Source organism: Tinamus guttatus, unplaced genomic scaffold, assembly GCF_059628265.1.
Source record: "Tinamus guttatus ecotype Peru unplaced genomic scaffold, ASM5962826v1 Tinamus_guttatus_pri_ptg000261l, whole genome shotgun sequence".
Classification (NCBI taxonomy): domain Eukaryota; kingdom Metazoa; phylum Chordata; class Aves; order Tinamiformes; family Tinamidae; genus Tinamus; species Tinamus guttatus.
The window spans coordinates 452891-560239 of NW_028288795.1; the positions used below are offsets into that span (position 1 = coordinate 452891).

The 107349-nt window shown below is 48.0% G+C and overlaps 10 protein-coding genes across 14 annotated transcripts; 4 read left to right on the top strand and 6 right to left on the bottom strand.

The window, feature by feature from the left end:
* Positions 1-979: 979 nt before the first annotated feature.
* Positions 980-15149, top strand: CERS4 (ceramide synthase 4). The gene is made up of 10 exons (XM_088527080.1): positions 980-1153; positions 6219-6336; positions 8265-8383; positions 9167-9224; positions 9939-9989; positions 12320-12412; positions 12744-12872; positions 12998-13104; positions 13478-13634; positions 14345-15149. The coding sequence occupies exons 1-10, from the start codon at positions 981-983 to the stop codon at positions 14534-14536; spliced, it is 1197 nt and encodes a 398-aa protein (XP_088383206.1). The 5' UTR covers position 980; the 3' UTR covers positions 14537-15149.
* A 1687-nt stretch (positions 15150-16836) lies between these two features.
* LOC104564579 (kelch-like protein 23) lies at positions 16837-19948 on the bottom strand. 2 transcript variants are annotated; one of them, XM_088527181.1, is made up of 3 exons: positions 18788-19948; positions 17781-18171; positions 16837-17293 (listed from the first exon to the last, which is right to left on the bottom strand). In XM_088527181.1, exons 1-3 carry the CDS (start codon positions 19764-19766, stop codon positions 16981-16983), a joined length of 1683 nt encoding a protein of 560 aa, XP_088383307.1. In that variant the 5' UTR covers positions 19767-19948; the 3' UTR covers positions 16837-16980. The 2 variants fall into 2 exon arrangements, with proteins under 2 accessions (XP_088383307.1, XP_010209522.2); XM_010211220.2 differs by having other exon boundaries at positions 17781-18192.
* Positions 19949-20929: 981 nt separating this feature from the next.
* On the bottom strand, positions 20930-23346 carry LSM7 (LSM7 homolog, U6 small nuclear RNA and mRNA degradation associated). Its single transcript, XM_088527081.1, has 4 exons — positions 23247-23346; positions 22981-23071; positions 21781-21852; positions 20930-21444 (listed from the first exon to the last, which is right to left on the bottom strand). The coding sequence occupies exons 1-4, from the start codon at positions 23298-23300 to the stop codon at positions 21302-21304; spliced, it is 360 nt and encodes a 119-aa protein (XP_088383207.1). The 5' UTR covers positions 23301-23346; the 3' UTR covers positions 20930-21301.
* A 1184-nt stretch (positions 23347-24530) lies between these two features.
* On the top strand, positions 24531-33678 carry SPPL2B (signal peptide peptidase like 2B). 2 transcript variants are annotated; one of them, XM_088527082.1, is made up of 14 exons: positions 24531-24648; positions 25279-25461; positions 25973-26062; positions 26771-26910; positions 27421-27563; positions 28026-28122; positions 28279-28395; positions 28829-28910; positions 29914-29988; positions 30113-30175; positions 30860-30959; positions 31224-31301; positions 31997-32157; positions 32804-33678. In XM_088527082.1, exons 1-14 carry the CDS (start codon positions 24547-24549, stop codon positions 33068-33070), a joined length of 1698 nt encoding a protein of 565 aa, XP_088383208.1. In that variant the 5' UTR covers positions 24531-24546; the 3' UTR covers positions 33071-33678. The 2 variants fall into 2 exon arrangements, with proteins under 2 accessions (XP_088383208.1, XP_010209519.2); XM_010211217.2 differs by having other exon boundaries at positions 31997-32224; positions 32804-32859.
* Positions 33679-42011: 8333 nt separating this feature from the next.
* TMPRSS9 (transmembrane serine protease 9) lies at positions 42012-49105 on the top strand. The gene is made up of 14 exons (XM_088527083.1): positions 42012-42108; positions 42303-42474; positions 42694-42968; positions 43110-43246; positions 43593-43911; positions 44723-44894; positions 45596-45867; positions 46554-46690; positions 46950-47307; positions 47401-47517; positions 47611-47782; positions 47964-48229; positions 48536-48672; positions 48844-49105. Exons 2-14 carry the CDS (start codon positions 42323-42325, stop codon positions 49003-49005), a joined length of 2676 nt encoding a protein of 891 aa, XP_088383209.1. The 5' UTR covers positions 42012-42108; positions 42303-42322; the 3' UTR covers positions 49006-49105.
* Positions 49106-50558: 1453 nt separating this feature from the next.
* TIMM13 (translocase of inner mitochondrial membrane 13) lies at positions 50559-51171 on the bottom strand. Its single transcript, XM_010211216.2, has 3 exons — positions 51010-51171; positions 50858-50926; positions 50559-50771 (listed from the first exon to the last, which is right to left on the bottom strand). The coding sequence occupies exons 1-3, from the start codon at positions 51133-51135 to the stop codon at positions 50673-50675; spliced, it is 294 nt and encodes a 97-aa protein (XP_010209518.1). The 5' UTR covers positions 51136-51171; the 3' UTR covers positions 50559-50672.
* A 5205-nt stretch (positions 51172-56376) lies between these two features.
* On the bottom strand, positions 56377-66475 carry LMNB2 (lamin B2). The gene is made up of 12 exons (XM_088527084.1): positions 66206-66475; positions 63928-64064; positions 61892-62048; positions 61529-61654; positions 60541-60711; positions 59696-59821; positions 59269-59489; positions 58408-58699; positions 58210-58317; positions 57517-57636; positions 57245-57346; positions 56377-56479 (listed from the first exon to the last, which is right to left on the bottom strand). The coding sequence occupies exons 1-12, from the start codon at positions 66404-66406 to the stop codon at positions 56438-56440; spliced, it is 1803 nt and encodes a 600-aa protein (XP_088383210.1). The 5' UTR covers positions 66407-66475; the 3' UTR covers positions 56377-56437.
* A 6813-nt stretch (positions 66476-73288) lies between these two features.
* RPL36 (ribosomal protein L36) lies at positions 73289-79357 on the top strand. 2 transcript variants are annotated; one of them, XM_088527087.1, is made up of 5 exons: positions 73289-73410; positions 73612-73706; positions 74500-74634; positions 75230-75327; positions 78852-79357. In XM_088527087.1, exons 2-4 carry the CDS (start codon positions 73614-73616, stop codon positions 75317-75319), a joined length of 318 nt encoding a protein of 105 aa, XP_088383213.1. In that variant the 5' UTR covers positions 73289-73410; positions 73612-73613; the 3' UTR covers positions 75320-75327; positions 78852-79357. The 2 variants fall into 2 exon arrangements, with proteins under 2 accessions (XP_088383213.1, XP_088383212.1); XM_088527086.1 differs by lacking the exon at positions 78852-79357 and having other exon boundaries at positions 75230-75363.
* On the bottom strand, positions 76190-85576 carry LONP1 (lon peptidase 1, mitochondrial). The gene is made up of 18 exons (XM_088527085.1): positions 85193-85576; positions 84596-84684; positions 84067-84186; positions 83543-83771; positions 83394-83455; positions 82850-82979; positions 82335-82418; positions 81890-82110; positions 81613-81751; positions 81085-81263; positions 80126-80213; positions 79595-79717; positions 79202-79318; positions 78831-78971; positions 78593-78758; positions 77570-77778; positions 76999-77163; positions 76190-76550 (listed from the first exon to the last, which is right to left on the bottom strand). Exons 1-18 carry the CDS (start codon positions 85574-85576, stop codon positions 76386-76388), a joined length of 2811 nt encoding a protein of 936 aa, XP_088383211.1. The 3' UTR covers positions 76190-76385.
* Positions 85577-87256: 1680 nt separating this feature from the next.
* SLC1A6 (solute carrier family 1 member 6) lies at positions 87257-97495 on the bottom strand. 2 transcript variants are annotated; one of them, XM_088527106.1, is made up of 10 exons: positions 97259-97495; positions 96688-96825; positions 96054-96258; positions 95538-95580; positions 94554-94894; positions 92278-92511; positions 91249-91443; positions 90918-91052; positions 89884-89987; positions 87257-87581 (listed from the first exon to the last, which is right to left on the bottom strand). In XM_088527106.1, the coding sequence occupies exons 1-10, from the start codon at positions 97470-97472 to the stop codon at positions 87550-87552; spliced, it is 1641 nt and encodes a 546-aa protein (XP_088383232.1). In that variant the 5' UTR covers positions 97473-97495; the 3' UTR covers positions 87257-87549. The 2 variants fall into 2 exon arrangements, with proteins under 2 accessions (XP_088383232.1, XP_010212671.2); XM_010214369.2 differs by lacking the exon at positions 87257-87581 and having other exon boundaries at positions 89603-89987.
* Positions 97496-107349: the final 9854 nt, after the last annotated feature.

Sequence of the window (107349 nt, forward strand, 5' to 3'; positions counted from 1 at the left end):
CCTCCAGAGTGTTCTGGAGAGGGAAGCCTCAGCCACGCAGTTGCTATTGTGGGATCTTTCCCTCGATGCCTGCTGTTTCTAGCCTGTATAATAATGCTGTAGCACTGAGGAAAAGCTTTTCTGAAAGGCTGAGGCGGGGAGGATGTTCTCCAAGGTGTTTTTGATACCCTTTTTAGCTGGCGGACTGAAGCTGTTCCCAGACAGGACCATTAAATGGTGTCAGAGCTACACTCCTCCTCCGGGTGTGACCAGCCTTTCTGCTCCATGCCAGGCGACTGTAGGAGCTGTGTTGCCCCAGACAAGCACCCAGCAACACCCGCACTCGTGTTGAACAGCCAGATACCCTCGGAAGTGCAGACCCTGAGCCAGCCACGCCAGCCCATTCCAGTCACTAGAAATGTTCTTGAAAAGGACATTGAAAATTCAGCTTGGCGAAAACATTCTTACCTAGAAGTGCTCAGTCTCAGAATGAAATGATTTATGATGCATATGAACTCACATGCGGTTGCAATGTAGAAGTGCAATGTGGAAATACAAGCAAATAAATGTAAAAGATGAGGGAGTAAAAGCTAGGAATATGTATGTTTAAGAGGAGAACTGGTAGCCTGCCCAGCAGTGGGCTGGCTGCATCCTCGCCAAACCAAGCTGGCAGTGCTGGAAAGGAATCTGGGAACCTTAGAAAAAGCTGCAGGACTCAAATCTTTCCAGGGCATCTTGCTGTGAATGAAGTTTTGAGACACTTGGCTGCATTTCCACCTCTCCTGGTTTTGTGCCGGGAATCGCCAGGCACTGTGTGCCCGTTAAAAATCCGTAAGCGATCGGTGCCTTCAGCACGGAGGAATTCCACACCTCCCGTGATTTCACAGCCAGATGCAACAGCATCTGGGGTGTAATCCTTCCCTTGCCTCGCTGGCTTGTGCTGACAGGTTTGCTGTGTGCTGGAATGTCCCCAGCTTATTCTGGCCGCTCTTCCTTCCAGGATGGCACGCTCGCTGCACGAATGGCTCTGGCAGCACGAATTTTGGCTCCCCCCTGGAATCACCTGGGAGGACATGAAAGAGTCGGAAGAGATCCGTTACCCTCAGCCTCGTGATCTCCTGCTCAGCATCCCTTTCGCCTTCATCTTGATTGTCATTCGATATTTCTTTGAAAGGTAAGTTATTTGCTGCTGTTTGGGGATTATTTCTTTGAGATAACGTTGGCAATCGGGGTCCAAAAACTGTCTTTATTGCTTTTGCCAGTGTCTGATTGCGGAGCTCCACAGAAACTCCAGCTCAGTGCCTGCTGGGGGAGATTTTGCAGCTGTTTCTTTCTAGTATTTGAGCATCAAACATAAACCCTGCCCTTAAGGTCTGATGCGACTTCCGACACTTGAGGCAGGCAAGTCCTAGATTAGGTTTATGCTCATGTGCTATGAGGAAAGCAAGTTATTTTAAACACTGTTGCACATCACTTGCTCTTTCTATGTCTGGAGTGCAGTGGAAATAATCCTTAAGTAATCAAAATGCAGTTAAGTCTTCTCTATGTTGGGTAATGGAGATACGGGATATAAAGCCTGACAAGGAAGCCTCAATAAACTGAGTTAGACTGAGCCTCTGACCTCAGAAACAGCACTACAGAGCCACAGGAATGTATAGATTTCACTGGTAGGATTCAGGAATATAATTTCCTTGGCAGTACAACCTGCAGACAGTTGTAACTGTTTCCTCTGGTGTGAGGAATCAACGTGGTTAAATATCTGAAGAGAAGCTCAAATTTTCCTGGTTGCTGTCTGATCTGATGAGGTTCTTTTGAGATAGTTAACAAAAACCTGCCAATTTAAAAAAAAAAAAAAAAAAAAAAGTATTCTTTGGTACTCTTTTTTACAAAGTGGCTGTCCAAGAAGATGGAAGCAGGCTGCTCTGTAGGCTAGAAACATCTTCTATGCCCAGAGTCTCTGAATGTAATTGTTGTTAGGTAAAAATACAGTCAAGAACTGGAGTTTTTATTAAAATGCATGGCTGACTGCATAAAGAATCGTTTGATGCTCAGTTCAATGGGGACACAAGTGTCTCAGGTGCTTCTGGTGCGGGAGCCACGTGCCGTAGGTCACCACTAAAACACAAGTGACTCCCCCTGATCTGCAGGAGGGGCTGGATGTGGCACCTCTGGGTCCATCAGTGTCTTCAACACGCTGGTAGGGTGAAGACTGAGGTGACCCCTGATGTTCTGCATTGACTACCCCTTGTTATTCCCTTCCTCCTGTCCAAATATCTTCCCCACGTCCTTCAGGAGGACCATGGTCAGGTGAAAAGAATCTTTGCTTTCCCATCCAAGCACCACCCTCAGTTGCGAGAGTTTCCACAAGCCTAGGCCTAATTTATTTAAAAGCTATTTTGATTCATAAACTTCATTAAATACAAGCTTCTTGTCACACCCTTAAGAAAAGATAGTATCTTAAGCCCATTTTACAGGTCTAGGAAACCTGTAATCATTTCGCTGTCCTCCCCATGCTAATTGCAAACCTGTGCTCTGAGATGGCTTCATGTTTGCCCAAATTCTCTGCAGTTGTTTTTTCCAGCATGAAGTTTTCCCATTTTTGGTCCTTAGACATTCTTAGACTGTTGGATATTCTGCTCCTCCCGAAAAGACTTTCCTTTATGAACAGGACATGTGAATTGAGGCCTTTGTTTCTCCATTATTTTATATTTACAGAAGATTAACAGTGTCTGAACTCATTTGTACAAAATTTGGAGGCCTCCAGGTTGAAATGATGTGTATGTTCCTTATTGCTCTCTTATCATCGTCAGAGTGACTGTGATTCCACAGAATGTAACTCGGCCACTAATTTGCTTTGGATGCCTTTAGCTTGGTCTGTGCAAAGTGCTTCTTCCCTCACTGGTACCTTCAATCTGTGCATCAGGTGCAAGGCTCTTTCTCTCCCATGGGCCAGAGGATTCATGTGAACAGCAAGGTCTGTTCTCCCTGCTTAAATTCTCCTCGTGGCTCTTCCTGAGGGCAAAATCCATCAATGTGCTGGCTTGATTTCTAAGCTTCTTTCCCTTGGTAACCATAAGGAGCAACATATTGGTGGCAGCCCCTGGAGCAAGTGAAGTACACATGATAAATGGGACAAATGGGCACAAAAAAAGGCTCTGTAACCTGATGGGGGGAGCTGCAGTCGTTCCCCTCCTCGCCCTCTGCAAGATGCTGCTTTTCAACAGAGCCTCGAAGGCAGCGGAGGAGGATTTGGCATCCAGTTGGCATTTGAGAAAGGGAGCCTCCCTGCCAATGCACAATACCACAAAAATATCCTCTCTACCCTGTTGTGCAATAGTGGGAGTTAAGAACAGGTTACTCAAGCTCCATTTAGCCCAAATTTTGCTGTCTGAAGGCTCTGAACCCACCCATTATTTCACTCAGTGCTAAAATATAGGAAATAAATGAAGAGATCATATACATGGTTATATATTACCTTGTTGTTGTTCTATGACCTGTTACAAATCCATTATTTTAAGGAAATGACCGTGCATTTGTTTGGTGAGGTACTTTGAAGGGACTTGAGAATTTCCACCTTTCCCTGGCTCAACATTTAAGTATTTTCCATCAAGCAGAACAGTGTAACCTGGGCTCTTTACAGCATATGCTCCAAAATACCCTGCTCCAGGGTCAGGATATTCTGTTGGCAGTTCTTTTTCATTACTGAAAAAAGCTTCAGTGTGAAGTTTCTCATGGAAACATTCAAGTGAGAGAAGTTATCTTCACCTAATCTTACTGAAGAGAAATAGGCTCAGGATGAGAATCATTTCACAGGCTGCATCTTCCCTTTCCCAGGTGGGGAAAGTTGCAAAATCTGGGCTAGTCTGGGCTATTTTCTCCTGTCTTCTGCAGGAGTGATGAGTTGCTGCAATAAGACTATCCTTGCAATTAAAATGGTGAAGCTGTGATGCTGAAATCAGTCCAAACAGTTCGTCGTCCTCTTAGGGTTGTGCTTGGAAAGAAATTTAACTGAAGTGTGAGTCACAGTGTATTGCCAACGTGTGCAAAGCTCCCAAAGGAAGAGTTTCAGAACTTGGTCTCCTCATGATTTTCGTAAAAGTAGGATTGGTCCCGTAATTCACAGTTAAATTCAGAACTTCAACAACAAAGTAATTATAACTTTGGTTAATTATGTTCTGTTTTCATCAGCTGCAACTGGCTTGTGTCTGCTGCAATGAGGTTTTACCCACAAGGAACCAGCAGCAAAGAGAAGGAAAAGCAGCAGTGCACAAAATTAAGAACTCAGTGGAGATAATTTAAATAGTTTTGCACTAAAATACTTGCTGGAAAGCTGAAATGACACCTGGCAAAAATATTCTTCTTCCCTTTAATCTGTCTGGCAAATTTCAAGCCAGACAGTTTCCAAGGAAGAGGAATGAGCTGCAGGAAAGCTGTCCTCAAACAACAAAAATTGATTGCATGTTGATCTTCAAGGGAGCTTGTGTTAAATCACTTACTTCTAGGGAAAGCAACATTAGGCCTGATTCAAGAACTAGTCAAGACCCAGCGCAGAGCAATCAATTAAAACCCAAAGCCCCAACAATAACCTCCATTCCTCTGCCCTTCAGCAGTCTGCAGGTTGCAGCAATGTCAGGACACTGCTGGGTTTCACTGGAAGTAATCAGAGCTTACACTTAGCTTTTGAGATACCTGTGTGGTTTTCAGGACCTGCAGAGTAGCCAGGAAGCACTTACCTGAAACCCTCTTTCGTGCAGGAAACACGTCTTTGTCAGCATTCTTTGTGCACCTTTGAGTGGTCTTGGAGCCAGAGGAATTTCTCAGAAGGGAGGACACAGAACTGGTGTACAGGCCTTGGAGCTGGTTCTGCAAAAGGAGAAAAAAAGGAGATAAAAAGTGGAAATCAGCTGTCATAGGAGTGAGCAAAACATGCAACAACTCCATGTCTTGTGTCTTAATATACTGGCAGTTACCAAGTTCCTTAAGCAGCTGCTCTGTTGATAAAATGTCTTTTGATCCCTGTAAATTCAGTTAAGGGACAGGTTCTTGAAAATCTCCAAAATCCCCTTTCTGGAGGGGGCTTGAGCTAGAGCAGGCCATAAACACCTTGGGAAACTGTTTGTGACTTGAGGACATGGTCTGTCCCAAGGTCCACGATTATACGGTGTCGTTAATCTCAGTCATAAATGTAGTGCATGCTATTTGTAAATAAAATTGCTTAAGATACCTGCTTGCTGAAGTGGGGGGGAAAAATAAAAATAAAAAGCTACTGCTCAGTGTCTGAATCCTTTAGGATAACCGGATCCGAGGAGGCTTGGAGCTCTGCCCTTGCTCCCTTGGCATGGTGATCAGCACTGATTACCATCCCAATAGCTGATCAGAGCAGCTGTCAACACATGGAGCAAAAAGTTTCAGCTTCAAAAGGCATTGCCTGAGATTTGCCCTGAGATTTGGTGTTGCAGCAGTGCTGAAAGGAGCTTCAGGGCAGGCACCCTGCTCAGTCTGACTAATAAGATAATTATATACCACCAGCAGTGTGTTAAAGGTAGTGATTAATAAAGAACAACTAATGTTCAATAAAGACAGGAAGTTAATTTGACCATTTTTTCAAGGTTTGCTAAGTTTCCTGTTTGTGCAGTGCCTCACATCACACTGTTTATGAGGGTGTTTCCTACCGCCGAGGGAGAGAAAAATATTTGCAGTGCAGAAGTTGAATTGTTGAGCACAGAAACTCTGTGCCAAGTCTTGTTACCTCTTGCTATTTTTTTTTCTATGTATGCAGGTATTTATAATTGCATTCAGCTATAATTTCACCTTTTCAGTCGCAAGGATATTTCTTTTCATTAAACCCACATGTCCATTACCCACCTTGATCCGAGCCCCGTGCCCTTAATTCCGTGTTCTGCGTGGAGCAGTGAATGACGTTTTGGCCTCAGCATCAGCCTCGTGCTCTGCAGGAGCCAGGGGCAGCCCTGCTGCTTTCCCAGCTTTGGTGTCACACCATAATCCTCTGTATTACAGCACAGTGCCCAGGACAGTAAAATACAATTTCCACTGTTTCTGCCACGTTTTTTGTTTTTTTTTTTTTTTTTCCCATAGTTTCTCTATCTACCTGTTCAACATAATTGTGCTTAGAGTTGCTCTCTGTGACACCCCCATGTTTTACAGCGCTGCAAGAGTTACGAGACATCCCTGCTCTCTACGTTCTTTCCTTGGCTGAAGCTTTTGCTTTCCTCTTGCAGAACGGTAGCCCTGCCCCTCAGTGGCAAACTGGGTGTGAGGGACAAGCTGAGACCAAAAGCTCAGCCCAACCCCATGCTGGAAATATTCTACACTACCCGCTGCAAGAACCCAAAAGAGGTGAGTCCTCTTCTTCCTCTAGATTTAACCCTCCTATTGTTAGCGATAAAAAAATAAAAACCACATTTGGAATCCTAAAGTTTGGTGCTGCCACTCGTATTTGGAAGCTCAGAAGTCACTGTAGCACTGGCCACCTGGCACAAGCCATTCTGCAAATGCCACCGGGCATCAGCTCTGCCTCTGAACATGTAGAAGCAGCAGCTTTCCATAGATTGCATTAAAAAAATATTAAACTTTTAGGGATCTGCTCTCCTTAAGAAGTAATGATAGTTCTTTTTGTGTTAGTGTTGTACATGGATTCATTACCTATATTAGCAAACCACGGTATCGCTGTGGCACATGAAATCCCCTAAGTAGATTCACATGTTGCCAGTCCTTGCAGCTTAGCAGATGTGGATTGCTTGGTAATCCTGCTCCCAGATGGGTCATTCTGTTGCCATGGAATCCCTGAGCTTGAGAGTGGCCTTTCGGGAAGTCTGAGGTCTCCATGGTCACTGCGTGCCCAAGAGCACCAGGAAACAGCAAACCCCAATGGTAGTTTTCCTATGGGAGATAAAAGGAGTGATCTGGAAGATCTTGGCAGGAGAATCTGGGAGCTAATCGCTGCAGCTGAGGGAAGAAGCACTGGCAAAACTGCACAGTTTGAGCCATGTCTGGGAGGTCCCTGTGGTAGGAATGGGAATCAGCTTCCCTTCCAGCTGCTTTTTGCAGCCTTCCTTGGCTTTGGAGCAATAGCTGTTTACCAAGGTCCTGTGAGCAGGTGGAGGAGCATTCCATTCCCCATGGATACAAAATACATTCCCACATTGACAAGGCTGTTGTGGCAAGATTCGTACTGGGATAGGAGAATTTTCTGATTCAAAGCATTATAACAGGTCAAGAACAGAAGCTAAAATAAAAATACAGGCATTCACCTGGCACAGCAAGCTCTTCTCTCCAGCAATGGGAAAGAATATTCTCAGGAATATTTGCCAGTAAGATGGTCCCTGACTTTCCTACAGCCAGTCTAACTGTCCTGATCTACAAATTTCTCAGTAAAACTACTCCCATTGCGGCTATCTAGGCCTAGCTCAAGGCCCAGCTTTGAAAGCAGACACAGAGGGCAGCTTTTCCCTAACCCATGTGGCACTGAATGAACAGAAGAGAATTTGTGATACGGGAGCTGAAAATGAGACTTCTGATGAGTGTTACCTGGAGGAAAGAACTATGCAGCCAACTCCTGCCTCGCTCTCTCAGTTCACCAATTGCATCTCATCCAGTCTTCTAACTTCCCTCCTCTTTCATGAGCTCTCAAATTCCTCCTTATGCTTTAACTCAAGCAGAGATGAGATCTTCCTGTCCTAGCCGCCATCACCTTGGGAAGCCTGAAGGATTTGCAGAAGATAAATGCCTCTTCATTAAAGACAAATCAGTCTTCAGGTGAATGAAGTCTCCATTTGACTCCACCACAGAAACAGAAGTCACTAAAATTGGAAAGAAGCACATTTGAAAATGGTGAATGAACACATTGGCACAATGAGATGGTGCAACTCATTGCCACGTGGTGCTCGTTAGGGAGAATGGGCTGCGTGAAAGACAAGGGCCATATCTGGAAAATGAGACTCCAGGATGACACTTCCAGAAGCAATCAAACATAACAAACTTCTCTTAGGTCATACCCCAAACTCTTGAGAGCCTAAAGACAAGACAGGAGGTAACTGCAGTGTTTCTGTGAGTAGTATATGGAAAAATTATCCCTAGCAGGCCTGCTACAGTAGGAGAAAATCCAGTAGCCAAACAGGGTTATATCTGATTGTCTAAAAAAGGTGTTAACTTGGGCTGGCCAGGATGCAGCAGCTCTGTGGTGGGTCCCACTCGCTTGCAGTGTTGCCCCATTTGCCCATCAGACCCACATCTGAGTTTTGCTTCCTCACCTGCTTTTCTTTTAGGGCGAGCTGATCAATTTAGCCAAACAGTGCGACCTGCCCGTCCGATCCGTGGAGAGGTGGTTCCGGCGCCGCAGGAACGCGGCCCGACCGAGCCTGTCCAAGAAGTTCTGCGAGGCCTGGTGAGTATTGGGGGCCGAGCTCTGCTGGCACCGTGCGCTGCCTCCCCTTCCTAAACGAAGCTTGGAGCAGCCCAGCAAGAAAGCACAGACTGGGAAAAGCTCCCTAGAAAACTGTTCTATACTGAACTTCCTTATGGAAGGGCTCAGGAACCAAGTGAGCAGCTTCCATCCTAACAGCCCTGGTCCTGCAGGGAAGCCCCACTTGTTCGCCACGCTGCCACGAGGGTTTCTGCAGGATTGCCCTGAGCTTGTCTTCAGTTTTAAGATGTGAGTTTATGCTGCCACACGACACACAGTGATCTGTAGCACCACCCAGCGACTTATTTTACACAGCATTTAAAGCAGTTCCCGTCCACGGCGCTGCCAGGGGATAGAAATGGATCTACCTTGCAGTGTTCATCAGAATTCCCAGAATCTTCTGCTAAAAGGTCTCAAGTTACCCCCTCTGCAAAAACCCAGGAGAGTGATTGTTATTATTTGACTTTTATAGGTGCATCCACGAGCACTGGGAAGGACTGAGAGGATTCTCAGGATACTTTTAGTCAAGGAGATTCTCATATTTTCTACCTTCTCTAAAGGAGAGGAGTTGCTCATTGAGAAGTCTGTTGAATGTGCTAGAGCCATGCAGAGAAACACTCCTGCTGCAATCTGGACAATCCTTGAATATTTATATGTCTTTCTTCATACAGTCATTCTTTGAACAAATGTCTGATTGATACACAGATTTGCAGCTTTGTGGTTAATGGGATTCTAATTTTCTTGTGTGTTTTGTCTGTTTTATAGCTGGAGGTTTATATTTTACATCATCGCTTTCTTCACTGGACTTGGTGTCCTGTATGATGTGAGTATTCAAGCAGTGTCACCTACTGTTCTAGCTAGTTCTATCCATCTGATTTATCTATCTTAAGAGATACCTTTACTTACCTTTACTTGTGACATTTCCTGACATTCACATGTTGATTTTGTCATCTGAGTGGTATTTTAATAGGCATTTATTTTCATGAATCATCTTCATTTCTTTTGAAAAAATCAGCTGCCAATTTTTCTGTGAGAGTTTCTAAGGTGCCAAGTTTCTAGTTACTACCAGCTTTCTGTGAAGCACGAACAGGATTTTCCAGAGGTTTGTTACATAACAGACTGCAGCATGATCTTCACAGAGCAAAAACGTGTACCTGAAACCCTGCGGTTCAAGCCATAGAGATCCTTAATGAAATACTTCTAAGAATATTTTAATATATTCAAAACATGGTTTCCCACCCCTTGAATTTGAAAAAGGCTATAGAGGTTGGCAGAAATCTTCCCCAGGCCATTTTCTGTTTTTGGAAGTGGGTTTAAGCATGGGAAATTTCAGCCCAGTAGTCATGAATTGGCAATGTCACAAGCAACTTCAAGTCAGCAAGTGGAAGCCTCTTGGCAACTTAATTCCAGACGGCACTACCAGCTCTGTCTATAACAAAACACAGCAAATTCTGAAATAGTAACAGGCAAAAGGAATTAGCTAGCAAGAGAACAGTTCTTCTGGCATTCTCATATTCGTGTGGCATTTTCTTTCCAGAAGCCTTGGCTTTGGGACCATAGAGAGTGCTGGACAGGATATCCACAACAGGTGAGTCATCCAGGAATTAAAAGTGCTGTTATAATTCCTGCATTGCTTTTAGAGCTCTTTCCAAAATCAGGTTGTGTTAATAACAAAAGAGGGGGCATTAAATTGAATTGAGCCCTGACTGAATGGCCCACTTGGGGCAGTGAGCCCCAAGAATTAACCAAGTTTCTCTCCAGGCAGAACATTTTTGTATCCGTCTTGATCCAAATGCAATAGAGGAGGAATCAGTACAGCAGGACAACCTGCAGAAAAGGAAAGTTGAGAGGTCTGAGCAGATAAACCAAGAAGCTGAAAAATAAGAGTTTTGCAAGGTTCTTTAGTGTACAGAGGAGACTGAGGCCAGAGAGGAACGTAATGTCTGAGGAAAAGAATCAAAGGCTTTGGTGGAGAGTGCGTAGAGCAGAGCGTGCTCTGAGCAGCCAGGTCTTTGAACTGGAATTCAAATGGACCCTGTGGAATTGGCAGCATGGCCAGTAGGAATAGCACCTAATTCCCACCAAGTTTGGAGGATGTTTTCTTATAGTTTTGCAATGTATATTCACTTTATGTTCACATCAGCACCGAGAAGCTACCCAGAGGGCTGGAAAGCATACATCTCGTATCAGCCTGGACCAGAATAACCTCAGAGAAAATTGCCAGCCAGGCAGAAAAGCTGCTCCTTGGTCATCAACACAAGGAGCAAAGATAGCAACAAAAAGCCAGGTACTTTATTTGCCCAGCTGCCTCCCTGGCTATTCACACTCCCAAAGCTGAGAAACTGAAAAGTTTGGAGTGAGGGATAGGAGCATAGGAGCCTTTGGCTGCCTTTCCCCTTGCATTTTCATATGCTCTAAACTCTCTGGAGAAGACGACTATAACTTGTTGGATAGCAGCAACCTTCCTGTAACTACTGGCTGCAGATGCCCCAGCAGACACATAAAAAGGAGCTGGATTTCATTAAGAAAAAAAAATGATTCTAATTTCTGAAGAGGTTTTTCTGTACCATTAGAGCAGCTGTCTGCTGCAGGGTTCATCAGCATTATGAAGAAGTTAGAATATCGGGTACTATTTAATTCCTACAAAGATGGACAGTTTTGCTTTGCTGCAGCCTCCAGGACAGCGTGTTTGGCAACTTGGGCACTGCAGAGCTGACACAGGCGGACTGTCCGTGCAAGCTACACAAATCCCTTGAAGATCCGGAATACTCCCTTGACTTTTATCCTCTTGGAAGTGTTTTCATGACGCCGTGGTAGGACCAAAGGAGCCTGAGCTCATGAAAGAGCTAAGTTCCAACTGACTTAGTGTATTTTGGATTGCTTTCACGGGATCAGAGAATCACAGATGATCGTTCGGTCCCACCTCCCTGCACGAGGGAGGTCACTAGAGCAGCTTGTCCTGTGCCCAGGGCCAGGAGAGGGTTGAGTATCTGCAAGGAGGAGATACAACCTCTCTGGGCAACCTCTAATTCGTTAGTTACCTGTTCCAATCCAAATGTCTGCTGAGTGTCTCTGCCAGGGTAGTAGTTTCCTCTGAATCATCCTTTGGGGAGCCGCCACGCACAGGATTTTAAAGTACTAGAATTGCCTGGATAAGAAATCACAGATTTTGTTAACCCAAGAGGAGGCTGAAGGACAACTGGGTAACAGCACCACGCAACGTGAAGAAAGCACGTGCTCCAGAGCAGACAAAGCTGGAACAAGACCCTCTCACTATGTATTCACATTGCAAAGTTATAAAAGGAAACGTAACACACAGCTTTAGCAATACGAACCACTGAAACAAGGACGGAAAAAAGGAGTGAACAACAAGGTAGTATCTTTCGAGCTGAGTCCTCAAAAAATCTTTCTGCTGTCACTCAAAGGCAGAAATTTTAGGGGAAAATCTGTACAGTGTAAAAGTCAAAATAGTCAAACAGATGGTATTTGAATGGGAATGGAAGACTAAAAGGATCACTCAGATCCTTGTATCCTGTCCTGTACACCTGCAATGTGTGTCTTTTCCAGAAAGATCCAGGTCAGCATAAGCCACACAACACTTTGTAACACCTGTAGCAAACAGAAAAGACCAAAACCAGAGCTAGGACAGAGAAAAGAAAGGTCAAGGACATAGTTGTGTCCTAGCAGGGGCAAGGAGTGGATTAATTACAATCCCTAGTAACGGACTATGCCTTATTCTACAGGTAAAGACAAAAGAAATTTAAAAAAAAATCTAAAAATGAAACCTAAAGCTGCAAAAAGCAGCCCTTGTCGGTTTGGTGGTTTGAGATTTCTTTGGCCTAGGAAGGAGTCTTCACTTCCAGCCCTTGCCCTACCCTCCCTGATGGGTTTATTGCTGTCCCTTCCTTCCCGTTGCAGCCTCTGCAGCCGTCCCTGTTCTGGTACTACTTGCTGGAGCTCTCCTTCTACTGCTCCCTGGTCTTCACCCTGCCCTTCGATGTGAAGAGGAAGGTGAGTGCCAGCCCCGTGAAGAGCCGAACACAGGGCCCAAGCCTGACCCTGACTCTTGTTATTCCGCCCTCTGATTCAAGAGTCACGGACCACAAGTGGTGTGAAGGGGGAGAGAACATTCTCTGCTGGGAGATCCTCAGTTTATGCTATGAACTCCTGGGTCTCTTGGCTGCCTGCGTTTCTAGAATGTGTCTGCTCAAAGAGTTGTGCTATGGGTTAGAGCTGATAGTGGGAGGTTTCTTACCTAGCTGGGTTTCACTGCTGCAGGAGGCATGCTCTGAGCAGGGGGAAGGCACCAGGACACATAATCCACGCTGTCTCCTTTCATCAGGACTTCAAGGAGCAGATAGTCCATCACGCTGCAACCATCTTCCTCATCAGCTTCTCCTACTGTGCCAACTACATCCGCATTGGGACGCTGGTGATGGTGATCCACGATGCCTCCGACTGCATCCTCGAGGTGAGCTCGTGGGGTTGATGGCTGATCTACCACACAAGGTTGTATCTTCTCTGGTTCATCCTCCCACAGCAGGTGCCAATGAACCATCGTGCTCTGCTGTCTCTGACTGCTCTTTGTCTTTCCAGCCAACTAAGATATTCAATTATATGAAGTGGAAAAAAACTTGTGACTGCCTCTTCATGATCTTCTCAGCTGTTTTCCTCATCAGCCGCCTGGTCATTTACCCCTACACGTGAGTCTGTTGCAGTTACTGGGAATGGAAAAGCTGCCTCAGGAGAGGCAGGAGAATTCAGCTGGATGCTGAATCTCTTGAGCAGCCCTTGCCCTTGTCAAGCCCATGGCCCTGTTCTCTGCATTGGCTTCAGTGCCACGTGGCTGCTTAGGGTGCCCTGGGATGGTCTGCTTTGGAGTTCATAGAGTTGTAAAGGCCTAAAATAAATAGCAGAGGAGGAGCCCTGCTGAAGGCTTCTTCTGGGAGGAGAGCTCTTATCTGCTAATTCCTGGTGGGTTATACATAGGAACAGAGTGACTGAGGTGAAACTTCCTCTGGAATTGTTTTACTACCACCCTGCTGAGGACAAACTGAAATTCCCTCTGTCTTGCAGAGTGCTCTATAACACCTACTATTACTCCATGGAGATATTCCAGCCCTTCTTTGGGTACTACTTCGTGAATGTTCTTCTGATGACCCTGCAGCTGCTCCATGTCTTCTGGTCCTGCCTGATTATCCGCATGGTCTACAAGTTCATCCTCCAGGGCACGGTACGGAGCAGTTTGCAGGCGTCTTGCACCCCGTGTGTGGAGGGAGGGTCCCCCTGGATTGCTTGGTTGAGAGCACAGGGGTCCATCCAGGATGAATCCTTCCTTACCCTGACAATGCTGTCCACAGAACAGATATTTCTGTTCACAATAGTTGTCTGGAATCTCTTTGTAGCAGTAGAAGAGGCAAGTCCAAAGCTTTCAGGATTGCACCCAAATTGTGCCAGCTCATCTCTATCAGCCAAACAGCAACCCTAAGCTAATTTCTGAGATGCAGCTGTAGAAACTTGCAGGAAATGAATCCTACTCTTTCTGACTAGTCGGTACTATCTGCTGCGAGACCCAAATGCTGAGCAGCATGAAATTCTCCCCAAAATCAAAGACAGGACCTAATGGCACTAGTTTGGCCACAAGCCAGGGACAGAGTCCAGAAGAGACAGGTCGGTGCCTGTGGGGGTTGACCTCATAGCCTGAGATGAGTTATTTATTAGCATCTGACTGTGGCAATCTGTCTTAGAGGAATTGAGACCTATCCAGAAAGGCATGTGGTCATCCAGATTGCCTGTGCCTTCTTTATCTGCCATTCATTAAGGTGGCAAAGAGCAAATCATTTGCAGGCTTAAAATAAAATCAAAACTCATGCAGGATGGAGAATGCAGAGGCATAAGGTGTGACAGCCCTCCTGTTGTTTCCTCATATCCATTCTTCTGTAGATGGAGAAAGATATGAGAAGTGACACAGATGAAAGTGACAAGGATGAAGAAACAGAAAAGATGAAAGAAAAGGAGAAGAACGGGATCACATATTTCAGCAACATCACCAGCACCAACTGTATCCAGAGGAACGGGGCCCAGCAGCAGAACAACAGAACTCATCTCACCAATGGCCATGCCAAGGACAGATAGCTACTGCTCCACTGCTCTTGGGTCTGCTCTGTAACGAATCCAGTCACTCGTCCTTAGAAACAGTTTCGCTCATTGTGTAGATAAAAAGGAAAGCAACTCTAGTATCATAGCTCAATTCCTGCTTCCTGTAAACAGAAGTGTATATGGGCACTGATATTTGAAGGATATTTTGGTCTTTCTCCAATAAAAGTTTTCTATGAGTTTTAGCCTTGAAGCAGATAGCAAGGGATCAAAGTGGTTTGACTTGTATTAGACAGTACCATAGTTGTTGTTAAATATGTTAATCTTGAAAATTACTCAGAATAGTGGATAAACTCTGGCAATTTCAAGTCTTAACTGCCTAATGTTGTTTGGAAGGAATTTGTTTAGTCTTGACCAGCCTTTGGCGGTCCTGGTCCAGTGCCACTAATGATTATGGCTTGCAAGTAAGTGTGAGAATCTAAATGTTAATAGCAGGACGCCTCTTTTGTGAAGACAAGTGACCTGCCCGTACACGGAGAACTAAAACTGAGCAGAGTGGGATAAAAGCTTTGGAAAGAGGTAGGAAAACACATTTTCTTCTCGAATGAAATGCTGCTCTGTACCATATGATCAGTTTTGAAATGATTTGGTTTTTAGTCCCTTCCATCATCAGCATTCTTGCTGCAAAAGTAGGAACTCCAAAGCGCAGGTTGCAGACGGTTCCCACTTAGATCACAATTGGAAGAGCTGGAAAATCCAGGGAGTTGTGCCCAAAGTGTGAGATGATCCTTTAAACCTCTCTTGGAAGGGACAAGAAACCAGATATCTTAGTAGAAAACATTGATCAAGTGTTCATGTTTTCACCTGCTGTGATGGGAGCAGTGGGTAATAGAGTCAGACTGTGGTTAGAATGGAAGGGTTTTATCCCAAGAGGAGAAGGGATCCAGAGACCATTAGAGCTGCTGAACCTTATGCTTTAACTTAGCCTTCTGACTGTAGGGCCTTTGCCTAGGCTTGCCAAGAAGAGGAAGACTAAAGTGGAAGTCCATAAAAGTCATGATGCAGCTCCTTTGGTGATGAAAGGATTCACTCCCTTTGAATATACTGAATGTATCTTAAATCCTGTGTAGCCTTGAGGCTGGATCGTATTCCCCTTAGAAGAGTTAAATTAGTATGACTTGAGTTGCTGTCTTAAATAGAAATTAAACTATAAAACCAAAGTATTAATGGGGTCCCGGACTCAGACTGCCACAGCCATGTAGATGCTTCCCAGTATGTGCCAGGAAGGGCCAATGATAACAGGAACATGGACCAAGGAAACACCTGATTCAATGAGGGAGGCACACTCTTAATTAAGAGGCAAATGAGAGTCCAAAAGGACGAGAGGCATCTGGGAGTTCTCAGCAGTTCACTGAGGTCACCTGAACTGGGACCGGGAGAGACGTTTGATCTGAGTCTGTCTGTGCTCATCTGAGGTTTGAACACTGGATGATTTCAGAGGCAAAACTGGCTCCAGCACAGGCGATTCCAGGGCAGGAGCATTCCGTGGGAACACAGCATCTGTGCCTGGATCCCGGTTCACATTCACCTGGAGGTAGTTTGTCTCTGAAACCTTGAGCTAATTAAGCGCTCTGTATACAGTTATGTTGCCACTCCTGTGCAGGTGACAAGCGTTCGGGAAAGACTGTTGTTTATCATTTTGTACTACTGAATGTATCAGTTCTTTATAAATTACTTTTGAAAGCTTTGTCTAGGCTCTTGCTCCTTTCTTTAACAGGTACCCTGGGAGCTCTGTGTTTTGGGGGTAGATAACGAGGGGGAGACACATAGAGGTGCCCTTGCCAGGGCTGATCTACCTTCGGTGACATTGGGGACTCAGGACATGCAGCCACACGAGGCCAGGCCAAGAATTTGCAGCTGCTGAATTTACCTCCTAGGTAAAGCTGCAGTTGACCCTGGGCAGCAGGGGACACTTTAGGACCCTCTTAAACTAGAGCTTTCCATGGTGAAAAGTTACATCAAGGATTAAAAGGGCTGTTGAATTTGATTAGAAACTACTGGCCCTGTTTTCAGCTGAGGGTCTGAATACATCCTGAGGGCTCCCTTAACACACACCTAATTTGTTATTCCATTCCTACAATGCCTTTATAACTGATGCTGTGACATTCCTGTCCCTCCCAGCTGCATGGGGCACAAGGAACCCTACAGGTGAGGGGTCCCATCAGCCCTCATTTAGCTTCCAGGCTGAGGAGTTTTTGTGCCCTTAACACCAACCAGTTTCTAATAATAAACTGCAAAGCAGCTGCAGAGGCTTCACTGCCTTTTGCATCAAGAGCATTTGCAAGATAGAAAGAGACAAAGATGTTAAGGAAATAGAACTTTTCTTCAAAATTCAATAAATTTCCCAAACCGAAGTTGACACAAGCTGACTCCCACCAGCTGTAAAACACCTGACCTTGTGGCTAAGCTGGATTTGGCCTCAGTTACACCCAGGTATCAAATCTCCGGACAGAAACGCACCCATGAATAGGAAGGGGGCAAGGGAGTTTGTTGTCTATAACCTGGCACAGGTCAGTGTAGGGGTCGAAGAGCACGACGCTGGGGAGGCCGCTGTTGCCCTTTCTCTGGCCAAGGAGATAAATTTGGCCGTTGGCGGTGCTGCAGCCCATGTAGAACTTCTGGGTCAAACATTCCTCATCCACGTGAGTCCATTCGTCCGTGTTCACGTCGAACCGCAGAGCTCCCCCTCCTATGGTGTACAGGGCACCGTTCAGTTCTGTGACGCACAGGTCGTACCTGGGAGGAAAGAAAAAACCATCCCCATCAGGAGGGAAAGCTGCTCCGTGAAGTACTCAGTGCAACAGGGATCCTCATGGCAAAAAGGTCCCGTTGGTGGGACAGGACTTGGGCATTTCTCTGGTCCAAACTCTCCTAGGAACAGGACTGATAACACTAGCTGGGGGCAGCTGTGGTTTTGCCCAGCTGAGCTCTGAAAACCTCCACCCCTCCACTCCCAGGGCCCCTACCAGGGCAGCATCTCCTCCTTGGGAAGTGCTTTTCCTTAATGTCCAGCTGCAACTTCCAACGCCGTGGTTTGTGAGTAACCACAGTGCTAAAAGATAAATGTATATGATGAAAAGGATGGTGCCAACCCCGCTAGAACTGAACTCCCAGCCCTGCTGGAGACACTAGGATTCCTATGGGACAAAGGCCTCTTCTCGGGTACCTTGACAACACACAACGCTCTGCAGAACCTTGGTCTGCTCAGAAGGGCATTTCTTACCTGGGAAGCGGGGAGAAGGAGATGACATCCCAGATGTCCGTCTCCGTGTCCAGCCTTTGCACTCCACCATAAACGTGTCCGTTTTCATCCAGGCCGCAGACCACGTAGATTCTGGTTCCTACACTGACCGCATCTCCCCTCTCCACAGGCTGAGCCATGGGGCTCATGCTCTCCCACTCCGAGTCCATCAAAGCCAGGCGCTCCACAGCTGGAATTATCCCTTCATCCGTGCTCCCTCCGAGCACGTAGAGGTAGAGCCCTGCTCCTACCGCGCAGTGACTGTTGCGGGACTTCTTCATGGCAGGCCCTTCCAGCCAGCTGTTGTCCAAGCAATTGTAGATGAGCACCCAATCCACACTGTACCACACAAACTCATCCCGGAAGTATCCTCCTGTCACAAAAAGAAAATTCCCTGGGAATACAATAGAGAAAAATATCAGCTGTACGAAAGCTGGAAGTTGCTGCTAAGAACAGGGCTTCTCATTTCTGCTCGGGCTGCATCTTGCTCTCTGTTCCTGACAGAAAGCTCCAAGGGTGCAAGGAAGCTCCCGTGGGGAATGAGGCTCCCCCCTTCCATGTTCAACTGGGGAAAAAAACATATCAAGGACATGAATTAATTTGCAGGTTGAACCACCCTTGTTACGCATCTTTGACTGGAGGGTCATGAGAAGGGCCTTAGGGAGACCGTAACAGTGAGATTTCTAGGCCAGCATGGGCATTAAAATGCATTAAAAGGCAAATGTGTCACGGAATGTTGCAAGGCAGAGAAAAATGCTGCTGTTTTATCAGTTTGCAATATGCAATTTATGATCTGCCCAGACACACTGGGTCCTAGAAGTGCAGCAATCGCTTCCAAGACTGCACAGATCAGGAAGGGTTGGGAAGGACCTCCGAGGAAAAGCAGGGAAAGCTGAACTGGATGCACTTGGTGTTTCTAAACCCCAACTTTTCTTTGCCCTTGCTCAGCCCCACTCACTAGCATCCCTCGAGCTACATCCACGTATTACCTACTGCTGCCACCGCGTACTGCGTGAGGTTCCTGCGCTGCAGGGGACAGCGAGCCTGCCACGTCCCTGTCTTGGGCTGAAAGAGGAATAATTCTTGCTGCTCTTTGTCGTGTCTTCCTCCCAGGACATACACGGTGTCATAGCTCCGGCTGGCACGAGGAGACAGTTCCATATTTTGCCAGCTGGGTGGAGGGCAGCTGTCTAACTTCCTTATTAATCTGGAGAAAACATCTTTCTCTCCAGGGCGCTTGCTGCGTTTCACCAAAATATCAAGGAAGGACAGACTGAGGAAAGTGACTCTGACTTCTCCCACCAAATCCAAGAAGTCTTCCTCCCTTGTTGCCGGGTCCTCCATTATCCACCTAATAACACTGTCAAAAACCACATCTTCTCGAGGAACAAAGAGGTCATCGCTCTGCAGGAATTGCATCAGCATTTCTTTGGGCAGTGCCTTAAATTCTTCCTCGCACATCACATCCCCCCAGTGAGTGAGCGCCACGTTCACGGCAGACGCGTGCAGCTCCACACAGCCAAACTGCTGCGAGTAAGTCGCCAGGCCCAGGCAGTTGGAAACATGCAGCTCTCTCTCCAAGAATTTCTCACAAAACAGTTTCACACTGTCAAACTGAAAAAAATCGGCTGCTTCCAGTAAGCTGGTGACATTTCCTCGATCTATGAGCACTCGGGCCGTGCGAGTGAACTCCAGGAGGGCCTGGAAAGACACTGCATCCATTCCTCTGATCACTATATGGTGCTCAGAGCTCTCCCTTGTGCCCCCAAAAAACATGGCTTGGAAGTAAGGGCTGTGCAGCGCGAGCGCCCTGCGGCTGACCTGAAAAAGCCTCTGTCCCACCTCGAGAACAGTGTCCAGGAGCACTTCTGAGCGAGGTCCCAGCTCCTCTGCTTCTTGTGCAGGCTCCATGTTCTCTAACCGCCGGGTGGTTAAAATTAACTCGGCCCTTGCGCAGTCTTTGCTCATATGAGGTCTCCGGAAACGTTATCCCTCTGGCTAGGATAAATAAAAGATAAGCCAATCTTGTCCTAAAAATAGCCACTGTTTTCTATGCTTCTGCTTAGCTTTCCTGTCCCACTGCTTTTAGAGCAATAATAGCAGGAAAGTTGTATAATCAAACAAGGCAACTTTAATTAGCTTCTACCTTAGCTAAGTCAGAGTGTAGTGCATTATGATCACTATGACCCAAACAAAGTCTGGACTAGCAGGAAAAGGAAGGTAGAACAAGTGAACTAAGCTGGCTACATCTCAGGGAGTTGTACACCAACACTGAACCCACTTAGAACAGAATAACCCATTATGCTGTTTTTTTCCTTTTTTTCAAATCAAAAACTTCAGAAAGTTTGAGATTTCCTGGGAAAAACACTGATTTTCCCAAGCCCACATCTTTCATGATTAGAGTTGAATGCCGAATTCCACATCAATTGCACTATTTCAGTCATCATTTCTCACGAGTTCCATCCTTAGAATGGAGGACAGCTTTTGATCTGGTCTATTTTCATTTCCTTACACTTACCTGCCACCTAAACGAATTTCATTTAGATTTACAAGCATGAAGAACTGCAGCAACAGTTGTACTGCACTTTCCAGACTAACAAACAACAGGAATTTGAGAAAAGACTAAATTGTATTTATTCACTCGTTACACTTCAAATCTTGCTATTTATGAAGTATAAAAGGTTTTCTTTTTTTAAATGATTACTTACAAATGAAATCATAACCAAAAAAAACATAAATGGATATCTAAGATACAAAAATATCCAATATTTCCAGGCACTGCCTGTAAGAGAACATTAGGATCTTAAATATTCTTCCCCTAAAATTACAAGTATCAAACAGATACTTCCATAATGTTCATGTCACTCAGCTAAGACATACTATTTACCCTAGAAGTCTAATCTTTCTCTAGAAATGTGGGAATATCCTGATTTCACAGGCTATAGCATGTGGAACAAGTCCTAGAAAATAACTTCCAAGCTCTGTAATCTGTTAGGTGACAACAACAGAAGTAGTTTTCCTGCACATACAGGAACAAACAGGCAAATCAGACTGAAGTCAAGGGCAGAACGCCTAAAAACACAATGCAAAATGCTTCCCAGCCAAGTGCTGACATCTAACAGGGAGAAAACCATGTTCCAGAAATGTATTCAAGAATTTAAGTCATATTTGCTAATCTTCAGGGCACTCATTACTAATATTACGTGGTTGCTTCAAACTCACAATATGAAGACAGTCTCATACAGTTTCTAGACAATACACTCTCTCCTGTCAACTCTGAAGGATGACAAGTTTCACATTTATTTCGACAAAATCAGAACTTATTTCTTACACACCATGAGGCATTCTCTCGCCACTTACAAAAAGCCAAAAAATAAACATTGAATTTTCTTTCACACTAGCAGACACACGTTCAAGCTCCTCCTCCAACACAAAAAAACCCTTTCACACACTGATTTTCCTCCAATGACTTGCAACCTTGAAGAGACAGTCCCAAGAAATCATTAGCCATCCTGCTGCTGAATGAAAGGGTTTGGAATGGCCTCCATGCCATCCTGTGGACAGATGAGAACCACAGAAGTTCCTCTGCAGACCACCAGCCCCAGCTGGCGCGTGTCTTCTGTTAATTTGTATTGATCATCTGGATCTGAAAAGCAGAGGTCTACGGTTACAATGGCAGAAAACAAACCAAGTATCATCACCTTAAAAAAATGCACAGGTGACCAGTATTTTTCCAGGTTTCTCTGGAAAATAAGTCACTGCTGTGTCAGCCATAAAAGGCTTTAGTTTCACAGAAATGCAAAGACCACACAAATCAGTCTGAGAGAGCAAAATGCCAGTTTTTGCTGAAATTTTTTTCATGCTTTGAGGGAACTGGCCATCAACAGTGTACACACAGTGAAATGCAACTCACAGAGCAGAATGTTTCTTATTAAGCAAGTTATTCTTGGGGAAAAGAAAAAAAAATCTTTATGTAGATTACCTCTCATGTACTCAATGGTACCATCAAGCACAAGGTTCAGAAGTGGGTCAAATCCTTTCAAGACTCCGCTAGCTATTAAAGACCAAAAACACAAAAGAATGATTAGAGATCCTGCCCTGCCAGAAGTGCTGCAGGACTCGGTCCTCCCACAATCAAGGCTATCAAACAAGCACCACCAGAGATACCAAACACTGCCCTTTTATCACAACACAAAAAGCATTAGTTGAAATCAGCACAGAATCACAGAATCGTTAAGGTTGGAAGGGACCTCTAGAGATCATCTAGTCCAACCCCTGCACACACAGGGTCACCTAGAGCACGTGGCACAGGGCTGCGTCCAAGCGAGTTTGAAGATCTCCAGAGAAGGAGACTCCACAACCTCTCTGGGCAGCCTGTTCCAGTGCTCTGGCACCCTCACTGGTAAGAAATTTTTCCTTAAGTTCCTGTGGAACTTTTGGTGCTTCAGTTTGTGGCCGTTTCCTCTAGTTCAGTCGGTGGCCACCACTGAAAAGAGGCCGGCCCATCCTCCTCACTGCCTCCCTTGAGGTACTTCTAGACACTGCTCAGGTCCCCTCTCATCCTTCTCTTCTCCAGCTGAACAGGCCCAGCTCCCTCAGCCTCTCCTCATAGGGCAGATGTTCCAGGCCCCTGATCATCCTTGTAGCCCTGCGCTGGACTCTCTCCAGCAGCTCCACATCCCTCTTGTCCTGTGGAGCCCAGAACTGGACACAATACTGCAGATGCGGCCTCACCAGGGCTGAGCAGAGGGGCAGGATCCCCTCGACCTGCTGGAGATGCTCTTCTTGACGCACCCCAGGATCCTATTGGCCTTCTTGGCCACGAGGGCAACTGCTGCCTCATGGTCACTTGTCATCCACCACGACACACCAAAGGAAGGTTTAAGAATTTTCAGCCCGATCTTCCAAACTATTATCTTTTTGTTACCAGCCAAGTTCAGGAGCAATTTAAGAAGGCAGCCCAGAAGAAAAACACCAGAAGATGAGAAAAAGATTAAATAAAAATAAAACAGACACATTATTTAAAGAGGGATCACAGTAGAAAGCCCTGCAGCTCCAACAACAAATGGTAACAAAGAAAAAGAACCCATCGCTCGTCTTTACTTCAAGGGAGGCAGCGAGAGCACTGAGGGGGCAGCGGCTGCCTCAGGCCGCGCGGGCCGAGGCCGCGGCCGGGTCTCACCTTCACGGCCGCCCTGGAACTTCACGCGGATCGTCTTGTCGATGTACTTGGAGAGATCCAAGATGCTCTCCTTCTTCTTCTTCTCCTTGTCCTGGCGGGGGAGAGCAGGGAAAAGCGGGATTGAGGCACCGCCGCCGCCGTCGCGCGCTACCCCCCGCAGCCGGCGCGGCTGGGACCGACCTCCCCGCCACGGAGCTGCCGGCCCGCGGAGCCCCGCGAGGCCGCCCCGGGCCCGCGCGGCCCCGACACGAGCCGCCGCCGCTCACCGCCATCTTGCCGCCGTCCCCCCCGCCGCCGCCGCCGCCGCCGCCGCCCGCCATTTCATTCGCCGCTGCCGCCCCGCGGCGTCAGGGCGGCGGGCGCCCCGATTGGCGCGGCCCGCGCGAGGCGGCGCTTCCGGGCGGCTCACGGGGCGGAAGGGCGCTCGGCTGGGCCCGGCGCGGCCCCGGCGCGAACAAAGGCGGGCGGCGGCGGCGGGGCCGCCATGACGGCGCGGGGCGCGCGGCTCCCGGCCCTGCTCCTCGTTCTCCTGCTGCTCGGCGCGGCGCGGGTGAGCGGCCCCGCGAGCCCCGGGGGGTGGCGCGGAGACCCGCTCCGGTGCGGGGCAGAGCCCGGGTGCGCGGGCGGGTAGAGCCCTATGGGCGACTCGGGCCGGGGAAGGGCCCCGGGCTGTGGAAGCCGCCGCTAGGCCCGGCTTTTGGGCCGTTCATCAACGGCCTCCGTGTGGGACGGGGATGTCCCGCCCCAGCAACAGGGAAAGCGGCTGCCGGGGAACAGCGCAGAGCTGGGCTGACCCTAAAGGTTCGGGTTGTCCCTGTGTGTGTTTCCCGGTCCTTTATGTGGTTTAACGCGTTCCCGGAGCACAGACGGTGTTCCCGAACGGGGTTGCATGGGAGCAGCGAGGTTGTACCCCACGCGGGAGCGAGCAGGCTGTCAGGTGTGCGGTGACGGTGCGCAGGCTTCGCCTGTCCGTTCGGCTGTTCTGGAAACACTCAAGGAGCCTTGGAGGACCTTTGCCATCCCTCAGTAAATGTGCAGACCAGCAGATCTTGGGCCTTACCGGTGCGGCTGCTCCGTTTGACAGTCGGCTTTTCCCCTTTCCTCTGTCCCCTCCGGTGGCTTCTTGCATCTGCCCTTCCCCTGCATCTCCTGCCCAGTTTTGGTGCCTCTATCCTTTCTAAGCTTGTTTAAAACTTCTTCAAGTATAGGCAGTGCTGTCTGTGTATTGGGGGTATTTTTTCACTTGCTGAAAGGCAGGATAGCTTTTTTGGGGGGAAGATGGTCCAGGTTTGCTTTTAGGGTGAGTCATTTGGGTTATAATAACCGCGGTGGGAAATGCGATGCGGAGTCTTGACGTTCTGCGTGCTGCCCAGCACAAAAACAGAGCTGAGGACACTGAGGTACGGCCAGGCCTCCAGCAAAGTGTCCAAGGCTGAACTGGGCAGGGATGTGAATCTGGAACCCATCGTTTCTTCCTCTCCCAAGTGCCTTGGGCGACTTCTTGTCTTGATGTACCAAATTTTTTGTGACTCCTCTGCGTGTTTGCAGGTGTCCTGTGAGTATGGGATGGTCCATGTCCTTTCAGAGAAGGGAAGCAGCAAAGGGAAAGACTACTGCATCCTCTTCAATTCCCAGTGGGCCCATTTGCCACACGACCTGGGTAAAGCTGTAAGTACCCATCCAAGTAATAATAGAAGAATGTGTTCCAAAAACTCTGTGCTCTAGGGGAACTTTTAATTTCTACTTTGGGTCAATAGAATTCGGAGTGACTAATGTGTTTGCTTTGCTTAGAAAAGGCTTTTGCCTGTTAAGATCTCTTTATTCAGTGCTGTAACAGCTGTATTGCTTGCCTAGCACCTCTAGAAGGTAACAGCTATTTTGGGCTGGAAACAAGTCTTCCTTTTGGCTTTATGAGCCATTACATGAAAATGGAATTTATTTGTGTCAACAAGAGAGTTTGCCTCTGTTAATGTGATATGAAGTTATACAACATGGCTTTCCTGATGCCTTGGAACATGACCTTTAGTTCTTCCTTGTTGGTTCATGGTTCTGTCAAGTGTGAGTGTAAATATTCATGAGCTGTGTCAGGTCTTTATTGCAGTATCCAGTGCCCTATGCACTACCAGTTAAGTTGGTTTTGCTCCCTTTCAATAAGAGGACTTAATGGGGAAGGACTAAAGTAGCAGGAATTTACTCCTTTCCAGATGCCTGCAGTCGCTAGAATGTAAGAAGGAAACTGGTGGGGAGTGGGGGAGAATTTTGTTCTTTTTCCTTCAACTAATTTCTTCATCTTTGCAGTCCCTCTTGCAACTGCAGGATCAGACTGCATCTGTTTTGTGTTCTCCTTCTGATGTGCCTGATGGGGGATTTATTAATCGAATCCCCATGGTGATGCGAGGGAATTGCACCTTCTATGAGAAAGTGAGGCTTGCTCAGATCAACGGAGCTCGGGGCCTGCTCATTGTTAGTAGGGAGAGGCTGGTAAGTCTCCTGCTATGGTTTTCTACATTACTGATGTTTCTGTGACGTTAGATACCGTTAGATACCGTTAGATACCGTTAGATACCGTTAGATACCGTTAGATACCGTTAGATACCGTTAGATACGTTAATTTTCTATCCAGTTAATTTTCTATCCAGTGTTTTTATATGTGATCTGTCTTATCTTTAGTGCTCACTGCTGCTATTAATGTTTCTGGTATCTGATGTTCCCCCTGAAACAAAGTCACTTCCCCTTTAAAGTGCTTTTTCACTAATACTGATTAAATAGCAAGCGTGTTTGGGTATTTGTATTCAGAACATGACTGTTTTTCTGTAGCTTCTGTTGTACAATAATTCCACACTGCAATTAGTATCCTATTATCCTATCCCTTTTTAAGGGGATTATTAACCAAAATTAACAAAACTGGAAGTTGCAGCTACAGTTTTTCTGGAGAAATGAACACTTTGGCAGAACTGAATAAATTTTAATCCATTTCTGGATTGTATTGCAGGTTCCTCCTGGGGGTAACAGGAGTCAATACGAAGAGATTGATATTCCTGTGGCTCTGCTCAGCTACACTGACATGCTGGATATTGGCAAGGTAAATTCAATAAGTGCTCTAATTCATGCCATCCCAAAGGAATCATTGCTCAAGAACATATTTGACATACATCTTCAGAGCTTTAAATCCCATGAGTTGTACTCGTGAAGCTTGTGTTACTATAATAATGTTTGTTTAATGGTTAGTGTTCGGAACAAAATACCCGATGTGGTAATGTACTCTTGAATGCCTGTTGGCAGATGGAACTCCATTTTTTCTGGTTCTGAGCAGGAATTCAGCCCCTTGCTCTGGAGCTCTTCCACTCCACCACCCAAAATGGGGTTTCTGATCAGATTAACACTGAGCTCATTACTGTTCTAGAATAAAACGGGCATGTAGACACTTAGATAAACCTTAAACTTGCTCGCTGAGTCCAGTATCATCATATTTCTGGATCTCCTCTTGACTTGAGGCAGCAAAGGAGCTCGTGGCAGTGCCTGGGCAGCTCTGCATTTGTGCAGGAGCAGAACTGTAAGTGTCTGCAGTGCCTCTAGATCACAGAGGAGGAATCTCATCTAGCTGCCTTCAGATTCATAATGCTAGAGCAAGGCTGCTCTTTGCACCGCATTTGCCACCTAGCTGTGTTTTGTTTTGGTGATATTTATACTAAGAAAAGCAGTCTGGAAAATAAAATTGAGGACTTTGAAGAGCAGGCTGATCTCCTGAGATGTGCTGGGAGCTCCTCATAGGCTGTGCTTGTCCCTGCAGAGCTTTGGCAGGTCGGTGAAGGGCGCTCTGTACGCGCCCAACGAGCCCGTGCTGGACTACAACATGGTCATTATATTTGTCATGGCCGTGGGGACTGTTGCAATTGGAGGCTACTGGGCAGGAAGCAGAGATGTGAAAAAGTGAGTAATCCAGTTGTCCTGTATCAATTTTCTTGCTGTGTTTTTCACAGAACAGGGAGAGAAAGAGAGAGTACGTGGCAGTGTTTTCTAAAGAAACCTGGTAGTTCTGCTAGTGAGGGTTGTATAACCAGAAGGGGAGACTTCTGATGTGACATATTTGAGAAGCCCGTGCTGGCTTTGTCACTGCATAAAATTATTACAGTATATATTTCATGTGATGTGGACTCTGTTCAGAGTTGTTAGTAAATGAAGAATAAATGAGTAATAATTCTTAATAAATGAATATAGCGATTTTCATGCATCATGTTGAAATGCTGTTCATCTACTTGTGTAGACATGTGGGGTTTTGCTGACTGAAGTGGGAATCTCTGCAGTGACAATTCATGACTCCTGAGTTGTATTCTCCAAGTCGTAGCATTGTCACTATTTCCAACATGATGTTGCTGAGAATTCAGAGCCCTTGTGTGTTGCTGCAGGAGTGGTCTGGTTATGTTTGTGTTTCCCTTTCAGGCGATACATGAAGCACAAACGTGATGATGGGGCAGAGAAACACGATGATGAAACCGTGGATGTGACTCCAATAATGATCTGTGTGTTTGTAGTGATGTGCTGCTCAATGCTGGTCCTCCTCTATTTCTTCTATGACCACTTAGGTACCCTTAAAACTATTTCTGTTGAAAAAAGTCTTCAGTACGTCTAGGCTGTCATCCCTTAGAGCCTTGCTGTGTAAAAATGATTATAAATGGTTGTTTTAATAGTATGGAAATTGAAGAAAATGAAGCAAAAAAAAAAACCCTGCTGGCTAGATCTCTGTACCTAGTTTTGGTGAGAGTGGAAAGTGTGAACATCAAGCTTCTTTCAAATGCTAAAACCTATTAGGTGGATGCAGGCTTAATGTCTTAGACATCTATTTTTGTCCAAGGCCTTATTCAACCCTCTACTCTTGTATTATTAATTATTTTAAGGTATTAAAAGGGGAAGCAGTTTTCAAAAATGTTAAGTTCTACTCATTACACTCCTCTAATTGATGGAGTAGAAATCTGTTCTTTGTTCAGCTAGGGCTTTAAAGATTTCTTATTTTATACTACTTGCACTTAGTATGTTTTCTTTCTCAGTTTATGTGATCATAGGTATATTCTGCTTGGCTGCCTCAATTGGTCTTTACAGCTGTTTGTCTCCCTTTGTAAGAAGATTCCCATTGGGAAAATGCAGGTATGTGGTGATTTTTTTTCACATTTAATTAAGCAGCAACAACAAAAAAAGAAGAAAAATGTTGGATAGATGATAGATTCACTGCCCCCATGCTTCAAAATGGAAGATCTACAGATGACTGTGCCTTTATTTTTGGTTGATGTGTTTCATTTTCAGAGTCCCAGACAACAACTTGCCTTATTTTCACAAGCGTCCCCAGATCCGGATGCTGCTCTTGGCAGTGTTTTGTATCTCCGTCAGCGTAGTCTGGGGAGTCTTCAGAAACGAAGATCAGTAAGTGAATGTTCATGTTTCTGTACTAGAAAACTTAGTCTAAATCTTCTTTATCATTCCACAAACAGTTTATATTATTAATATTAAAAATAAGTTCTTCTATATTACTATATTATCACTTGTTTAACCAACATGAACTGAAAATAGACTTAAAATCAAAGATGTGAGTAATAACTTGCATATAGCTGTTATTATTTAAGTCTTTACAAACTTAATGCATCTATATGATAAACTATCACTTTACAGTAGTTTTCAGCCCAGATTTTGCATAGATGAAACACTCTGTTTGGATCTTTAATTTCAGTCACTCACTTTTCCTTCAAAGATGAGTTGAGGGAGACCTTTCCTCTCTATTCAATTTCAAATTCAGCTGTAGGAGGGAGAAAAAAAAAAGAAGGACGGGGAGAAAAAACCTCACTATTTTCTTTTCCAGGTGGGCCTGGATTCTACAAGATGCTTTAGGAATTGCTTTCTGTCTTTACATGTTGAAAACCATTCGCCTGCCTACATTTAAGGTATGGAAGTTACATAGATATAGAAAGGTTTGCCTGTATGTGAGTTAAAAGTCATTCATGTCACTTAACAGTCACACATGTCACTTGGGAGCTGTGCTTTCGTCAGGCACGTCTTGGCAAAGTGAAGTAACAAATAAGCATGTTACTGTACATTATATGTGGTAAATAATTGTTTTGAATGATGCTAGTAACACACTTCAGCTGAGGTGACTCTTAGTAGTTGGATTTCATCTCATACTTAAAAACTATTTGCTGTATTGCTGGTCTAAATTTGCGTAGCTTAAACGTGCTAGTTTTGCTTGAATTGTAAGTCCAGTTTCTGGTGTCCAAGTTAAGGTTTATAGACTGTAGTCAGATTATTTCTTAATATGGTCAGCTGTGTGCTTCAAGTCCCTGGTGAAGGACTTGACTTGCAAAGTGAGTCATGCTCACTTTTTTATCAGGTTTTTTAGCATCTTTCCTGAATTCTTCATATTGCAATGTAGACTTAGTTTTCCAGTAACACTTGAACCACGCTGAAAATAGAGTTGACTTAACCCCTCTTATTGAGTAATCCAAGATAAAAATCAGTATCAATGGTTTTGTTCCTCAGGCATCTCTTAAAGCTCTGTCCCAAGTTGTCTTCACCTATAATTTTGGCTAACCTCCTCAGGAAAGCAAATTTAATGCAGATACTGTTTCAAGCTATATCTAGTGTCCAAAAGATGGAAAAAAATAGAGTTCTTCAGTGATTGCAACAAGCTGAAATGGCGCCATCTTCAGATTTTGCAGGATAAGGAGTTGGGGGGATTAATGCAATTTTCTGCCTGAGGATTTTTTCCCTTTACATGCTGTATAAAGGCCAGATTCTTTGGTGTAAAAAATCTATAGGAGTTAAGGAAAACATGTGAACGACTTGCAATTGTTGCTATTTTTTGACTTGAATATTCTGAAATTGCTGTTTCTTCTTCCTATGCTAATGCCTAATATGTGAATACTCATGAAAGTTTCCGTCTCTCTCCAGGGTTGTACCTTGCTCCTCCTGGTTCTTTTTGTGTATGATGTGTTTTTTGTATTTATCACACCTTTTCTAACAAAGGTAAGTGAAGTGGCTCTCTGCCTCCTGCTCCCAGAGCCGTTCTGTGTTCCTCAATGACCCTAGACCTGCTGCCTGACCTGGGCTCTGCTGCTGCTTTATAATTTCTCCTCTTTTTTTCTTTTAGACAGGGGAGAGCATCATGGTGGAGGTTGCTGCAGGCCCGTCCGATTCTGCCACTCATGAAAAGGTACTGAATAGAGCCTGAAAATACAAGGCAAACTCCCAGCTATTACATTTTTCAACTGCTCTAAAGTTCAAAGAGCTGAAATGCAGATGTCAGTCTGAAAAGAATTTTGTGAGGAAATATGAAGTGTTCCTGGACTCTCTGGAAATCCACAGCAAAAGCTGGGAGGTCAAAGCAAACTTCTAGTGGCTCATCACAATAGCTTTGCTTTTCCTTGATCTTTATTCGTAAGGATTTCTGCACCAGGAAGTAAATTAGCTTAGTTTCACAAGAATATATGAACCTGTTTATGATTAAGCATATCAGCTTTTACCAAAGATATTAAAACTGTGTTCGGTGTGCCTCATGCCCTTCCTTTATTTTGATAATTGCGTTATGAAAAGCAAATGAAAAGCAAATATCAAAAGGCAGAGGAGAGAAACGCAAGTTTGAGGCATTAGGGGGTTAAAAAAAAGACACCAGAATTGAGCAGTTCTGCATTCTGTTTAACAACAGCTAATATGTGCAGAGCTGTAGGACGTGATATGTCTGACTTGGGGCAGAGTAAGGGAAGGGGGAAGTAGGTAGGATGTGGGCATTACTGAGATAGAAAATTTTATATATATAAATATATTTTTTCTATTTTTATATATAGTTATTTATTACTGTTTTACACTTTGTTTTTCTTTTGTCTCTTTCATTTCCAAGCTCCCAATGGTCCTGAAGGTTCCAAGACTCAACTCTTCACCATTGGCTCTTTGTGATAGACCTTTTTCTCTCCTAGGATTTGGAGATATTTTAGTTCCAGGTATTTCTTAGTATACTTTTACATTTTCTTGGTGCACATGTGGTATTCATTTATTCCCCTTCCACTCACCCTTCAAATGGGAAACTTGTTTGGCTTGAATAAACCTCATATATTTAAGTAAACCTTTTATGTTCTTTCCTCTCTGTTTGTCTTAAATTCATGTTAATGTGCTTAAGGCTTAAGCATGCCTAGATAAATTGTTATTTTTTATCTTTATCTGTGAATGGGTTGAAAAACTGCTGTTAACTGTTCCTTGCTTTTTAGGCTTATTGGTGGCCTATTGCCATAGATTTGATATTCAGGTGCAGTCCTCCAGAGTCTATTTTGTAGCCTGCACAATAGGTATGTATGACACGGGCTTGTACACAACACCTAGAGGAACAGCTCCCTTAAAAGCATGCCATAAATCATACATGACAGCTTGGTTTATGATTCTTCGCCTCGCATTATCAGAGGGTGAAATAGCACAGAAGAGTAAATCTCAGAGGCTCTGGAGCTAAACTCCTGTCTGTTCTGACACTGTTTTTGCAGAAATTTATAGGGAAAGGTCATAGCAATGAAGAGCCAGCATCTTGCAGTGATGAAAACTAACTGCAGACCAGGCTGTGTTTGCAGGAGTGCAGCAAGCAGGCTGAGAAATACATGGCCTTATCATGGTCAAAATAATTTTGACCATATCTACTGAATTCATAACTATAAGAGAAAGTGTTTCATTTAATTTCACTCTTTAAAATTGCTCAAGGGGATGAATTAATCACCCAGCACATATTAGGCAGACCCGATTACTTCCACAACGTCTTGTCAATAGGCTGTAGCATGGCTGCTATACGAATCTTTATTCCAAACTCGTACGTGTAGTATTTGTGTTTGAAGAAGCTCAGAAAAAGTTCTGGATATTTTCTTTTACATATTGCTTGAGGCGGGGGGGAAAAGAAGCCCTGAAAATGCTTGTCTGGTAGTTATTTAACTTAGTTATTTAATTATCCTTAGCCTAGCTGCACCTGAGTAACTCGCCTTGCTGTTTTCTTTGCTTCTAGCCTATGGAATAGGCCTTCTTGTCACCTTTGTAGCCTTGGCACTGATGCAGATGGGGCAGCCAGCTCTCCTGTACCTGGTGCCCTGCACTCTTCTCACGAGCTTCGCTGTGGCTCTTTGGAGAAAGGAGCTCACGATGTTCTGGACGGGCAGCGGCTTTGCGGTGAATACCAGTTTGATATGAGTGTCTCCGAGAAATACTAATATTATAAAACCTAACTAGAATTAAAGTTGAGTAAAATATTGTAGTATTATCCAACACCAACGAAAAAATGATATTGTTTTGCTTGACTGATTGTTTCCTTTTTAATTTTGGGGGTGCCTCAGTAATATTTTGATTTTTCTTTAATGCTTATGGCCAATTAAACTGAATAGTGAAAAGTAAATGAGTTCTTGTTTATCCATCTTAATTCTGATGTAATTTTAATGGTTTGATCCTTGAAAATACTATGATTATTATTGCAGTAAGTAGCTCTAAGTCTTTTTCTTATTTTTTCATAACCTAGTATGAGATACTAAATTATCATTATTTTATCTGTTTCAAGTTACTCTATAATGCCTATTAATTTTTTGGATTGGTTGGTTGCATGGAGAAACTGGAGGTTCCCCTGCATGGGAGCATGATTTCATTACTGAATTATTTTTGATAAACTCAGTTCTCCAGGGGGAAATTGTGAAGACTAATGGTTGAAAATATATTTAAGATCAATTGTAATGTGATAAAAGCTGTTGTGAAGGGTTAAAACTTACATGGCTTTAAGTGATTAAATAGATCATTTAATAAACTAACAGCGACCTCTCTTTTGCAGAAGGACCTACCTCAGCCTCCCTTGGTGATAGCTCCTGTCAGCTGCCACGAGCTTCCCAAAGACACCAACGTTCCAGCTTCCCGGCCAGACCCGGAGCAAACGACGGATCCGACCCTGCACGTGGAGGAGCTGCCCGAGCCCAGCGCGGACGAGGCCGACGCGGAACGGAGCGAAGCTCCTGCCTCGCCGAGCGAGGAACCGGCCGCTCACAGCAAGGACGACCTGGAAAGCAAAGGCCTAAACCCAGAGCAAGCCCCGCCGGAATAAATGATCCGATAGGAACCCTCTTTCTTCCCCCTCACAGACATATCCGCGTAAAACCAGTGTGTATCCAGACTGGTTTAGTAGTGTCCACGTTCATTGAGAAACCTCACTGGGATCTGATCATCAAATCCAGCCGAGAATGCTCTGCCTCCAGCTTCGGTACAGCTACACACTTCAAACACCCTTCTGAAATATGGTGCTCTACAAGGGTTCTGACGTAGGAATTTTGATGATCATTTTACTAGTGGATGCCTTCTGCTGCCCCGGTTTCGATATCCTGGGGGAGTATTAAGAGTTTTTATTTAAACAGTACTCTGTGCTTGTGTAGCTCTTGTGCTGCTTTAGCATAGTGTAGTTGAACATGGAGAGGGAGAAAAACATTGGTTGAGTCTGCTACGATGCTAAGTTGAGAGAAACATGATACGTTTTTTGTTTTTAGCACTTTCCCTGTTGTTGTGTTTTACTTTTTTCCCTGCTTGTCAAAGCCATTGATGCAAGGGAATGCTTTAGTATTAACTGACATTCAGGCAATGCAGAGAGCTGGTTACATTCCCAGCCTCTGAGAGGACTTTTATTACCATGGTGCATTAAATGCATCTCTTAATGTCTTTTTTTTTTTTTTTTTTTTTTTTGTCTTTGTTTTTACTTCCAGGTACCTGGCTTGGCTACTAGTCTAGTTTAAAAGGCAGGATGAATGGACCTCCGGGACATGCTGTAAGGCCTCGTATGAACTTCAGAGGCTGCCTCTGGAGAACAATCCAGTGTTTATTGCAAAACACAGCAGAGTAAAATAAGTTTATGAATGTTTAAAAAAAAATTCAAGACAGATAAAGCAAGTGGTAGTGCTATACTCAGCTTAATAGGCAGTATTTCGGCTGGGAAAACATTAAATGGGAAATGTACGTGGGGTTTTTTGAGCTTCTGTTTATCCTTTTAAGGAACATAGGTGTGATTTTTGAATTCCGAATTGAATAGTCATCCTTCTCCAGGGAGCATGAATGGTGCTAGAGCCGGTTGTGGTTTAGTTACTTGCTGCTCAGTAACTAACCTGCCTCAGACCATGGTTGATCTCTGTCCCTGAAGTAGCCAGGGAGCCTGTCAGGTTCTGGGGAGAGGCTGTGACTTAGCCTGTTATTTTATACCTTTTGCTACATGACATAATGAAGGACTGAATATCTCTACTTTTTAACTATTTCAGGTGCAGCTCTCATGTGTTACATACCATAAAATGTCCATTTTTTTGTATGGCATGATTGTGCTTTTTATGCATCAATTTTGCTACATGTTGAGGGATTATGAGGTTTGCATATCACTCCATTTTAAGAAGTTGCAACGCTTGGCTTTATCAAAGATGTCAGTATTTTGTGTTTATGTTGCATTCCCTTAAAAAAAAAAATCAAACTAAGTCTGTAATGAAGAGGTTATAGAAATATTCTAGAAAATGGTTTCAAATGCCAGGCAAGAAATACTTCCTACATATTCCGAGGGCTCCAAATGTGATACTTACAATTGTATCCTTTTAGTGCCATGATGTGAAGTGGATTTTAAGTTAAGCTCTAGTTGGCCTGGTCAGTTAAATGCTGGAAGGTTCTTCGTTAATATCCACACTTACTAATGAAGGTTCTTCATTAATATCCATACTTATATCCGTGAAACTCTTGCTAGGCCTTCCAGAAACTTGTGCTGTGTTTTTGGATGGCAACTTCTTTTTCCCTTTCCTCCTGTTTCATGTTGGGTTTCGTGTTGGGCTTCTCTAGAATGCGAAGGGCTTTCTGTAAAACCCCACGATGGATTCAGAACTCTACCAGCTTCTGCTTAAAGCTTTGAGCCTTCTCTGATAAGTTGATTTAATGGTGGGTTTCTTGAAAAACTTAGAGTCCAAAGGCTGCATTTACCTATAAATGTGACCAAATGGATCGTGGTAAATGGCAGTGGAGGGAGGTCTGGTTTTTCCAGTATGCTCTTTAACGGACGACACTTTCTGCAAGGGGGGAACGAAGCAGTTATTGCAAAAGCAACAGAGCAACAAAATGAAGCAGTAAATGCAAAGCAACAGAGACATTTTAATCAAAACTTCAGCCAGCTGGATTATGCCTTAATTTAAGCCACTGTATAAGTATGTATAGTAGACATTAATTTAAAATAAGAAAATAAACCTATGTTTAAATAGTGAACTTGCAAATAGCAGGAAAAAAATGTTTGGAGACTGACTCAGTTTTATGTTTTCTGTCTTGACTGTCTTTCAGCCATAGTGTTGTTTGGAATAGGTTTTTTATATCCTTAAAAGCTGGTAGGTTTTTTGATGATAACGAAGTACTGAATTTTATCACGGTATTGAAATACGCATTTAAACACTTGTTCTCACCTGATGTAATGTGCATTAGAAACCAGTTTATCTGCAGTCATTTAAACAAATCAATTAAAATGGAAAAATTTGAACCGCTAATTAACTTGCAGGCATTTAGCAGTCGCTTTGCTCCTGTTGTGTTTCAGATTGGGCTGCTTGGAGCATAAGCTTTATTTTCCAGAGTTTTCAGTCTTTTTTGGTGTATTTTTTTTTTCTTCTCCCCAAAACTAGAAAGCTCCATGTGGAGAAGGAATCGCTCCCTAGGCTGCTCAGGCAATACCTCCAGTTGAAGTATGTGAGCCGAGTTCCATACTCTGACTATCCCAGTACTGTACAACCCAGGAGACCCTCGTGCACTCACTTGGCTCTGACTGTTTGGATCTCGATCCGGCCTCCGTTCAATCCCTTCCATCAAAAACCAAGGCTCTGCATTTTTGTTTTTCAGAAACCTCCCGATCAGCTTAATGTAAAACCTAATGTATAGGAAAAGATGAAGAGGAAACTGTTTAAACCTTTATTTGATGGTTGCAGACCTGTGTCCCACACCAGACTTGCTTTAACTGACGTCTTTTAACTGAACGTTGATGCGCTGCTTGTTTACCTCTTTCATATACCAAGTCTTTAGTTGACAATCTAAGGATTCAAGAATAAACAATCTCCTTCTGAAAAGTGGTGCGTGTTTCGGTCTGGCCCTTGCTGGAGCCCAAGGAGGGGGCAGGGGGAGGAAGCAGCAGGACGAGCTTTTCTGTGCAGTGGGGAATGAAGAGCAGGAGGGCTCGGAACCAGACAGACCGGTTTGGTGCTAGATAAAGGCAGGCAAATGTCCTAGTAAAGACTGGCCGCAGAGCTCATCCTAGGGCTTTTCTCCATGGGTTGCAGCAGCACCAGCGTTCTAGGGCTGGACGCGGAACAGAAGTAGCACATTGAGTATCTGAAGTGTTTAAATTGCAGCTGAGGCCCCGAGCGGCTGCGGCAGGACTGGCCCGTGCTTTGACCACCTCTCCAGCACATGCATGAGCTATTGGTGTTGATTAGCTTAAATACACTCAAACATCGCAGCATCTGTAATTAATCTAAAGACCCTCTGCCTGCCCCTTCCTGCTGCTGCAGGAGCAGTTCTTGGCCTCTCAGCGAGGTGCCACTCGAGTTTTCCGTGGGGAGTTGCTTAGGGCAGCTCTGGAAGGGAGATGGCCCATCCCGGGGATGGGGATGCTGATCCCTGCGTTCCAACGGGACCCTTCGTCCAAGGGACCCCGTCCTGTGGCCTGCCGGGTTATCCAGGACAGCCAGGATCCTCTGGAGACCTCCGGCACCAGCTGCTCCCATCCTCTGTGTGAAGTTGAGCTGCGGCCATCGCCTGGTTTCGGGTGTGCTGGGCGCTCAGCACGCTCCTCTGTGCAGTTAATGGGTGGGCAATTAGTGGCCCACCCAGGGAATTAATGACTTGAGTGCTCAGGGCGGGGGCTCAAGGGCCACCTCCTGCATCTAAGACACGGAGCTGAGTTTCATACTTGCACCTCACTGAAGCTGCACAGCTCTAGCTGCAAATAACCCATCCAAAGGTAAGATTACCTCGGCGTGCGTTTGTTTGATTTTACTTTTTTTCAGAAGTGATTGCGTGTTTAACATCTGCAGCAAAATGCACAGGAGAACTTCCTGCTCCTCATCATGAGCTCGAGTGACCTCTAGCAATCCTGGCCCCAGGTCTGTTTTTCAACAAGACATGGAATAAAATTACTTGGACCCAAATATAGCACTGCTTTGTGCAAGTGCAAGGGTCTGAAATGCTTCATTCTTGCAGGACCCCCTAAGGGAGGGTTTGGGGGCTTTTTTTTCCCCTTCTGGTAACTGTATTTGAGGCCTGGGGACTGTGTAAAAGGTAAGGATGCCTGGCTGGAGGAATGACACTGTAAAAGGGCCATTCTTCATTGCTTGATGTGGCACAGGGTGATGCAAACATCTCCTTCAGGCAGGAATCTTGCTCTCCATCATGCCAGCAAAACGCTGCTGGGATGAACAGAGTCACGCCGTGAATTGCAGAAACTTCCCTGTGGGCTGGCGCGAAACTCTGACGTTCGGGCTTGAGTTTCAGTGCAGGTAGCGAGGAAAAAAAAAAAATGCGGTGCTTAAAAATAGTCCAGGGAAATAAAAAAGCGCAGAAAGGAGCTCGCGGCTTCCCAGGCTGCGCCTTTAAGCTCTGCCCTTCGTGCCTCCCACTCGGCGGCATCTCCCGCCGCCGGCTCGCGGGGCGGTCACGGCGCGAGCGGAGCCGATGGGAGCTACTTGACCGGGAAAAAGGGCTTCCTAGGGCAAAACACCCAGTGGGAAAGCCAGGCAGGTGAGTCACTGCTGCTGCTTTTTGTAAAAAAAAATCTCATTTCCTTAAAGGTTTCCGTTTGCTGTGCCGGGATGGGAAGGGATGTCACCTGCAGGGAAAACCTCCCGCTTCCCTGGCTCTAACAGCAAAGTTTGTTGCTAAAGTCATTGCATGTTAAGAGAAATGCTTAACCTTTTACTTAAAATAATAGGTGTAAATAATCTTAATGCTTTCTTCTTAGTCGCTTAAGGATAAATAATTTTCACTGCTATGTGATCATTGGGTGGGTTTTGGTGCTTTTTGATTCTCTCTGGCTCTAAATGACACCGGTGACAGCGGGAGTCCTCCCCATGCTGATGCTCGAGGAGCTTGGGCTGCTCCGCAAGCCAAGGGAAGCAGAGCTGTCCCCAGGATCCCGCTGCAGCGCTGGGGAAGTTGGAAGTGCTTTTTGCTGGCTGTTGCCTGCATCTATCCCTGCAGGACTCTAGTGGGTAACCCAGGGAGAGGGTGACAGCCTTTAATTTTGTCTGCAGTGCATAGAAAAATGCTTAAACCTGAGCGCGGGCGCAAAGCCGCGCTCCGTAAGCGACGGTGGCATCCGAGGGCTGGGGCTCCGCGGTGGGAGAAGGGACGTTGGCGGCTCCGCGCGCGGCGACGCCGTCACGCAGCGGCCGCGGAGCTGGCACGCAGCGCGAGGATCCTCTTACGGGGACATTGAGAGGCGCTGGGAGGCCGGCGGGGACAATGAACAAGGCGGTGCAGTGTCACCGGCCTCCCGGGGACGGGACGCGCAGGAGCCGGGGACGGTCGGGAAGCTGCTGGTTGGGGGGCGTGGGGCTGGGGACACCCTTGTGGGCAGCGGGTGTCCCCATCCAGGGCTGTTCATCCCGCTTGGACTCCTCATTTTGTGTTTTTCCCCACTGGAAAAATGCGCTCCTGCTTCCGCTCTCTTCCTCCTCTCCTGCGCTCCCAGTCCTACCCCGGCCCTCGAGTCTCCCGTTGTCTTTGCCCAAGGGGAATTTTGTTCGGCTATTCCCCAAGGCCGCAGGTGGATCCGCTGCGGAGCTGCTTCCCCACCTGGAGCCAGGAACATGTTTTTTTCAGGCCAGCACCAGCATTTCACAAAGCTCCCACCTGGCTGAGGGCTTCCCGGCACGACCTTAGACCACGTGGTGGTCTTACCCGTTGAGCAACACACAGAAATTGCCCCAAAACGGTCTGGGAGGGCTCTCTGCCAGCCCTGAGTTTGTCCCCCTGCTATCGGGGGCATCGTAACTGCCCGTCACTTACACCCTGACGAGGTCCATAAATGTCCTTTTCCACTCGCTCAGATTAGCTCGATCCAACTGGTGTTGCCCAAACTAGCAGCTCTCTTGCCCATTAAGTTTTTCTCAGCTGCTCTCTTCCTCCCAGTTAAATCCAGGGACATCAATGCCCCCCAGTATTGCCCCCTGCGTGGCTCAGCATTAGGTTTGGAGCTTCGGTGCTCAACATCTTAACACTGCGATAGACCAGAGTCTCCAAAAGATGCTGAAAGGGACTGCTCCTTGCTCCCTCGTGTGCATTTAAGTCACAGGGACCACTGGAAAAATCTTTCTTGGCAGGAGTGGGGTTGTCCTCTGCCAACACCGATGCTGCTAACGAAGCTCCAGTGCCGACTGCCTCTCTGGAAGGTTCAGTTGAAGCTGAAAAAGAGCATTGCAGGGCTTAGAAATGAGGCATCTTGGCCAGGATGTCCCTTCTCCCCCTCTTTGTCTCCTGCCTCACAAAGAAGCGACCTTTCCAAATCTCTTATCTAGAAGCTCCAGTTTAAAGAGCCGTGGACGCCTCTTGGGAGAGGTTCAAAAGCTCTTCAGAATCCGTCCTGCTGCTCCCAGTGTCCTGGGTCCTGTTCTTCCCTCTTTCTTTCATTACTCAATAAATTTGCATTAGAAAAAGTGGTTTCTTAGCAGCTTCCCAGTTTGTCGAAGTCGCAACTCAGCAGGATGGGAGATGTGGCCTCACGTCTGGAGCCCACATCCCATCTGGGACCTTAGTTACAGCAAAGACGATGACATTCTGCAATAGAGCCAGACAGCTAACCATGACGCTGAAATCTCTTATTGCCTCTGTATGTGCACACAAGATTTCGGCTGCAAAGGCTTCATTCTCCTGATTTATACCATCTAACACTATTTTATATTTGAAGATATCACAATGCTCTCACAGCTGGCTTCATTAGACACAGCAGATGCCTTCGTACCTGATGTTTCTCGTATTTGTATCCTTGTTCGACATCCGTAATTCCAGGATCCTCTGCCCACCTGGATGAAATGTGCCAAGCACCGCACTGCTGCAGTTCTTGCAGGCAACAGCCGTTTGTAATGAGAGGGGTTACTGTCTTTTCCTTATTTTTACTGTATTTAAATCACAGAGACCATCCATAGAGCTGCTCGGAGAGCATGGATCAAGCAAAGCAGGAGCCGGGCGCCCCAGCGTGCCCGAGGTGCAGCCGCTGGAAGGTGACGGTCGCCGCTGCCCTCGTGGGCACCGTCACTGCCCTCTACCTGGGCATCCTGCTGGGTGAGTGACACCAGTGCCACCGTCCCCTTCACCACCATCCAGCCCTGCTCCTCCTCACGGCTCTTGCATCCCCCGTGAGACCCAGACCCTGTTCAGAGCCTTCGGAGGGAGGTGTTGGCTGCACCTCAGGGCAGGGGTAGCCCAGCCGGGCAGGGCGGCCCTCCCAGGGCATCGCAGGGGCAACCAGGCAGCTAAAGATGCAGAGGGTTGAGGGGACACGACGGGAACCCCCCAAAGCCCCGCGTCCCTCCCGTGATGGAAACCTTCCCTCCCCGGCAGCCTGTCACCCCGCGGCCGAGAGCAGCTTTGAGCACACGGTGGAGCTGAGGGGCATCGCCTTCAACAGCAGCCTGCAGGCGGAAAACTCCGACTACTACAGGGCGCTGACACCCGCGCTGGAGAGGCTGGTGAGTCCAACCTGGAGCCAAACCTGGAGCGAAGCGGAGCCACGTGCAGGAGAGAGGAGCTCCGGGTACCTGTGGAGACAAGGGCAGCCGCTTCTGCTGTCTCCAGCTCCCTGCAAAACCTCCGGCATCGTCTAGGTTTTCTGCTTGGGGAAATGAGGTGAGCGAGTGACCACTGCTCTTCCCTTCACAGTTCCTATCCAGTCTGCAGGACTCCGAGCTGGACTTGAGCTGCACCAGTTGCACCGTCCTGGGCTACAGGTGAGTGTCGACTGCTCCCCTGCACTGTGCAGGCTACCAGATACAGGATCTTGGTGCCCTGAAACGTGTCTTTTTGTCGTTCAAAACAAGTAAAGAGAGGAATTGCTCTCGGGTCAAAGATGGGTTGTTGCTGGGGTTGCACAAAAGGTCTGGATTCACTCACTTGAAAATGCACTCAGAGGGGGAGAGGTCTTGTTCAACCAAATTGGGGGCCAAAGAACAAAATGGCTCCTTCAACCCAGGCCCCGTCACCAGAGAATCGGGGGTCAGGAACCACGGGGCGGTTTCACCCCTTCGCGGCTCTGTGTGGGCCAGCAGAGCCGGGGCTGAGGCCGGCCATGCCTGAGGCCCGTCCCGCTTCCCTTTGGCTTCGGCAGGAGCGGCAACGCGAGCGTGCTGGTCCGCGTGCGCCTGCGCTGCGCCGGCCCGCCGAGCCCCGCGGCGGCGGAGGAGGCCGCCCTGCGGCAGGGCCTGGCCGCGGCGCTGCGCGAGCGCGGCCTCTCCCTGGCCGCCTACGGGACCATCTCCTGGGCCTCGCTCGCGGGTACGTTCCCTCCTCGGGACGGGGCCTGCGCGCGCTCCTGAGGCCGCCTCGGAGGCCGCTCCGGGCCCCGGCACGGCCCCCTCTAAACCCGCCCCAGAGCTCCATGGTCGCCTCAGCTCCCTCCTCACCCTCCGCTCTGTTGCAGGCGCCAGCGACGTCTCTCCGCACCGGCCCGGGCTCAAAGCAGGTGAGCGGGAAGAGCCGCGTGCCCGGGATGAGGTGCCGCTTCCCTCAGCGCGGCTGCATCCCGCGAGCCCGGCCCTTTCCCTCCCAAACCACCTGCTGCAAGAGGCGTCCGTGCCCCATCTTGCCTGAACGGGGCTCTTCCCCTCTGCCCTCATCCCAAAAGTTTCTCCCTGAGGTGCAGCCGCGCTCCTGGCTGCACGGAGGGGCCATGAGCGCTGCCGCTGCGCGAGGACATAGGGGTGGCCAGGAACGCGGTCACGGAGAGGCTGTGGAGCCGCCCGGTGAGCCCGGCCTCCCTGTCCCCAGGGAGCTGCCCCGGACATGGCTTCCCTTGCCGCAACGGCCAGTGCGTGTGGAAAGAAAACCCGGAATGCGACGGCCGCAAGGACTGCTCGGACGCCTCCGACGAGAAAGGCTGCAGTGAGTCGCTCGCGTCAGGGCCCCATGGGGACACAGTTCTCAGGGGCTGCAGCGCCAGGAAAGTTTCGGCTCCTTGATGGGAGCTGAGATGGGGCATTGAGCTGCAGCAGGTTCTCCTGCTTTCCCCGTCATGGGTTCGAGTCTCCCCGCGTTGGGGTCCGACACAGGCGCCTGAACCCTCTCCTGCCTTCCAGACTGCGGGAGCCGCCCGGCCATGCAGACTGCCAGCAGGATCGTGGGGGGCTCGGACGCGTCCCGAGGGGAGTTTCCGTGGCAAGTCAGCCTGCGGGAGAACAACGAGCACTTCTGCGGCGCCACCATCCTCACGGAGAAATGGCTGGTGTCGGCTGCTCACTGCTTCACCGAGTAAGCGCTTTTCCTTGTCCCGTTCCTAGAAGCTCCCATCTCCAAGGGCTCCTGCTGTGCTCGGGCAGCTTCATCGCTGCTGGTTTCCTTGCTTGGCCAGCTTTAGCCATGGAAAACTCGGGGACAGGGCGGCAGCAGCAGTGCCTTGAGCACGCGGGTTGTGCACAGGCCGCTCCTGCTGCCTCCGGGCCTGCCCGGCGCCCTCCGTGTGTCCCGCAGGTTCCAGGATCCGACGCTGTGGGCAGCGTACGCCGGGACCACGTCGCTCAGCAGCGTGGATGGCACCGCGGTGAAGATGGGCATCGCGAGGATCATCTCGCACCCCTCCTACAACGCCGACACGGCTGACTACGACGTGGCCGTGCTGGAGCTCAAGAGACCCTTGGCCTTCACCAAGTACATCCAGCCCGTGTGCCTGCCCGCCGCCGGGCACCGCTTCCCTTCCCGAAAGAAGTGTCTCATCTCCGGCTGGGGCTACCTCAAGGAGGATTTCCGTAAGCAGAGCCCAGCGGGCGGTGGAGGACACGGGGTGGGATGGAAGCGGCACCGCAGGGCTGGCTGGGTTGTGCTCCTGCCCGGCTACAGCACGGGGAGCTGGAGCCACCGCGAGGCTCAAAGCGCCTCTTCCCACTCAGTGGTGAAGCCGGAGTTCCTGCAGAAAGCCACGGTGGAGCTGCTGGAGCAGGGCCTGTGCTCCAGCCTCTACAACCATGCCCTCACGGACAGGATGCTGTGTGCTGGCTACCTGGAGGGCAAAGTCGACTCCTGCCAGGTGAGGAACTGCCCAGGGGAGCTGGCACCCTGCTCCAAATTAAGGTTTTCCTTTCCTTCGGATGGCTCTCTTGGCAACTTAGCTGCTTTTCTCCATTTCCTCAGTCATAAAACAGGGCTGATGGTACAGCCAGGAAAAGAAGAAAGGGGGAGGGAACACAAAAACCTGTGCCCACTGGCCGAAATGAAAGCTGGTCTTAACCTGTAAGAGCAGCAGCTTAATAAATCGGGAAACTAGAAGAAATACTTGCCCTAGGTTTTATAGGGAAGATCCTTGTGCTCCTCTGGTATATCAAGGGCCCAGGGCTCTTGCTGAGGAGCCCTCACCATCCACGTGTCTCTCGCAGGGTGACTCCGGCGGGCCGCTGGTTTGCGAAGAACCGTCCGGCAAGTTTTTCCTAGCGGGAATCGTGAGCTGGGGAATTGGATGTGCCGAAGCCAGGCGGCCTGGGGTTTACACCCGCGTCACCAAACTGAGAGACTGGATCGTTGCTGCTATTTCAGCCTTCCCCACCTCCGTAAGCCACAGCGTCCCACTGGGACACGCCAGCACTAACGACAGCGCGGGGACCCCCGCGGATCTCGGCGACACCGTCACTGGAGCCACCCCCAGCATCTCGGCAGCCCCAGCCGCCAGCAGGACAGCGACCTCCTCCAGGCCACAAGGTAGGAGACACAGCGGCGTGGGTGCAACGGGGCACAAAGAGGCGCTGGGACAGGTCCAGGCCGGGGTTTACTCTTCCACTCAGCTGAAATAACCTGTGTCAGGGTGACACACAACCCTCAGCCAAGTGCTGAAGGCCAAGGCAGCTCCAGCTTAGCCCGGAGCAGAGCAACCAAGTCACTTGCTCCTTGTGCAGCCAAGTTTCATGGTCTAACTTGCTTGTGCAATTGAATGTGTAATTTTGTGCCCAGCACCAGGCTCCAACATGTCCAGGACCCCTGGCAGATGCAGGGTACGGAGACTCACCAGTGTCTGATAGCGCTTAACACGTTGACCAGACACTCAGTTTTCTTTGCTACCCAAACAGCCTTCCAGCTGTTCAAGCTCCATGGCTGCAGCTCCGTATCCACACCGAAGCGTCTCAAGGTGGAGGAGATTCCACAGGAGGACCCATTAGCTCCCTGCAGCAGCTCTGCAGGGAGATAGAGATTTTTCCAAACTGAAGATTAACTTACTTTCTGGAATGGCAGGGCTAAGGGGCACAGAGGGGCAGATTCCTCCGCCTTCAAGAGCGGCACGGGCTTACGGGCCTGCCAAGACCAAGTGTCAGGACACAGTTAGGGTGAAGGCCATATCTGGTTGTACCTGGCCATCACCAGAAAGCCCCTAGATCTGCAGGCCAGGCTTGGGCAGATGCCTCGGACTTCATCCCTGGCTTGTCCCTGCCTGGACTTAGTATCTAGAGAAAGCAAAAGTCTCTCAGTTGTCTCCTGCTGGGGGTACTCACAAGCCCATGCACTGGTTTTTGTTCAGAGTGCGGAGGACAACCTGGACTCTCCAAACCCAGCAAGATAGTGGGAGGAACGGATGCTTCCAGAGGAGAGATCCCCTGGCAAGTCAGCCTGAAAGAAGACTCCAGGCATTTCTGCGGAGCCACCATCATTGGGGATCGCTGGCTGCTCTCGGCTGCTCACTGCTTCAATCAGTAAGACCCGTCCAGCCCTGCTGGGCTGGGGCAGGTGGCAGTGCTGCTTGCTGAGCCGTTCCGCTTTGCTTGGCCACTGCCACAGACCTGCACAAGTTTGGCCATGCAGCCAAATCCACGGCTGTGGCAAGGGGGTCACCAGGGAAAAACAACAGCACTGGGCAGCAATTTTCCTCATGGTTGGAGGTTAATCGTAGAAGGGGCTTTGTGGAGGTTAATTGTGGAAAGGGCTTTGTGGATGAGGGAAGGGTTAAAATGGCCTGGACAGGGAGTGAGGACAATGTATCTGGGATATGCAAGCAAAGAAGAGCAGCTCCTCATAAATGTCACACAGCCGTGGAACACCTCACCATGAAAAGTACCAGCTCTGTAAAGTTCACATGGGGTTAAAAGAAACAAAGAAATGTAATTCTAGAAAAATTCAAGTTAAAAAAATCCATTAAGGCTATCAGCATCCACATGTCAAAACATTCTTGAAATAACAGATTGCTGGGGGCTTGGAGAGCATTACCACACACTTACCTGCTCTTCAAGAGGCCTCCGCTGTTGGAAACAAGTTTTTTGGGTCTGACTCCTTGGGGCCACTCATGTGTGTGCAGGGTTCTGCTTTGGTGAAGTAAGATTTCAAACACTGCTGATTTAAAGGTGCCAGCGATTTAACCAGTGCCAGGCATGTGTGTGTAAGCACGTGTGTTTTGCAGGACAACGCCAGAAGAAATTGAAGCCTACATGGGAACTACATGGCTAAATGGAACGGATGGTGACACAGTGAAAGTCAACGTAACACGAGTGATCCAGCACCCCCTCTTCAACCCCGTCATTTTGGATTTTGATGTTGCCTTATTGGAGCTGGCAAGACCCCTTGTCTTCAACAAATACGTCCAGCCCGTCTGTCTCCCACTTGCTGTGCAGAAGTTTCCTGTTGGCAAAAAGTGTGTGATTTCTGGGTGGGGAGACACCCAGGAAGGCAATGGTAAGAGCAGCGGCGCTTTACCCGTTGCTTTGTTCAGCTGCACGGGCAGGGGCAGTGGCAAAGCCTGCACCAAGGCGACCCAGAATGTGTGGGGAGCAGAGGGAGCCTAAAACAGGGACAGTCAAGGAATTCGGAAGAACACAGGAGCCAAAGGTGACAGTGAAAGTATGTGCAACAGTACCTTAAATTGCAGTTATTTAGAAACCACCAGCAAACAAGACCGTGGAGATAAGAGCTTGGCACGAAACAGTAGTAGTCTGCTGGGATCCCCTAAATAGTTGTCCCCTATTAAGCAATGGTGGCTCAGAGGCCTCCTGTGGATGCCCTGGCAGGACAGGCCAGCTGCCTCAGTGACCATGCAAGGCTTTGTCCCAAAAATGCACCAAGCGATTAGAACTAGGACCCCATCCCAAGAGACTGGAGGTGGCACAGGTGCTACCAACGAAGTCCTACTGTCCCTCCAGCCAACAAGGAGCCCACAGACTGTCAAGACAGCAGAAAACTTGCTGCTTGTGCCCAGTATCCTGCACACAGGTACAAAACTGCCGTAGTAAAGCAAGAGTTTCAGGGCCAGAGACAGCTCCTATCTGGGATTAAAGCTGTTTTTTCCAGAAGTTGGATCAGTCTAGAGGTCTTCAGCTCCCATTTCCACTGCTGCACTCGCCAATCCCGCTGTTTTCTTGCAGTCACCCAACCTGAGAGCCTGCAGAAAGCGTCCGTGGGCATCATAGACCAGGAGACCTGCAACTTCCTCTACAACTTCTCCCTCACGGACCGTATGATCTGCGCTGGCTTCCTGGAAGGGAAGGTGGACTCGTGCCAGGTGAGAGGCTGCTGTTTCTCCACTCCTCTCCTCCGGATAGCTGGACTAATTCACAGACCCAGCACGGCCCAGGGAATCCTTCCCGAGCTGTGGTAGCCGGGTTGGGAGCAATGGGCACCTTAGGTCACCCCACTGCCCTGGGGCTTGAGCAAAGTAAAGGAAGCTCCACCACCTCAAGCATGATTTAAGCCAGAATTTTGCTATTCTGGTTTCAGAAGACTGGAGTTCTGAGCTGTCCTTGTCTTCTTCTCTCCCTCAGGGAGATTCTGGAGGGCCCTTGGCCTGTGAGGAAACCCCTGGCGTGTTCTACCTGGCTGGCATCGTGAGCTGGGGCATCGGCTGTGCCCAGCCTAAGAAACCTGGCGTCTACTCCAGAGTCAGCAAGTTCAAAGACTGGATCCTGGAGACCATGGCAGAGTTGTCCAGCCCAGGCACAGCCACTTGGTCCAGTTCAGCCATCATCAGAGCTTCCACCGCAGCCACCCTCACCCAACAGCCCAGCACAACCACTATGAGCCTGGTCAACAGAACCACCCTGGGGGTGACAACCACAAGCAGCATGGAAACCTCCGCAGCTCTGGAAACAACCGAGCCTGCCAACCCCACCCAAACCCCAGGTACAAGTGCAGTGACACCCTGTTTATAACCGTGCTGGCAGGTGCCCCCTGGCATGGAGGCTTCTAAGCAGGCCATGGGTTATTCCCTTCCAGTGGTGCCCTGTACCAGCCTCACCTTCAAGTGTTCCAGCACAGTCTGCATTGGAAAAGCAAATCCCGAATGCGACGGCGTTGCCGACTGCAGCAACGGCTCCGACGAGCGCAACTGTGGTGAGTCTTTCCCGGCCACGTGAGTCTCCCCAAAAAGACCTTCCTCCTCTCTCATGGTTACTCAGCACATTGTCACCTCTCTTTCTGTCCCAGACTGTGGCTTAACTACCGCTCTGGCCTTCAGCAAGATCGTGGGTGGCAGCGGCGCGGCGCGGGGCGAATGGCCGTGGCAGGTCAGCCTGTGGCTCCGGCGCAAGGAGCACAAGTGCGGCGCCGTCCTCGTCGCTGAGCGGTGGCTGCTCTCTGCAGCTCACTGCTTTGACATGTAAGTGTGAAGCCTGCCCGCTCTTGGCCTCGTCCCCTCCTGCCCTTCTTCTTCCTCGGTACGGCGGAGCTTGGCCTCGCAGCTCACGGCCGCAGCGCAGCCCCGGAGCAAGGGGGAAAGCGGCGCTTTCTTTTTTGCTAAGCCACACTCCCCACAGCCAGGTTTTGCTTTCTTTCTGCAGTTACAGCGACCCCAAAATGTGGGTGGCCTTTCTAGGAACCCCCTTCCTGAACGGCATTGACGGGCAAGTGGAAAAAATATTCCGTATCTACAAGCACCCTTTCTACAACGTCTACAGCCTGGACTATGACGTGGCACTCCTGGAGCTCAGCGCACCCCTCAAGTTCAGCAGCACCATCAGACCCATTTGTCTCCCCGATAACTCCCACGTTTTCAGTGAAGGAGCCAGATGCTTCATCACGGGCTGGGGCTCCACCAAGGAGGGAGGTACTGGCTGAGAGGGCTCCCTGTCCCCACTGCGTGTTATCCGCCCTGTGTGCCCCCCTCCACTGTCACAACACCCCAAACCAGGCTGTACCCTGCAGGAGGTGCCAACCTGGTCCCCTCCAAGGGAGACTTACCAAGGACTTGACCCCTCTCCACCCTCCTGGAGCCTTCCCAAGCTTCCTGCACTCCAGGCCTCACGCTCCCCTGGCCCTGTAACAGCCATGACAAGAGGCAGCAGAGCCCCCGCTCCCGAGCTGCCTCGGCCACGCTCAGCGCTGGGCTCACAGCAACCGCTTCCCTCCTCAGGTCTCATGTCAAAGCACCTGCAAAAAGCAGCCGTGAACGTGATCGGAGACCAGGCCTGCAAGAAGTTCTACCCCGTGCAGATCAGCAGCAGGATGGTGTGTGCGGGGTTCCCCCAAGGCACCGTCGACAGCTGCTCGGTGAGTGCGAGAGCAGCGGACGCTGCCGGCTGAACCTCCCGTCCCGCCTGCACGGGGGACAGCACAGCACATCCTCCCCTGTCCCCAAGGCCTAGGACAGCAGAGCTGGGGAGCCGAGCTGGCTCCACTGTCATTTCTGGTTTGACACAGATGCTTTTTGTCTCACTGCAGGGCGATGCCGGCGGCCCCTTGGCTTGTCAAGAACCCTCAGGGAGGTGGTTTCTAGCGGGAATCACAAGCTGGGGCTACGGCTGTGCCCGGCCCTACTTCCCTGGGGTCTACACCAAAGTCACAGCTGTCCAGGGCTGGATCGCACAGAACCTCAAGCTCTGAAGCTGCCGTCCTCCACTCAGGGAAGGAGACGAAGGAGAGGAGCAAGTGCCAGGGGCTGCACGAACCCCTCCGATCTTGCACATTTTCTTGATGCTGCAAAGGGGTGAAGATAACCTGCAGCTGCAGGCGTTGGGCAACCACCAGCGCTGTGCGACAGGCTCAACACCAGGGCATTTGATAACTGCTTTGCATAGAGAGGTGCAATTCTAGAGGATTTTCTATAAATAAATGAGGCCTGTCCCATCTAACAAGCTGGCCAAATATTTTATGCATAAAAAACCCTACCTTTTCAAGGAAAGGAGTGTCGGAAATCTCAGCCTAGCTTACAGAAGCTAGGACTAAAACACTTGGGCTCGACCGGCTCTCACCTTTACCAGGCACTCGGGACAGACTTGTCACCCCTGCAGCTACCTTTGAATAAAGGCAGGGCCATCTCAGCCGGTGAAGGACAAGGCAGGACCACACCAGGACTGCGATAAGGGGGGCTCACATCCCACAGCTGCAACTCCTGGGGGCTGCTCCCTTGCGCTGCTGCACCGCAGCCCTAAAGAGAAGCAAAAAAGCCCTTGAAAGAACATGGCCGAGAGGCAACTCATTTTCAAGTATTTATTTCACCCGATCTGCATTTGAGATTCCAGTGTAGCTTCAAGTTAGTCTGAGCAAGCATTTCCTAATGGCTTATCTCAGGCAGGGCCCTTTGCAGAAACCACCCCGTTACAATATTAAGTGAAACCACCTTCTCCCATCTCCCTTTGAATGTCTTATCAGCTAAGGAGAAGTCACCTTCCCAGGCTGTCTCTGCCCCAGCAAACAGTGAAATCTTTCAGCACAGATGCAACATGAGGGATTTTAAAAATCTCATGAGAGAGGGACGCTTTTAATCCCCAACACAGTCATCTTCCAGCTGCTGTGCACATTGCAGGTCACTGCAGCACAGACTGCCCGTGCCTGAAGTTGTGCTCAGCCCCCAGACAGACCAAATTCCTCCACTGCACAAGTGCTTCTGCTCAAAAAATCAGACCTAGGACCCCTGTGCCAGAGCCAAACCAGAGGCAGAGTACAGAAAAGCACACCTACACAATATACTTTTTCTTCTATGAAGAAAGCAGTCTGTTTTCAACCCTTTTCACCCCCCAGCAGCAGTTTACAGTTACTTACAAGTGCCTGCTCCCCAATGCCCTGCTTGGCCTGAGTCAAAGCCCATCAATAAGCTTCACATATAGCTGTATAAACACAAAGGAGGAGGCAGGGAACTACAAGCTATGAAACATATTACAGCAGCTTTTCCAGTTAGAGAAAAACTGACTCCCCCCTGGACGGGTGCCCCTTGCTTTCCAGGCAAGGGGACAACACCACTGGCCTGACCTCTCTTTTCCAGAGAAAATTCTTTGCCTCTTACAGTCCCCTCAGAAGGACTTTAGCCCAGGCACTCCACACTCCAGCCAGTTTGGAGCACCTGGAAGGGCACGAGGGCAAGCGAACAGCTCCCCAGGGCTCTTAAAGGCTGGAAGATTGGCCCACGCTGGGACTTGGTGCTAACAAAAGCCAACGGATGCAAAAGGTTCAGTGAGGGTTTATTGCTCCGCCACGGCAGGGGCTGGGAAGGCAGCAGGGTCACCCCGGCCCGCGGCCCGGCCGCTCGCCCCTTCCCCGCAGGCTCCGGCGCTTCACATGTTGGCTCTCTCCCGCTGCAGGCGCGAGTTGTAGGCTCGGGAAACCGTGTTCCAGGCGTCCATGTAGCGATCCATGCACATGGCGATGCACTTCTGCAGCGGAGCGGCGCCTCAGCGGCCGCCCCCGCCGCACGAGGCGGCCCGCGGGCTTCCCCTGCGCCTCCCCCGGCCTCGCTCACCTGCTCCGAGTTGTCCAGGGAGCCGCCCGGCTTCCCGATGCACTTCCGAAAACACTTGTCCGTCATGCGCTGCGGAGAGAGGCCGTGAGGGACGAGCTGCCCTCCCGCGCGCCCTCTCCTCCCTCAGCGCAGCGCCGGCCGCCCCTCCTGACCTGCAAGAGCTCCTGCGCGTTGGCCACGGCGATCTGCACCTTCACCTGCTCCATGATGAGCCCCGGGTCCAGCTTCCCCCCCGCGCCGCCCGCGGAGCCGAAGTCGGAGCCGAAGCCGCTCTCCATGGCGCAGAGCGGGCGCGCGGCGGCCGCACGCGGCGCCGGGGGGGACAAAATGGCCGCGGGCCGCGACTACAGTACCCAGCGTGCACCGCGCGCGCCCGCCTCCTTCCCGCGCGCGGGAAGATGGCGGCGCCTGAAGGGTTCGGTTCCCGCCCAGCCCCAAGGGGCGAAGCGTAACCGGGATCAGAGGCGCCCACGGGCCCTTTCCGTAAAGAGGGACGCGGATAACCGAGAATTAGCGCAAACAGCCTCTCTCCTCCTCTCTGGCGGCCTTCAAATGAAAGGAAACGACTAAAATGCAAAACATTTATTCGAGTGTGTTGTACAAAAAGTTTCCAGTCATAAAATGTGTATTACAAATCATTGAAAAGAGACAGGACATTTGGCATGCATATTCTTAAAAACAACATCAAACAAAAAACCCTTTGAAATGATAAAGTCTAGATGATGTAGTTTTTTTAAGCTCCCTATGAACATTTCCATCATTTTATCTTTTTATGAACGTTCCCATCATTTTGTCTTTTTATTTTATGTGCAACTTTTTCCACGGTCTCCAATTTTTAAAAATTGAACTTTCCAAAAATGTTTGCAGCAGGTGCCCAAAGATGCTCAATTAAGCTGCCCATTGACCTGGAAACAGAGCTATCTAAATAAGATGGTGTTTAAAAAAAAAAAAAAAGTCACATTTCAAGTCACAAGGCATCACTGTTACAAAAATAGAGTTCAACAAAAACGGTACCATTGTGTCCAAATGTAAAGCCTTTTGGCTTAAACTTGTTTAAATTAGCTTATTGCTTATAGTATTAGTGTAACAATGATCTGGGTGGCTGGAACACACAAGAATATCTACCTCATTGACACAGAAACACTACTTCATTAAAGGTAACTAGAAATTCTGGAAGTTCAATAAAGTACATTTGCACTATTCTGAACTGAGTCTGAAAATTAAACATCCTTTTCACTCTCTAGACATTACCATTTCAAGAAAGGTATTGTTTACAAATAATAATCACATGTAAATAAGGTCTTATGTTAAAAAAAAGACACTTTTACATTATTTTAAAGTGGTTTAAAGCTAAGCATATTGAAGGGCAAATAAAAATTCTGTTTCCCAGGCCATTTTAAGTATTTGACAAAAAAAATCTCCAAGATGATTTGTCTTCACATTAAGCTAAAATGACGCTTTAAAAGAAAATGCAATCACTATCTCACCTTCCATTCACTGGTTTACAACAAGGCTTTGTTCACCACTCCCACCTCGTTTGGGTTTGGACCCAACAGTGGCAATAAAATCCAGTATCCAATATGGATATGCCTTTGTTCAGAGATAAGACTTTCAAAAAGGAGATAAAGAAAGTAGTAACAAAATGGCTTAACAGTGAGGAAGTGAGAGAAGGAGCTACAAAACATAAAACATACATCATGCAACAAGTCCGGAAATCTGTTCAACACAAAAAGAAAAGAATTCTCAAACATTTTGGGGAGTAGAGAGGATTTCTAAGTGCCTCTTCTAACTAACCCCTAATTCAGGTTGCAGGCAAAGGGCCTTTATATAGAACAAGTGTTACACACTTAGAAGAAAGTGTATTAAAAACAGTAAGACCCCCCCCAAAATGAACATGAGGTGTCCTGTTGCTCAAGGATACACACGCACATTAAGTGAATCTCCTTTCACAGTATGATCTGCTTCACACTGCGATGCAATTTTCATGGCAAACACAAGCTGCAGACAACTTAGTCTGGCTTTTCACTACAGGCCATGGGAAGCAGATGTTTATTTTCTTCCTGAGAAGTTTTGGTTCCTGCTACTAATGTTAATTATGCCAGCAGACTCCCACCTAATGGCAAAACAGTGCTAAAAAACGGGTGATCAATGATTTGCTGTAAACTGCTGTTCTTGCAGGGGCAAATCCAGAGTCCTGGACTAACCTCAATAGACACACTGGGAAGAAAAGCTGCACAGCAACAGAGGAATCGGAACCTCTCTCTATTGCTTGGAATAAGGAGCTGCTCTTTAGAAGCCAGTACAACACAAGAGCTAGAGAAACAAATAGAGAAGCAGAGGCAAAGGAAACATCATGAAGTGACAGAGGCCGTGTAAGCACAGCTCACTTCGCAGGATGCGTCTGCACAAACCTGGATTTCTTCTACCACAAGCACAGCACTAACTCAGGAACACGGACATCGGTACTTTATATCATTCTCTGATGATAATCTACACAATGACAAGAATAACCTAACTCTAGGGATGACTTTCACTATTTCATTCAGAGGAAAGTTTATTCTTCTGGAATAAAAACTTCCACGTGGGAAGTTATACTGAAAGGACTATTCTGCTGTAAGATACACTGGTTAGTTTCTCTAGTTAGAGAAGCCTCAAAAACATTTGTTTTTGACAAGTCAAATCTTTTTCCAAGCTCTACACCTGCCATCAGGCCCTGGAGTAGAAACACAGAGTTCTCCAGAGCGGTTCACTTCCAAGATGAGAAAAGGGAAGAGAGGATATAGGGACACTGGATTTTATTAGAAGAAAATGCATTAATTATACTGAAAATATTTTAGTTTGAGAAAAAGTCCTTGAAAGATAGGAAAAAAGGCAATGTTTTTCTGGTTTGCTATAGTCAAAAGCCTCCCAGCATGTAGCACCAACTTTAAACTGATAGTGCAGTTATATGGAAACTTAGCATCAAGAGCAACTGGAAAGAATAGTGTCCAAATAAGAGAGACACAAATGCAAACAAAGTGGAATACAGTAGTTTGTCTTCTAACTTACAGCTAGGAATTATTTCTCCTATTTTAAGTAGCCTTTCAGAAACCACTATGGTGACAGGATCACCCACATTTACTCTATTCTAAAGTCTTCCCACAGTGTCAATCACTGTGTTATACAAACGCCTGCACATATCTAAACCTGGCACTGAAGAATTAAGTAGTGTTTCCAAAGTTACAGGAAACAGTTTGAATCCAGGGTCACATTCTGCAGACGCAGGATTCATCACACAAGATCTGCAAGCACTGGTCCTTAAGGCTACAAGATTGATTCTCCTATACAGTAGCTGTTAAGAAAACCATGGCTCAGGTAGCATGAGGTCCTTCCTCATTCAAGCTGCCTTTCTAGCCCTTTCCCTACAGAAAGAAATCAGCAAAACAAAGCAAAACGATTCTCCCGTGAACTACACATTCACTGTGTTAGTATTTAAGCTACAAGACAAAGCAAAACTAGCAATCTGGAAACTGGCCAATGTAAACAAATAAATACACCACTTACAGGAGAAAAAACACACACACAAAATCCCCTGAAACGTAACAAAAATGTATTAGAGAAGCTGTGGGTCAGAAAGGAAAGCGCTGTCCAGTGGCTGGAAGGTGCATTGTAAAGACAGTTTTACACTGATTGCATTCATTTGCATAACAACCAATTTAGAAAAGGTAATTAGTAACAGTATGTCTGAGAAACATAATTTCACTAGATACATATTATCGAGAGAGAGACATGATTTACTGCATATTTAGCCTTCTACAAGGTAGGAAAATGACATTAGAAAAATGGCCAAGCCATCTTATTATCCCAAACATCCAAATCTTCTTACTGCTTTTTCATAGAGGATCTTCTGATTATGGATTAAAGCATAATTCTAAGTTTGCATTAACATTTGTTTGCAGTAATTCAGTCACCCCACTCAAGTATTTTTGAGCATCAGAAGAAAAGTAGCATCTTTGATTTATTTTTAAATGACAAAATAAGTCTATAAGCCTTAAAAAAGTAACTTGCTTTCCCACCCTACTTGCATTGCAAAGCCATCAAAGCCACTAAACTGACTTTCTAAGTTATATCTGTCAGTTGTATCATTATTCAGAGAACATAACGTCCAAAAGCCACCGAAAACTTCCAAACCTTGTAGCTTGTTTGATGAGTCTAAACTACTTGAATAACGAAATCAGACAAGACCTAAGAACAGGAGTCTGTGCTGGTATCAAACGGTACCCAAACTAACATTTGCTTAGACTAGAGCCAATATATTCTTTGGAGAAGTCACAGATGCACTTTCTGCATGAAAAACCTTCTGGGAGGCAAATTACCTCCCTGGAAATACAGCAGAGGAAACCTTCACCTAAAGGGACACTGTCAGATACAAAATACATCATATGGAAATAAAAAATATCTGCTACTGGTACAAAGCATTCTTCATAAAAAGCAGTATCCCCTTTGTTCAGTGTTAATCCGAATGCTGCAAAGTGGTGGTTATGTTCAAACCAACAGCACTTCCTGTTAACTTTAATAAAAGGCCACTAAAATATTTCTATACTATTTTGTAAATAGTTTCTTAAAATATCTGACAATGTCCCTTTGAATAAGAAGTATTAACAAGCTGCATCTACTTTTGAATTAAAAAGAAAAAGAGAGAAAAATAAAGCCAATGTTACACAGGGTAACCTTTAAAGCCCCAGATTTTTATCCTTAGACAATGTTAAGTCTCCCTAAAAATACTTAAAATTCTATTTTTGACACTTCAGTACATATAGATGGTGCCAATCTTCACTAGCAGAACACATCATTGTCCCCCTCCCATAATAACGAGCTAAAGTTTTGACCAGATTTGGATGTCCTTACCACTAGGCTGCCAAATCCTACTCGGAATAAGGAAATATGCCATAATCCCGAGCCAAGACCTTTCCAAAACGCAGCTTCCCATTGTCGCTTCAATCGGTGGAGCAGCATTTTTGATGAATTTGGCATCTCATTTTCCTAAAGGGGTACCGCTGAGGATACCAGTAGGATACTATCATATGTTTAAGGATAGAGGAAGTACTAAGCTTGAGTCTTTCCTGAGGTCCTGCACACAAATGTACTTATGAAATGAACATCATTAAAAAAAAAAAAAAAAAAAAAAAACTTCTACTTTTTGGTAAGCTATCAAGGTTACACACACATCAATTTTAGTTTTACCACACCCTCAAGTAGTCCCATCCCAATTTAACTATTTTTTTTTCTGCTGCAGCTTTACCCACAGACTTTAAACTTTGCATGGGGCAAAAATGTAGTATATAGTGTTTTTAAAGAGGGAAAAGTAAAACAACCTGTTAAAAAATCTGGCAGTTTCATTCATTTAAGTTTCTTTTTCTTTCTTTTTTTTTTCTTTTTTTTTTTTTCTTTTTTTCTTTTTAATAAAAATGTACTAAGGAGTAAACCTTAAAGAAATATGATGATACATATAAAAATAGTTTTCAGTGGCTCTGGAGGGAAAAAAATAAGAAAAGGAATTAACAGAAAAAGTAGCAAATAATATTTTTCTTTTTTCTTTCTTCACATCACTGCGCATCCTCTAGAGGTTGTTCTGGGATCCCCCTAAAATAAGACAGACACAGTTTAACTCAACTATGTTCTCACTAGCTCTTCGTATTGTAAGTCTAGGCTCTGGTTATCATCTCAATTGTAAAAGCATTTTCCCTAGTTTAGTTAGATTCAAGGACACTTAAATAGAGACAAAGCATTGCACAAGCCATGGTCTACTGTAAGAATTTAGATTAATAATGATCACAGATCAAGAGAACCACTTGCTCAAGTTTCAAATAATTCAGTATCTTTTCCAGTATCAGCTGTATACATGATTTTTCTCTCCTTTTCACTCTGCCAACTGTTGATCAGTTATTTCACAATACTTGATGAAGTTTTATGGAAGCACAAAGATGGTGTTACTAAGGAAAGCCAAATTTCAAATGTAGTAATTATATGCTATCAAAAAATAAGCCAATACCTGAAACTTGCAACACTATTCCCCCTTTTCCAGTGTTTAATGGTTATATTCTCAGAACATTTTCTCTAGACTAAGAATGACCCACGCATTTTTTAGAGAAGCAAACACAGGAATGGGAAGAACGTTGACCGCTAAAACTCATCTTGCTAATCTTAAATATGGATTAGCAAGCCCAGGTTTCTGCAATATTATAAATTAGTGATTCATAGGATGTTTTCATGTATACCCTGGCATCCAGACCTGACTTTAGAAAGTTCAGAGCTGTCAAAAGGCGAAGGGACGCCCATAGCCTAATGCCTGATTAATCCAGCTGACCAGGCACAAGCTAAACGTCTCTTTTTAAACCATTTTATTACCTGTTGGTTGAAAAGGTCTTCCTCTCCAAACTCTGCTTCATCCTCTTCCTCCTCATTCTCTCTCACGACTACTGATTTAGTAACAATTCTCACTGCAACTTCCTATACAAAGGGACAGATAAAAAGCTGGTCAGTATACTTACAGATATTTAATCAGTGTTTTAAATTCTCGTATTTTAAAAGGGGGAAATTTTAAAATAATGATTTTTCAAAATGCACTGAAGCATGTGAGATAACCTATCCCACAGCCCTGTTCTAGGGGCACAACCTACCTCTCCGTCGGAGTTGACGAGGTACGTGCGGATGTTTCCTCCGGTACCCCAGCTGCTTTGATTCTTCCAGACGAGAACAGCAGGAGGGCTGTGAGATACACCTGCATCTGCACCCCAGATCTAGGGAGAAAGACACTCTTTATCAGATATTGGTGCACATTTTTTAAAATATATTTTCATACATATTTAAATATATACATATCAAAAAAACCAACAACACTAGCCACAGTTAAAGAGAAAATAACTTAATCTAGTATTTCAGTCATCACTTCTTTCCTGCATATAGCAATCTGTCCAACCACACTCTCAACGGCTGCACTGTATGGACTAGAAACATCAAATGCAGCTTTTATGAGTACTGATTTAGTCTTTTATATAGGTATTTGGTGCAATTGGTACTTTAGTAGAAATAACAGGAACAAATTAAAGGAAAGCTCTTTCCGCCCCCTCCTGAAAAAGGACCTGTACAGACCGAATATGAAACGTAGAATAATAGGAAGAACTGTTCTACTACAGTTAAGGCTGAGAACCTCTAGTCCTAAATAGAAGGTGCATTTGTAGATTAGTAGTTTAACACTTTTAAAACAGGAGAGAGGCCCACGAGAGCAGACATGTTACACCAGGTCGAGCTATACTAAGTGCTAGATGTACAACTGCCACAGTATCAACAAAAGAAGGTGTTCTATGACTTACTGTTACAGTCTGCCCAGCCCGGAGGACATACTTTGGAGTAAATTTGTAAGCAATTTCTTCTCCATCTCCAATTTGTCTCTTCAATCTCCAATTACCCAAAGACTGATCCTAATGGAGAGAATTACAAGTTGATCTCTGTTTTATCAATAACATCTCTATTTAGCTCTTCATTTGTGTTTTCTAGGAGTTGACACTCACCTTCTCCGAGTTGTTCTTAAGTTGAACATACTTGCCCTCCAAGTCTATCTCTTCAATGCTGATACTTCCAGTAGCTGAAGCTTGTTGGGACATTTGAAAGCTACTGCTACTACTGCTGCCACTAATACTTCCAGTGCCAATTCCGCTCGTCCCACTGCCCGAAAGCTCCTCCGCTTCCATCCTTTTTCTTTTGCCTCGGGAAGAGCGAATAACTGACGCGCTGCTACTGCTGCTGCTGGAGGTAGCCCGAGAGACTGTAACACGGGACGAGGGACTTGGAGACAGCTTCAGCCTAGACAGACACAAGCACGTTGTAGGCAAAATAAAGAAAATGGAGTTAAATATGCACATATTTTTAACTTAGCCAGGGAAGTACATACCAAATAAGATGCCACAATATACTCAGTAGTCAGACTATATTACTACATTATTTCCCAGAGTTAAACGCAGCCTCAGTTTGTGTCTGTCTGTCTGTCAGGGGAACTTGCATACAAGCAAAGGGAGCTATATAGCCAGAGGTGACTTCTCAATATATCATGCAACATGGCAGCAGTGCTGCACACCCCTTAGCCTCCTCACCAGTATACCTACCTCATGAGCCTCAGAGTACAAAAACAGAAAAATGAATGTCAAAACCAGAATGATATATTTTACTGTATTTTATGGCTATCATAATATCTTAACCAAGACAGGTGTTCAGGTGACAACACTTGCAAGTGTCACATGCAGCATACTGAGGTATGAAGCCAGTATGACTTTAATGAAGCAAAATTTGGACATTGCTGCTCAAACAGGAAAACACATAAGCAACAAAAACACCACCTGCTAATCCTAACAGAAGCATGTGGCATCTGAACCTACCTTTCCTCTTCTCCTTCCAGGAGTTTTCGGTAAGCACTGATTTCCATGTCCAGTGCTAACTTAACATCAAGCAGCTCCTGGTACTCCGTAAGCTGCTGCTGCATCTGGTCCCTCATTTCTGTCATCTCCTGCTCCTTGGCATCCAGCATCTTCCTGAACTTATCCCGCTCCCCAGCCATCATCTCCTCCAGCTCCCGAATACGATCTTCTGCTGCACTAGCCTAGGGAGAGAGCACAGGGAAACACAGATGGCATTTACGTGGTTAAAGCAAGTTGAAAATCCACCTTCCACCCGAATTAAAATAACAAATATTTATCACCATAAAATTTAGAAAGTGTTAAGAATAGGACAGATATTTGAATTCATCCAAATATTGCTGAGCTTTACAGATATTATTAGAGATAAAAGCAGATTTAGTCTCCTTACCTGTTTCTGAAGGCTGGAAAGCTGGTAGCTGAGAGTTTCTATTCTCATGCGAGCCTCCTTCAACTCCTCCCGAGCTGCACCAGCAGCTTTGTCATTCTGGTCAGAGGCAAGCTTGGCATTCTCCAGCTGGAAGACAGTTTTATACAAGTCACTTGTACTGACTTAGCTATCCTGCAAATACCTCGAAGACACAAGGAGGACCAGAACTGCACACAGCTTCCCATATGACATCCTGTCACAGGGACAAAACACCTTTTGTTTTGTTCCTCCTTTCCCTAGTTCTTAGCACTGTTTGCTTGTTGTTGTATAATACCAAATTCTCAGATTTAGCCTTTCCATTGCTTTTTAACCGCAGACCACGGTCAGAGCAAGAAGCAATCTTTGTTTTCTGACAAGGAGGATCTTAGGTCAGTCCATAGAAGCTCAGCAGCTAAGCTTAATGATGTGCTTTAGAACCATAGTCCACAAAAGCTCAAGCTCCCTGAGCAGGAACTGTTCCCCTAGAAAACAGTCAAATATTTTAAAATATATTTCTCAAACTATGAATTAATGGGAGCCTCAAAATGAAAAGAGAAAAACAGTGCTAGCAGTACAACAGTTTCTCCCAGACAAGGGAGAAGTGGCTATAATTAATGGTAGGTATCTTCAGTAGCCAGACAACTAGGAGCTGCTTTATTCCTTCAGGGAGGGGAAGGAATATAAATATACCTGCAGCCAGGAATTATACCTGTAATAAAGTGCCTACTCCCTCCGTATCCCCTGACTGCCAGGGCAAAGCTTGTTCAAATTACAATTACTTGTAATTAAAGACGGCAGGATGGATGAAAGAGTTTTCTCTCTCCTACCTTAGCCTGGTAGGTCTGCTCCAGCTCCATCTTGTACAGTTTGACTTGTTCATCATGCTGATTTCGCAGATCCTCCAGGGCCTGAGCCATTTTGGATTCATACTCCTGCTGGCGGCTAGTGTCTACCTCAACCAAACGATGTTCGTGCCGTTTCCTGGTTTCCCTGATTTCCTGCACACGCACACAATAAGGGGGACAAAGTTGCACATTAGGGTAAACAGGAGAATCTATTTCATTTAGTCCAACATCATTTAAAAAGTTCCAATATTGCTAAGGATTACTGTATGTGTTAACAGATGCAGGTCACATTTCTCATCTTGCAGGAGAATTCATAAAGGTAATCTAACTTTAAAAGTGCTGTGACCATGAAGGAGTTGAATATAATCATTATAGAGAGAAGCCGAGTCTTTAATTTTCACTCTTAATAATATGCAAATTCCCTTTTTCTATAAACTAGATGACCTTTACTCATTAGATTTTGATTACTAGCAATAAATTAGCAACCCAACCCTTTACTGTCATTTTCAGAAGATATAAATACCCATTTTTCTGGTTTCTGCTGAGAAAGTTTTGTGTTTTAGAGAAGCATGAACTCTCAGTGCCTACAACACTGATCCAAACTAGTGATACACATGTTAATCATGTTGAGCTGTGTACAGACCACACCAGGCTGCCTGTGTGGTATGAGGAGGATACCACTCCTGCCTTCAGGGGAGGCCAAATAACAAGAAAGTGGCTGTGATTCCCGGTAGGATGCCTGGAGCACGGTCATGAGACAGAAATGCAGGCAAGGGCAGCAAAATTCACTTTGTACACTTGAGCAAGGGGTCAAGCAGGCTAAGAAATTCTGTTTTACTATTTAAATCCTTTACAGCAAGGACAATATTATTGACTTCACTAACCAACTGCTAACTAGCCCAGGTTGTAGTCAGTGTGAAGAACAGCTGCATAAACATTAAGGCAGATGGGGTTACTAAGTCAATAGTACCTCCTCAAACACGTTCTTCCTGAAATCCAGATCTTCTTGCAAGCTCTGGCACCGATTCTCCAGGTCCACTCGCATGAGAGTCTCTTTCTCCAGCTGCTTCTTTGCAACAGCATGGCCATCTTCAGCCTGATTAAAAAAAATAATAATCAATTATTTAATTTTTACTGTAACCTTGTTTTCCCACCTGCAAGCCTCTGTGGTCTTAAGAATCTTAAGAATTTTTGTTTCACATCCAAGAGAGCAGAGAGAGGTTAAGCAAAAAGGTAAACAGATCTCCCATATTGTTCAGACTACAAGCCGACAGCAAAATAACAAGTTCTACAAGACACCACCTTTCTAGTACTAAAGCCAAAAGACATTCACCTTAGCCAGCTGGGCACGCAGATCAGCCACCTCTGCTTCCAGAGTGCGTTTCTCATTCAGGACAGTATTGAGTTCTGCTTCACTTCTATGGAAGAGCACTTCAAGATCCTTAATGCGACCTTGAGCCACAGAAAAATCTGCATCTTTCTTTTTGTAGCTGAAAAAGAAAAATAGATCTATTTACAAATGTGTGCACACACACCTTGTGGATGCCTTGGTTACAATTAGGGGTTTCTGTCATTATACCCATTTTGTTACAATTATAATCCCTTATGTCCCAGCAGATGGCTCCCAGATTAACCTGCAACTGCAGGAAGGAAAATAATCATAAACTACTAAGAAAAAACAGTTTGTACCAGTGGGTTGTAAATGTATTTACCCAATAAAGAACATTTCACAGACAGAAAAGGAGAAAAGAAAACAATTTTGACACCCAAGGGATGATGATAAAGCTGCATTACACACAAAGTGTAAAGAGTATTCCTTTTTCTTCTCATTTTGAGCTGCACAGCGTATTTCATTGGTGAGATTTATCACTGTGGATGGAGACCCTGAAGAACAGAGCACATGAAACTCCCACAGAGGTTGGTAAGCATCCCATGCAGTGTTTGCAAAGTAAAAAAAGATGAAAAATCACTGTTGTAGATTACACAACCCTTGTTCCTTCCTCTCCCCAGTCCGTATCCTGTGTCTTGCTTCCTAGACTTGAGATCATTCCTACAGTCCACATCTGGAATATTCATTTGTCTTATACTTCTCACAAACTGCAATTCATTGAATTATTATATGAAGAAAATCTTCCTTATGTGGCATCACTACATCTGCAGAATACCTCTTCATATACTCCAGCATGATGCACATCTCTTTTTTGGCAACTGCAGAATATGTTGATGCACTCTTCTTTTGTGATATGATCTAGCCAGCAGGCCCATTTGCTGTCTCTGCATTTCTGGGTGTAGCTCCCGGAATTTCTCTTTAACCATAACTTTTTTTCTAAACCACTGCTCCAATTTATCAATTGTGAATCCTGTTCTACAACATACACACAGCGTCTCAAGTTCAGCAGCTTGCAAGAGACAAGCAGACAAAACAACCAACTTGTACTTAAGAGAGAGCTGTTTAGCAGTAGCTAGAAGTCTTCAAAATCGGCTCAACAGACACACGCCACACCGTGGGTGTATACGAGCTTCAAGTAATCCTGTCTGGAAGTGTTCTGACTTTACAGCTCCTAATTGGCAAGTGTGACTTCCCACAGAGTGTGAACAACCATGTACATTACACATCCTGCAACTTCCTCCCACTTGCATAAGCCAGGTAGCTTGTCCACACATGCCCACGGAAGGGAAGGAATAGATACAGGGAATGCATGTACGGACAAATGTACCTGGGCAGTGGGTAGAACAAGATACATGAACCAAGTCTCCAGTAACTACTAGAGCTCTCTTTTAGATCTTCCCTTAAAACCCAAGCAAACAGACTGTTTGCTGGCACCAGCACAAGAGGGACAACCTCTGTGACCATCTAAGGCAAATCTGCCATGCAAAATATAATATCTGAAACCAATACCAGGACTACTGGTCAAGGCTTCTAACAGGGAAATCAAACACAACAGGAGCATTGCATAGGACTGGCTGGTATTCATTGCACTTTATGTATTTTAACATACATCAGTTTCTCAGTGCCCTTCACCCCCTATGTGCACGTTCACATAAGGAGACAGCAATGAGACAGAGCAGGCACAACCGATTCTTTCGGCATCTATAAATGCTTCTGATGTATCTAATCAGTTTACTAACCTTGCATCTATAAATACATCTGTGCATATACTAACCTGATGATCTGCTCTGACTAGCTGTGCAAGCAAGCCAGGGAATTTCCCCCAACAAGAGTTATCTTCTGTATGAACAAAAACACTTCCCAAAAACACCACTGAGGGATTTTAAGAAGCACAAGTACTACTGTTCACACTGCAAAGATTGTCCATTAGCAATTTTTTTTTTTTTAAATGCAAGTATAGCACACAGGACTTTCCTTACTTTTTGTTGAACTCTTCAAGTTCTGCTCTCAGTTTGCCTATTTCAATCTGTAGTTTAGCCCTCTCTTTGGCAGTTTCATCCAAAACTCTTCGGGCATCAGCCAGTTCAGACTCATACAGACTCTTGATTCCACTGACCTAGGGTTAAAGGAGAACAATCATTCAGACACGAGAACATCCCAGACTGAACATCAAAGAATCAAAATAAAGCACCAGCTTCTGCTCAACTTTCTTTGAAAAAAAGATGCATGATCTGATTTGTTGTTTATGAATGCTGTACATAGAAACATTCTGAATTAATGTGCTCCTGTAGTTAAAAGTGATCTAGTTCTTAAGATAAGATGTAATGTTTATTCTCAGTTGAACATAACATACTGCACGTTTGAAGTGCACACATCTTCTGAAGAGGTAAAGTGCTACATACGATTATCATATTTTAAATCACTCTCCTTCATTTCCAATATCACAGATCGTCAGGATTGCAACTGCAGCAGTTTCATCTTCAAAAATAAAATGCAAAGGATGTATTTTTTGAAACACAAGTCCGAGGTCCAATTCAACTTTTCTGCCCTTGCACTACTGGCTAAAGAAGAACCTGAAACACGAAGAATTTGTGTTTTGGTGTCCAGAGATGACTTTTCACCTCTCTGCCTCAGAGGATGAGCATCTACAGACCTCTCCCCACTCCAGGGCCACAAAAAAAATCCCCCCAAAATAGCTATTCACACCAAAGCCAGCCAGCTGCAAGTCTTCCATCCTTTTAATGTATTTATTTATGAGACAGGAGCATCTGAGAGGATGCTCTTATTCACCGCCTGACAATGAAAGTCTCTTTTACTAGCACTTTAAGCTACTCTAAACAGAAGCAACTGAAACACATAGCAACTTCCAGCACAGAGAGGCAGAAGTCACCCGAGAGCAGTAACACTGTCAATCACTGCAGGAAATAAAGAACAGAGCAGAACTTTACCAAAGGGATGCAAAAAGATTGTAAATCCATGATAAAGCAAACTTTACATAATCAAACTGAACCAAAGGACAATTCAGGATGTTCTTTCCAAATCATAAGAAAACTACAACTTGTTTAGTTTCAGCACTGGTATGGGGGTACTATGTGCGTGATAACGTTTGGAATCCGTACTGAGCAGGCAGTTGCAAGGCCTTCCATGGAGATCTAACTTTATCTGTGAATTGGGACACCCTCCCCAGCACTGTGCCAAGTGGGGGGGGTTGGTTGGCACAGGATAGGTGGGACTGTCCCCAGCAGGGTCACCGACCACATCCTTCCTCTACATGGGAAGGAGAGTCCCAGCGGGGGAAGTAGATACAGCAGAATAGGGAAAAGCAAAGCATGGCTTAGGTAAAAAAAAAAAAAAAAAAAAGTAATAATGAAAAAAAAAGTTTCAGTCAGTTTGCCGCCAAGATTACAGGAAATGGCCCAGATTCCATAGCATGAGGGGGACAATTAGCAAAGAATACTTCACACTGCAAGGACATCCTTAGTTCTGGAGAGACTAAAGATTTTCTCCTGTAAGAAGCAAAGTTTGCCTAAACCTTTTCAGGTTTTTCCCCCTGAGCACCCCAGCAGCCAGGGCAGGGACCATACAGAAAAGGTGACGTTCAGGATTGCGTTCACTAGCACACCAAGAAGGCTCAGCCTTCACACAATATGTGGTAGCTTTGTCTGGGATAAGGCAACAGGCTACAGATTACAGCAAAGAGCCGCACAGACTCGCACAGAAACTTAGAGGACTGTATCGGCAATGGGAAGATCCTGTGAAGCCCGTTTCATGCTGTACATGCTACCTGCACGAAACAGGCACGGTCGCTTGTAATTTCCGTGCTAGACCCAACACCTGGACTCCCAAGAAGGGCAACGGCTCTCCAGCCTCATCCCAAAGCAGCGACTCCTGCACATCCAGCCCGCAGTCGCAGCCCGCTGTGCCGCTCCAGCCCAGCCCCAGCAATTGTCACTCAGTGTCACCGCCGGCCCGAGATTAAGTGTCACCGGGAGCCCCCTGGAGCCATCCTGACACCCAGGGACACTCAAGACACACGCGGACAGCGACTTCCCCGCAGAGACCCCGAGCTCTGCCCGCAGCGGGACAGCAGGGCCCCGCGGCGCCCCGGAGCCGCGCGGGCCGCGCGCGGCGTCGCCCACCAGGGCGGGAAGCGGCCTGCGGAGCCCGGCGCGACACAGCCCCGGGCCGGGGGCTCCCGCCGCCGCCGCGGACACCCCCGAGCAGGCCCAGCGCGGCCGCCCGGGCCTCCCCCCGTACCTCGCGAGTGGTGACCTCCTCCTTCTCGGAGATCTTCACGAGCAGCCGATCGTTCTCCAACTCCAGAGCCCGCACACGGTCGATGTAGACGGCGAGGCGGTCGTTGAGCTGCCGCAGCTCCTCCTTCTCCTGCAGGCGCGAGATGCGGGTGGGCGACAGCGGGGTGCCGCCGGGGGTGCCGCGGCTCGGGGTGCCTGACATGGCGCTCGCTTGGCGGGAGGGCGGGCGGGCCACGGGCTCATTCAATCGAGCCGCAGCAGAGCAGGAGGGCGCGCTAAGATGGCGGGCGTCGCTTCCCCCGGCCGCCGCGCCGCCTGGGAAATGGAGTCTCGGCGCCAAGATGGCGGCGCCGCCGCGAGGGGCGTGGCGGGAACTGTAGTCGCGCCCGCCGCCATTTTGTGAGGCGCGGGCTGTGAGGTGGCGGTGGGTGATTTTGTGCGGTTGCTTCTTTGCCTCGTTGAGGTGATGGTTCCGCTTTGCTCTGTCGCGAGTTTATAATTTTGCCGAACTCTTCTGTGAGGGCTGAAATTTTGTAGGCCAGTTGTGGCAGTTGGCTCGTACTGAGAGTTTCAAAAAAAAAAAAACGACTATTTATTAGGCTTAATTTTTAGAGGTTTTATTTGCAGATGTTAGGCATTCCTTCCAGATTTTCCTGAGGGGATACAATGCCTCCTATCCTTCAGTCGGGGAATTAAATAAGGAAGTTACCCTTAAATCCTTTGGCTGTCTCAGTGAATACAGCCAAATTCAACATAAAAGCAGCTGGAAAGTTTTGCTTCCTAGAGATTTGGGGCATCATTTTTTTTCCCAGATTGTGTTTTTACAAAACAGACCTCAATTCCAATCTGCTCTTACACATTAAGAGGTATAAACTGATTAAGATTCCTATGAGCTAATTCTCTACAGTACAAAGTGTGCAATGAGGAAGCGATGTGCACGAGAGGGAGGACAGATCTAGAGAGAAAAATAGTAGAAAGGGCCAAAAAGTGCTGCATGCTTAACATGAGCAGAAACACATAGCATAGACTGGACAAGTAGGTGCAACAGGGCTTACATGTTCACTTGAAAGGATTTGTGTAAAAATAGGCATCTGCCCTGAAGTCATTTGGACTTCTGTAGACAACAAATTCATCCAGAAGGTTCATCCCACCTGGGCTCAGGTATCCCTCATAGGATGGATCTGATTTGGGGTTATTTTGTCTCTTTGCTCCAAAGAGAGCTGGGAACAAGCGTTTCCACACGGAGCTCTGTGAAGCCCTGGATATCCCCTGGAGGCAGTTCATGAAAGATCACCAAAATGAAAGCAGACGGATCAGTGCCTGTCATTTCTAGCAGCATTTACTCCACTTCAGCAAGGTAAGAACAGTGCTTTTTTACCACTAAGATACTCTTCATCAGTGATGGTCTAACCAGGCCACCCTACAATGCACAACTCAATGTGAAACTCCAATTGAAATTGCAAACCACTCTCTTTGACTTGAGTTTGTCTGGAAAAACAAGAGGGAAAAAGAGACTACAAATCCCAGGGTGCCGTGGCCTCTCCGCTCGGAGTAAAGGCCGGACACGCTTCCCGCATCCGCTCGGAAGCCTCCGGAGCCTCCTCCCTCTGCGCCGTTTTCCTCCCAGGATTTGGGTTTGAAGCACAGTTGCGTGTTTTGAATTTTGGCGCCCGCCTGCAAACTGTAACCCAACTGCTGCTGGAGCAGCTCCAGCCCTCGGCCACGCGCCACTTGCGGGACCGGCTGGGATGTTTGCGCTGGGAATCTTGGAAATAGAGCCGCCTTCCCCCGGCACAGCACGGGGGCATTTGGGAATGCCACGCCATGCACTTTCCATGACCCTTATGCCTTCCAACACATATAGTTTCCAACACCAGAAAATATAGGGGAAGACCAGCAATAAAATGTGGTCATCTTAAGCCAGAATAAACTATTTTAGGAATTCTAAAAGCTTCTGCATAGGCATTTGTTTAGGTTAGCTCATTTCTTCTAATGATTTGCCACTGCACCCCACTCTGTCATACCGTGGAAATCCTTCTAAACCCTTTGGTGCATTTTGATTGCTAATGTGATCCAGGTGTAAATCCCACTTGCTCGTGAAGCTCAGCCAAAACTCTTTTTTTTTTTTTTAATATTGAGGTGAATACTGTCTGTTTTAGCAAATTGCCTTTCTTCAGCAGTAAGCAGAACACTTGTAAATATGCATATACATACATATATATCATCTTCTCTCTGTTGGCTGAACTTTTACATTCATTTTTCCTTTTGCTGCTAGAAAGCACTTGGGGGGCAGGTTGGGGAGAGGAAAGGACCAGCTAAATAAGGGAAGTGTAAAGACATAAAAGCTGAGAGGCAGCTAGAGAGCTGCTGCTTTAGATTGAGTATAATGTTTTGGTCGTGGAATTAGCATGAGTCCTCTAGGATTGCTCTAGTGAGGTGGTTTAGTATTGAACCAGAGTCATTCATCTCAAGTCTTAGTGGTTATTTTCTTGTTAAGGACCTCGGTAATTCAGTGCTTCTAAAACATTTAATAATAAAACTCCTTCTGTGCTTTCAGAAGGTAGGAATGATTCCTTAGCTCGGGACAGAGGCATTTGTGGTTTAATAAAGGGACAGTGTGAGGCTCTGGCAGCCTTACCTGCTGGGGCGGCAGAGGGCCAGGACACACAGTGCATCTCTGTCCCCTCAGCTGTCCCCTCAGCACCCCAAGGCTCTGCCTGGCCCATTCCCTCATTTCTCATTTGGTAGAAAACAGAGCCTGGCATATGCCTGGGGTGAGAATTTCACCTTGACAGCAAGCCAGGAACTTGGAAGTGCCCTAGGCTCAGTGCTGTAGCTCAGAGGTACTTCCAACATATCCGAGTGTCTCACTAGGATAAGAATAAATTCTTGGGATGTCAAAGAATACAGATAGCAGTGGAAGACTCTGCCTAGCACTGGAATGCTTCTCCCATGAGGTATGTGAAGAGGTTGCTCACGCCCAGTGCTACAGACAGAGTGAAACCTCCCAAATCCTTTCATGGAGAGCGTCGTCTCCATCGTCTGCCGGCCGCTTTTGGGTGTAACCAACTTTCTGATGCGATCTTGGATTTCATAATGACATTTTCACAAATCTGGGGACACAGGATCTCCTGTTACTTCTCACCTCAACTGAATCTCCAGAGAAGGAGACTCTACAACCTCTCTGGAACAGGCTGCCCAGAGAGGTTGTAGAGTCTCCTTCTCTGGAGATCTTCAAAACCCGCTTGGACGCAGCCCTGTGCCACGTGCTCTAGGTGACCCTGCATGTGCAGGGGTTGGACTAGATGATCTCTAGAGGTCCCTTCCAACCCTAAGCATTCTATGATTCTATGATTCTATGAACTGCTTTAGTGTCTCAGCAGCTGCTTCCAGGCCTTTCTCATTCTACCCTGATCTGCACTTTATTACTCACACATCTTGTCTTTAGTAGCAGGATCATTTCTGTCTTCTTTGTGGTCGTCAGACTTCCCCTCTGCTTGTGATCCCTGTCTGCCTCTGAATGGCCTGTCTGTGTTTAATCGATGCCTCAGATATGCTGATTCTTTCTGGGAAGGGGCAAGAATGCTCTAAGAATTGAGGATGTCGCACAGAACATACTTTCATCAGCCTAAATCCAGCCCAGCTTGACACTAACTAGAGGTTACTGGCAGCTTCTGACAGTCTGGGAGAAGCACCCTGTTTCCTCCACTGTAGAACTCTTATCTTGTCACAGGTATCTGCTCCACATTTCAGTTTTCATTTAAAAATGCACAAGAGCAATGGAGACCTTGCATTCAGTGCAGGTCATTTGCAGTCTTTATCAGCCAAATAAAGTGTTGTTGTGGTGAGTGACACACAGCAGCTCTCAGGACAGCGTTACTTAAGGAGCCGCCTTCTCGTTTGCTCAGGAATTCTTCCAAAATAATAGGGGGACAGATTTCTTGGCAATAAAATACCACCGAAAACAAATTAAGGGGGCAGGTAGGAACATGCCAGCATTTCCTGGAAGTCTGGCTGCAGGCAGCCATGGAGCCAGGGGAATTCATGGGCGTCCCTATTTACACAGGTAAGCAGCACAATTCATCTAAGATCAAGGAAAGCTTTATTTACATCCCTTTTAAGGAAATATGGGCCAACAATCCCTGAGAGTATCACGTTTTGTCCGTTGTGCGCAGAGCTGAGATACTAGCTGCATTTTTAGGAGCCCTGCGGTTGTGTGGGGCAGCCCCAGGTTCTCCGTGGAGTTCGGCTTTCCTCCAAACACAGGGAAATCTCTGATCTCGCAGCCCTTTGGCAGCCGTAGGCGAGGAGGCTGGGGCCGGGTGCTGAGGTGCAGCTTATCTGGGTTCCCGGGGCTGCTCCATGAGCCCGGAGCAATCTCGGCTCCACGCTGCTCTCGGGATCACGGCCAGCCCTGCTACCACGGGCGTGCGCAGGGCTCACACCCCTGCCCTGATATTATATAAACCCTTGGCACTGATCTCAAAACGCGAGTGAAAACAAACCCAGTGTTTTCTTTGTTTTCTTTTTTTTTTTTTTTTTCAAACCAACCATTTGGCGCCTTATTTTCAAATCCACAGACCAACTGCTGCTGGCTCGGTGCCCATCACCATAGAGCTTTTTACATATTTTCCTCCAGCAGCTGCAGTAACCTCCTATGTACCCCATGTCCTGCCAGGCTGACTCAGCCTCTGTGTCATGCTCTCACTGGGGAAGGATAAGATTTCCATTTTATTCTCTTATAAAATTAGTGTGGTAGGAGCTCATTTTTTTTTTAGCAAAGCAAGGTGAAAGCAGAAACCTTTGGCTCCCCTTTGAAAGATAATGAGTGTGCTATAGAGTGACATGAGAATTCGGGAATGCGGGATTCCTTAAGGCATTCCTTGATTTCCTCTATCAAATATAAAGATATAAAGCTTACAGTGTATAGGTTTCTGGAGGGAGAGAAGACAGGCCTGTGGATGTAAGGAAGGACGTGCATAGCTTGTGATTAATAAGGCAGATGAAAGCCCAGCGCGACCTGAAGGAAATGAGAATTTTATTCTAAAAACTCTGGACATCCTCTTGCTGACTTCTGGCAAATTCTTCCCATGCACCCAATGTAACAAGCGCATTCTGACCCCGAGGGCGTCAACAGCAGCACAAGAGGAGGGACAACACTGACTTTCTGCTGGCGTCGCTACAAAACATTGGGTGTATAGTACAAGGCCACAGAAACGCAAATGGGATTAATTTCTGTCCAAAATGAAATCTGCTCCTCCAGAACAGAAAGGTTGTTTCAGCTTGCAGAAGAACTGGGTGAAAATCAAGGCATTCCATTGCATGCCAACAGAGTTAGAATCTATTAGCTGGGCTGTAAAATCCAAACAGCATTTTATTTTTAAGTTCCAGTGTAGCCCCAGAAGGGTTAAATCTTTTTTTTTTTTGGTGGATGAAAACAGCTTGTGTGAACTGCTTGGACTGGAGGGGAGCGCTGGCAGCTGCGGGGAGTTCATCTGCTAAGGCAGAGCAGAGCTGCCCTGGCCAGGTGGAGGGAAAGCGTCGTTCAGCAGATGCTCCAAGGACAGGCAGTGGCTGTTTTCCATCTTTTTTTTTCAGGACCATGTGGATGTGGGAACAGATGCAGGTCTGGAATGGCATTAGGGGTGGTTTCAGCACCACCGTGCGCTGTGAAAGGAGACATTGTGCGCAGCACCAGGAACGCACGTGGCCGTTCCTGGTCATTGACGCTGCATCTAGTGGGAACTGCTATGGGACTGTGAACCTTGTGGCTCGGGCATTGCCTTCCTTTGACGTTTTCTGCCTTTTCTCTATCAGAAATGCATCTTTTGTGGCTTCTCTGTGTGTTCCTGGATGTCCACATGTCCCATAAAAAAGCCCAGTGGAGCAATGGTGGCAGCTACAACAGAGATGTGCCCAAGCATTACCAGCACAGCATCGCACGCCTGTGCCATGGGCAGGCTGTGATCATCAAGGCAGGCTTCTACATTTGGTAACGCCAGCTCCGGAGAGAGATGTTATCACTGCTGCAGTCACCACATCCTCTTTTGGAGCCCTTTCTATCTTGATGCACCGGGGTGTTTCCATCCCTGAGTGCAAGGACCTCCGTTGCAGAAGTGTTGCTCATGAGGGACACTCTGATTTTTGCTGGTTACAGTCATGAGCAATCGCTTCCTGGAAGACAGTGCATGGCTCAGCTGCAAAAAGCCTCAAGCCCTGCAGGAGTAAGGGAGGCCCCAGGGATCTGTGGCAGGGAAAGCTCCAGGGAAACCAGTTTCTGTGGGCATCAAGGCATCAGCTCAAAGGGTAGGCTTTGGAGTCTCCCTTCATAAAACTGTCACGTTCTTCCCTTATTTTTCATGCAATCCCCCTAATAGTACTTGGCTCAGCCAAAGACCCCATGCTCATCTGATGGGATGTTTGCTCCTAGTGGCATTTAGCGTTGTCGGAATGGGGCACAAGCAGCTGGACTTTCTAGGATGCAGTGAGGAACTTGTGAAGGCAAATACAGGAGGCAGAGGGCTTGAAAGGATCATGTTTCTTGGCACTTTAAAGAGTAGGAAGGGGAAGCCCAAGCAGAATTTGGGAGCTGCATGTCTATGTGTTTGTTTGGTGAGTGGAAAAGAACATGGCAAAACGATTCCCCCGCAAAATGCTAGAGTTGGGTTTTCTTTGGGCTTTGTATAGCAGCCCTCCTCGCCCTGCAGAGAGGAAGCTCTGTGGATATTCTGCCCTCCTGTGGAGAAAAGACTTCAAGCTGGAGCTCAAGCAGGACCTCAGGGAATAACATCCCCCAGGACTTGAATTTGTAATGCGGCCGGGTCACAGGAAGCCCGAGGAGACTGCGAAGAGCTGGAAAAACTGCTCCTTAACGGTGCCAAAGGATTGAGGATAAAACCCTCCACTTTTTTTTTTCCCCAAATTCCGAGCAAAAGTGCTGTTTTTAATTTCTAAACACTGAAAGGACCCCTTTGGAGACAGGTCTCAGCGCCGCGGCCGAGCTCCCCTCAGCGCCTCAGGGCCCCCCCACGCAACAGCCCCGATTCCCGCCACGCGCCTCTATGGTCACCGAGCGGCTAGAGCATCCCCTGCACCCCACCGGGCTGCCTGTACGTCGTCACTTCCGGCACTCCGGGAGGAGCTGTTGTCCCAGGGTGCCGCGCGCGCTCCCTCCTTCCGGCGGCGCCGCCATCAGCGGAGCAGCAGGTGAGGCGCGGGGCGGCGCGGCGGCATCCGCGGCCATCGGGGGCGTCCGCGGCCATCGGGGGCGTTCGGGGCTATCGGCGGCGTTCGCGGCCGTCGGCGGCACCTGGGGCCATGGCGGGGAGCCGCGGCCATCGGCGGCACCGTCGGCGCTCGGGGCCTTCGGCCGCCGCTCACCGCTCTGCCCGCGCTCTATCCCCGCAGACATGGCGATCCGCTACCCCATGGCCGTGGGCCTCAACAAGGGCCACAAGGTGACGAAGAACGTGTCGAAGCCTCGGCAGTGCCGCCGCCGCGGGGTGAGTGCGGGGCCGGCGCCGGGGGAGCGGCGCGGGGAGGGAGCCGGAACCGGCGCTGCCGCCTCGGGGAGCTCGGCCAGCCGGCGGGCGGCGGGGCCGGGAACCTGCACCGTGACCGCGGATAGGGGCGGCTGACCGGACTCACGGACCGGGTGTCAACGGGAGGTGTCAGGTGTGCTCGTATCTTTCACCCGCCTCTACTTTGTTTATGTTCCTAATTCTGTCTTTGCCCTGCGGTGCAGGGCGCTGTGCACAGCCTGGCTGCCCGCTCCCTTTCCAGGGTTGTGTCATGTTGGATTTGTTTCTGTAAAACAGCCCATGGGAGTGCCTCGGTTTGCAGAAAAACTTTATTTTTTCCCACAAGCTCTGGGTATCGCTACTGGTGTCTGGGCACGATTAATGAAATAGGCTGCTTGCTCGCAGGTGGCTAAGGTACAATTGGAGGGCTTTTGGCTGCACATCAGGCGTTTGTTGGTGAAGTGCATCCTTACACCTGGTAGTGCCATGCTTGGAGAACACTGCTTGGAGCAGGAGCCCTTTCCCGTGCAGCTGTGGCAGGGATGATGGTTAACAGTCATGTTATTGCTGTAAAGCTTGCAGAACCCCTGAAAGGGAGGCAGTGACTCTAATGCATGGCCAGGGATGGTTTCTGCGCCCCAAGTCCAGTTTCTAGGTCCCTATTTTCAAATAGGGAGCAAATCCTATATGTGACTCTGAGCCATTTGATTGAGGGCTGGTTAAAGTAGCACTGAGTTCTCTGTGTGCCCAATCTCTTCTCTTTCCCTTCCCTCAGCGCCTGACCAAACACACCAAGTTTGTGCGTGACATGATCAGGGAAGTCTGTGGCTTTGCACCCTACGAAAGACGCGCTATGGAATTGCTGAAAGTGTCCAAAGACAAACGCGCGCTGAAGTTCATAAAGAAACGGGTAGGTAAATCTGACATTTCAATGAAGGTGCTAAAAGTTCTTATAGCTAACATTCTGTTTGCTGCTCCTCCTTAAGGAAACTTCACTTTTGGATTAATTTTCTTGCTTTTCAGTGGTTTGGACAATCATTCATCTGAGGGAGTGGCAGGAAAGCTCAGGAGCTCTGGGCTTAAGTGTACTTTGCTGGCAAGGCCTTAAGCTATGGTGACCTGCTCTTGTATTGTTTTATTTGGGGCAGGGAATAACAGATTGGTCCTGCTAGAGCTGGGATATCATTAACCAACTGGCTTCAAACCTGTGTTTCACCAGGTCAGGAGCCCTGATGGTTGAGGTGTCTTTACCTGCTCCCTCTCCCCCTTTCACTCTTTCAAAAAGTAACAACTAAACAAACACATGGAGTAGGAGGAATGCTGAGATGGATAGCAAATCATTTCTGACTGTTCAGGGCTGGCCGTGCTCAAGTCCATGCAAGTCAGAACGTTGCTGTCCTGCCCGTTCTGGAGTAGAGCAACTTTCCCTGAATGCCTGAAGCACGGCAGGGGTTTCGCCTGTTCTGCACGGGCCTGAGCGCTGACTGTGCTGCTCTTCCCTGCAGGTCGGCACCCACATTCGGGCCAAGCGGAAGCGCGAAGAACTCAGCAACGTCCTGGCAGCCATGAGGAAAGCTGCTGCAAAGAAGGATTGAGCTGTACGGTCTGTAACTCAATAAAATCCTGTCTCACAACAGCAGTGTAGCAGCTGCTACCGGAACGTTTATTGCGGGCTGTAGGAAGTGGGGTCCTCCTGGGGGTGTTGATTTGGGCCGAGAGGAGTTACAGGTGCCCTCACACCTCTGGGACGGGGAGAGGGCAGAGGGAGCAGCACTGCCCCTTTCCTCTGGGTGCTGCTTGCCCCGGGGGCTGCCCGAGTGAGAAGGTCAGTGCTGCTTTGTTAGACCTGCCCTTTAGGGGAGTGGGCAGCAGGATGAACCCTGGCTGGTTGCACATAGAGGGGAAGACGTTGCTAATGTTCCACACAAGTGCTCTCCCCCTTTTGAATGAGTCCTGTTTAAACCCAGTGTCTATAGTGCTGGCTATAAGTACTTAAGCACTCGCGTTCACTAGACCAAGACTATGTTTATTGATGCACAACAGCAACACAGTTGATTCCTGACCTCTTGTTTCACTCAGTACAAAATACAACTGTTGTAGCAATAGCGCATCTATCTGCTGCTTGGGAGCCTTTTTTCCTTCTGTCCAGCTTTGTGCTTTCTTGCCCTTTAGGGTTGTTCCTGATGATGGTGATGTGGGCTGTAGTTTAGAGGAGGAGAACCGTGTCCCTCTGCAGCCGATGGTGAGGGCTCTGCTGTCCTGTCCCTCTGCTCGAGTTTAGCTTTCAGCCTAGCACTGGGCAGTGCTGGGTGCCCAGAACACTGTAGTGAAGCCCAGCCCATCTCCATTACTAGCTAGTGTTTCCATAAGCAGGTACTGGCATTTACAGTGAAATAACATTCTGTAAGGATAAGCCTTCAAACCACCTCTGCTTTGCGTAGTTTGTAACATGCAAATGCCTTAGGTAAAGTTTCAGTATTTCACTTTATTGGAAATAATTCACTTGTGTCATAATTCAGTAGTAAACAGTGAGAAATATTTTACTCTACGAAAGCCATAATCCATTTTGGGGGCTGCGCAGCAGCAATAGCTTTAAGTCACAGTTCAGGATTCTCCCTCTGTTATGGGACAGACTGCTCCCAGTCCTGAGGTTGACGGCGGTCACCCTCCAGCAGAAGCCAGCTTTGGAAATGCTATATCAAACACTTCTTTGTAGTGTTCCACAAAATGCACTTCTAGTCCTTCTGTGATGAATCCAGCAAGGTCATAATAATCCTTTTTATTTTCAGATGGCAAAATGATACAGGTCACACCTGCTCTCTTTGCCTAGGAGAAGCAGAATGTTAATCAGGCCCTGTGTTTAGTCCTAGAAATTCATTAGTCTACCACAAACAGACTCTTTCCTTTTAAGAAACGCACTCCCCCGTCTCCCCTTCGCAGCTGCAGGAACAGCTGAAGGTGTAGGTATTTTAGGGGCCTTTGTCAGCACACCAAGAGATGGTTTAGACTAATTCACACTATTTTACGTCATTTTCGAAGTCTCCTTCAACATGAGTGAGGATAAGCCCAAGAATCCCAGTTTATCAGACTCTTCATGGCGCAGCATCCCTTCCATGATCCAGGTGAGATGCCCACGTTTGTTACAGGTGGCAGACTTCTCCGTTGGGTCTAATTACTGCCACTAGAGCTGTCATTCTGGTTGTCCTTGTCACCCGTGAGATTAAGTCCCAGCTCTCCTCCCCCTCGGACACCACAGAAAAGGAAGGGCTCTTACCGCAATCGTTTTCTCCTTTATTCCACCAACAGGAAGAATTTTTCCAGTTAATGACACCTCTCCGGTCATGGCCAAATTCTGTCTCACCGGGCAATTCATGGCCAGCGATAGTAAAGCTGTTACTATCGTACACCCTGCACTTGGTCCATCCTTCGGGGTTGCTCCCTGTTAAAATAATAAATTACAAAAATCCCCCCCAACAACACTCCTGAGTGAGTTATTCAAAGGAGGGGCTGTGATGAAGTAAAAACCCCTCAAGACTCCAGGCCCAAACCCATGACAGTCTGGCTTTATCTGAGAACAAATAGATCTTTAAGGCAAAAGCTGAAGAAATCAATGTTGAGAGGGAACAGGGTTAGAGATCACCCCTCTGCCTTATGCTCCTGCAAGAGGTCAGAAAAGTACTAAGTGCTTGGAATCAGGCAAAGGACACGGTACGGGGCAAAAAGCAGACTGCACTAGGTTAAGGAATAAAAGTTCAGCAGCAGAGTTCAGTGAAGCCAGAGTTCAGCACCTAACGTAGCCAAGCACACCCAGAGCCAGGGCTCCTCGGAGCCTGGCATCACTTTACCTCTGGCACATGCAAGTGGATATGGGAAGACAGGAGAAAGTCATTGCTGGGTTCCTTCTGCATCAGAAAGGCTCTTGCAAACGTGTAAGCTATTTTGGCACTCTCTTTCATCACATCTCCCAGTTGCCCTGTTACTTCGAGGGACCCATCCTTATTCTCCTTGTTTTTGGGTTGCCTTAGGGATGTTTCAACAAACAGCGTGGAACCTCCTGAGAAAGGAAATAAAAGTGACAACCTGAGAAATGTTCGAGGAAAATTGAAGCAGAGGGTTCCGGTGATGGAGGGGCAGTGTCAGTACTTGGAATTCAGGGCCCTCCAATAAGACACTGGCCCTTGGGTGAAAAGCAGTTGAAAGCTGCAGAAACATTAGCTAGAAATCTGCAAACATTGTATTTATGGCTCTAAGCACTGGGACTAACTACTGACTTGTCTAAGTGAGCAGAATCTTTGAAAATTGTTAGTGCTGACAGCACCTCTCCACGAGCTCATACAGTCTGCGTGCCAGGCTCAAGTATCTGCCTGCCTTCTCCTCTACGCTGCTCATTTTCCTCTTCACCACTTCCAATATTTTAATTCCACCCAAAGTCGATTAGATTGACCGTAAGTCAGTAGAGCCCTTCCTGCTTTTTGGAAGCAGACAAGATTTTTTCTGGCTAAAAAGGTTTGTGCTTTTAGTCATTACAGGCTAACAGAGGTGATCATGCTGGGTATGGAGCATAATGAGATGCTTGCCTGGAGGCAAAGTGAGCCTGGGCTGAGGGATGGAAAGAGGGTCCCTTCTTCAGGAAAATCAAGTGTCACAAAGGCCACAGAAGTTACTTTTACTAATACTCACGTAAGAACTCCAGTGGGCTTAGTAGGAAAAATTCAGTTTCTGCACTACCAGGCTACATCTGGAAGTGTAGACACACACACTGCTTTACCAGCTGGTACTTTCTGGAACCAGCAGCTTCACTTTCATATAGCAGAAGGGAAAAAAAATCTCCTGGAAGCAGAATAGGGACCCAAAAGTCAGTGTCTTACCCATAGCTGTCCAGGCCAGACCCATCACCACACCTGGAGGAGTGGTTTCATACATTCTATCCACAGTGAAGATGGGCTTTCCTACAAAGTCCTGCAGGTTTTCGGGTGTTACTTGGACCGTTTCTGCTTCTCCACTCACAATTTTATAGGCAGATTTCCTCAATACCTAAGTGAACAGTAATTAGTTTCTGCAGAAGTTGTTGAGAAGGCTGAAGCACAGAGGTTGTTACTCCCTTACCTTTTCTACTTGTTTCTGCAGATTCCTCACCCCGCTCTCTCTGCAGTACTGCTTGATGAGAACAGTCAGGACATCCGAGGTGATTTTGGCTTTGTTTTCATCCAAGCCACACAGAACTCGTGCTTGAGGGACCAAGTACCTCTGAAAGAAATTGTCCACCACATCTTTCCGTTAGTATTTGTTAACAACAACCCAATTGTTCCACAATTTGTTGTCTTACTGGAGTGTTCCAAGTCAGAGGAGCTTAGTCCAGAATACCACATGCCTAGTATTTGTTGGCAGGATTGGGTGTAAATACATGAATCTGAAGCCGCTAAGAACATTTTATCCAGACGTAGCTCACAGAGTGTCTGTGAAATAGTTTCTCTTACCTCTGCAATTGCGAGTTTCTCTTCTGCTACATATCCTGATACATTGATCATTTCCATTCTGTCTCGCAGGGGCTCTGGAATGGTTTCTGTTACATTGGCAGTGCAAATAAAGAGCACCTGGAAGTACAACAAGAGCCTTTTGGGCATTTTCATTAACTTGCTGTCCCACCTCAGTATTGCCTCAGTTCTGGGTTTCTCGCTCTGAGGGGGTAGAGGAAACTCCTCTCTGGATCTGCAATTAATGGAAGCTGCACAGAAAGCACAAAAGTGGATAGGGACATCCCAGCTAAAAAGCTTTCAGCAGCATGAACCCACCATGCCAGCTCTGACCATTCAGTACTGATACACACTGAGATATTATAGCTCCATAACCTCTGCAGAAGAGAGAAATACCTTTGATAAATCCACAGGAACATCAAGGTAGTGATCCAAGAAGTTGGAGTTCTGTTCTGGGTCCAACAGCTCTAGAAGGGCCGAGGATGGATCCCCTTGATACCCCCTTCCTATTTTATCCACCTATGGGAGACAAATTTCAAATGCTTTTGAGAAATTCTTCACCATGATGCACACATTTCATGCAAAGATTCTTTAAAGGTTTCATTTCAAAATCTTCACTTGTTTGTTCACAAATAGTCACTACCAGTGTACCATTTTCTATACATTTACCCAAGTCATAACAGCAAGTTAGACCTTTGGTCCTATTCTGTCCTTACTTGCTTTTCCACGAAAGCAATAGGTCACTAAAGCAGTAAAGTCTCTTATTTGCTCCCAAATCAGATCTCAAATAGAGTATAAGCATCTTACAGAATAAGCTTTAGGCCTAGCATTTGTGTCACATATAGTAAATATAAAAGTAGGAATCTGCCATAGGGAAAGATGACAAAGGTGTCACTGGTGGTGTCACTGTTAGAAGAGATACATCACCTCATCAATCAGGATAAGTGGATTCTCTGTCTTGGTCTTCTTCAGACACTGGATGATTTTTCCAGGCATTGCTCCAACATACGTTCTCCTGTTTTATCAGAAAATGTATTTAGGAAAGAGTTGTAAAACACAGCACATATCACACAGCACAACATGCACCGATGAAATACGTATATCCTGCTGGGAAGCCAATTGAGGGAAAAATCAGTGTGAACCAAAAAGCAAACTAAAGGAATAGGCTGGTTACAGCAAAACAGTCCTGCTGCCAGAGCAGCCTGTCCAGGAACAGGCAGACACGGAGCAAGAATGTACCTGAATGAACTCAGGCCTCCTGGCAGGAATGTCAGGAGACTCAGCACAGACCATAGAACATCCCGGAAAACATTTTAAACATTTCTCCTTGATTTTGTATTATATGGAGCACAGCCTGACCCGTTCAATCGATACTGCAGAACAGCAGTTCTTAGTAGTGTGAAAACATTACTAGTTCTAAGGTGTATGTGGAAGGATAACAAATGCCTGGCAGGACCCAATTTACTGATTTTTGCATCTGATTATTGCTGCCATTCTGAAGTTTCATTGTGCAGCACCTCCCTCGTGGTTTGGAGGCCGTTCACACATGAATACATCTGAGTGACCTTGTTCAAACCATCATAATTCCCGAGGACTGGCATTTACAGACACCCACTTCAGTGCCTTTGGAGCCTGCACAGCTCTAAGGTCTCCCATAAGCAAACACAAAGCAGCAGGGAGTACAACGCACTCATAACGTGTGCATTGTTAAACGTGATTATATTAAACTCATCCCTTTGCCACCATTGTCACCTCCTCCTACACCCCAGCTCCCAGCTGGCAGAGCTGACATTTAATTGCACACATTATCCAACATCAGTTCGGTTCCTAGTTGGACACTGTTGGTGGAAATTGCTGGAAAGAGAAACCGCTCAAGCTGCACTGACCTGTGTCCTTTGATTTCTGCCACGTCCGTCATCCCTCCGACGCTGAAGCGGAAATACTCCCTGTTGAGGGCCCTGGCGATGGAGCGGGCGATGCTGGTCTTGCCAACGCCCGGGGGGCCGTAGAAACAAAGAATCTTCCCCTGGGTGGATCCTCGCAGCTGGCTGACTGCTATGAATTCCTGGGGGACAGAAGCAGCAAAACTGAACAGAGGGCAACGGCAGCACCATCAGAGCGCACCTGGTACCAGGTCAGATGGTGCTTACAAAAACACTCCAGAGACCACCCTCCCTGGCGTTATTCCCTCCTTGGAATGAGGTGACAATAGCACATAGTAATTTCAAATCAGAATGTGGCCTTCATTGCCACCAGCAGTTAAACACATTAACTGATCACAAAAACACTCCCAGGGCTTCCTGCTTGGTCCATGAATTAACACAAACCAAAGGAGAGCCACAAGCTTGAAGCTGCCCAACTGCCCGATGCCACCCAGGGTAGGAAGTGGGGTGCTCTGCCCATTCCTGCCTTACCAGGATTCGCTTCTTTACATCCTCCATTCCATAATGATCCTCCTCCAGCACTGCCTGAGCTCGGCTCAGCTCCAGGTTCTCCTCGCTGCACTTGCCCCATGGGATGGATGTCAGCCAGTCCAAGTAGTTCCGTGTAACACTAGCAGAAACACACAAAGGACAATGATTTGACAACCTTCATTGCACTCCTTCCTTTCCTAGCTTAAAAGTAACGTATAGATTTTTCTCCCAACAGAATACCCTCCCTTAGCAGCAGAGGATATTGCCGTGCGCTCACTTGAATTCTGAGGAGTGATTATCCAGCAAACTCAGCTTGTTCAGCTCTTCATCTATCACATCCATAACATGCTTTGGCACTACCAGCTCCTTTAGTCGCTCGCGGAATTTCTCTTCTATGGCATCCTTGTCCTCTTTTTCCAGACCCAGCTCTTTTTTAATTATCTTCAGTTGCTCTTGGAGAAGATACTTGCGATGAGTCTGCTTGATCTTTTCCTCCACCTAGACACAGCAGCAAATAGGGTATTTTTTTCTGTTCCAGATACTACACAGCAAACAAACATTCCCAAACACACTTCACCTACAACCTGTGTTATCCCTAAAATAAATTTCCCCGCTTAGAGCACCCACCATTGTCTTGCTTTGTAATTCTTCAGCAGCAAAACTAAGTATTACAACGGACAGGGTATAAAGACATGCAGGGCAGGTGCTACTCAAAGACTTACCTCCCTCCCGAGACGCTGCTGAAGTTTGCTCAGCTCATATTCCTTCTTCAGGAGGGAAAGGGCCTTGTAAAGGCGTTTAGGAATCTGCACAAGAAATAAAATAATTAATTACTAGATAAAAAGAATTTTCAGATATGGTACTCTTGTTAGCCTTTCTCACAGGAATTTATAATCCAGAATAAAAAGCTCCTACAGGGCACCCACAAATGGCTCTTGCTGGGAGAAACTTGCCCCAACCCTCCAGCATCCACAGCTACAAAAAGACAAACCTTGTAGCTGTTCAGCAATACGGACCCCACTGGGGAACAACAACTGTTTGCTCCCAAAGGTGCACAGCACCCAGCCTTCCCCTGAAGTTACTCACTATTTAGTACATCCTTCAGCTAGAAGCCCAGTCACAGATACTGATCTATCATCACTTGTAGTGCTAAATTGTCCTACTGCGACTACGCTGTCAGGATATGACAGACACTTCAATTTGGCTGCTACAGCTCTAGCTCAAAGCTTCCTCTTACACTGGTTTCCTCCAGGATGTCTTGAAGCTCTTGCGACTCTGCCCCCGTTAAGGCTGCTCCCATGTCACTCAGGTAGATTGGGTTATCTACGACGCGCTGTCCCGCCTGCATCATCTGAAGGACCGACTCTCTGGAAAACAGTGGTAAAACCCCCAAAAGATTAATAAACAGTGAATTGCTGCATTCATAAGGAAGCATCCTTAGGCAGCTACTTAACTTGTTAGGACAAGGTTCAAAAAATAAATAATAAACCCAACTCCACTTTGTAACAAAATGATTTCGTGTTTGTATTTGATTCAGGCAGTGCTCAGTAACAAATCAAAAAAAAATCCTTGACAATTAAAAGGAATGATCTGTTTCATATCAAAGTTTAAGTTTCCTTTCCATTTCTAACAGAGGATGATAAAACTTGCATCCTAAAACAAACTCCTAAGCAAAAAATAAGCAAGTTCCTTATCTTAGTTACTGCAAAAAGACAAGAAAATCTCGGGCTCCTCCAGGGTGACGGACAACCTGCCGCTCCCGAGGCCGGGCAGCCACGTACCTGTACAGGGGATTCAAGGCAATGATGTCCCGGATTGTTTTGACAATTTCTGCAGTGAGTGCCTAGTAACACAAGAAGGTTTTCATCAGCAACAAGCTGGAAAACAGGCTGCTCTGCAGAGCAGGCCCTGCCTTGGATGGTTAACTCACCTTAACCTCTTCTGTGATCTGAAAGTCTTCATGAACCACGTTCTCTACTTCCACCATAAGAACCTCCTGCGGGGAGGCGGCCACGGGCTCCAGTACCACCTCCACAGCCTGCTCCTTTGCCCCAGGCTCTTCTTCGGCCTCTTTTCGAGGCCGCTTCTGCTTCCTTCTGATTTTCTGTTTGTTCTCGGACTCCTCAGGCTCAACCTCCAGCTGCTTGTTGATACGAATCCTAAAGCCCAGAGAAACCAGCGACAGTCAATTCTCCTCTATGCCCAGCTACGCCTCTCAAGCAAGAAAAGAGTTGTATTTGGAGTAAACTAAAATGCAACTAAAATCTTCTGCTTCTACAGCTCGTCTTTTGCTTCCGATTGCAGCGTTTCCCTCAAGCTCTCACTAAAGGCACTCGCACAGCGCAGCAGAGAAGCTGCACAGCCTCATTTTCCTTGGGAAAGCGCGTGCAGGTGGTGAAGATGCTGCAGGCAGAGACCTGTGCGCGCAGCAGGGCGAGGAACGGAGCTCGTTACCTGCGGTGCCCCATGACGATCATGCGCAGCTTGTCGCCGAGGTCCTGCATCTCGTGGATTTGGACGAACGTGCCCATCTGATAGATCTCATCCAGGTTCTCCACCACGTCCGATTCGTTGCTGTGGGGAAAGGAAATAAAGGAGATACTCAGAAAGCGGGATATTCAGAATATCAAGACAGGCGTTACTGAGAAAGAAAGACTGTAAAGAGACTGTAGGCTGACCTAAAGAGCAAAGACATTGACTTTACCCCCTGTTACCACCGCACAGGCTGTTTCCACGTCACTCGGCTACCTGGATACCTCACCCCTCTCCCAAATAACAACAGGCTTTGCTGCAGCAAGGCTTAGGCCCATAGCAGTGCTCACGGTAGCAGTAAAGGCTGTGACTGTTGGAGGATGGCCCAAACCCTGCGCACACAGTTTCTGCATCACTGCTTAAGGCAGAGAATCATATCATGGATTTAGGGAAAATTCAGCTTGGTCATGGAAATACTTTGTATCAAAAAGCATCAAGAGGCACAACTTACTTATCATCCTTTTTAAGGAAGACGCCAGCATACGGCTGGGCAAGACGAACTTTCCTCCTCAACAGCTCAACCAGCTTCTGGTTTTTCACCTAAGACAAGTTCAAAGTCAGAGGCGGATCTGGAAAACTGTCTCACTCCCATTCACTGTGCAAGGCCACATTTCTGCTGGAACTGAATTACTAGGGACATACAAAAAGTGAGTATCCAAGACAAGTGTTCCTGTCCCGCTTTCTCGGGGATCTTTGCCTTTGCAAAGGATCTTCCTGATCCCAGGGGACGGGCGCGCGGAGCGAGCTCGGGATTTCCTTAACCTTGTGTGGAGATGGGAGCAAAGGCCGGAGCTCAACGCGCCCGGCGGCAAAGGCGGCAGCGAAGCCCCTGACGCAACGCCGGGCAAGCGGGAATTTCACAAGCCTTTTCTCCAGGAGACGGCAAGATTCCCGAGGGCAGCGAGAGGGGGAGACGAGCTAGAGGAGGCGGCAGAACGTCCCCGTGCGTCCCGCCACCTCCTCGAGCGCTCAGCCTTGGGAAGTTAAATAACGAGCGGGCAAAAAAGCATCGGGAACGAGAGGAAGCCGCGGGCCGGGCCGCGCTCACCTCGATGATCTTGATGAAGCGCGGGAAGACGGGGTTGCGCGTCACGGCGATGAGCGGCACGTTGGGGAAGTGCTCGGGCACGAGCAGCGGCGTGAGCGCCGTCATGACCGGGCCGCCCTCGGCGCCGCCGCCGCCCTCCTCGCCGCCGCCGCCGCCTTCCATCGCGTCGCCCCCGGCCAGGCTGCCGGGGCCGCTCCGCAGGGCCCGCCGCGGGGCCGCGCCGAGGGCGGGCAGGGGCAGGCGGCGAGAGAGCGGGGAGGAGGCCGCGGGGAAGGCGGCGGGAGCCGCGGGGAAGGCGGCGGTCGCGGCCGCCCAGCGCCGCCGCGCCGGGACCAGCCCCGGCCGCAGCCGCCCCCACAGCAGCAGGCAGCGCGCCGCCGCCATGCTGCGCCGCCGCGCGCACCGCGCATGCGCGCGCCCGCCCCGCCGCCGCCCGCGTGGCCCCGCGCACGTCCCCGCGCCGCGGCCGCAGGTTCGAGTCTCGCTGGCGGCGGCTTCTGCGGCCCTTCCCTGTGGAATTCGCACAGGAATTCCCTGTGCCACCGTGTCCCTGTGGCCATGGGGCGTCTTGGAGGCACTGGGGATGGTCGGGACGGTGCCGGAGCGGGTGCTGTCCCTGTGGCCCGTAGGCCGGGCGTGAGGTGGCCCAGCTGCACGTGTGGAAAATGGGGCTCCAAAGCGGGGCCTGGACCGTGGCCTCGTGGGAATCTGGTTCCAGTGTCTGAGCCGTGACCCAGGTGCGTATGAGGACAGGTCATTTATAAAGCTAAAGATACCACCCTCGTCAGGTCCCCGGGGGAGGAAGGCACGAAAAGCATTGTGGAAAAAAATCCTTTTATTTTCCAAATACCATCTCTGCCAAACTGTCTCTTACGGACACGGGGGCACGAAGAGGAAGCCCTGGGGAGCCCTTGGGAGGTTTCCCATGGCCCCCAAAACAATGTGCACAAACAGCATGTCCAGGCCTGTGCAAATACGGGATGTGTTGCCTATTGCCTGAAAATCCATGTTTCTGCATGAATTTTCTCTCATAAAATTCATTTTGGAAAGATGCAGCCAGGTCAGGAAGTTCATTGTGTTTTTATGCCTCGAGAAAAGCTCCTTGCTTCATCCCAAGTATTGCCCATTTAATCAGTAGGAAAAAAACAATTTGCGAATAGGAGAATAGCTCCTATTGCTGAACATTTCTGCAAGTGGGAACAGCAGGACTGCACTACAGGAAAGATTGCATAAACTCTCAAATAACTGTCAACTTAAGGAATGGATAAAATGATTTAATATTCTCAGCTATCCCGTTTTGAAGGCCGCATTAGAACAAGGGCAGCCTTGGGCTTGGAAAGAGCACAAACACTTCAGCGTTCTGGGCTGTGGTTTAAAGGCTGCCCCATGGCACAGGCAGACACAGCAGGGACTGGGGGCTTGGGAGATGCCTGGGGATGCAGAGACAAGGTGGAGAAATCCCCACGCGTGGAGGAATTCCAGTCGTGCCACCAGCGGGTGCAACTCGGAGTCAGCGTGGATGGTTGTTCGGATAGGGCTGGCTTTGAGGGGCTCCCTGTGAATGGGGTTAAACCATGTCTGCGCTTTGAAGGAGCGAGTTACTTGATTGAATGCAGCAAAATTAGTTGTTTTTTTGGCAGCAAAACTGAGTGGGCAATTTACAAGGGGAGTTTAGTATTGCCTCTTCTTGGAGCAGCTCTAGCAACAAAGAATCCACTCTGTGTGTACGGACTGCTCGCCCTCATGTATATGTGACTGTGACTATATTTGGGCTTATATAGGTGAATTTCTGACAATAGTGTTTGGATACTGTGAAGGGAAAGACATAATGTCAAATTGGTTAACAACATGGGTATGTTCCAGAGCTCGAAAACACGAGCTGAGCTCCGAGATTCCCCCGGGGTTTGCACCCGTTGAGAGGGGCCTCTGTTACCTGTGCTCCATTCTTAATATTAGGTCAAAAGCAGGAAATCACAAACGGGCAAGCCTGGAGTGTGCTACTTTGTGGGGACATCTGATGTGCCACGGGGTATGGAGAGCCCCTTTCGTGATACGGAAACAGCGTAGAGTCCTGATGAGCTTTATTAAAGTATCAGTAGGGTCTTTTCAGGTAGCCTCTTAAAATGAACTCGCTAAAAAGATCCTTTACAATATCTCTAAACCAGAAAGGATGTGCGTAGATTACAGAGCCAGGAGGGACCGTTGTCATCATCTAGTCTGAACCTCTGTGTAATTCAAGCCATGGCAGTTCCCAGAATTAATTCACATTTGAGCGGGAGTCCAGTCCAACAGTCGTTACTTCCAGTTCAGCCGTCCATTTGCCCTTCATACCCAGCAAGTCTCTTCAGGATTAGAATTCAATGCTTTCTTGACCCTTTGGTGAAGTAGTCTGGAAAGAAAAAAAGAAAAAGCAATTAAATATAGACATATAATTAATTGTACTGAAGTAGCAATAATCAGCTGCACAAGCACGGGCTGGGAGTTTGCTAGCTATGCAGCAATTCTGCTTAAAATTATGTAGGGATTATCATGGATTACAGCCTGAGGGGTCTCAAGGATGCTGATGAGACAAAATCAAGCACTTTATTGGGTTTCATAAGCAAGAGCATTCTGCAGAAAGGTTTAGAGTCATGTTACCATGTCAGCTCTCTGTAGCCCACTGTAAATGCAAGCTAATGCAGGGTGTATCTTAAAACTCTTTGATTAGGGTCTAGTCTTTACGTGTAACCATCTCATCAATGGTAGAGCCCTCACTGCAAAGCTGAACGGACTTGAATTTGCTGCTTGTGTCTCATGCACAGTCACCGTGATGAGGTGGGGAACAGTCCCTGATCAAACTACAGTGATTGAGGCTAAGATCTAAATCCCAGTGTACGTGAAATGTTCTTTCCTGGGAGCTCAGCACTGATAATGTTTAGTTTGGGTTAGGGCGTCAAATTTTAGTTACTCCCCTCTAAGAAAGATGTGGAACAACGAGGAGAAAGTCCAGAGGAGAGGAACGTGAACGGTCGTTACCTGTGAGGACATACTGAAAGAACGGGGTCTGTTTAGTCTAGAAAGGAGAAGAGCAGACATTATAATCGTATTCAAACACGTTAAAAATGCTGCAAAGGGGAGGATAGTGACTTGTTATCCTGCTGTCTGGAGCCGGACAAGGAATAATGTGCTTGCATTGCATCAAGAGAGATTTATGTCAGGAAAAACTGCACTGGAACACACTGAGATTAGAATAGCACCTTTTGGGGACAATTTTGGGTCTAGCTCCTCCTGCACAGGGTGGCCTGGATGTCTTCCTGGGGTCTCTTTCAGCTCTATTTTAGGAAATTAAAGACAGGAGAAAGACAAAAAACAATCAAAACGAAGCTAAACTGGGGCTCCTTTCCACTTGCTGGCTGTATCTAAGCTTTAATTTTCTGGATGTTCACGGATGTGGAGATGACGGAGCAAGTCCTGCTGTCCCTGTTACAGAAGTGAGAAATGCACAGCGTGTTCCCGGCCACTCCAGGTAGTGGCACTTGGCTGAATCGGGTCCTGATTTGTTGCTTGGACCTCTCCGATGTGCCAAATGTCACGTGGGCTTTTGCCCAAGTGCATTAACCAGAAGCTGGGCTTCATTTGGTAAGAACAGAGGGAAGTCACCTGAAGGGACCTCTGGATTTATGAGCAGGGACCCGGCAAGCCTGTCCTGTTGCCAGAAAGCTGAGAAGTGGCTTCGTTCTGCCCGTGAAAGATGATGAGCTATAGAAAAACGAGATATTTTGAAGCAGACTTTGGAGCAGTGTAACTGAAGGGGATGAACTTCTGCAAATGGTCCCCAAGGATGAACAGAGGACCTCTGTCCTCAGGGTTTTATGCTGAGGAATAAAGCTGTTTTCTGAGTGAATCTGGGGCAGGAAGGAGTCACTGCTGGCAGGGAGGTACCAGCAGCTGCTGGTGGACTCGGGTATCTACATTCAGAAGGGCTGCTGGAGAACTGAGAAGCTCTTGGGGAATCCAGCTCATTCACTAAATATTTTGTATTGAGGTCTAGCTCTAGGACCCCAATAAAAAGGACTAACTCGGGTTTTTGTGAAATAACTCTTTGCATTTACAGCATTGTGACTTAAAATGAACTGTTCTTTACCTGGAGGCTGCAAAACACCAATGAACACCAAGGCAGATGGTGGCTACCAGCTGCTTAAAGTCCCCTTGATTTTGCATGCTGGGCATGTGAGCAAGGCAGCTCAGCAGGAGGCTGTGCAGTGACTGAAGTGTGACTGGGAAATCAGGGGAACAGGGACAACAGCTGTTGCGAGTCTCTAAGCAGTGGTGCAGAGGATGGACTAGGCAGTGCAGCCTCTAGCTCTATGTACTACACCTGCAGCAGCCCTTGCTTCTCTAACAGCAGTGGCCCAAGAAAACAGTCAAGTCTGAAGTAAGAAAAAGTTTAATTTTCTCTTTCCGACTGACATTAAAGAGAAACTGAGGATTAAAAGGCACTAGGAAAGACCCCATAGGAGGAGAAGATGGGGGTGGATCTGTCTGTGTCCTCCGCTATGGGTTTCTGTTTCAAGTCTTGACTTTTTACAGCATTAATCTGCACTCTGCTGCCTGATTTCATAGTGCTGTCTCGCTCCTGTGGTGCTTGTGCGTGTTGTTTTGGGGGCAGCCCGCCTGGGAGAGCTGCTCTCTGTCCTCGGTCGCGGAATTACCAAGTTCGCAGTCCTGCGCGTCCAGCTCGCGGCGGGAGAGGTGCTCCACGATGCCGGCGCCCAGAGAGTCCCCCAGGACGTTGGTGGTTGTTCTGAGGCGGTCCCTGAAACACCAGAGAGCAGAAAAATGAACGACAGCTGCCCAGGGCCAGCTAAGGGAATGAGGAGGATGTCAAGAAACACCTGTAAGGAAACTTCACTTCTCACATTTCTCTAATATTTGGCACTTCAGCATTGACAAGAAAACAGCTGATGAGCTGAACGCTTCAGGGTGCACAAGCAAACAGGGCTTATGTAGCTGGAGGCCTTTTAGTTACAGCTCTTGGAATGATTCCCAGCGTTTTCCTTGATTGTTAAGGCTGAGCTCTGCGGCACAGCCTGCCCCTAAAGGTCTGGAGATAGTTTCTGCACACCCTTCAGGAGAAAGCAAACTAAATATACTGTGCTTAGTGACCAAGCTAAGCTGCAGGTGGCCTCAGGTCCCCGAGGTGGGTGGGGAGGCCTCCACCATGGGCAGAGGTGCCAAGGACGGGGGTGCTGCGAGATGGATGATGCAGGTTACTGAGGCTGCTTTAGCAGAGACGCTGGCTGCGCAGCAAGCCCGGAGCAGAACGTGCTGCTAAGTGAAAACTGAGGCTGGGGGAGCTGGGCCTGTTCAGCTGGAGAAGAGAAGGCTGAGAGGGGACCTGAGCAGTGTCTAGAAGTACCTCAAGGGAGGGAGTGCAGAGGATGGTGCTGGTCTCTTTTCACTGGTGGCCACTGATAGAACTAGAGGTAATGGCCACAAACTGAAGCATCAAAAGTTCCACAGGAACTTAAGGAAATATTTCTTAACAGTGAGGGTGACAGAGCACTGGAACAGGCTGCCCAGAGAGGTTGTGGAGTCTCCTTCTCTGGAGATCTTCAAACCCGCTTGGACGCAGCCCTGTGCCACGTGCTCTAGGTGACCCTGTGTGTGCAGGTGGGTTGGACTAGATGATCTCTAGAGGTCCCTTCCCACCTTAATAATGGTTTTATGATCCTATGAAACTCACAGGAACCAGTCCACGGCGATGATGAGCGTGATGTCTTCCGTGGGCAGCCCCACCGAGGTCAGCACGATGACCATGGTCACCAGGCCTGCCTGGGGGATGCCCGCAGCGCCGATGCTGGCTGCCGTGGCCGTGATGCTGGGGAAGAGGAAAGAACAGCTCAGAAACGGGAGAGAAGGAAAGAGCGAATGGACATGGAATTAGTGCCCAGCCTGCTCCCAACAGCAGAGCGTGTTTCTGTGGGAACATGATCCTGCGCCAAAGTTATTTCCAAAGGATGGTGCACATGGATTCCCTCCTCCAGCCCCAACACCTTTCCCAAAGGCACAGGCACCTTATTGTGATGATCTGTCCGAAGTCGAGCTCGTAGTTGTTGACTTGTGCGATGAAGATGGCTGCAAGGGCCTCATAGAGAGCGGTGCCATCCATGTTGATGGTGGCTCCCACGGGCAGAACGAACCTCGTGATGCGCCTGTCCACGCCGTTGTTTTCTTCCAGGCACCTGAAGGTGATGGGCAGAGTCGCTGAGCTGAAAGGAAGGAACAAACCAGCATGAATTAAGTGCATGTAGACTTTGGAAGAGGGACTGAGCCTCTGCCTCGTTTACCCACCTGTTTGTTTCACCCTGCCATGTGAACCAGGGGCCAGATGCTGCTAGGAGAAAGAAGAGGCTAAGCAAGGCTTCCTCGGACATGGTGCATGCTGCAGTTGCACATTCAGACAGGGCTTTTTTCTGGGGAATTCAGGGTCCATACGACAAAATCTCTCTCAGCTATTAATTAAACTCGAGCCTTTTCTCCCACCCTCAGTGCACAAGGCAAGAGGGACCCTGGTGTGAGAGTGTGGCAGAGGCATCACCATGGTCCGGTACGGAAGAGTGCGGGACATGCCCTGATGGCTGGAGATGGCCGAGTGATCAGGGTGTCTGAGCAGGGGAGGCTCCGCTCCCGGCGGGCCTGATGGGCCCAGAACAAAGGGCTGGGGCTGGTCAGTGTCTGCTCTGCTCGGTGCAGACGTCAGGAGGCCTCGGCGCTGCCCTGAGAGCTCCGCGGAGCCGGCGCAGAGCGTCCCCCCCAGCTCCAAGCCCGTTCCCTTGGCTGTGGTTTTGCTGGATAGTAGGTAGGGACAGTGGGAATCTCGTTCATCCATTCACCTGCATCACTAATTAGATGACGAGGCATTTGGCTATTTAATGAACCTTGCAACGCAAGGCACCTTTTCCAGCTTATAAGCGGGCTGTCCGCTATGTCATGATCGGTAGAATTGGACCTGACATTTGGGATGAGATGGAACAATCCCACGCCCAGGGACACAGCCAAAGAAGAACAAGAGCAACAAGAACAGCTCCTGGCCGGCCGCGTACCTGGAGGAGGTGCCCAGGGCCGTGATGAGGGCCTGCAGGAGCCCCGCGATGAACACCCAGGGGTTCCTGTGCGTGACGATGAAGTAGAGCAGCGGCAGGATGCACAGGGCGTGGATGAGCAGGCCCACGATGACGGTGAGCGTGTACATGCCCAGCTGGCCCCCCATCACTGCCAAGTCGTCCATCTCCAGGATTTTGCCAGCAATTAAAAACATGATCCCGACTGGGGCGTACCTGTGGTAGAGACACAAGGACCGTGCTCAGAACTAGCATCCACGTTCTCACACTTGCTTTATTCCTTGCTTTTCTGGACAAATCCCCAATAAAACAGCGTGCAGGAAGTGCTGTCTGAGCCTAGTTATTGGATGAGCTGCTGGTTTTTGCTCTGGCAACCTGGAGAGAGCTGGGCCGTGTCCACGGAGTGCTCCAAGACGAGCACATTGCACGGAGGGCCGCAGTGCTCTGCAGTGTGCACAGCCTGGGCGCGCGCGGAGGTTTCCTCCCGCTCCTGCTTCCCTGCACACATCTCCTCAGCGCTCCTGATAGCAGCGCCAGGGAGGGTTATCCAGAGGTTATCCCCTTCCTCGGGGAGCTTGGGCACAGTCCAGGACTTGGACGGAGTGTCCGTCCGGTTGTCTCTCTTTCCTGACATCCATGGAGAAGTCCAGAAGTAACAGGGAAGAGTGGAATAAAAGTGATAGTGTTTGGCAAGCTCCGAGATGCCAGCCTTGCTCTCTGATTTAGAGTTCACAGTGTGTAGGAAAACCATGGCTGGCACGGCAAGGCACGGACACCGACACCTGCCACGCAGCTCTGGCTCTTCTGCAACCCCTTTTTGAAGGAGGGATCTATCATTTCCATTCCTTTAGGTTTTTTCTTTTCTTTTTTTTTTTTCCTTCACAATGAAAAATGCTACTGCTGTGAGCAGTAGTGAGGCTTCAAAAGAAGGAAGCAGTAACACAGGCATGGAGAACATCGTGGGCACTAAACGGGACATGGACAAGTAACTGGACCAAACTGAACCTTAGCTCCATGGCCAGATCCCCCAGGGCTTGGGAGCTCACATGCAGTTCATGCACAAGGCTCCAAGGTCCACATGCCAAACTCCAAGTCAACCTAGGAGCTTTGGAAAAGTTCTGGAAAGGATTTCACAAATATTTCATTTCCTCTGACCTTCTTAAAGGCCATTCTTGTCTGCAAACAGTGACCGGATCTTTCCAGGAAAAAAAATGCCAGATTCCAGCCAACCCTGCAGGCTGTGGGGACAGGCTTCAGGAAGGACTGCCACACATTCCAGGCTTCTGGAATGTCTTTTGGTGCTCTGGGCTGCTGCAGGCCTCTGATTCTAATCAGTTGGCCCAGACTTGGGCCTTTTGATGGTCATTTGAAAGCAAAGTATTTCAAACCCCAGAGCCCTTCCCCTCAGTGACAGGAGAAGGGAGTGGTAGAGTCCGGCCATAGGTGCCCTCGATTCAGGAAGAAAACGAGCTCCGTGGCCATCAGTACCTCCAGGAACAACACATTTAGGGGGGCAGCTACAAAGTGTAGCCCTTCCAGGCATGGCTCATGCCAGCGCCAGAAGGAATTGCCACCTGGCAGGAGGGAATGATGGGGACTCAGTTCTGAACATGCCAGTGCTGAGCCCATGACCAGGGCTGAGTTGTGCTGGACCCCTGCGAGTTTCCCATGTGCTGGATCTACCAACACCCTCTTTCTTCACAGTAAAGGGAAGTCAAAGGCGGCTGGAAACTGGTCCTGAGAGTAGTGAACAGGTCCAAAGGAGGCAACAACCAGCCGAGCTCTAGAGTTGGGATCTGGGAGACCACAGGCTGAAAGGCCTTTGGGTTAATCTTGCCAACCCAGCTCAGCTCACAGAGCTCCTGCATAAAGGTGCCGTCCTGAGGAGCGGGTCAGTGGCACTGAGTTACTCTGCTGCAGAGCTGGGCCAGAATCCTGACGCACAACTGGAAGGGAAGCTCCCTGTGGACACCCTACTGCCTGGTAAGGCCAAGAGAACCTCCACTCCAGTGTCCAGCAGCCTCAAGGAAAGTATGTCCCCGTCTGCCTGATATTTCTAATGTAAAAACAGAGCACAGGAAATGAAATGTGAACATCTATCCCATCCAGGCTTTTCCCTCCAGGCTGATGGAGCCGAAGGAGAACCGTGCCCATCCGCTTTTCCCTGCGCACGTCATCCTTAAAGCTACCCCATTTCTCATCAGGTCAGTGGCAAACTGCACCTGCAGACCTCCTGCTCAACCGGCCGTGCTCCTCACCAGATGATAATGGCCACCAGCCTCATGATGGCTTCGTTGAGGCAGTTAAAGAACTCCCGCAGGGCCCGTCCCTTCTGCTTCATGCTGCCGATCACCAAACCGAAGCACATGGAGAACACTACCAGCCCCAGTGCGTTCACCCCATTGGCTGAGCCCGGGATGGGAATGACTTCTTCAAAGGTCAGCACCTCGGAGAGGGTCCCCAGGGCATGAGTGACGTTCTCCAGGATACCAGTGGAGTTCTCAGGCACAGAGCTCTGGGTGGTTGTGGCACCTGCTGTGACATTGCTGCTGTGGAGGACGGTTCTGGTGAAGACCCTGGTGGTGTATTGTGTCTTGTACTGAAAGGACAGAGATCGTGAGATGCATTCAGGCCTGGTGCAGGAGTTCTAGATAACATGCTAGGCTCTTGCATCCCATCCTAAAGAAAGGAGATTACTCCAAAGTTCTGTTGATCTCTGCGGAAAATTTGCCTTGCTTATTCTCCTCAAACTCCCTAATTTAGTGCGATATATATGTTAGGGCCAAAGGAGACCATTAGATCATCTAAAGAACTTCACTCACTCATTGCATCTACTCCCATGTGGTTGTACACGGCTAAAGCATCTTTTTCAATCTCAAATTCAAAATACTAAAAGATGCACAATTCCACATTCCCCATTTTTTTTCATTGTTAAGAAATGCACCTACTTTTCAATTTGAACTGTTCTCATTTTACAGCCTTTGTTACTTCTACCCCCATGCCCAAGCCCTGGGTTTAAGATCTCTTTGACATTTTTTCCTTGTTTTCTAGTTGTTGACTGAAGGATGCTGTAGTACTAACTGGTGACTAGAGTGCCCCAGTGCCTCCTGGAGCAGTCAGAGTGGCAGGATAGGAAAGCAGCACAAAGCCATCCCTGTTCTTATCCCTCAGGAAAGTAGTTTGGGTCATGGGCTACTGCAGAGGGCCCAAAGGGAGGTTGCAGGCCAGGCAGGATTTCCTACCTGTTTGAAGCAGGCTTCTACCAGGTTGGGCGGGAACATATTCCTGCAGTGGATAAAACAAGGAAGGAGTTACAGTCCTGTTTGTCTAGGAGCAGGTTTGGTGTTCCTGGCCAGTGTCTGTATCATGGAGCAGCGTCTGTAGTCACAACAGTCACAGTGCCAGGTCTGGCTACAGAGCAGATGTTGGAAGGGCTGTTTGAATCCAGTGCTCCAGTGAATCCAGAGCAGTGTCTAGAGACACTGTTGCCCACTGTGGTCAGCCTTTTTCTCTCTCGTGCATTTTCTGACTGGCCTCCTGTCCTGCAGAAGCTTCCTCGTGATTAGCTTGCCACTAACTCCTCATCCTGAAGCCCTCAGAATATGGTCAATAGGTAGCTGACAGTGAAAGCCTCAGCCAGAAACATTTCTTCCCCTAACTGTGTGTCTAAGACTGTGAAACTTCAAAAGGAGGTTCAGTGAAGGAAAGGAATCTCATTGTCCAGCATGTTCTCACATGACACAAGCTTGTCCACCTACCTCACCAGGTCCATGAAGGCATCTGTGGTCTGCACCTGCTCAATTCGTCCCTCCCGGTGGAGCTTATCCTTGGATCCTTTCCCTGGGTGAATGATGATCACCATGAGGATGCCAATGAAGACTGCTATGATGGTGGTCACCATGTAGTAGACCACGGCCCTCATGCCCATCTTTCCTGAGGCTCTGCCATCCAGTGAGGCCATACCTGGGGAGTCACACAGGAAAACAAGGTGAGAAGGTCTATTAATTAACCTTGGGTAGTGCTCAGCTCTCTTCCCTAATTGGAAGAAGTCTAAATCAAGCTTGGACAACAGACTTTTCAATGATTAAATTTACACAGGATTTTACACAGGATGAAATCCTTGTCAGTGCTCAGATATTGGACACTGGAAACCCCATTGAATCCCTCCCATTCTTCTGAGAAAGCACAAGACCTTCTGCTTCTCTTCACCAATACTGAGCCAGCAGGACTAAGATTGTGCTTATTACAGTCATAGGCTCAGACTTTTCACAATTAGTCAGGCTTATCTAGGCGTTGTTTGCAGCCAGGGCATCGGGAGAGACCCTGAAGACATTTAGCAGCAGCCTATCCAGAGCGTGGCCTGGACTGTGGGCACCAGGGAGCTCTTCTCACCTGTAATTAAGCTAGAGACGATGAGAGGAAGGACCAGCATCTGCAGCATGCGCATCAGCAGCTCGCCAGGGAAGGAGAAATACTTGATCTGGCGATAGGTCAGCTGGTAGGGCCGGAGGGAAAAAGCCAGGATGATCCCTGTGGAGCAAGGGGGGAGAATGGAAAGGGGAGAGTATGAGCTGTCCCTCAATCCGTCCTACACCATGGCTGTTCTTCCCCTCTTTCAGCTCTTCCTCTGCCCAAAGGGGGAAGGAACAAATGCTCCTTTTTCTTCTGAAAGACTGTGATCCAGCTCTTGCTCTATGCAAGATGAGGGAGTCCTCATCATCCCCTTCTTTCTAGAGCTTGGACACAATCTACAACAGAAAGGCTTCACTGATTGAGCTGTACTAGTTCTCACAAATATCAGCAAGGTTTGCTCAGAGACTTTCTGTGAATGCAGCTCCAGACCCAAGGATTCTTTACCCTCTCCTCCCCAGCCAATTCCTTCCCATCAGATAAAATCTTTGAGGAGCAGAGGGCCTTTTCCCCACGGTTACAAGTGGGCCCAGCGTTGCCCCGAGCTCCCTACCCAGCAGGACGGCTGCGATGGTGAAGAGGACGAAGGCGTTCCTCCTGAGGAAGCTCCTGGCGCCCTCGGCCGTGAGGCTGCGCACGCGCTTCCCGGCGCGGGCCGCGCGCTTCCGCAGGGCCTGCTGGAGCCGGCGCACGCGGCTCTGCGCGTGGAGCCGCTTCGCCGCGTCCTCGTTGAGGAAGAGGCTGTTCACGTGGCTCTGCTCGCTCATGGCGGGCGCCGGCGCTCAGAGCTCTGCGGGGAGAAGCACAGGAGAGAAGGCAGAAAATGCAGCACCCGACACGTGGCCTTCCTTTCCTTTTGCGGGTGTGGGTCATTCCCCTGGAGCCCCGAGCAGATTTAGTGAAAAGCTCCTCCGTATCCCCACAAGGAACAGATCCAGGGTGTTCCCGGGGCTGCAGGTGCTTTGTTCCCACTGTGCTCCGGTGTCTCCAGAGAATCCATGGCCTCTGCAGCACCTGCCTGTGCAGAGTGGAGCACTTTGTGGTGGCTTTGGGGGCACAGAAGGGCTCCAGGGGACCCAGGCTTGTTTTCATGAGTTCAGCAGTTTGCCCAGAGGTGAATACTTTACTTCCTGCACATGTCTGCACATTTACTGTTCTAAACAAGGAGCAAACAAGATCTCCCACACACATCCTCAGTGGACAGCACCCTACCAGAAAGCTTTCTGCACAACAGAGAGCAGCACCACCAGTTTATGCAGAAAGGACCATAACTGCTGAAGGACTTGGAGAAGCAGAACCACCAAAGACTGCATTAAACCCCAAAAGACTCTTTTGTACCCCCAAACCACTCACTCCTTCATCAGACAGCCCAGCACACTTTGTAAGTGCCTCACCCTCCTTACCTGGATGTGCAAAACTCAAGTCTCTCTACTCAAGTTAAGTGAAAAGAGTCGCGCTGGCAGCTCTGAAATGACTCACACTGGCTTGCTAAGCTCCAAGCAGGTTATCCCCAAACTGATATCCCCCAACATGATATCCCCAAACACAGAAGAAGGGAGACGGGGTGGGAAATAAATGATGTGCCTATGTGGAAAAATGAGACAGTGGGGATCCATGGGGAGCTTGGGGCTGAGGGTGCCAATCTGGACCTCTGCCTTTGCAACAAACACGCTGCTTTGGTGGGGTTTTTAGCAGCCCCAAGTGTCTGAATACAGTTCAGATGATGTGAGGAGCTCGTCTCTAATCCTCAGCTGTGCAGCCAAGCCAGGGAATGATGCCAGCCCTCTGCAAACCTTGTGTGAGGAGGTTTGGACAAGGGTTCTTGTACGGGGAGCTCCTGTACAGAACCACCCTCTGCTTGAAGAGACTCACCTGCGCTTTCCTCTGGCTGCCTCCCCATCCACACGCGCTGGGAAAAGTGTTTCTGCGCAAAGCGTATGGAGTTTCTGTTTTGGTGTGGGAAAAATCAGGACTGGTCACTAGATCCCATGTTCCACCGTGTCCTCGGCTGCCTTCTCCGAGCAAAACTTGTCACAGAAGAGGAACTCGCCAACAAAACTTGTGACATCCCCACCCACTTGCTGACTTGCCCCCTTTCTCCAGCTGCATATTTTGCAATACAACAACTCCCTCCATAGTACATTCCCTCCGCACTGCTGCCCTGAAATTGTGTAAATGTCTTCTATTGCATCAGCTGGAGATTCTGAGAGTGCTACAGTAAGTCACCAGAATATCATCTATGGCAGATTAAGTCTTTGGTGTCATGGATTTTCCTTTCTCTAAGGGAAAATGTGGCCTTGCTTCAATAAGCAGGTGAAGGTTCTTGTGCGTATGTCTGTGCAGCTCCAATCTCCAAGCACCGAGATATAGGAGAGAGCATTTTCAGGGGTAATTTCAAGGCTAGACCAGGAAGCACAGAATATTTTGAAAGAAATTCAGCGTTGCAAAACTAACACCCAGTTCTTGGCAATGAGGTTTCAGATAAACAGTGGAATTTTGGCCATTTCAGGGAGAACACTCAGAAGATGGTGAAAGTAAAAAAAAAAAAATGGGGAAGGAAGACTTTGTACTACATTCTTTATCCCGTTCTTTGCACATTTTTATGTGATCATCTCATCTACCAATAGAGAAGATTTCCAAGGGAGCAGGCAATATACAGGAATTATAAAGAACTTTAAAATAGGAAGACTTTTTAAAAGCGAATCTCTGCATCAGCTGAGATGCCTCCATCTCAGCTTGTATGTCCTGTTGTTAAACACTTCTCCATGTGCCTTGTCTCTGCTAAAGCAGTCCCCACTGGAAAAGCTGAAGCCATCCAGTGTATAGGACCTACCCATGAGCAGATTTTAAAGATAGCAGGTAATAAAATCCTGGCTGAAAGGAAAGAACTAGCGCTCTTCTGTGCGGATGGCTTTACTGAAGGGCTAAGTTTTTACTGCAGGACAGATGTCATCTCCTTGTCACACATGAACCCTCCTTGCCCTGCTTCAACTCGGTGGCACACAAGGACAGTTTTAATTCCCTAAAGCGGCAGGAACAGAACAGTTCTAAACTTAGGAACAGAAACTGAGACTGAGGGTGCTGGGTCTGTTTGGAGAAGAGGCTCAGGGGGATGTTGTTGATGGAATCAATACCTGGTGTGAGGAGGTAAAAATGGAGCCAGGCTTTTCTCAGTGCTGCCCAGTGACAGGACAAGAGGCAACGGGCACAAACTGGAATGCCAGAAAATTCTACTTAAGCATATAGTTTTTCACTGTCAGGGGTGTCCAGTGCTGGAATAGGTTGTGCAGAGAGGTTATGAGGTCTTCATCCTTGGGGATACTCCAGAGCCGGGTGCGTGAGGCCCTGAGGAACCTCCTGTAGGTTTGAGCAGGGGGATTGGGCTCGTTGCTCTCCAGAGACCCCCTTCCAAGAGCCACCCTGTGATCCCTCCGTGTCCTGCTGAGGTCCCGTCACACAAGGCTGTGTGACCTTCCCTCGGAGCCCACTGACATACCCTGGCCCTGGCAGCATCCCAGAGCTGATGCACACACTATAAAGCACAGGACCGTGCTTTGGTTCCTCTCACTTCTCTCATCACCTAGCCATGCACAGCACTTTAGCAGCAAACTGGAAAATAAGCAACCTCAAAGCAGAAAACCTGCCTGACCAGCACAGCAGTGGAGGGTCCCAGCCTCCCACAGGGAAATCAAGCTCTGGGACAGCTCAACTTGTCACTCCTCGGAACAAATAAATGGAAGGCAACGATTCCGATGCTGGTGACTAGTAGCTCCTTGTCCCCCCATTGCTAGTGTCTGTGTGGAACAGCACACAAGGGGTTAGTCTAATTAGTCAGCTTTGCCCCTGAGGCTGCCAAATTAGAAATGCCCACCACAAAGTCTCATTCAGGAGAACCTGCCTCCTGGGACAGCGGGGAGAGTGGTGAGAGAATCCCAAAGCAGCCACTGCTTAGTAGGGCACCTACCGTCACCGCTGCCCCACGCGTGGAGCCCCCACGTGTGCTAAAGACACAACTGGAAAGTCATGTCAAACCCGGGCAATTCCCCCAGGCCACAGACTGCTTCTTCATTCTGCTAATACAGCTTTTTTCTTCTTCTTCTTTTTGGCTGCTGAAAGCTAGTGAAAGACTGCAAAATAATCAGTACTTTTGAGCCCACCATTTCTCTTGTCTCCAAGGAAACTCTGCAGAGCTGTTCAACATCAAAACCAGCAGGATTTTCAAAGAGGGAAGCATCCGCACGTAGCGGCAGGGAAGCATCCTGAGGGCAAGAAGATGGAGGAATATGTGCAGGAGGAGAGGATCTGAGGAAGAACTCGGCACCAGCTGAGTACGTTATTTAGAAGCAAGGCAAGGGGCTACTAGTCTGTCCATGGCGAACTCTTTCCTGGAGTTAGAGCTGGCTCACTTAGTGGGAAGGCGGGAGATGAACTCGCATCCTTGCGGAGCGAGATGGAGGGGGCCTGGCAACTGTAGGGACCAACAGCCAAGTCCTACCTACATCGGGGCAGTTCATGGCACCCCATGGAATGGATCTGCCCAGGTGAAGCTGTTGATCCATATCTTTGAGAAGGAACTGGAGGAGGGGCAGCAAGGGACAGGGACTTCAGGCCAGCTGGACTCTACCATGACAAAGGTGTCACCCCCCAGATCAGCTGCATCAGGGCTCGAGGCCACAGCTGGGAGGACAAGTCCCTTTCTCGCCCCTGTCTGTAGTTATGTCCCACAATCAGGTTGTCCTTCTCCAGCTGCCCAAACCTAGAACATCCAGTCGCACTTTTCAAGCAATCCCTTCTGGGCTGTCCCCCTATCCTAAAGAAAGCGATCCCTGCTGCCCTCTCATGCCTTCATCCGAGGAAACCTTCTGCTCTCCTCTGGCCCTGCTTCAGCCGCTAGCCCTCTCGCTGCTCTTACTCATGCATTCAGATTCGCTGACAAAACCACTCACCTGGAGCAAGCGGTGGTCGTCGAGCAGGAAGGACAGCAGGTCTTTTGGGTTGAGAACTCTCTGGATTTCTTGGGGATTGTTCTGCGTTGCTTGGTTCTCTAATTCTTGCGGATCAAAGGCAGGATGCAGGATGCTAGCAGAGCTCGGAGCAGAACCTCCTGAGGGAAGAAGGGAAGACTGTAATATGCTCAGGATACATGGCAGCAGGGATGGGGGAGTGGCATGGAGGAGGAGACTGCAATGATCCTAGATGATTGCAGGAAAGCAGAGGACTCAAGGCATCTGTCAGCGTGATGCTGCGTATAGTTCCTGCTGGATTTAACACTAACAGTGTTCTTGCACTTTCTTATTCCTCCACACAAAAGCTGCAAAGGGAGTTAGGAGTAGCAGAGTGCAGGACAAATGAGTTCAGGTCTCCTCCTCAGGCCACTTCTGCCCCTCAGTCCGTTGCTTTCCACGAGGCTCTTACAAGCAGAATTCCACTCCAGCAGCCCCTGGATGTCCCAAACAGGCCGGCCCTTCACCAGTCTGGTTGGTGTAAACACAAGCTGAAGGTCCAGAGATGCTTCTCACTTTGTGCAGATAGGGAAGGATGTCACTATGTGCCTCAATTGCTCAGCTGTAAATGGAGGGAATAACCCTGCTCTTCCTAGGGAGGGTGGCACAGGTAGCACGAGCTCTCAAGTCATGCTAGTGTCACACAGCGACTGAAAGCCCTGCAAAGTTTCAGAGACTTCTGCAGCAAAACACATCCTGGAATGGGCTATGCAAGGAGACAGGTTTCTCTTTTTCCAGAATGGATGTCTCCAATGATGTGCCATAGACTCCCAAGTCCTGCCCTTGCTGCACCCCCAAAACATCTCCAGCAAGGCAGCCGAGAGCCAGGCTGTCCGTGGAGGGGTGAGTGGTCCAGCCAGCGGGTTTTCCTCCAAAAACAGTATGTGCAGTGCGGAAAGGCTGTACTTAGGGACTGCTGCGGGTGCCCAAGGTCTGAGATAGGGGACATCTGCCCCTTGGAGGGTGACTTTGAACAGTCTGGATCAGCGATGGGTTGTGGCTTCAATCCAAGCTCTGCCTCACAGACAAAGCCAAAGTTCAAGATGGGTCCCCAAATTGCACTTGACCTCTGTGGTCTGTTGCATCTTTAACTATCGACATGTGAATAGGTCCAAGGGAGATGAGGAAGTGGGTGGCCTGGACCTTGCATGCAGAGCAGCAACCTAAAGCTACTGAGGAGGCAAAGAGCTCTACTCCCTCTGGCCAGGGTTGCCTGACACCCTGACAGACCTTTCCCAGTTGGAAAAATTCCTTGGAGAGCAAACAGCACAATGAGCCAAAATCCCAGAGTCTGCCTTCTGCAAGTGCCAGGCACTCCTTATTGTGCCCAACAAACAGAGGGCACGTGTCCTGAACAACAGGTTGGAAAGGAGACTCACGGTGTCAACCTTGGGAGTAAAACAACCACTTACCATCTCTGTGTCTTTTAAGACATTGATTGTCTATTTTGATCTTAAAAAGAAATGCTTAAAGATGGAATAAGGCTTGGTTCATTGCACAGTGAGGAGAAACCTCGCACTTGCGCCTCTGCTAGCACGCAGCTGGGGCACAGTCAGGCTGCTGCACGCAGCTTGGATGCTGCATTCAGGCTCCCTAACTGCCATGGGGAAGGATGTGGTTTCCCTCCACTGGAGCAACCCTCCAGCTCTCCCTTCCTTGCAGGATCTGCTTCTCCTAGGTACAGTAACCTTAATTTGGGGGCTGGGATTAATTTTTCGCAGGCTGCGCCGCTCACTTGGCCCAGAGAGCAGAGCCCAATGACGCAGTTTTGTCCTTCATTCCAAGTTAGAGTTCCTGCAAATGAATCTCCGTTGTGTTTCACAGAGCTTCCCTTCCTATGGGAAATGCCAATATTCCCACATTTATTTTTGCCCTGTCTTGAAACAAAAAGGAAAATTTTCAGCTCTTGCAACACATGAACCTCTCCATTATCCAAGATGCAGCTAGGTTTCAATGGGCTCTAAGAAAACACTCGGAAGCAAGTGGAAGGTTGAAAAGTCTGCCTGTTATTTTGAATAAGTTGGTTTGAAAGTACTATAGATTGTCTGCTGAGACAACAGGGTGGAAATACTTCACTTCTGCTGCTCTGATGATATATTTGTCCAAAATTAACTTGGCCCATTTTCTCTGGCATTCTCCACATGGGATCCTATCGGCATCGTGTTGTTCTCCATCAGCTCCCAACAGTGTAAGTGTGTATATGTATTACAAGGGCAAAAGGGAGCACTTGTGATCATCTAGTTTGACCTCCTTTTTCAGGACAGGAATAGCCCTGTGTTAATTAATTTTCTTTTAAGTAGAATATACTATTTAGAAAAAAAAAATCTGAAGGTGCATTCCTCTTTTCTGGTAGTGATGAATTCACCACAATTCCAGGCAAATTATATAAGTTTGGATCTACCTGACCCTAGGAATTCTCTCTCTTCTCCCAAGACTTTTTCACTATTTTTTTTTTTTTTTACTGAGACCCCCTCCTAATTTTGGCCTAATTGTTTGACTTGAGCTAGAGCAGTAAAAGTCCCGAGTGGAGAGCTCAAAGATCCCCCCGATTCCCAGGCCCAGTTTCTGCAGGAATATCCTGATCTCCCTTCATGTCAAAATTGACCCCAAAAGCTGGATCAGAAGCTTCTGCTAAGGGCTGCAGGTGGAATTAAGTGCATGTCCTGTCTGGCTCTCCCAGGAAACCTTGTGGCTGTGCAGACGTTGCTGGACTGCAATTCACAAAGTCACCCTGTGTGTGGAAGGTGCCATGAGCTTTGCTTTCCTTGTAGCGTGTCCCAGCATATGGCAAAACACTGCATGAACAATCCCAGCGTATGAAGGCTCCTGTTCCTCGAACTAAACACCCTTGGTGACTTCTCAGACAGGGAGTTTTCCTTCCAATCCTGCTATCTCTGTATCATAGGCCATAAATCGCACAGGTGAGGGGGTGGCTGTGGGTGTTGGACTGATCTCGGGCAGCCAAACGGGCAGAGAAGCTGCCTGCTGTCAACAGAGGCAACTCACACTGCTCATTAGCAAAGCTCATTAGAGAAACGGAGCCGAAGGGAAAGTGCGTTCCCGCTTATCAGGCCACCTCCTCTGTGAGCAAACTGATCTACTTTTGCCGTGATTGCTCCTGACCCAGGAGAAGCCCCTGAGAAATCTCCCAGCTCGTAGCCCACGGCAAACGGGCAGCGGCGGCCGCGCCGGAGCCAGCAGCGCGGCGCTCCCGCCCTCGCTTCCCGCCTGGAAAATTCCACTTGTCTTCACAGCGTGGAAGCGCTCGGCCAGCAGAGCTTGCCAAGGGGCTGTTTATCTGCCCGCCGGGTGGCTGCTCTGCTTTGCACCTGTGAATTGTGGCCCTTTTGCCAGGAAACTTGCACCATGTGCTCAGCCCTCTCCGAGCAAAGTGATAAGAAGTAGCTATGAAACTGTGTCCTGCCTCCTCTACCCTTTTTATTATTTTCCATTTTTATTTCTGCGGTCGATACAGACGGACATGAAGAGTGAGGCTTCAGGGACAACAGCAGAATTTAATTTTCCCTCCAGAACCTCCAGCTCCAGCCAAGTTTCTCTGGAAGTTCCTCCTTTCTCAAGGAAGTTTCTCTGATGCTTTTGCTCCTTCTACCCCTCCCTGAATTAAGCTGGCACCTGATAATCCGCGTGGAATTTCTCAAATAGCTTCATGCTTGAAGCCTATCAAACGACAGATAGTAAAGCAATGCAAATAAGTTTTTCAAACATTGTGCTTTTCACCTCTACATCTGTCTGAGAATCTGCAAGGTGCTCCCACTTTGTCTTATTTGTGCATGTCTGTATCCCCCTCACTCTATTTAATACTCACCCTCTTCCCTCCCCGGTTACCTTGTGGGTTTGCGGCGCGCTCAGTGTCGGCCGGTCTTATGTCCTGTTACGTGTTAGGAAAAGCGTGCAAGTATCGGGGCAGAAAGCCTTATGTTACAATGTCACTCGGGTCATCGGCACACACTGGGCACTAACCAATGGGAATAAATCTCCTGGGAATTAGTTGGAAATCCTGGAAAGTATGCTCCATGCTTTGAATTCCCTGCTGCTAGCTTCCTTTCAATATATGCAAAGAAATAATACACCAGGCTGCTCAGAAACGGAGAGATTTAAACGGCAAATCGAGAAATAAAAGTCATTTGGGCTTTTTTTCTGGCATATTTCTAAAATACACACAGTGTCTCGCCTGTAGTAACGTGCTCGCAGTGCTGCGCTCCTGCCTTTCCGAAGCTACAACGCGCTCCCACATGTATCCCACATCCACATTGTATTCCACATCCAATGTACTAGCGTTGCTTATCTTCAAGAAAAATGTACTTGCTGCACCCCACCTACTGCTCCAGAATCACGGGACATCACAGAGCAGAGGAGGAAATTGGGCAAGATGTGAACAGTTTGGAGGCCTCTTGTGTGACTGTGCAACACACGGAGCTGGCGAGCGCCAGGAATCAGGACTCCGAGTTTATGACCTTTCCTTCATAGGCTGCTGCAAGACCGTGAAACTTTGGTGAACCAAAATCCCATCATCCGGGCACAGAAAGTAAAAACTTTGAGTGAAATTTTGTGAAAAATGAAGCATTCCCCATCTAGTGGGGAAAGGAAGGAGGCTCCTGTAGGAATCAGCTGCTGGGCTCCCCATGCTGGGTCTGGATGAAGGGAGCGCTGGGAGCGAGTCCCAGGATCAACACCACAAACGTGCCCCAGATCCCTGCGGTTTCGCACTTCAATCCTGCTCGGATGGACAGGGTGGTCTGGAGGTTTGCATTGGAACAAAACTGGCTTTAACGTTACATCAGTTTGCTCAGAAGCTGGTCCAGTCAACTCTGAAAGTATCCAAGGATAGAGATTCACCACCACGTGGGTCTGTGTCCTCTTACTGCATCACCATCTTGGGACAGCACTTCAAGAAAACAAAATCCTGCAAAAAATTACTCTTTGATCCCTTTCTCACAGTTTCAACCCCAATTGTTGTGTTGGATGTACCCAGAGCTGTGAGGACCTCCACCGTGTCGGTGAGTCCTGGACTCAAGTTTTGAGTGAATTAGAGATGTGAAATAAAGACTGGAAGTCCTTCTAAGGCATTTATTTGTATTTTTGAGCAAGCTTTCCAGCATTTTGCTGGAAGTGAGACACATTTTGAAACGACTTGACTTGCTTCCTCTGAAAGCCAACACCAGCCCTTCCCATGGGCTGCTTCAGTGATTCCCTCACGGCATCCCAGGGTGGTGCCCGCAGCTCTTGTGTTCTGGTCCATGCCACCTTGAGACCCACTGTTCTCAGGGCTTAAAAAAATGTCCTTCCTTTTATCCTAGACCACCACCTAGTGGGTGCTGGCGATCACATCAGCGATGCCCAGCAAGGCGCAGGTTGGGAATCCCCAGGTACTTGTGGGTACCACACAAGTCCCAGAAGATCCAAGGTGCTTCTTGGCATGCCAGAGTTGCCAACCATTCCATGCAGCTGTCCCTTAGTGTTAGAGCCATGAGAGGTTTGTGCCTCCAAGCTGCAGGAGCAGCATGACAGCCTGGTCTGCACCTCTCCCACCTGGCTTCTGCTCCAGGGAGAAGGGGCTTTAGGAAGAGCGAGGACTCTAGTACCATTCGCTGCTTTCAACGAGGTCTACCACCAACCCTGG

Coding starts and splice junctions, on each gene's coding strand:
- LMNB2 (XM_088527084.1), bottom strand. CDS start 66,406: ATGTCAGGCACCCCGAGCCGCGGCACCCCCGGCGGCACCCCGCTGTCG. Junction 60,712..61,528: donor GGAAGAACGTGTTTGAGGAG/GTACTATTGACT, acceptor GTGCGTGTGCAG/GAAATCAGGGAAACCAGGAA. Junction 59,822..60,540: donor AGCAGACCTACCAGGCTAAG/GTAGGAGAGAGA, acceptor ACTGTCTTCCAG/CTGGAGAATGCCAAGCTTGC.
- SLC1A6 (XM_010214369.2), bottom strand. CDS start 97,472: ATGAGCGAGCAGAGCCACGTGAACAGCCTCTTCCTCAACGAGGACGCG. Junction 92,512..94,553: donor CTGGTGGCCATTATCATCTG/GTGAGGAGCACG, acceptor TCTCTACCACAG/GTACGCCCCAGTCGGGATCA. Junction 91,053..91,248: donor GGACAGATCATCACAATAAG/GTGCCTGTGCCT, acceptor CCTCTTCCCCAG/CATCACGGCCACGGCAGCCA.
- LSM7 (XM_088527081.1), bottom strand. CDS start 23,300: ATGGCGGGCGGCGGCGGCGGCGGCGGCGGCGGGGGGGACGGCGGCAAG. Junction 23,072..23,246: donor GGGACGGCGGCAAGATGGCG/GTGAGCGGCGGC, acceptor CTCCCCCGCCAG/GACAAGGAGAAGAAGAAGAA. Junction 21,445..21,780: donor TACCATTGAGTACATGAGAG/GTAATCTACATA, acceptor TCTGCTTTTCAG/ATCCAGATGATCAATACAAA.
- RPL36 (XM_088527087.1), top strand. CDS start 73,614: ATGGCGATCCGCTACCCCATGGCCGTGGGCCTCAACAAGGGCCACAAG. Junction 73,707..74,499: donor GGCAGTGCCGCCGCCGCGGG/GTGAGTGCGGGG, acceptor CCCTTCCCTCAG/CGCCTGACCAAACACACCAA. Junction 74,635..75,229: donor TGAAGTTCATAAAGAAACGG/GTAGGTAAATCT, acceptor TCTTCCCTGCAG/GTCGGCACCCACATTCGGGC.
- LOC104564579 (XM_010211220.2), bottom strand. CDS start 19,766: ATGAGCAAAGACTGCGCAAGGGCCGAGTTAATTTTAACCACCCGGCGG. Junction 18,193..18,787: donor GTACGCGGTGGCAGCAGTAG/GTAATACGTGGA, acceptor TTGTATTCCCAG/GGAATTTTCTTTTTGTGACA. Junction 17,294..17,780: donor TCCTTCTCCCCGCTTCCCAG/GTAAGAAATGCC, acceptor CTTTCCTCCCAG/GTACGACCTGTGCGTCACAG.
- CERS4 (XM_088527080.1), top strand. CDS start 981: ATGGCACGCTCGCTGCACGAATGGCTCTGGCAGCACGAATTTTGGCTC. Junction 6,337..8,264: donor GCTGCAAGAACCCAAAAGAG/GTGAGTCCTCTT, acceptor CTTTTCTTTTAG/GGCGAGCTGATCAATTTAGC. Junction 8,384..9,166: donor AAGAAGTTCTGCGAGGCCTG/GTGAGTATTGGG, acceptor TCTGTTTTATAG/CTGGAGGTTTATATTTTACA.
- TIMM13 (XM_010211216.2), bottom strand. CDS start 51,135: ATGGAGAGCGGCTTCGGCTCCGACTTCGGCTCCGCGGGCGGCGCGGGG. Junction 50,927..51,009: donor ACGCGCAGGAGCTCTTGCAG/GTCAGGAGGGGC, acceptor CTCTCTCCGCAG/CGCATGACGGACAAGTGTTT. Junction 50,772..50,857: donor CCCTGGACAACTCGGAGCAG/GTGAGCGAGGCC, acceptor GCTCCGCTGCAG/AAGTGCATCGCCATGTGCAT.
- SPPL2B (XM_088527082.1), top strand. CDS start 24,547: ATGGTCCATGTCCTTTCAGAGAAGGGAAGCAGCAAAGGGAAAGACTAC. Junction 28,123..28,278: donor TTCCCATTGGGAAAATGCAG/GTATGTGGTGAT, acceptor TTTCATTTTCAG/AGTCCCAGACAACAACTTGC. Junction 31,302..31,996: donor TTTTGTAGCCTGCACAATAG/GTATGTATGACA, acceptor CTTTGCTTCTAG/CCTATGGAATAGGCCTTCTT.
- LONP1 (XM_088527085.1), bottom strand. CDS start 85,576: ATGGCGGCGGCGCGCTGCCTGCTGCTGTGGGGGCGGCTGCGGCCGGGG. Junction 82,419..82,849: donor ACATCCTGGAGGAAACCAGT/GTAAGAGGAAGC, acceptor TTTCTTGTGCAG/ATTCCTAAACGCCTTTACAA. Junction 78,759..78,830: donor TGCAGAAACAAGTAGAAAAG/GTAAGGGAGTAA, acceptor CTGTTCACTTAG/GTATTGAGGAAATCTGCCTA.
- TMPRSS9 (XM_088527083.1), top strand. CDS start 42,323: ATGCAGACTGCCAGCAGGATCGTGGGGGGCTCGGACGCGTCCCGAGGG. Junction 45,868..46,553: donor AGACACCCAGGAAGGCAATG/GTAAGAGCAGCG, acceptor GTTTTCTTGCAG/TCACCCAACCTGAGAGCCTG. Junction 46,691..46,949: donor GGAAGGTGGACTCGTGCCAG/GTGAGAGGCTGC, acceptor TCTCTCCCTCAG/GGAGATTCTGGAGGGCCCTT.